At 27.7% G+C, this 144,179-nt stretch overlaps 4 protein-coding genes and 3 long non-coding RNA genes across 13 annotated transcripts in view; 3 read left to right on the top strand and 4 right to left on the bottom strand.

The window, feature by feature from the left end:
* Nucleotides 1-1,737: 1,737 nt before the first annotated feature.
* On the bottom strand, nucleotides 1,738-2,800 carry LOC136088539 (uncharacterized). Its single transcript, XR_010642247.1, has 3 exons — nucleotides 2,647-2,800; nucleotides 2,113-2,224; nucleotides 1,738-1,883 (listed from the first exon to the last, which is right to left on the bottom strand). It is a non-coding gene; the product is annotated as an uncharacterized LOC136088539 (long non-coding RNA).
* Nucleotides 2,801-27,098: 24,298 nt separating this feature from the next.
* On the bottom strand, nucleotides 27,099-66,223 carry LOC136089057 (uncharacterized). Of its 2 annotated transcripts, XR_010642754.1 has the most exons (4): nucleotides 66,056-66,223; nucleotides 65,634-65,703; nucleotides 40,773-41,209; nucleotides 27,099-27,357 (listed from the first exon to the last, which is right to left on the bottom strand). It is a non-coding gene; the product is annotated as an uncharacterized LOC136089057 (long non-coding RNA). The 2 variants fall into 2 exon arrangements; XR_010642755.1 differs by lacking the exons at nucleotides 27,099-27,357; nucleotides 40,773-41,209 and adding an exon at nucleotides 61,893-61,995.
* On the top strand, nucleotides 38,868-51,780 carry LOC100209916 (ras association domain-containing protein 1). 3 transcript variants are annotated; one of them, XM_065814636.1, is made up of 10 exons: nucleotides 38,868-39,174; nucleotides 43,605-43,829; nucleotides 44,014-44,129; nucleotides 49,716-49,844; nucleotides 49,913-50,158; nucleotides 50,359-50,442; nucleotides 50,623-50,725; nucleotides 50,837-50,952; nucleotides 51,273-51,350; nucleotides 51,421-51,780. In XM_065814636.1, exons 1-10 carry the CDS (start codon nucleotides 39,087-39,089, stop codon nucleotides 51,490-51,492), a joined length of 1,257 nt encoding a protein of 418 aa, XP_065670708.1. In that variant the 5' UTR covers nucleotides 38,868-39,086; the 3' UTR covers nucleotides 51,493-51,780. The 3 variants fall into 3 exon arrangements, with proteins under 3 accessions (XP_065670708.1, XP_065670709.1, XP_065670710.1); XM_065814637.1 differs by lacking the exon at nucleotides 49,716-49,844 and having other exon boundaries at nucleotides 38,926-39,174; XM_065814638.1 differs by lacking the exons at nucleotides 38,868-39,174; nucleotides 43,605-43,829; nucleotides 44,014-44,129 and adding an exon at nucleotides 44,911-45,127.
* A 104-nt stretch (nucleotides 66,224-66,327) lies between the features above and the next one.
* LOC101238148 (zinc metalloproteinase nas-15) lies at nucleotides 66,328-85,411 on the top strand. 2 transcript variants are annotated; one of them, XM_065814640.1, is made up of 10 exons: nucleotides 66,328-66,469; nucleotides 66,681-66,731; nucleotides 66,971-67,231; nucleotides 67,348-67,468; nucleotides 69,676-69,746; nucleotides 80,832-80,936; nucleotides 81,046-81,103; nucleotides 83,781-83,940; nucleotides 84,114-84,532; nucleotides 85,251-85,411. In XM_065814640.1, coding segments are annotated over exons 1-10 (1,335 nt in total). In that variant the 5' UTR covers nucleotides 66,328-66,381; the 3' UTR covers nucleotides 85,252-85,411. The 2 variants fall into 2 exon arrangements, with proteins under 2 accessions (XP_065670712.1, XP_065670711.1); XM_065814639.1 differs by having other exon boundaries at nucleotides 84,114-84,489.
* A 10,594-nt stretch (nucleotides 85,412-96,005) lies between these two features.
* LOC136088397 (uncharacterized) lies at nucleotides 96,006-96,670 on the top strand. The gene is made up of 2 exons (XM_065812104.1): nucleotides 96,006-96,015; nucleotides 96,129-96,670. The coding sequence occupies exons 1-2, from the start codon at nucleotides 96,006-96,008 to the stop codon at nucleotides 96,668-96,670; spliced, it is 552 nt and encodes a 183-aa protein (XP_065668176.1).
* A 21,745-nt stretch (nucleotides 96,671-118,415) lies between these two features.
* Nucleotides 118,416-122,875, bottom strand: LOC136088540 (uncharacterized). 2 transcript variants are annotated; one of them, XR_010642249.1, is made up of 3 exons: nucleotides 122,721-122,875; nucleotides 119,064-119,184; nucleotides 118,416-118,774 (listed from the first exon to the last, which is right to left on the bottom strand). It is a non-coding gene; the product is annotated as an uncharacterized LOC136088540 (long non-coding RNA). The 2 variants fall into 2 exon arrangements; XR_010642248.1 differs by lacking the exon at nucleotides 122,721-122,875 and having other exon boundaries at nucleotides 119,064-119,222.
* Nucleotides 122,876-137,067: 14,192 nt separating this feature from the next.
* LOC100211567 (nicotinamidase) overlaps nucleotides 137,068-144,179 on the bottom strand; it is a 19,793-nt gene continuing 12,681 nt past the window's right edge. For both annotated transcript variants that reach the window (XM_065814641.1, XM_065814643.1), the window contains 2 exons: nucleotides 143,349-143,651; nucleotides 137,068-137,163 (listed from right to left, as the gene is read on the bottom strand). In XM_065814641.1, coding sequence (XP_065670713.1) covers nucleotides 137,137-137,163; nucleotides 143,349-143,651 — 330 coding nt within the window. In that variant the 3' untranslated portion in view covers nucleotides 137,068-137,136. The remainder of the gene's footprint in view (nucleotides 137,164-143,348; nucleotides 143,652-144,179) is intronic.

The following is a 144,179-nucleotide window of genomic DNA, read 5'->3' on the forward strand; positions in this document are numbered from 1 at the left end:
CTGTTGAAGATTATCCAAAAGTTTCTAGAGCCTAACTTTTGTGATAAGATACGAGATTTAGTGAACTGAGAATAATGGAGCACCTGACAGCACCTTTTTACATCGACTTCTTGCAATAATAAATAAATAAATAAATATATATATATATATATATATATATATATATATATATATATATATATATATATATATATATATATATATATTTAATATATATTTACCGTTTATATAATAAGAAATATAATTACAAAGAAACGTTTACGTGTTTACATACATACATTACATACTGATTTATAAAAAACAGGCAGGGGCTCATAGAAGATACGGATGACTAAAGTCACCACAATTTTTGTATAGAGCCCCATTTTTATAGGCTTTACAAGTTAAAATAAAATAAAATAGTTAAAAAAAACTTTGTACATTTTCAATAAAAAGGTTAAAGCTTGCATAAATATTTATATTAAATCAAGAAAATAAATAGTATCGATATAGTTTTAGCAATAATCATTTAAATATACTGGCAACTCTGTTAAATATCATAATAAGAGCCAATTAAACAAGTAAAAAACTAAGAATAATGAAATTCGATTTTCACTTCGAAAAATCAAGAAAACTATTTATCTGGTTCAAAGATTTCATTTTTTATTACAAACTTAAAGGAATTTAACGATTCTACCGTATTTAAATTTTTTGTTTTTTAAAAAGTGTTCCATAGTTTTGGTCCGCGGTATGATATTCCATATTCAGAATACTTACTACTAATTCTTGGCAATTTATAAGTATTCCATTGGTTTATTCTAAGAGAATACTTTTCGTTTACATTTTTTGTAAATTTATCATCAAAATTTTTTGGAATCAAGCTGTTGTTACATTTATACATAAAAATTTGGTGTAAGTAAATATTGATTTCATATATATTCATCATTTGCATTTCTTCCATTAATGATTTTGCATGTTCAAATTTTTTTTTCTTATACATATGTCTGCATGCATATTTTTGTAGAAAAAATATTTTTTTAAGTTTTTTTGGTTGAGTACTAGCCCATGTAATATTGGAAGACTATCCCATGTAATATTGGAATATGAGACAATATATTAGGCCAAAATATACTAGTTTTAGACTATTTAATGTTTTATATGGTCAAATTCGGTACATCAAACCAATTGTTTTACTAATTTTTTATTGAATATAATTTATATGGGGAAGTCATTATAAATTTTCATCTATAAGAATTCTTAAGAATTTTATTGAACCATTTTTACTAATTAATGTATCATTTTAAATCAAATCGGGTAATTTTAAATAGCTTTGTTTTCTCCCATCTGTAAAAGCCATAGCTTTTACAGATAGGGGAAAACAAAGCAAAATATCAAACGTTTTGAAAATCTTGAATTTCTTTTCTCAGATTATTTTAAAAAACCAGCATTTTAAAGGCAACTACCATTCACCTTACAGCTAACAATCCTACAATTGTAGATTCATAAGACATTGCATGAGACAAATTTAATATTTTGATAAATTTTAATAGCTTGTTAAACTTAATTGAATTTTTTATATTGTAAAAAAGATTTAATCAATTAACTTTGTCTTAAATCAGTAACCTAGCTAATATATAATAAATTTTTTTAAACTAGTATATACAAGTAAGTGCACGCAAGTGCAATTTAACAAACTTTTTTAATAGTAACGTATTTAAAATATTTAAAAACTCAAAATACAAAAAATCTTACAATTGTAAACTCAAAATACAAAAAATCTTCAGGATTTTATCACAACCTTTTGAGTCTAAATTCAGTCTCAAATAGGAATCTAGAGTCTGTTGTTGTAAGTTGATGAAGCTTTTTTAAATCTTTCACATAGACTGTAATGTTGTAAAAAGACACTAAATGTGAAGATATATTTAATATAGTACATGCTTAAACTTGTATAAATATAAATATATATATAAATATATATATATATATAAATATATATATATATATATATATATATATATATATATATATATACATATATATATATATATATATATATATATATATATATATATATATATATATATATATATATATATATATTATATATATGTATATATATATATATTGTCTTACCATTTAAAAATCAGGAATGCGGAGTCCCAAAAGAACTATGACTTTATAATTTTATTTTTTCATGGTCTCTGGTGTCCAGAAGCTCTAAACATGTTGGTTGATTAATGATCTGCTATAAGAAAAACAATTATGATATTTAATGACTTGGATTTATTTCCGGGCTTAAAAACCTATTGTTTTAAGCCCGGAGCCCTTGCGCCATTATACCTAAGAACTCCGGGTTCAAAAATTTATTGTTCCTCTGACCTATAAGTCTTGATTTTTCCCCATTAGTAGCCCATAAGCTTTTTTATTTTTTTAAAGCTACTGGATACCAAAAACTAGAAAGAAGTAAACTGTTTGTAAATTTCAAATCCGGAGTACTTTTTGGGACTCTGCATCCATGATATATAGATATAAAATATGAATATTATATACATATAAATTATTAACATTATGTACATATAAATTATGAATATTGTTTAAATACAAATTATGAATATTATATACATAAAAATATAAATGCAATAAGAGCAAAATAAATTATAAAAAAACCTTAAGATATCTTTGTACAAATATACAGGATCAAATTGATATAAATTTTAAATATATCAATAAATTTTAAGTATATCAAATTGATATAAACTTTAAAACCATGCAAATTAGTCTGTGTTGTGATTGTTGATGAAGATTTTTAAACTTTAAAATGTTATTTCGATAACAAATCTTCATTGTCCGACTAAAAGGATTAAAAAAGTACATGCGTTTTTTAGAAAAATTTAAATAAGCACTTTTAAATTTTTCTGAGAAATGACATGTTTTAATTGTATTTAAATACGCATTTTTGCACATGATGTGATATTGAGTTAAATATTATTAAAAAGTATGCTGTTGCAAGACTTCAGATACTGACATCAATAAAGCGAGGAATTTCAAAAGTATGATACAGTAGCTTAAAAACATCCATCTTTTTCCTTAAAAAACAAGAAATAAATTTATAAATAACTTTTAGAAATTTGAACTTTATAACAATCACAGAATATCTGAAAGTTCTTTAGAGGGCACAATTTAGTTTTTTATTTTCCCCGGAAGAGGGAAGGTAAAAAGCTAAACTTTCTTTCTTTATCTCTTTATTTCAAGTCTTTTTTTTTTAAATTCTGCCTACTACATTTTGTTTGATTGTGCGATAACAATATTTTCACTACAATAAAATTATAGTTGCTTAATTATCATAATTATAACTAACTTTTAGGACTAGTCTGAAAAACTAATTAATAATTTAAAAATTAGGTAAAATAATCGTGTTTTTCATGAATTTCTAGAAATAAAGAATAGAAAAAGCAAGAATTAAAGTATTAGTGAATTTCTTTGGTATAAGAGTGGATTTGCTTAGGGATTGTTTATAAACTATGCAACGCTAAATTTCACTAATAAACAAAACAAATAAGATCAAAAGTTTTTCCTCGCAGAGCCATAAGTTAAAAAATAATTAAAATAGAGCATGTAGTTTAATGAAAACTGTCAAAAAACTAAAGATTTCCTACTTCTGTTTTTAAAATTAACTTTTTTTTATTCCAACATTATTATCTTTTGTTTCTTCAAAAGATAATTTAAAACTCTGTTTTTAAAATTATCTTTTGAAGAAACGAAATATAATAATGTTGGAGTATGATTAAAAGTTTTCGTCAGACATATTGCTTTAATACATATAAAAATAATAAAAGATTTGAAATTTTTTTATTAATTGAGTAAAACAACGAATTTTAGAAGTGAGTGTAATCTAAACGAGAAAAATCTTTTAACATTGTAAAACAAAAAGAATAAACTAAATAGGCATATACTAAAGAAATAAAAGTTATAACTTTTATATCAACTTAAAAGTGACTTAAACCACTCTGATTCTAACCAGTATGTTAATAGTAATATTATTATTATAGGCAAATACTATATTATCAATAATATTATTATAAGCTGGTTAATATCGCAATGTTTTAGGTGAAATTATAAGTAGAAGTTGACTTTCTCCACTTAGATTCTAACTAGGGCAAAGGAGGGCATTAAGACCACTTTTTTCATATACTTTTAGATTTTTCTATTGTAAAAAATGAATATTGTGAAGTTCACGAATATTTTTTTTCCTAGAGACAGACAACATTTTTGTATACGAGGCATAGCATTTATACGGAAAAATAAAAGTTTTGTATAGTGCCAAGACTGGTAAAAAGTAATAAAAAAAAATTGCAAAAAATAAAAAAGGGGGCAATAAGACCAAGTATATTGAATGTATATATTTTTACCAAGACTTAGCACAATTGTTAAAATTTTATTTGATAACTTAAATATTGTCCCTTTTTGTAATTAAAGTGCCTTCAAAATTATATAAAATGTCAAGTATGTCTTAACACACCTATTTATCACTTCTATCTCCACTTATTCCAAAACCTTTCTTACGGTATACGGTAAAATACGGTACAGTAGAATTTCGACCAGGAATAAAATACTATAAAGCTAAAACTTTGTTCAAGTAAACACAAGTGTATGATATTTTACAAAAACAAAAGCCCCAATTATTGTAGCTCCGAAAGGTGAACTTTTGGGTCTATATAAAAGGGCCTATATAATTGTTTGGGGGAAAAAAAAGACTTTTCAAAAAAAATATTTACTGTTAGAACAATTTAACTAATTCTAATTTATATTCGTATAAGAAATGTGGTCTAAAAATGAGTATTCAAGAAGTTATTATTAAATATGCCAATCAAAAAATTATAAGTAATACAGGTATACATTATAATTTGACTATTGTAGTAATCCTTTATAGACGATATAATTTATACCAAGTTAAACCTATTGTCTATAGCTATTCATTATATAAATAAAATAAATTTCAAATCCAATTAGTGGTGTGTGGTGACTAACCACGGATCTATGCCAAGGGTGGATCCATAGTAAGGGGGAGGCAATTGCTCCCTTAGACATTTGCAATTTTTTTTTTGTAAACTTTTATATTAACACAGCACTTTGTCTAAATTACGTGAGTAAATTAAAGAGGCTATATAAAATCAGCAAAAAAAATTATGAACTTGCCTGCTTAAAAATCATCAAAACTGAAAATTAACCCCCCCCCCCGTTCTATTTCATAGGTGGTCAGGATCCACCAAATTGAAAAAAAATGCCTTCCCCTCCCCCTCCCCCCCCCTATTACTACAAAATCTTGACCCCCCTTGCACTTGATATGTGCTCTTCATTAGTGATCCAGTAGCGAAAAATTCTGACTCTTTAGTAACTTTATTTTCTTAATAATAACAAAAACATAGTATTACTTTATAAAATCTTTAGTAAAAACTATTTGAAACATTATGGTTAACTTTTGAGTCAAACACGAATGAAATTAACTTAATTATTTTTTATTTCATATATCGTCGAAATATGCAAACTTATAGAGACCATTATCCTATATCTTGTTTTTTCTGTAAAATAATTACATAATCATTTCTTTTTTTAATTTATTTTTAATTTATCTTAAGTTTCTATGCTTAACGTGTAATATTGTGGTTATTTTTAGGCTGGGAACTGAAATATCTCAAAATTTTGACACTATTACCCGAAATGTGGGCATTGAGCTAATAATTTTTTTTTTACTATTTTATAAAACATTTAAATTTATCAGCAGGTTTTTTAATTTGATCAAATAACCCTATGTTTAAAAGTTACAATCATGTAAGATTTCACTTTCCCTAAAATGAGGGGTCTGTATACTTTACTTGATCATATTTTTAGAATACTTAAATAAGATTAAAAAACTTTTGACGAACTTAAAAATATCATAAAACTGTGTGAAAACAAATATTTAAAAAGGAGTCAATTAAAAAATAATAACTTTTAAGATTATATTTTTACAAAAGCTTAGAACAATTACTACACTTCCACTCCATGACTTTAACATCATCTAATTCAGTTATCGTAGTACATTTTACATGATACCAAATGTCACAAACATCGCAGCACACCCACTGATTACCTTTATCTCCACAGCAACCACATTCAGGACATACAATATTGCTGTTGTCATCATTATCATTTTTATTATTATTATTTTTTTCTTCAATTTTTATTTGAAGCTTCTCTTGTTTGTTTTAAACATGCTTCTGATGTTAAACTTTCACTATAGCGAAACCTTTTAACCCGTGCAGATCTTCCATGAAGAGAGGTTTCTGCACATTTAGACTGTAATTGCTTAAGAAAAAAATCTTTGATAGAGGAAGTCGATGTAGAAACTGGTAATGATGAAGCAGATGATATTGATGTTGAAATGGGAGCATCGTTAACACAAATGCTTTGAAGATTATGCATTGAACATGATCTTGTGAGATGATTAGTTGAGAATGTCGGTTTCTTAACTGGTGACTGAAAACACTGATTAAATAAACGTGTGTCAATAGCATCTTTCTTAAGATGGAAAATGCCAGTTCCCTTAAAACCACTTTTGACTTGTTCCATAGTAAAGGAACTCTGAAAAAGGGTATGTAGTAGCCCTGGAAAATGTTTCTTGCACACTGGTCCATTATGTGTTCTTGCATATTTTATAAGCAAACTTTGCCATTTACATTTTACAGGTCGAAAAACTGATGCAGGCCTTGTTACGAGATTTCGCTGAGTAGCAAAATTGCGTAACGCATTTCTAACTAACTCAACTCAGCAAATATATTTTGAATTGTTAGAAGTTATATTGCGTCACTAGCGTCTTTTCAAGTACCGCATTGTAATTAAAGTTATTTTATTAACGTTTCATGAAAAAAAATATTTTTTTCATGAAACGTAAAATAATGTTTGTTTATTTTCTTATGATTTTACAGTTGGTTTTTGGTTATTTTATTAACTGTTAATAAATTTTTTCTTATTTAATTTGTGAACTCTTTTTAATAATGTTTTTAAGCAATAAAGAGTTTTTTTTTTGTTATTTATTAGTTACCGATAACATATTCGTGATCATAATTTATTTTCATAAATTAAACGAACGTCATTAAAACTTTACGTTATTGAATTAACAATAAACAAAATATCTTATTGATAAAATATTTACATCAAAATAAATCGTGCACTTTTTAAACTATTAGGACAAAAATAATTTTTAAATTTAAAAGGAATTGATATATTTAATTCCTTAAGATAAAACTTAAAACACTTTATTTTTTTCAACTAATTTTTAACAACGACAAAAAAAAATTATGAAACAAACTGTTTCTTCAACAAAAAATTAGCTTACAATTGCGGTTAAATTTAATTACGACTTTATTTCTTCTGAATAAACGTCACGCAAACGACAATCAAAAGATAATTTAAATATTTTAAAAGATATAAGTTTTTGCGTAGCGCAAAACTGCTAAACGCGTAGACAAATTGCCTTTTCGCAAGCAAAATGCGGGCTGCGTAACGCTTCTTAACAAGGCCTGTGATGTGTCTAAAGGTTGAAGAAGATGGGTGAGATGAGCAGGAATGCGTAGGAAAATAACATTATTTTTTTTTGCCAAATCAATAAGTGGGGAGCTAGTATAAGAAATATGACCATCAAATATAAGAACACGTGGGCGGTTTGCAAGATGCTTTGTATACATTTAGAAATATGCTTTGAAACCATTCTAAAAAATGAGGGCGCTCCATCCAGCCCTTACTACTAGTAGTATAAACAGCTCCATCAGGGCCACTTTTAACCCAGTCTATATACACATTTTTTCCTTTGTAGATAATATATGGTGGCAATATATGCCCACTAGCAGAACATGCACAACTGACAGTAATTTGCTCCCGGTCTGATCCACCAATGCTTTACGACACTCGAAAAGCACCTCGTTTTGCTAATACAATTTGCTCCTTTGGGTCAGTGATGAACCCTGATTCATCAGAATTGAATATTTGACTAGGAAGGTTATTAATTCCTGCGTTTTTTAATGTTTTTTTGACTAGATTAAACCAAATTTTGATGGTCTCAGGATTTTCAGCATGGTTTCTTGAATTGCTTAAATGTTCAGTTTTTCTTGGCGTAATTTAGGGATTTCTTTGCAAGAAAGCATGCAACCAGTCTTTATTTGGTCGAGAATCTATTAATGGTGTATCAATACTGTTTGTTTTAATAAAATCTTGTATCAGATCTTTTACTTCACCTCTAGTAAAACCCCATCCCCAATCAGCCATTAAAATAATACATTCTGACAGCTCTTTTTCTTGCTGTGCGGTCAAAACTGTTTTTCGTCATGGATGAGAGTCGACTGATAGTTCACCGTTTACTCTTTTTGAAAGAGCTCTCCTGTCACACCAAAAATGTTTGGATGACTGGTTTATTGACATTTCTTTATTCAAAACAGAACTGCAGGCATCTATCATTTCCCAGCTATTTGAGTAGGATTTCCTTCCTCCCTGCTTTAACTTTTTGGATGTTCAACCATTCTAAAAAAAAAAAAAAAACTTATTTTCAAAAACACATTTACAAAATTTATTTTTACATTAAAAAGTTGCTTTTAATTTTAGTCATAGTTTTTAAATTAAATAGTATGAAATTTATAGCTGATTTAAATTTATTAGAGAGTTTTGCCATTTTTTACTAGTCATGGAGGGCATTAAGACCTACTTGTTTTAAAATAAAAGTTTTATACTCTAAGTAAACTAATAAATAAAATTTTTTGTAACAAGTATCTCAAATAAGTCTTACCTTTGCTAGTATAACAAAAAAAAAATTGTGTGCAAGGTAATTTTAAAGGTATATGTTTAAAATGTCAAAACCTTGATTAGACGGCTCAATGACTCAATAATTTTTACTAAAATAAATATGACATTTAAATTATTATTTTTATGTCTAAATATTACTTAAGTAGAATGTGTAACTTTAAAAAAAGACTTACTAAACTTAGATAGTACTTTACTTTCAAGAAAAATAAAAGCAAACAACTTGTTATAGACATTTTAATTAAAAACTAAGGAGCACCGATATTGGAAAAGTTTTTCATAAACTTCGAACAAAATTAAAAACTGCCGTAAAAAACGTCGATATTGAAAACCAAATTAATCATGGTAAAAAATTAGTTGTTAGTCCAAGAAATGATTTAAACTACTCGCTTACGTAGTAAGTAAATACTTATCATGAAAAACTTAGTAAATTATTATTTACACAATAGCATAAAGGAATTTAGTATTAGCTCTGTTCAAAAAGATCTTATTGTCCCTCTGATCTTATTACCCCGCTTTACCCTATCTAGAATCAGAATGGTTTAAATAAACATTTACTCAATTATTGAGTAGAAATCGATGTACATCACTTTGATTTTAGCCAGCTCATACCTTTAAGGTATATCACAAATTGTTTTGTAAAGTTGAATAAACTTTAAAATTGATTTTACTCAAAAAAGTATATACACTTTTAAATTAAGTGCTTTTTTCGTCTTAATTTTGTAAATAAAAATTAAGTAAAAGAATTTTACAACTTTAAACACATGTGTAATTGTATAGGCTACTGCTATATATATTAGATTTCCATAAATTTACTTCCTAAAAATATAATTTTGTTTTAATACTAGTATATTTTGCTACACTCACCAAACAAAATTTTCTCTGCCCATATATAATAACTTTGAGCGAAATTTTTTTTGTGCCGGCTGGCGACGTAACCACTTAATAAAAAAAATAAGATTATTCAAGTTGCAAAACCGAATACGGAGTTGCAATAGCGAAAAAAAAGTTGCAATAACAAACAAGAGATGCTTTACCGAACAAACGCGTTGCGATACAGAAGTTGTATAGATACAGAAGATACATTTTAGTTGTATTACCGCACATCCATATGATCCTCTTCCTCCATCTCCTCCTCATCATCTATCATTGCTAAGATATTTTGATAACTATTTCTTCTAATAATAACGCCAGGATGTGCTTTTGGTACTTGGTTTTTAGATCATGTGCGACTCCTAAGAGTGTATGAATACTAAAACCTATTGAGATGGTATTTGATGTGTTCTGAGTAGGGCTTCTCAAACGGGATCCCGGGATCCCGTTTTCCCGGGATCCCGGTAGTAAAATTGCATCCCGCAATCCCGGGATTTCGACCCAAATTTCCGGGGATTTTCGCTTAATTAAAAAACATAATATAGATGGCAAGAAATTTTCGTTTAGGTTTATATATTAGCTAGATAGAATTAATTGATTTATTGGCCTTGATTTATTAATTTAATCGAAGTTTCAGGATCAGAAAGCAAATTGTAAGTTGTTAAATTTTTTATAACAAATTTTTTATAATGCAGTATTTAATTCATTTTTCATTGCTATAATGTAAAATATCAAATTAGATAACCCTATCATGGCAAGTGAAAGTGGATCAAAAGCTTGGAAATATTTTACACGCGAAAAAAAAACAGAATCAGCTATTTGCAATAAATGCAAAGCAACAATAATGTGTAAAGGATTCTCTACAAGTGGACTTCTTTGTCATTTAAAAAATGTTCACAAGGAAATTGAAATTGAAGTTAATAAGAAAAGACCACATGAAGAAAACACAGCTTTTAAATTAGGAAATGTCCAACGTAAAATCACTTCGTTTGTAAAAGAGAAATCTATTGAAGAAATTGTTTCAAAGATGGCTGCTGTCGATGGATTTTCTATTAATAGCATTACAAAATCCGAATATATAAGAAAAACTTTATCTGATAAAGGTATGATATTACCTAAAAACCCTTCACATGTTATGAGTATGGTAAAAAGCCAATACCATTTAGCAAAACAAGTTGTGATTAAGGAAATGACTATGCTAATTTCAGATGGCGCAAGATTCTCTATTTCGATGGACGAATACACTTCGTTAAAAAACCGTCGCTATATGAATATAAATGTGCATTCCTTAACTAAGTTTTGGAACCTGGGCATGATTAGAATATTCGGTGCACTTCCTGCGGAAAAAATAGTTGATATGGTTGAAACTAAGTTATCGGAATTTAATTTATCTACAAAGAACCATTTCTAGTGTAACTGACGGTTATGAAAAAATTTGGAAGATTAAGCGGTATTGAGCACCAATTATGTTATGCACATGGTCTGCATTTATCAGTTTGTAATGTTCTCTACAAAAAAGCTAGAATTTTAGATGCATCAGATAGTGAGCATAACGAATTTGATAGTCAAAATCTGGAAGAAGACAATAATAGTGAAGATGATGAGAGTGAGAACGAGAATGAAGAGATCGACAGCGAGTATGTAACTTCATTTGATTGTCAATCAAGTCAATACGGCGATTTATTTAATTTAAGAAACGTAGAATTCAATGATGAGCTACAAGATAATGTTAGTATTGCTCAAATAATTCAGAAAGTCCGAAAAATGGTGCGAATGTTTCGTAAATCATCACTTAAAAATGAAATTCTCCAAAAATACGTTGGAATTGAGTACAATAAAGAACTTAAGTTGATACTGGATGTAAAAACAAGGTGGAACAGCCTTCTTGCAATGCTCGAACGATTTATTGCCTTAAAAACTTGTATATTGAAAGCCTTAATGGACTTAAAATTGCGAACTCTTAATATTGACAACATTTCGGAGCAAGAATATTTACTAATTAACGTTGTAATAACGGCGTTGCAACCACTAAAAATTGGCATTGACAGACTTGGCCGAAGAAACGCCACACTACTTGAAGCAGAGGGTGTATTATTATTCATACTGGATGACTTGAGCAAGAATAAAAATAGTTTTTCTTCTAAAATGCTTCAATCTGTGCGACAGAGAGTAGTCGAACGACGGAATAAAAATTTAGTTGGTTTAGTAAAATATTTAAATAATCCGAAAAATTATCAATATCCATCGGAAATAGATTCGGTAATGACATTGCCTTCTAAATCTGCATTATATTCTACAGCTAAGAAATTATTTGCTAAACTTTTTATTTTGGATTCGGATACTGGCGCAAGAAGTACTTCTGCTGATATCGAAGAAATAATTAATAGTAGTGATGATGAGGCTGGTGCTTTAATGTTGGAAGAGCCAATTCACTTAACTAGGTCTTCTAACCTCCAACAGAAATTGGATGATGCAATTTTGAATGTAACGCGAATCGAGAGTGCAGAATACATTTCCTATGATGTTAAAAACATCATAAAAGAAATAAATATTTTCGAAATTACCGGAAGGCGCACCAGTAATTTGGACAAATTATTTAATGCTTTGATGACCATCCCATCGACTTCGGTTGAATCTGAAAGAGCTTTTTCTGCTGCTGGTCTATTTGTCACAAAAATGCGGTCATCATTAAGTGATAACTCTATTAATTATTTGTGCTTTTTAAAAAACTTTTTTAAAAATAATTAATTATAATAACTTTCATGAAGTTTGTTTTTATTTTGTTTATTTTATTTTCATAATTATTTTGTATTTTTTGTTTATGATCTTGAATTAAAACTGATTTTTGTGTTATTTTTATATTTATAAGATAATTTTTTCTTTTAATTTGTGCTTATAAAAAATTGCCGGGATCCCGGGATCCCGGGAATACAAAATTTTTTATCCCGGAATCCCGGGATTTGAAAATTGCGGGAAATGAGAAGCCCTAGTTCTGAGTATGTTTAAGCCGCTACACTTTTTCTCTTATATTTTTTGTGTGTAACACGGAACTTTGTTCGTGTGGTTATGTGTGTAAGAGCAATATTGGTCTTAGGGAAGAAAAGTATTATTATTATTGTTGTTAAACCTCCTTTTATTATCTCTGCTATCACTATATGTACATTAGCATTGTATTGATAATAACAATACAATATTTGGAGCCCACGGAAAGAGCTAGATAGATATTTGGTTGTAAGCTCAAAATTCAACAAATCGTTTGATGTAGAGATTTAAAACGATCAGTTAAGCGATTTCTTTATTTGGAGTTGGATTAATTTACGAATAACTGTATTACTATACTGAAGTCCCTGGATTAACAAGGTGTATTTAAGTAATAAGTTTGTGTTCTTAGCAATTTTTTTGCGTTCAAAGAATTAAAAATTTTTGTAAGAAATCCAACCTTTACCATTTTTTGGAATGTATATCATATCTAATATTTGACCGCAACATTAGCGTGACATTTATCTTGATTCTGAACAGATCGTGTGTCAATTTATTGTATTTTATTGTCATCTTTGTTTATAAGAATGTCAACAAGTTTAGTAGGCAAACGTAGAGTTCGTACTACCAATATTAATTCTGTGAAGCGTCTTATTGATAAGGTTTTTAAAGGCATTGAGAACTTCAATTCAGATGATAACACCATTGATATCCTGACTAGTTTACGTGACACTCTTATTGAAAAATTTACCAAAGTACAACATTTAAATGAAGAAATCATATATTTAATTGAAAATGAAACTGAACTACAAGAAGAAGAAAATTTAGCTACAGATTTTGTCATATTTTATCGTACAAAACTTGCTAAAATTAATAAATTTATTAATAAACAGCTTAACACTAAACCAGATGATGTCATCAGTAATTCTAACAAAAGTAATTCCATGGTAAAGCTTCCACCTTTAAAATTACACTCCTTTGATGGCAAGCCTGAAAACTGGCAAACATTTTATGAAAATTTTCAATGTGCTGTAGGCAGCAATGAGGACTTAAGTTCAATACAGAAGTTAACATATCTTCGTAACCTTTTAGAAGGTCAGGCTCTTTCAACTTGGACTTGCCCTTACACATGACAACTATAAAGTTGCTATTAGTTTATTGAAAGAGCGTTTCGATAATAAGCAGCTACTTATATCATCTCATATGCGAGCACTGTTATCCTTAGAAAAAGTTAGCAACTTAAGGAATATTTCTTCTCTTCGTCAAATCTATGACAATCTCGAAATTCAAATCAGGAGCTTAGAAAATTTAAACATTGGCTCTCCGCAGTATGGACCTCTTCTTATTCCTGTTTTGATGCAGAAGATTCCAGAAGAACTTAACTTGATTATTTCAAGAAAATTTAATGATGTTGACTGCTGGAACATTAAATCTGTATTAAATGTCTTAAAAACAGAGATTCAAGCGCGTGAAAAAAGTAACTTTAACAGAGAAGAAAATTATTTTACGGCTGAAACATTGTACTCAAGTGGAACCTTAGATCTCAGAATTGTAAAACAGTGACCAATTTGATTGCAGGAAAACAAATTTAAAAAAAAAAACGTAGGTGTTTTAAATGTTTGAAGCTTGGACATCTTGCCAAAAATTGTGCAACAAAAATGAAATGCTTTAACTGTTCAAATTTTCATCATGCATCAATGTGTAATGAAAAATCTCTTCCACAAAAAAACGACAGTCAGGAAGAAGGAAAGTCATCATTAGTAGCTGGTACATTAACAAAGTATGCACATTCAGTGTTGCTACAAACAGCTCAAGTTACAGCAATGTCAAATAAAAAAACTTTCTAATCCTACCCGTATACTCTTTAATAGTTGTTCACAACTGAGTTATATTTCACCAGCATTACGTACAAAGTTCAATTTACAAACAATAGATAATAAAGAAATAATTATAAACAGTTTTGGAAACTTTCCAGGAATTACTGGAAAGGTTCGTTTTAGTGTTAAAGGTTTGAATGATTTTTCCATTTTCATATCTTGCTTTGTGAAAGATATTTGTGTTACAGGAAATTGTTCTCTAGACATTGATATTCTTGTTGGAACAGACTTTTATTGGAATTTTTTTGATAACACTACAGTTCGCAGTTAGTCAGGTCCAGTTGCATTGAAATTTAAACTTGGTGGATATGTTCTTAGTGGATTTGTGTGTGACGAAGGAGATAATAGTTGAAGTGTAAATACCACTCATGTTTTAAAAGTTCAACCTGAATTTGTTGAAAAAGGTGTAATTTTGAAGGATGCTTTAAATGACTTATGGTGCTGTAGTGATAGCTGCAAAGAGAATAACCTTATTTCGCAGGAATTTCAAAATAGCTCATTTTTTGATGAAACCTGCCTGACAACTATTCTTTATGTGTTAACCGTATACAGTTTCTTACTAAAAAACTTTCAAAATATGAGGATTTGTTTAACTCCTAAAACAACATTATTAAAGATCAGCTATCCCATGGCATCATTGAAAAAGTTTTAAATCATGATTTGGACATAGGTGATTTAGTGAAATGTGTCGCGATTATGTACAATTTTTATGATTTGATGGCATTGAAAACCTTCATTTTAATATGTTACCAGATGCAAAGCTTGCAACATTTCGACTTTGTAGAGTTTTGTTTGGTTTTACTTCTTCACCTTTTTTGCTTAATGCTACTTTAAAATTACGTGTGGAAAAGTATTTAAACAGTTACCCCTCTTATATTCTTAAACTTTTACAAAGCCTTCATGTGGATGATGATTTGAACTCTAGTACTGATGAAGTTCATGATTATTTTATCTCTTGCATTGATGAAGTTAATAATGGCATAAACTTTTATAGGTGGTGTAAATCGATATTAAAGGAAGGTGGTTTTAACCTTCGAAAATTCGAATCAAACTCTAAGGTATTAGAAGATGTCTTTTGTGAAAGTGACTTTACACCTAAACCTGAAACTAAAGTCCTTGGTGTTTCCTGGGACAAACAAAAGGATATTGTAATTTTTTACTTTAAAGATTTAATGAAGATGGCAGTTGATATTCCGAAGAAAAACGAAGTTCTTAAATTTTTTAAGCAAGTATTTATGATCCATTAAGACTTATAAATCCAGTGGTAGTCAAATTAAAAGTATTGTTCCAAAATTTAAGTGTTAGCAAAATGGGTTGGGAAGATTACCTTAATAGAGAAAATTTAACCGAGTGGCAATCTATTTTAAATGATTTTCTTTCATCAAGCAATGTGATGGTTCCACGGTGGTATCTTAACTCTTCAAATTTTTTGCCTAACTATAAACTCGAACTTCATGGTTTCTCCGATGCAAGCAATAAGGCATAAAGATGTTGTATCTATATTCGAATTTTTGATGAGACATATTCTTGTTCTACTTTGATTGCCTCTAAATCGAGGGTAGCCTTATTAAGTAAAACAACTGTACCTCGTCTTGAACTTAGTACCATTTTATTACTAGCCGAATTGATAATTAATGTCTTGGATTATTTGTTAGACTGATTCAACAATTTGCCTTCATTGGATTAAAAATTGAGCTAAGAAATATGTCTTTTGTTCAAAATAGACTTCTTAAAATTAGAGAACTTTATGGCATTGAGTCATGAAAGTATGTAGAAATACATCGGAACCCCGCAGATATTATTTCACGTGGATCATCTTTAAATAGTTTTAAAGATAATTGTTTTTAGTTTAAGGGCCCAGATTTTTTAAATAATATAACAGTGGCATGGCCAGTTTATGATTTAATTTTTGAAAGTACCAAAATACCTGAAGAATTAACTTGCATTGTTTCAAGCAGTGTACATTATCCAGATCTTTATTTTATTGACATAGAAAAATTTAATAGCTATGAACGTTTACTAAGAGTCACAGCGTGGATATTACGCTTTGTGAATAATTTGAAATTGAGATTAAGAAAACTAAATGGTTTGAAGATCTTAACGTTATTAAGTAATAAACGAGAAGAAGCAATTATTATGTGGATCAAACATATCCAGCGTGACGTTATGACTGCATCGAGCTACAAATAGTTGCGGCAAGATTTGCGTTTAGTTAAAGTGGGCGGTATCGTTCGATGTAAAGGACGCTTAAAGAATGCCCCAATTCCATATGATGCAAAGTTTCCAATATTTCTTCCTCGGAGTTGTTATCTTTCAAAGCTAATTACTTTGCACTATCATGTCCTTTTGTCGCATCTAAGTCAATCAAACGGCGTTTCAATGTAGCGGCCACCCCCTGGTGGGACGGAATATTCGAAAGACTTGTACGATCAACAAAGAGGTGTTTAAAGAAAGTACTCACCAATTCTAGACTAACCTATGAAGAATTGATGACAGTCATTCAGGAAGTCGAATGCGTCATCAATAACCAACCATTGACATTTGTTTATGAAGAGGTTGGTCACTCCTAACCATTTAGTGTTTGGTCGGAAGTTAAATCTGGAAGCGATAGCAGAATATTCAAGGAATTGTGAACAAGTCGAAATAGTTGAACAACATAAACACATTAATATGGTCTTAAATCATTTTAAAACACGTTGGAAAGAAGAATATTTAAAGGATTTACGTGAACATCCCAAAGTCTCCAAAGGTAATGGATCTGTAAAAGTCAAACGCGGATATGTTGTCTTAATTGACGATGCCCGAAAGTCGCGAATTTTATGGAAAGTTGGAATTATAAACGAAGTGAATCTTTCTTCTGACAAAGAAGTCAGAAGCGCTACGTTAGAAGTCAGAAGCGCTACGGTTAACAAACTTTACCCGATTGAATGTAGTACTGCGAGCATAAAAGTTTAATTTATTGAAGAAAGTGACATTCCCCTTTTCGTAGTAAATCAGTTAACGGGGGGAATGTTATGTTCTGATTATGTTTAAGCCACTACGCTTCTTCTCTTATATTTTTTGTGTGTAACGTAACTCGGAACTGTGTTCGTGTGCTTGTGTGTGTAAGAACAATATTGGTCTTAGGGAAGAAAAGTATTATTATTGTTGTTGAACCTCCTTTTATTATCTCTGCCATCACTATATGTACATTAACATTGTATTGATAATAACAATACAATAGTATGGAACTACTCATAAATGCTCACCAACTACATTACCATCAATCTTAAACCAAATCTATTGTTTAAATCACATAGCAGTACATTGCTCAGCGCAAAATTTATTTAAAGAGTTGCATCTTTGATCATTACATTTTGTCAGATGATATTATAATGGTATACAGCTAATAGTAAAATGTTTTTTACCTATCAAAAACACTTGAGCCAGCTTAAAAGGATGTAAAATACTTTTAGTGTGCATCACTATTTCCCACATTTCATTGGTTAGGTGGGTTGTTATCCTTTTTTGAGCATCTTGAATTGTTACAATGTTCATAATCTTTAAACAGCCGTGGCACAGTGGTAGCGGACTTGCCTTAGAAACAAAGGATCAGTGTTTCAAATCCCACCTCTGGGCAAGTTTTACGACATCGGTTAGGAAGGAAGCGTAAACTTTCAATTAAACACTCATCCACGGTGCTCTGTGATAAGATCGTAAGGACTTCTTGGGGCACCTAAAATAATATTAAAAAAAAAAGATGTCGCAAATATAATATGCTGGCTAACCAACCATGCTCAGGTACTTCGACTGCTGCAACATGCAATTTAAACAAGCTTCAGTTTTAAGCTGAGGCTGATCAGCTTAAAGCTAAAGTTGTTCAGCTTAAAGCTGAAGCTGAAATATCAGCCGCAAACCCTAGTTCAAGTCATTAGCATGTATTAGCCATTGACCCTGGCTTTTTCCTCCCATTTGCTGTTTTTCTGTTGCTTTTTTTGTTTTTAAAGTAAATTTAAAATCATTTGTGGCATAAGAAGTGGACGCAAACGGACAATATAACTGACCCTGCATAATAATGAAGTGATAGTATTCCGTTGCTATTTTACACTTAAAACAATATCTGTGTTTTACATTACAAATTGTTTAAATTAATTTTACTTAATAATAGTTTCTGAAGAAACTCCTTTTGCAAAAAAAATATTGCGAAATAGCTGTCCGGATCACTTTAAATTTACACAAATCTTTTACAGTTAGAGTATTGATTCCGACGAGGGAACCACACAAGTTTGCTTTATTTCCAAACACAACCCTAGTTAAATAAACAAATTAGTGCAGGGTTGAAGTAAATTTTCATATTTCACTACATTAAGAGTAAAAAAAAATTTGACCAGCATTTTATAGTTACTTATATGTCATATTTGCCCCAAAATTTGTCTTTTTTTTGAAGCTTGATATTTGCAATTTTGATGGGTTGGATAACCCCTTAAAAATAGTAACAGTAAGTTTTGCACCACATCCTCACTAGGTCCTCACTAAATCAATAAAAAAGACACTTTTGCGCAATGTTTCAATAATACTTTTCTATAATTTATTTAAAGATTTTTTTAAATTATTATCATTAATTAGATATAGTTTTTAATTAATTAACTGAGACAATTTATTACTTGTATTAATTGAAACCTTTTTGAAGTGAAATCAATGGAAATATCACCTTTATCATTCTCATCATGATTTATTATTATCAAGCATTGCATCAGAAATGCTTGCATTTTTTTATGGAGTGTGGCATTTGCGTACTTGAGAACTAAGTCAATTGCTTTATAGTTTTCAAGTCGGTTTCTACATTTTGAATCTAGAAAATTGTACAAACTCCATATTCATTCGTTTAAGAAGCTTGCAGCTTAATAAGTCGGAGTAGTCAAGAATAATCTAGCAACCTGCGCATGCGCATTAATCAAAGTGATCTTGTTATAGTGCTTGAATTACTTCCAAATTCGAAATAAGAAGCGTGATTGTCAAGGTTGATGGCAATATAATTGAAACTCGATGCTGTAATTAAAGTACTAAAGAACAAATCCAAACTTGCAGTAATCAAACTACTAAATATGGCTTTCTATTGGAAAATGGAAAATTTGCATAACTGCACTGATTCAAAACTAGTATTTGATTGGTTTACCGATGCACTTACTGGAAAATTTAGATTGTAGGCAAAATCTTTAAAAAAATTTTTGATAAGAAAACAACTTCAGACTATTTCAAATATTGTGGGAGAATACCAACTCAGAGTGGATGATACCAACTCAGCTTATGATCTCGGAACTTAACTTTGCCCATGCTTTTCATTGAGTGCCTGAAAGTTAGTTAAAAATGGTTGATAAACCCTTTGAAATGGAAGCTCGTGAGAAAAACAGAATTCTTCCAAAGAAATTGACCATGTTTGTAGATTTACAGGAAATTATGGTGTGCAAAAAACATTTTAATTCGCTTGTAGTTAAGCTAGATAACTGTCAAAAGAATGGCAAGGAAAGTTCCTTGCAGTTTATCAGTATAAAGCCAGTTTAAAAGATAGTTTTAAATCTTCTACTGCACCTGCAAATTATTATGAATTATGAATAATTAATGATTGCTGCGAAGGAGTTCGCGAGAAAGAAAGGCAAATGAACGTTGTAGTCACTTAGGTAAAGAGGTCGTAATGACCGAGGCGAAGTGTAAGAACTAATACTTGTTAAAATAGGAAGTTATTTAATGCATTAATTAGATGGATGTGTATATGTAGGTGTAAGATTAACATGATATTGTTTCCAAGCAAAAGAATCAGGTAATGCAAATGGCACTCTTCTATGGAAAAATGTTCTTGCATCTTGTTCTTATTTATCTATCTTTTCATCGTAATCTTTGTATACTGTGTCAAAATATAGATTTTGATTAGTTCTTTTTAACAAACTTTCCAAGTTCTTCAGAAACTGAATGTTCAAAAGTTTGTAAAGCTACGTATTCATTTTCTTTTTTTTTTTAACAAGAACGCTACGCTCCAAACTTTTGTTATAGATTTATTTAGCAACAGCGCAAACAGCATCGTATAAAAATTTTTAGAATATCAATCAATTAATAAGTACTTTTTCACTTTAATCATAACTGCATGTATTAACTTACATTAGTGAAAAACATTTTTAAATTATTAAATTATCAAGTCAGTCCGAAAGTTTTTTACAAATAAGAGTAAACAGGTATACTAAGATTTAGTATACCAACTATACGGTAAAGTATTGTGTAAAGTTAGTATACCATATACTGTAACCGGCAATCCCTAAATAAACTGGAAAAACAGGATATAATTGGGAAAATAACCAGCAATCCTTAAATTTCTATCAGAAAAGATTGATTGAAAGCAAAAAAACTGACCAAAGATCTTATCGAAGAAATGTTAACATGGATCGAAAGTGACTGTCAGTTGACATTGTTGGCTATCAAAACAAAGATTAAAAATAATTTATTATAAACAACAGTACAACAGCAATTGCTAATTATATTGAAGGCCAATTGTGTATGTAATAGTCGCCATCTAAAAAACATCTCTTCCCTATATCATGCCCAATCCGAAAAATTTATACTCCTGTTTCGGTGTTGATTGAAATTTTAGGCTTTTTTTGTTATAGTATACAATATCTTTATATATGTAATGTATATAACATCAATAGAACTTTAATAATGTTTTATTTTGTATTTTTAAAAATTGGAAAAGGTTCAAAAAATAAAAATTATCTGCAAGCGAGAGTATTTGAACCCTTGCGTTGTACTTTGGAAGCGCAACGAGCTAACCACTTCGGCCACTAAGACACACTAATCTGCCAAGTATTAACACTATTTAATAAACAAAAGACTTTATAAAACGGCAAATAAATGTTGTAAATCAAAATTAAGGAAATGTTGCCGCAAATGCAATGCAAGTAAAAGTAAAAATGTAAAACTTAACATATATTTTAATATAACATAATTTGAAGTTTACATTTTTTTTATACAAAAAGTGCTGCGGCTCTTTCTTGCCAATAACTAAATTGTTATAGCTGCCATGAGTTCTGTTCAAACATGCACGAATGAGTTACGGCAGCAACAGCATTAAATTCGGTATTAAAATATTATAGGATGAATATAAATAAAAGAATTTTTCGCAGGGTTATTTGTAAAACAAGTTTTTTTGATATAGGGTGAAACAGAGTGTATTTTGTCTTATCAAAGTTTATAGTCAATTTGCTAGATTTGGTGTCGAAAGCCTTAAAAAAATCAACAAAAGCTTCAAATGTAGATGGTTTTTTTTTTAAGATTTTGAGATTTCCTTAACAAATTGAATAACTGGGTACTCAGTTGACATATTTTTTTTAAAGACAAATTGTTTGGTTTTCGTATATTAATTTAGTCAAGATAGGGGAGAGTGAGGTAATTGCGAACGAGGGGTAACTCAGAATACGGTCAAAACAGCATTATAAAAAAATATATAAATGTTGTAACTACTATAGGTATAATTTTATACATAACTACTAAGGTATAATTTTGCACTTTAATATTTCAATTAGCATTTTATTATTTATTACACAACTGCGTTTGTGATTACCCACCGTGTGTTCGGAATTACCCCACGTAGGTAGGGTAATTTTAAACAGCCGTGGCGCAGTGATAGGCACTTGCCTTAGAAATAAAGATTCGATGGTTCAAAATGCCTCCTCTGGGCAAGTTTTGCGACATCGGTTAGAAAAGAGGCGTGAACTTCCCATTAAATGCTCTTACGCGGTGCTAAGACCGTAAGAACTTCTTAGGGAGCCTAAAATAAAAAAACAAAAAAAACAGAAACATTTCTAACATTAATGATTTTACTTTTGTCCCAAATTTTTATTTTACAATTTATAAATTTTATGATTTACAAAAATTACTTTTGTTGATAAGTAATATATATGATCAATTTCGTATAACTGGTATCTTTAATTTGCATTCCCGCTTAGCTGATCGCCAATTCCCCACTCTCCCCTATTTAAACATTCTATTATATATTACTCTTTCTAATAATTTTGATAAAATTGAATGTGCCGAAATAAAACGATAGTTGTAAATGTTTGTTTTATTGTCTTGTTTGTAAATTGGTATAACTATTTTCAATTGATCCTGAAAACTGCTTGTTTACTAGATGAATTAAATACTTTATAAAAAATATCTTTCAAACTTTCATAAAAATCTACAACTATGTTACTATTTACTTCATAAGTACCAATAGCTTTATTTCTTTTTAGAGGTTTAAAGGCTCGTAATGAGGTAATTCAGACGAATACTTATTGCTATAATAAGTAGTCTTTAAACTGTTATAATATAGTTATAATAAGTATTGCTATAATATACTATATAATATTATGATAAATATTATAAAATAATAGATTATATAATGTTATAATATAATAATGTATAAAATAATATATTATGTAATATTATAATAAATATTATAAAGTGTTGATATAATTTATTATATAATATTATAATAACTATTGTTATAATAAGTTGTCTTCAAACTAACTTTTGGTCATAGGAATCTTTTTAGAAAGATTGTTTCCAATTTCAGTAAAAAATTTATTAAATATGTTTGGAAATTTGCTCGGTTCCTATATATTCGAATCTTCAAGTTTTATGGTTTGTGGTTGGGAGCTTAAGTGATTTTTTGATTTTCCGGTTATTTCTAATGTTATTTGCCAGGGGGCGCTTTGAGTTGTTTTTAAACTTATTAATTAGGTTAGTATTTTTTAGATTTTTACGAACTTTTTTAGATCTAGTCGTCAAATATTTTATATACAACTTTTGCTTTATTTTTGAAGATTTTATTAAGCTTTTGTAATTCTAGGACTATTAAAGCAGCCGTAGCGCAGTGACTAGCTCGCTTGCCTTAGAAGCTAGAGATCCGTGGTTTAACACCGCATCTAGGCAAATTTTATAACATTGGTAGGGAAGGAGGCGTGAACTTCCTTTTAAATGCTCTTCCGCGGTGCTCTATAATAAGACCGTAAGGACTTAAAAATATGTTCCGAAGAATTTATTATAAATGTTAATCTCATTGTCATTAAATTTAATGTACCCCCAATCGAATAATGATAGTTGATGTTTAAGTTCATTCAACTTTTGTCGTTGTAGAAAAATATATTTTTACAGTCTTTTATTTAACTTTATTTAATAATGTTGTGTTAAGGGTTAGGTAAATAGGAAAGTGGTCCGAAATGTCAGTTTTTATGATACCTTTTCAGATGGAGTTATTAAAGATGTCTGTAGTAAAAATACTGTCAACGATGGTGGCAGAATCTTTTGTTACTCTATTTGGATGATTGATGGAGAATTGCACCTGCTAAAAAGATTTCATAATAAAAACTTCTCACTTTTTTGTCATCTTTATAAATAAAACCATATTAAAATCCCCAGTTAGAAAGTTTTTTTACTTCAGTTGTTACTTTCATTGAACTATATTATGTTGCAAATAAAAGCTAAAATTTTTGCACACACCGTCAGGTGGCTTATAGCAGCTGTTTATAAGTATGTTTTTATATTTGTTAATAATTAATTCAATTGATGCGATTTCTTTATTTTCGTCAGAAACGCTCTGATAAATATTGTATAAATCTTGTTGTCAAGTTTAATACATGTCAATAAAATTTTTGATATTAAGCATGAGGTGTTTTAACTATTTTTTCAAGGTAGCAAGATTATTTAATGCTTTAAATTCTGTATTTTCGGATATTATTTTTTTATAGGGTAGTGCGGGGCTAGTTGGGCAATTTTTACGAAATCTAACAGATCTCTTGAACGGTACATCAGATTAATATAATTTTTTCACTATTAGAAAGATAATTTGATCTGGTAAAAAATGGTTGAGACAAAAAAACATTTTTCTATTTGCTTTAGAAAATATAGTCTAAAGTTTATTAGGCTGCTCTACCTACCCCAGCGGGGTAAGTTGAGCAATTGTTTGGGGTAAGTTGAGCAATAAAAAAATGAATATATTTCTGTGACAACTATTAACTCTGTCATAAAACCAAAACATAGCTTCCTTATAAATTAGAAATATACTTTCAATTTTAACAAATTATTTAAGATATGAATATAAAAACTAATAATTTTGAGACTAAAATAAAAACAAAACTTTTCAATCTTAAAACTAAACACAACTTTTTAAACACATTTTTAAACAAAACTTGTTAATATTATGATAAAATCATAACTAAACACCTAATGTTAGTCTTCGATTTTTATTTTGCAGTTAATACAAAAATAGTTTTGACCAGAATGTGAACCACTTTTTGAATGAGACCATTGATTGCAACCTTGACACTCATTCAATTTTCTTCTGGTAGATTTTCAGAATAAATTTCCCAACATACAAGACAAGCATAATTATGTTCTGCACTTGTCTTTAATTTTTTTGTCATCTTAGTTCTTTTGTTTGATTTTTTTTTAATTTTTTATAATATACTAAGCAGCAGAGTCTCCTTATTATCATGATCTGCAAAGGATTGACAGGCAGAACTATTTGGTTTCTTTAAAATTTCGTTCTCAGTTTTTTTGTTTGTTTCTTTACTTTTTTAAATATACAATCTAACTGAGTCTCTTTATTACCATGCTCTTTATTATTATTATTTGAAAGAGATTGAAAGGTAGATATTTTTTTTGTTTCTCAACTTTTTTAAGTTTCTTAGTTTGCTGCTGTTTTAATTTAATTCTTTCTGGAGTATCTGTTAAGCAGCTTTCCTTTTTCTTCGTCTCATCAAATGTATCTTTCTTGGTGCTGCTTTTGGGTAAGGTCGCACAGTTTCTGGAGAAAATGCTTTAGGAGTTTCAGGAATAAGTAATGTTGTCTCTTTGTTAATACTATTTTTGACATATTAACCTGAAGATGATGTTAAACGTACTTCAGAATGAGCTTCGTGTGATAGCTCAGATACAAAATTTGCTGGTTCTATACGGTCTGTGACAAATGATGGTAAAAAATAATCTGCAAAAATGTTTGCATTGCACAGGTATACACCAGTTTTTTGAAAACCCTTGGTAATGTTAGTATACGTTATAGCTAATGGCAATGAATCAGATACAATTTTTGGTATACCATAAATTGTTATGGCTTTTTCAGGATTGTTTCTCAGCCATGCATCTTGTGCAGCTATAGGTACTTTTTAAAAGGTCCAAACACTCATACATCTAGTGGCTGCAGCTTATGGCTGCAGTGTGGTGGTAAAGACAACATGACTATTCCATTCTCCTTTGCTAAGTTTAGTGTTTCAAAATGTAAGTGAGAAGAGTTATTGTCCAAAATCAACAGAATTTTATATTTATTTGAAGGCTTCACATGCCTAATGAAATATTGCATAAAATGTTTGAATTCAATATCTGTAACCCAGCCACTTCCATTACCTACCCCAATACAGTCCAGTGGACTATTATTAACAAAATAATCTTTGTAATTTTTGCGAGGGAACAAAAACACGGAAGGCACTGATTTCCGGAGGCAGATACAGCAGTTACCATTGAGACACTAGTGCCTCTTTCCACAGATGTCATAGCATCAACATTTCTCTTGCCCTTTACAGCCACAATTTTACTAGGTTTTACAACTGTAAATACACCAGTTTCATCAACATTTCATATTTGTGAAGCACTGAATTTATATATATAACTTATCCTAACTTTACCATAATTTCACCTAACTTATCAAAAAACACTTTTACATTTGCAGCCTTAAATGATGTTGCCCTACCAGGGCTAGTTGCTTCAGGTTTCTTTATATATAATTGAGGATTTCTTTTTAAAAACTAGTTATCCACTCTTTACCAGCCATCTTATTTACTGTCCAAAAATCGGGTATTTCGATTTTGAATTGAAGAGCACACTCATAGGCAAGAGAACTAACATTTTTAAGAATTTAGCCGTAAAATATAGATGCCATTTGGAATAAATAGTTTTTTAAGGCACATTCTTGCTCTTTGGAAAAAATTAATCTAGGTTTGGAATAACCCATGCATGGGTAATAGGGTGGAGTGAATTTTAGTTTTTTTTTCAATTCGTTTAGCCTGGGTGTGAAAAGTTGTCTATTCATTTCAGAAATACTCTGGAAAAATATCAATGCTCTAGGAAATTATCTTGAGGTTCCTCAAGACCTGTAAAATTTTAATTGGTCCCTAATATTATGTAAAAAAAAGTTTTTCAAAAGTATGTCATGTTGGGTCTCAAAAGAAGCAAAATTTTATAAAAATTTTAAAAATAACAATTATTTTTAATTTAATTATTTTTGTTATTTTATAGTTTATTGCAGAAAAAATGACCTTTTAAACTAAAAATGAAAAAAGTTTATTTTTTTTAATTATAATTTCAACAAAATCTTAAATAATAATTTTTAAATAAAATAAATGTTATTTTTGAAATTTTTATAAAATTTTGCTTCTTTTGAGACCCAACATGATATACTTTTGAAAAATTTTTTTTTACATAATATTAGGGACCCATTAAAATTTTACAGGTCTTGATTAACCTCAAGATAATTTCCTAGAGCATTGATATTTTTCCAGAGTATTTCTGAAATGAATAGACAACTTTTGGACACCCAGGCTAAATGAATCGTAAAAAAAAACTAAAATTCACTCCACCCTAATGGGTAACCACCAGAGTTAAGTTTAAAATGTATGTTGTTAATGTCATTCTCTTGATGTTGAATTCTTTAGCAGCTGCAGTAACACTTTTTTTCCGCTCCAAAACAGAACTTGCTGCATCACTAAGCTGATGATTTGTGAAAGCACCATTTGAAGTTTTTCTTTTATAATTACGCATCCTATAATATATATATAAACATATATATATATATATATATATATATATATGTATATATATATATATATATATATATATATATATATATATATATATATATGTATATATATATATATATATATATATATATATATATATATATATATATATATATATATATATATATATATATATACATACATACATATATGTGTGTGTATGTGTGTGTGTTTGTGTGTGTTGTGTGTGTGTATTAGTATGTGTGTATACACACACATACTCTTTAACTATCATATACCAATATTTAAAGTTTTCTATTTAAATATAGTAATATTAAATAATATATATAAATTATTTATATATTAGGTATGTTACATGAAATTTTTAAACTCATCGAATTCTAGATTGTTATATATCACTAAAAAGAGCTTCATTTCAATATTTCAAAAGTGAAAAAATTTTCAAAATCGAAGCACCCTACAAAAAGTTATGACGTTTTAAGTACCGATTTTTTGATATTAGGATTTGTTGAAGAAACTGTAGTCGAAATAAAGTTTTTATTAACTAAAACTATTATAACTAAATCAATTCTTATCCAAAAGTTTATATCTTGGTATCAAAAGATAGATACAAGAGTTATCTACAAATTTATAAAGGTTTCTAGATTACGGGCGCATCCGGGGGCAAGAGGACATCCGGGGGCAAGAGGACAGATTACGGGCGCATCCGGGGACAAAACCACCATCCATACCGGCAATAAAGACTAACAATATTTATAAAAAAGTGTTTTTTTAAAATGAGAATGTAAACTTTTATATACAAGATGTTTTATAATTAGTTATCAGACCACAGTCAAATATAGAAGTTTTATCATTGTCTTTGGGTGGATGTAAGGGTGATGGTTTCAAACACCCTATTATCAAAAATGACTCTTTTTTTTTATAAATATTTATCTTTATAATTAAAAAGAAATCTAGTTAAAATCAAAAATTATATTTTACTACTTTACAACATCACTAGTAGCGCACCCTTTGTTTCAAGGGGTGTAGATGGGGAAGGGGGCGTGTCATCGCTCCCCCCCCCCCCTTTTACAACCTAAAAAAAAATTATATTTTTATGAGATTCGAAAAAAAATATTTAAATCTAATTAAAATAATAAACTTTAATATAAAAATATCTTTTACCAAAATTCAAAATACATCACATAATGCTTAGTGAAAAATTTCAAAAACAAAAAATGTTTTATTATATTATTTTAATTAGTTTATATCTTGGCTTTTAGTTAATGATTAAGATTTTGAATTCCCTTAATGAAACTATATAATAATCATTGTTAACAACAGACACGACGTGAATGTAAGCTAGACCCGTCTTTCAAAAAAATTGCAAGTTCCACTACTCGCTTTATATTTTTGCAAGTTCCACAAATATAGTTCACAAAAATAATTACAGCAAGTAGTTGACTACTTGCTGTAATTATTTTTGTGCAAGTTCCACTACTCGCTGTAAATTTTTTTTGCAAGTTCCACTACTTACTAAGTTGCACACTATATATATATATATATATATATATATATATATATATATATATATATATATATATATATATATATATATATATATATATATATATATATATATATATATATATATGTATATACATATATATATATATATATATATATATATATATATATATATATATATATATATATATATATATATATATATATATATATGTATATATACATACATATATATATATATATATATATATATATATATATATATATATATATATATATATATATATATATATATATATATATATATATATATATAGTCAAAAAATAGTAAATTCAAGTAGTAAGATAATAAAATGCATGTCCAATAATCAAAAAATAATGGCAACATTAGGGAAACATCAACTCACTGGAAACATCAACTCAATGAAAACATCAATTACAATGTTAACAACTAGCTGGAACTTTTTCATATAATAATCAACAGCTTCAGAATCACTTTCTTTTCTAGTCAAGTAAGAAATAGTAATAGCCTTTCTGTGTTTTTTTAAGTTTTTCTATTCTGCTATTGTGCAAGACTGTCGTTGCTGTATCGGAATCATATCATTAATAATTATTATTGATATAGTATATATTAAATATATATTATATTATAGTATATATTTAATATATACATAACATAGTATATATTAAATATATAATATACTAGAAATATAATATACTAGAAATAGTATATTAAATTTAATATACTATAAATATATTATATGTCTATATATTTTTAGACAAATATTAGTATATTACTAATATATCATATATTCTAAATACATAAAAAAGCAGTATATTATATTATTATATGATATAAAGCTTTTTAAAAATGTAATAATGTGATTTGACTGAGCAAAAAACATGTATTAATGATTTAATATGTAATAAATGTTATTTTTAAATTGATACTTTATAAATGTAATATTAGTACTTATATCACAAAATCATAGTATAGAAAAATCACATAAATTTTTTAATAATAATTATTATTGGCTTATAAAAACGAATATTTAATATTCTTCAGTACCCCCCCTTCTCCCCCAAACAGAAGTCGGAAAAACAAAATTTAGGTACCAAAAGTGAGGGTAAAAATAGGGTATCTGCTAGTTAAAATAAATTCTTAAAATTTGGCATATGCATAAAAAATATATAAACTTAAAAAAAAGAATAGGATAGAAAAAAAAAAGATAATATCTTCAACATTTACTAAGCACAAGAAGGACAACACACTTTTTGATATCAATAAATAACACTTTAACTTTCGTCAATATAATAAAAAAATACACTTAAAAAAGTTCAACTATTCTATTTTTAAAAAAACTTCTAAGTTAATATAAAATTCTAAAAAAATATGCTACAAACACCATCCTACCATACTGCCTAAACGCCAAGTTCTAAAAACGTGGAACAGTTTTTTAGCACAAAAATCGGTTCCGTAAAACGTGGGATTTGACATACCTATATACATAGTATATAGTATAAATAATCAAAATATAAACGAAATATCATATTTTATATATGTTTTGATTATATATACTTTAAATTTATTATATATTTTTTAAATATGCACACTATCATAATATTATTATCATAATACACATAGTAAACAAGATTAATTCAAAAAATTTATTCAAGAACTTTTCAACTTGAAGATTTTATTGACCATGTAATATTGAAGTAAATATTTTTTAAAAATATTAAAAAAATTAAATAATTTTAAACTATACTAACATATTTAAAAAAAAAAAGAAAGTTTAAGATATTACCCTATAATTGTTATGAGTATTTTATAATGATTATTGTAAAAGTGTGAATGGACCTTAACATGTTTACCAATACGAAATTATATCTTCGCGTCTGTTAGGGCCGTATTATTTATCGTTGTCAAATCTGCTCAGTTTACCCCTTCTAGACAAGGCGATACATCAGTTAGGTTATAAAAAGAGCTATAAGACTTGGGGAAAAAAGGATAATTATGATCAATAGCTAAATAAATGGGTAAAATATAAACACTTAAGTGATACCAGATAAATGTTTTTTTTAAACATCTAAGAGAAAAATAGTAAAAATATTTTTTTTTACTTTTCTGGTCAAAAATCGAAGAAGTGTCCGTGCATGTTACTGAACCGGGGTCCAACAACCATTTGATGCGCATTTTATTACCATTCTAAATACCTATCTTTTATCCATTAGATGTTTTGCCATGTGATGGGTACTTTTTGAGATATTTTAGTTGCCCAACTTGCCCCTATGCTCAATTAGCCCCCCTCTACCCTACACGTAGGGACCCCGGTAGGAAATAAAGAACCGTAAGAAGTTTGGTATTTTTTAGGTAATGTGAAGTTCCCTGTTGCTCTTTTGATATATCTATTAAAGTTAATTTGAAAAAAGTTATCTGAAAAATGTGATGGGACTAGTCCAAGGTTGTCTTTAAGCATGAATAGAATATTTTGATAGATGTTGATTTGGTAAACATTTAGTGCATTCAAGGTTTTTAGTAAAAGTTCAGCATGGGTGAGTTTATCTTTATTATAAACTAACCTTGGTGCATTTTTTGACTCATATAAAGAGTATTCAACTTGGATTTGTGCTTACTTGCCCATGAAATATTAGCGTACGTAAGATAACTTTAGATGTTAGAAAAATAAATAGATTTAAGATTATCTTGGGACAACATAGGTTTAACTTTGTAAAGTATCTTAATATTTTTTAAAATTTTGGTGTTTATTATACTAATATAATATATAATAAAAATGGCTCTCGAAGTTACATTTTTGTCAATAAGTATCCAAAGAAATTTAGTTGTTTTTGTTCTTTCAATGTTTACCTTTTGTTTTTTGCAATGAAATAATATATATTTTGTTTTTTCTGTATTTAGTGATAACTTATTTGATTTCAACCAGATATTTTATCTTTCAAACTCTTTCTTCATACATTCGTAAAGGTCTTTGATTGAGTTTGAGGAATAAAATAAATTTGTGTCATTGGCAAAATATATAACATCAAGTTTTTTAGATGTTTTTGTAAGGTCGTTAATATATAGAAGAAACAGAAGGGGTCCAAGAATGGAACCTTGGGGGACACCACACTCTATTCTTAGTAGTTTTGAGTGTTTATAATTGTCGGAAATAACACATTGTTGCCTTTTGCTTAGGTAGTTTTTAGAAACAGTCTAGAGTGATGATTTTTATTCCATAGCTAGAGTGATATTTTTTATTCCATAGCTGTCATAAGTAAGATATTATGATGTACAGTGTCAAAAGCTTTTGACAGGTCTATAAAGGTGCCTAGAACATATTGTTTTTTATCCAAAGAATCACTTAAACTATTAATTAAATCTAGGATTGCGTGTCAGTTGAATATTGTTTTTGGAAGCCAAATTGTTTTTTATTAAGAATTTTATTTTGGGTTAAATGTTCGTACAATCTGTTATAGGTTACTCGTTCAAAAAGCTTAGAAAAGGTAGGGAGTATCGAGATAGGTCTGTAGTTGTAAATTAAGTATGATTCACCTGTTTTAAATATTGGCACATCTTTAGCTACTTTTAACTTGTCCGGTTAAAAGTAGCTAAAGAAAAGCAATTGAACCTAGACAAACTGAAGTCATTGAGGCATAACGTTTTGCCACTTCCGGATCAATTTTGTTGAGACAATTCATGATACGCCGTTTGAGTTGAGGAATTCTTGTTGCTTGCCAATTATCCTCGTAGACTAAGCGTTTCAACTGACCCCAAAAGTCCTCAATTGGTCGAGTTTCGGGTACATTGGGTGAATTTTTTACCTTTAACAGATGTTTGATGTTATTGGCATCGAGAAAAGAAACCACTTCATTTGCATAGTGCGAGCTAGCTAAATCTGGCCAGAACAAGTACTCTTCAATTTTATAATGTTCATCAATGAAGGGTATTAACTGCATGCGGAGACATCCAATGTATGCTTGTTTGTTGATTGCCTGGCCATTTTCATAAAACATTGGTTTTGAAGTCCCTTTGGGCGATATAATCAAAGAGACTAGCACCTTTTCCTCGTACTTCTTCTTTCTTTTGAATTTGACGTCGCTAGTTGTAGATGACATGTCGCTAGAATAGAAGCCATCGTTGCCAGTCAATGTTGTTTTCGCATATGTGAAATATGATTCGTCATCCATGACAAAATCAAAATTCCTAAAATTGCGATATAAATGCCAACACAAAGGGTTGATTCGAGCTAGTTGGCTATCGCTTCTATGTGGAATCTTTTTCTTCTTGTAATATTTAATATTCGTCCTTTTTTTAAGAATTTTAGATATATAAGATTGGTCACAATCGAATCTTCGAGCTACTTGACGTTGTGAAACACCGTGATGATGATCAAATTGCCTTTGGACCGCTTCCTTTTTTTCGTTGATAGCCTAAATTATTGTCTACACATTCTAGAGCACGATATATGGTTGCTTTTGATGCTCCTTCATCTAGAAAGTGTTTTACTGCGAAGATTTTTGGCTTATCCAGATGCGAAATTCTAAATTGGCAAATGCGTTTTCTTAGGTCTTCTTGCAAACTTGTTTTATATGGAGCCATTTTAATTAATATTTTCAAACTATAATATAACTTTAATAGAGTATTAAATTCCCTATAAATATACTAATTTATTTCAGTTGCGTGATTATGAATAGTATAATTAAATTGATTTAAATTTTGTCTCATTTTTTAGTCATCAGGTGTTATTTATCGCTGTAAAGACATTTGCCACTACCCTACTACAGATATCATATATACTTGGAGTTTTATTCAATTTTAAAGAGTTTAGAGCAACGTTAAGTTAATAGTTTAGTTCTTTGCATTTTAGTTCGCTCTGGGTATCACTTAGATGTGATTCAAAAGAGTTATTAGTGAACTCAATTTTTGAGGTAAGATTAGGGACAAAATTAACATCACATTTGTTAAATTTTTCAGCAATTTTATTTTTGTCACTGTACTCTATTTTGTCTATGACGATTCGAGCAGACAAACTATTTGATTAAGTTTTTTTGTTCCCAGTTATTTCTTTTATAATATTCCATGTTTTTTAATCTCACCAGTTGCATTTATTATTTGCTTCGAGTAGTAGTTTTTCTTTGAATTATTTTTACTTTTTTAAAATAAATTTTGTATTGCTTATAAGTATTTATGTTTTTTTCATTTCTATTTTTTAAATATTTGATGTAAAGTTTTTGCTTTTTTTTTTGAAGATTTTTTTATACCTCTAGTAATCACATATATCACAGCATATGATCACAAACTACCCTAGAACTAAATTTTACCGCGAGGAAAATTAAAAAAAAAACATTTGGGTTTGTACTTTACATTTGGAAAAAAGACAATTTTAATCTAAACAAAATTTTATTTCTATTTTATCACATATATATACTATGGCAATAACACTTACAGAAATAAAAAAAAATGTTAAAAGAAATGTTTCCAGAATTCAAAAAAAAACTGAAGAAATGTTTCGCAAGCAAGAGAAAACTGTTATTGATTTTATTGGCGCTAATATAAAAATAATTAATGACAGATTGGACAAAGCAGAGTTAAACATCAACGTGAATGCAAACAAAATTATAGAACTTACAAAAGAATTGGAAGATATTAAGAATAGTCTACAACTAGTTGACAAAAAAATTCATAACAACAATAAACAACTAGATGAAAAATTCGAACATACTAATATAGAAATATTTATTAAAGAAAAGCAACGAAACCTGGAAGATAGATCAAGAAGAAATAACTTTCGAATCGATGGAATTGATGAAAATGGGTAAGAATCATGAGAAGACTCGGAAGAAAAAGTTCACACATTCTTCTGGCAAAAACTTGGAGTGAAAAATACCGAAATAGAACGTGCCAACCTTACTGGATTGAACAAAGATGGACGACCGAGGACAATAGTATTTAACCTGCAGAAATACAAAAAAAAAAAAAATAGAATCTTGAAAGAATCTCATCGACTAAAAGGCACGAATTCTTTCATTAACGAAGATTTTTCTAGTGAGACCGTTGCTATTCTGACTAAAAGTTATTTACGGAAGTTAAACAAATGCGCTCAAATGGTGAAAATGTAACAGTAAGATATGACAAAATTATTTATCTTAATAATAAGATATGACAAAATTATTTATCTTAATAATAAGATATGACAAAATTATTTATCTTAATAATAATATATATATGTATATATATATATGTATATATACATATATATATATATATAATATATATATATATATATATATATATATATATATATATATATATATATATATATATATATATACATTCATACATATATGTGTGTGTATGTGTGTGTGTGTTAGTGTGTGTTGTGCGTGTGTATTAGTATGTGTGTATACACACACATACTCTTTAACTATCATATACCAATATTTAAAGTTTACCAATATTTAGGTATGTTACATGAAATTTTTAAACTCATCGAATTCTAGATTGTTATATATCACTAAAAAGAGCTTCATTTCAATATTTCAAAAGTGAAAAAATTTTCAAAATCGAAGCACCCTACAAAAAGTTATGACGTTTTAAGTACCGATTTTTTGATATTAGGATTTGTTGAAGAAACTGTAGTCGAAATAAAGTTTTTATTAACTAAAACTATTATAACTAAATCAATTCTTATCCAAAAGTTTATATCTTGGTATCAAAAGATAGATACAAGAGTTATCTACAAATTTATAAAGGTTTCTAGATTACGGGCGCATCCGGGGGCAAGAGGACATCCGGGGGCAAGAGGACAGATTACGGGCGCATCCGGGGACAAAACCACCATCCATACCGGCAATAAAGACTAACAATATTTATAAAAAAGTGTTTTTTTAAAATGAGAATGTAAACTTTTATATACAAGATGTTTTATAATTAGTTATCAGACCACAGTCAAATATAGAAGTTTTATCATTGTCTTTGGGTGGATGTAAGGGTGATGGTTTCAAACACCCTATTATCAAAAATGACTCTTTTTTTTTATAAATAATTATCTTTATAATTAAAAAGAAATCTAGTTAAAATCAAAAATTATATTTTACTACTTTACAACATCACTAGTAGCGCACCCTTTGTTTAAAAGGTTTAAAAAAAGATCATCCAGAATAAAATAAAAGTTATATAAAATTTTTTCAAAAACAGCTTCAAGTAAAAAAATTTATAAGAACTATGATAACCTATTTGTAAAAATTCGTAAAAACCTGAAGAAAAATTATTACTTCCAATTATTCAATACATTTAAAAACGCGCACAAAGCGTACGTGGCAAATAATGAAAGAAATTATTGGCAAAAAAAAAATCATGCTCTGGTTTCCTGCCACAAATGCTTAGAGTCGATAACAAAAGTTTATATGAACTAAAAACTATAGCTCAAGAATTTAACAAATATTTCACTAATATAGGACCAACACTGTCTGAAAAAATCCCTAAGACCAAGTCTTTGTTTACTGACTATCTAGAACTTCTGAATAATTGCATTTGTTCAGATGAGTTATCTTCTGAATTAATGTTTAATGTGTTTGAAAGAGCCTTCAAATCTGTTTAAAAAAATAAAGCAATTGAAGCAGATCAAATTTATGGAAACGTGGTTATAGATTGCTTTGAACGACTTAAAGTTGTTCTTTGTAAAACCTTTAGGGCTTCTATCCATCAAGGAGTATTCCCAAAACAATTAAAAATTGCAAAAATTGTTCCTCTTTTTCATTCGAAAAATCACAATATACACTTTGAATTTTATTAACCTATCAAAAGCTTTTGATACGGTCGATCACCATATTTTGATTTATAAATTCAAATACTACGGAATAAAAAATAAAATTTTAAAATGGTTTAAAAGTTAACAATCTAACCAAAAATAATTTGTACCATTTAACAATGGTTATCAACCCACTTTTCTTAATATAATCTGTGGAGTCCCACAAGGTTCAATTCTTGGATCTCTCCTGTTTTTTAATTTTATATAAATGACTTAAATTAAGCTTCAAAACTAACGAGCATTATGTATGCGGATGATACAAACTTATTCCTTTCAAACTATGATATCGCTGAACTTTTTAAAACAGTAAACGAAGAACTTAGACATATATCTAATTGATCCAAGTGTAATAAGTTAATCTTGAACATTAATAAAACAAAGTGGGTTTTATTTCATTCGATTACAAAAAAGCAATTTCTCCCATCAAAGTTAACTCAAATCTTTATCGTTCAAAAGGAAATAAAAAGAGATTTTGTTACAAAATTTTTAGGTGTTTATCTTGATGAAAACATTACTTGGAATCACCATAATGATTATATAATTACAAAAGTTTCTAAAAACATGGGGATCCTATATAAATAAAGAGTATATCTCAATGAGAAAATCTTAATTTAACTTTATTACTCACTTATACATAGTTATTTAAATTATTGCCAATATTGCTTGAGGAAGTACAAAAATAGTAAGTTACAGCGTCTTTATCTCCGTCAGAAACGCGCAATCCATATAATCAATTTTGCAAATCGCTTCTCTCATTCGAACCATTATTTTATTGAAATGAGAGTTCTGAATATATACGAGTTAAATGTATATAATATTTTATGTTTTGCATATATATGGATAAATAACTTATCCCAAGCTGTCTTCTAAGATCTTTTCTCTTTTAAACCAATCAATAAATATATTTTGAGAAATAATAACTTTTTTAGTGAACCTATTTGTTAACTTATATCAAATTTATATTACCTATCGAGCGCCACACCTTTGGAATAAAATTGTTTTGCCAAAATTTTTAATTTTTAAGTACGTACCTACCTATTACTTTTTGCCTTTTTAAAAAAAACTGAAAAAGTTTTCATTAGATAATATATTGAGTTGGTTTACTCTAGTATAAAATTCTGAAGAAAAGATCCTCTTGATCTTTCTTCCAACACAAATTATTTATCTTGCAATTTTGTAAAAGTTTATAACTTTTTTATCTTATCTTTGTTACATGCTTGTTTAAGGTTCTAACGAAAAGATCTTTGCGATCTTCTTTCATATACCTTGTTTATATTTTCTTTCATTGTAAGTTTATATTGTTATTTTTATTATTTTTTATTTAAAACTGTACAACGATTAACAAATGTAAACCAAAAAAAAAAAAAAAAAAAAATCCATGGACATAAATATTTTACTTTTAATTGTTGTTTTATAATTGGGAAGTGATTATTACATTGGTTAAAGAATACTTCTAAAAACTCATTATAAGCAGATTTGTGGTGACAAAGATTGCATTTTTGGTAAATCTTATCCCACCTCACTGCCGATACTGTGTCTTAATACTGTTGAATAATAAATTTAATTTTTCGTTTATAAATATTAGTTTTGGTTTATAAATTATAAACTATCAATACAACCCCCCATTTATTAGATTGTGGAAAATTCGAAATCCTCTTTTGTTAAAATTCTCTGTTTAATAGATCTTGAAGAAAATGCTCACCCCCTCCTTTTATTCTCTTTCCCTCTCTTCTCCTTTTATACCTCTACCCCCCCCCCCCCCTTATATTAAGGACTTGATAGCACATATCCAGGGCCAACGACATGGGTTTCGAAGTGGGGGGACTCAATCGTCAATTTTTAAAAAAAGTCCTCTATATCTAGAATTTTCTTAAAAAAAAAATGAAGGTCCATTACCTAATTCCCCCCTCCCCGACCCAGGGCCCTCCAGTTTAGTCGGCTCTGATGTCAAAAGCCTTACCAAATGAACTAACAGTTTTTCAAATTTTCTATTATGTGATCAGATATATGTTTTACAATACTTTTTAATACGTCCAACACAGATAGAATCAGAAAGTTAAATTTTTCTTTATCAGTGAAAAAGTATATCCTTTTGATATTGAATTGTCCCGGGCTACGTAAAAAAATACACGGGTCAAATATCGCCCGTAGGCAAAAAAGTTAAGTACGGAACAAATTACAGATTCACACAAGTTAATCTCGATGTAACAAATTAGGCAATTAAAGTTACATATTCTGATTCTTGAACAGTAAAGCCTGATGTTATCAAAAATGTATACAACTGAAACAGCGAGCACTTTCGCCTTCACTTATCTGCTTTAGTCTTTCATCATGCAAGGGAAAAAAGAAATGGAAATTCGAAAATTGATTTTATCAAAGCTGTGAAAATGAGTTTCTTCAGTCATTAATCAGTTATGGCAACTCCAAATTCCAAAAAATCAGAAAAGAAAACAAGTTTTTTTGGTGGAATTTTTGGAGGAGCAAATCGGAGAACCGGCAAAAGTAAGGATAAAAGTTATAGTCATTATAAAACAAATAAGAGAACAATCCGATCTAACATTCATTATTTAAACTAGTTAATTCCCATTAAAGCAGTAGTGAAATTTAAGCAAATTAGTGCTTTATTTATTTGCTATTGAAGTATTGAGCTTGTTAAGGAAAGTATTGAGATATTTACTATACACATTTCTTTTTTGTTAATCAAATATTTCATGACTAGCCATTCCACAGGATTTTTGTTGTTATTGATATATTTATATATGATTAGCACAGTTGTATAGAGCTAAAAAAGACTTAAAAGATGAAGGGTCTTTCAACTTTAGAAGTTAATTGGATTTAAAGTTTTTGTATTTTTTGTGCTGGAAAAACTGATGATTTTCTGACAAGACGCCTTTTACTTAACTTTGGAAAATTTGCTGTGAAATAGCACCAAAATAAAATAAAACATCAAAAATCAAAACAAAAAATATGCAAAAAATATAAAGCATAATATACTTTCTATAACCTATATATTTCTTTTAAACGTAATTTCCACACAAAAATCCTAAGTACCAATTCTTCAAAAATATATAAATTAGTACTTTGAATAGAGGAAAGGCTGCACTTTTCACTCAAAACCTTTGTTAAAAAAGTGTTTTTTTGTTTAATAAACAGACCTTAAAGTTTTTAAATGCTGAGAACTTAGAAATTATATATAAATGTTAAAAATAATCCCCATTCCATTAAATTCCTTATCCTTTTTTAAATCTAGTATAAAGCTTTTCAAACAAATTTGACCTGTTTTGGTACTTAGAAATTCTTACCTTCAAAAACTTTGTTTGAAAAAGTGTTCCCACAGTAAGTTTTTTTTTGTCAATAGTGGCCTTTAGACATAAATAATATATAAGAGAAGCCATATAAAACATAGTTATTTCTATGCATGGCTGGAAAGAAGTTGAGTCAAACTAATTAATACAAAAAACCTCAAGGTTCTAGCTAATTTTAAAAAAAGGTATAAGAGAGTAGAGGTCATGAAAGTTATGTGTTTTTTGTCAAATGTTAAATATTTTATGTTGTGCTGTGGAATGGCTATCATTACTAAAACATTTTTATAACAAGTTTATTGTAAGTTTGTGTATTTAAGTTGCTTTAGTACTCCTTTTTTTTTTTTTATCTGTGAGTGTTAAAATATTCATTGGTTTCCAATATTAAAACTAGTTACATTTAAACACTTTTCATTCAATAAACAATTTTACCGTACAACACCAAAAAAAAAAATTATAAAAAGCCTACATTTGTTTTAGATGAATCAGCACATTTAAACTAATTTAATTGTGCTAATTTTAAATTTGTCCAATTATCTCCATCGCGTACCTTTTTTTTTTAAAAAATTGTGATCCGTTTTTGAATTTTTGAGATTTTTTTGAAAATTTAGAACATAGGATACACATGGTTTTTTTTTTTTTTTAATCTTGAGTTTTTAAAATATTTTTTTATTATAGTAAACTTCACAGTATTTATCTAATATAAACAATTACACAGTTCTTACAAACAGTTTCAGTTTTATATTAGAAGATGTAAGATTTAGAAAGCCTAAGATTTAATAAGTGTAAGATTTTTACCTTTATGGCACATCATAGGCATCATGTTGCAACATCCGCTAGTATTGGTGGTGAATATTTTCTTTTGTAGCATTTTTACATTGCAGCAAGGTTTTGGTTGAACCACTCTCCATGTTTATCACATACACTACCCTTATTTTCCAAGAAAAAGTCTATGTGTGACAACAGAAAAAGGAATATTTTGCACCCCAGAGCTTCATATGAGTGGAGCAGTTGTTGAACATTTTCCATGTAGTTAGGAAAATGATGTTTGCTATTTCTCCCAACTACATGGAATTTTCATTTCAGGAATTTCTGCATATATAGGGCCTATGCATATAGTTCAAAATGTATTTCAACCTGTTTATTGAAGATCATCCATGGTCTGATCAAACTGATCACCATCTATGAATTGTCTTTTGTCAGACACCACAAAAATTCACTCTTACTCTCGAGTCCTAAATACAAAAAACAGAAGGGGGGGGATTATTTATTAATTTTTGGAAAGTTTTCCCACCTAAGCTTAAAAACCCCCCTTCCCTCCCTTCCTGTTTATTAATTTTTACTTGTTATCAACAAAAGATTTATACCTCAAAACTAAAAAGAAAAATTCAGTGAAAATCAGCTTTAAAAATTAGAAAATAATTATTTCAATCACAGATAAAAACAAAAATTTTCATTGTAAACTTTACTATTAAAAATAGTAAATCTCTATTTGTTGAAAATGAGCTTTTGGTTTATTTGTTTTTTATAAAAATACTTATATTGTAAAATGGCGTCAGATCGGAAGTTATCACAAACTGACTGAGTGAAGTACTTGACAAGTCATCTACCCTTCATCTTCTAGGATTATCTCTTACTTCCAATCTTTCTTGGAAACCATATATTAAATCGGTTGCAAAATTAGTATCTGCTAAGGTTGCATCTCTTTATCGAGCTCAACACTTTCTTACTCCGGATTCTATTCTCTATCTCTATAAATCTCAAATTTGTCCTTGTATGGAATACTGTTGCCATATCCGTGGCGGATCATCTAATGATGCCCTTTCTCTTTTAGACAAGGTGCAAAAACACATTGTAAACATAGTTGGACCTGCTTTAGCAGCCAACTTCCAACCATTATCACATCATCATAATGTTGCTTCTCGTTCTCTTTTCTACAAATACTGTAATGGGCACTACTCTAAAGAGCTAGCCTCTCTTGTGCCATCTACTAAAATTCATTCTTGTGTTACTCGTCATTCAGTTAAGTCTCATCCTTTTTCTGTGACCTCCAAAAACTCTTATTCATTTAGTTTTTTTGCTTGAACACCAGTTCTTTGAAATTCGCTTCCTTCATCTTGGTTTCCTGATTTATATAATTTGCAATCTTTTAAGTTGTCTGTCAATTGTTATCTTGCTCTACAAAACTTCATCTTTTCTCTTCCAGTAACTTTCAACTCTAATTAGTGGTTACTTGCAGCCTTGTTGGAAGCAAAAGTGGAAATATATATGTGTGTGTATATATATATATATATATATATATATATATATATATATATATATATATATATATATATATATATATATATATATATATATATATATATATATATAAATTAGTAGAAAATCACTTGACGAAAATGTTTTTCATCAAAAAAGACTCATCAGAAAATTAAAAAAGTTAAAGACGCTTTTATATATATATATATATATATATATATATATATATATATATATATATATATATATATATATATATATATATATATATATATATACACATATATGTATATATGTATATATATATATATGTGTATATATATATGTACACATACATACATACTTACTGTAAAACCCCCTAATTCCAGATGGTTTAGAACTTAAATCATCATAACTTGCTCATTATAAAAGATTTCGGAATTATTTTTTTAAATAAATAAACTTTATAACAAGACAAATCAAATCATATAATATATATATATATATATATATATATATATATATATATATATATATATATATATATATATATATATATATATATATATATATATATATATATATATATATATATATATAAACAATGTTTATTGTGTCAATATAAGAAGTTTTTATACTGCACCAACTGTATCACTATTTAAACATACCAAAATAAAAAGAATTTTTGTAAATTTCAAGATTAGTGATTAATTAAACATGATTAAAGATACCAATTGCCTTTAAAGTTAAATTTAGTAGTTTGAATGATGATTTTTAAATATTTTCAAATAAAATTAAAAAATCAAGTTCCATCTCTCATTGTGTTTTACATAAAATGATTTTATTGTTTTCTCTTTTTATTTGCTGTGTGTCATTGGCGTTAGTGTTTATGATGGTGATCTGCTCCTGGTTCTTCGTGATATTTCTATTAGCATAACATTCTATAAATTTTTCAACATGATTATGCTGCTTTTCAAGATGTTTAATTCAAAAATTTTAATTTTTGTCAGTTGTTTTTTTCAGAATATTTCAAGTTTTTTTGAAGTATTATTTCTGTGAAACTTGCAAATTCTTCTATTAATTATTTTGGTTTTATTTTTACATGGTACCAAATTAAAAAAGTTTTTAAAATAAATTTTGTTTAGTATTATTTAAATTTAATTATTCTAATCATTATTATATAAATAATGATTAGAATAAATGAATATATTTTAAATTTTTTTGTTGTTTAAGATTTTAGTTCATTAAGCACTTAAATTTAAAAAGAAAAATGAAAAATTAAAACCCATTTTTATATACAAATATATTATTATTTTTTTATCTTTTTGTTTTAAAGGTTTTAATATTTTTTTTTTTAGTATCAATTTTTTTTACATTGTTCTTCTTATTTAGATTCGTTAGTAAACTTTGATTATATTAAAGGAGTTGAAGCTATTGAATATAGGAGAAAATCTGATGGAACTGTTAAACAACAAATTGTAGAAAAAAATTCTTATCAATCTTATAAAGCCCAGTATTTTAGAGGACATAGGTTTGAATTGTATCATAAACCAACTTTCTGTGACATTTGTCAAGAATTATCATGGGGTTTATATGCTCAATCTGCTAGATGCTGTTGTAAGATTTTTTTTACTTGCATATATTAAGAAAAACTTTTTTAATTAAGTATGAAATTTTTATAAATATTTATAAATAATTATTAGTTGTATTTTTTTTATACATGCTTTTAATCTTTTATAAATACTTATATAAATATTTATTATAATATTATTTTATAAATGCTTATAATTTTTGTTTCTAGTCTGCCGTTGTACTTGTCATTTAAAATGTGTAAATGCTGTATCTTTGGATTGCCCTAAAGCACCATCAATAGAAAAATCATTTGATGAGATTACAAAAGAAGTTCAAGAAATATTAGTGAGTTTTATTTAGGTTTATTATGTATATTCTTCTATATTTTTCTAATATAACTTATTTATACTAATCATTTCTATGACCTTTTACAGCTGAATAAAGTTTTTCTTTAGTCTTATGTGTTAATATTTATAAAGTTTTTATTCTTTTGATTTTCATTAAGAATTTCTTTATACATTTATATAACTTCACACAATTTTATAACCCCATGAGCTTCTACAACCCTAAAAAACATCAATGTCTTCACAAACTTTGCAGGAATTAAACTTTGGAAATGTTTTTCAACACTCTATTTTTAAAAACAAATTTTGAAAATAGGTTTTTGAAAGTTTTTACTCAGGTGTTTTTCTAAGCTGGAACAATTAAAAATCCACAGCTTCTATTTTAGTGTTTTGACCAGGTCAATGGATTTTATTTTAAGCTTTTTTTTTTTCCAGCATAGCATAAATAACATTTATAGTTTTTTACAAATATAGTTTTACAAATTACATTCATAGTTTTTTTATATATATTCATTGTTTCGTTTACTAAAACAAAGATAAAAGTTAAGATTTGTGTTTTGAAAAGCTTTGTTTTTAAGATTGAAATGAGTTTTGAAGTTCTTTACAAACTAAGTTTATATTGAAGCTAGAGTTTTGCTGAAAATACAGAGATAATTGCTTTACAAACTTAGTTTCATTTGAGATTTTGAATTAAATTATGAAAAATTAATGATTTTGTTGAATTCAAATTGTTTGCAAGTATCATATTGAAACTTTTTTACTTAAATGATTGAATTTGTTTTTCAAAATTCTTTTAAAAGAATGGAAGATAAGGAACTTCAAGTAAAATTTATTAAAAGAATTAATGAGGATGAAGACTCTGGTATTGTGTCCATCGAAAATTATGTTAAAAAAAAGGGAGATGAAAAAATATTGATGTCAAATCTTATTGAAGCAGAAGATCTTTCTGATAATAGCCTAAATGATTCTTTTATTGATCTTGTTGATTCCTCAATAAATGTAATAAATTTAATTTCTGTTTTATCAGAAAGATTGCTATTTTATTAGAAAGATAATTGTTTTATTAGAAGTATTGTTTTATCAGAAGGGTTATCAAATGAATGTTGAATCAGTAATATAATTAGAAGTTATTCAATTTCTTTGTATTTGTGTTTAATTAATGCAATTGTTTTTTAATTAATGCAATGTTGTACATCTATCAGGTTGAAAAAAAAATCTAATAAAAATTTATTAATAGCAAAGTTATAGCAGAATTAAAAAAAAAAAGAAAAAAATATTACCAAACAACACAGTTTTTATATAAACTCTTCTATATATGCTTGATAGTCTAATCCTGAGAATTACTTGTCTACATAACATTCAATCTAATGAAGATCATATTGAGTGTTGAAGTCCAAATGATCTTAAAGGGTTACTAATAATTAATAAGGAACCACAAACTTGAAGAAACTAAGAACCTGTGTTGTAGAATCAACTTACATATCTATGATACATGTTATCTATATCTATAATCTATAGCTTTTTATATAGGAAACATAATGATTTTAAAATTTATAAACACATTGAAGGAGTTTATATTGAACACATTTAAAGGTGTTAAAGGATTACAATCTTTATATATATATATATATATATATATATATATATATATATATATATATATATATATATATATATATATATATATATATATATATATATATATATATATATATATATATATTTATATTTATTTATATATATATATATTCTTTATATATATATATATAAATATATATATATATTCTTTATATATATATATATATATATATATTTTATATATATATATATATATATATATATATATATATATATATATATATATATATATATATATATATATATATAAATTATGTTAGTGTATTCTACAAACAGAGTGCTCAAAGTTCTAAAAGAACAGAGCAATAAATTAGTAAAAACAATAAACTAGATTTTGCGTACTTCAACACTGTGTTTCGCCATCAGTAGGTTCATTAGAAAGAATCTTCCTGATGAACCTACTGACGGTGAAACACAGTGTTGAAGTAATCAAAAATTAGATAAGTGTTTTTACTAATTTATATATATATATATATATATATATGTATATATATATATATATATATATATATATATATATATATATATATATATATATATATATATATATATATATATATATATATATATAAACAAATTTTTTCTTTCCTCATTCGATGCCGGAGATTAAATGTTAATTATTTACATCAAGCTTTGTTCCATGGATTTATTAGAACTCATGCCACCATAATTCTAATTGTAATATTAACATTAATTAGTTTTGTAATTTATGGCTATTGATTGCCATAATATAAGTTTATTTCTTTTTTGTTTTTAATTATTTATATATATATTTTTTTTTTTTAATTTTTTTTTAATGTTAATTCACCTCCCCAAGGCCCAGAAGGCCACTACAGACGAGGAGGCTACTTAATTGTGGTTATAACCCTCTCTCAACTCTATAACTCCGAAACACGAACCTTGATAAACAAGGCCGCTGCGCAGAGAAACAAGTTGAGCGTGGTACTACCAGGGGCGTGGTGGGGATCAAACTCATAACCTCTCGCTTATGAAGTGAGCGCTTTACCACTACACCACTACGCGGTAGTGGTGTAGTGGTAAAGTATATACATATATGCATATACATACATATATGTATATATGCATATATAATACATATATGTATATATGCATATACATATATGTAGGTGTGTGTATATATATATATATATATGTATATATATATATATATATATATATATATATATATATATATATATATATATATATATATGTATATGTATGTTTGTATGTATATGCCAGGCCAGATTATCCTGATACTGGCAATATGTTGCCCAGTACAACCTGTTTCATGTCCTGCTGCCTTGTAGAATACACTTTAGGCAAAGACTAGGAGATGCTAACTCAACACGCCCCCTGCCTTAAGACTTTTGGTTGAATAAAGACTAAAGATAGTGTCTTTATAAAAATACTCATCTTTGGCAGATGTTAAATGCATCTGGCTACTGTCTTAAAGTATGCCTCCTAAGGAAAGACATAAGGGGTAAACAGATTCTATCTGTTGACCAGCCTCGCATCTCTTTTTCATCTATTAGGCTGGCGTAGATGTATTTATAATACATTGTTTCCAGTTTAGGATGTTGAATGCTGGATCTTCTGGACTCTTTACATGGGTTTTACTCGTGTCTCTGTTTTAATGGCTAGGAAAATCATTCTATCTATTATCTCTTTCATTATATTATCTCTTAATGAAGGTACAGCTCTAAAACTCTATTTCATGGTTCTTAGGCCGGCTGGCAGCCAGGTTTCTTGAATTCTGTGGTAGCTCTCAGAGAGGCTGATTCCATCAATGGCTGTAAAGTATCAAATTACTAACAGTGCCATGTTTGCGCATGGATGGTATCCCTTTTCATATTTTTGATGTGCATTGTCAAGGCCACATCACTAATATTTGTGGTCTTAGAAGTACCTTCTCTTCTGTTGAGTCTTATCTCTTGCAAAATTTACTTGCTCTTTGTGAGACTGAGGTCTTGTGATCTTAATGTTGATGGTAATCTTCCTTTAATTCGTAAAGAATTTTATAGTGACATGCTTGGCCTGGGCATCTCTTTCGTCTTAATACTGCACTCTTTTCAATGTTATTTCTGATCAAGTTGACTAAAACCCTTCCTCTTTATCCTTCAGCCAATATCGTTGTTGTTGGTAACTTTAATGCTCATCACACTGAATGGTTTAGCTCTAGTGTTAGTGACTCTGCAGGTGTTAAGATCCACAACTTTTGCCTTTTATAATCTCTAACACAAATAGTCAACTTTCCAACTCGCTTTCTAGACAATCTGAACCATTTACCTTCTTTACTCAACTTATGTCTTGTTTCTGATCCTAGTTGGTGCTCAGTTTCTCCACATTCACCCTTAGGTGCTTCTGATCACAGTTTGATCTCTCTAAAACTTTTATATCATTCTTATCATCATTAGAATACCCCTATAATCGTACCTCTTACAACTGCCTTTAGGCTGATTAAAACTATTTCCATGATTTCCTTTGTGAGCCCTTGGGTAGAATTTTTTTCTTTCTGCTGATAAATGTGCTTATTATGTAACTTCTTGGATTCAGGCTGGCATGGAATCTTTTATTCTCTGTTGACAATTCCAAATCAAGCCTCACTCTTCTCCATGGTTTTCCTCTCATTGTGCTACTGCAATTTCCAATCATAACCATTACTTCCATATCTATCGCCAAAACAATTAACCAGAAAACAGACGTTTGTTTACTATTGCTAGAAACCATTGTAAAAAAGTTTTGTCTAATGCCAAAATTAGGATCCAAACACTTCTGGAGAATCTTTAACAGTGTCTATAAGGGCAAATCTGTTATTCCACCTCTCTTTCATAGTTCAAGTTCAAACTTTTCATCTATTCCATCTCTTGATTTTACTAATTACATCCTACCTGATATATATAGTAGATAAGCAGGTTGATCCCTTGCTTGACATTCGTATCACTCCAGCTTCTGTATCTCAAGTGATTTTCTGACTCTTCTACAGCTTGTGGTCTGGACAACATACCTGTTATAGTCTTGCAGAAGTGTTCTCTGGAGCTGTCATCTATACTTTCAAAACTATTAAACAAGTACTTATCAGAGTGTTGTTTCCTAGCCTCCTGGAAAGCGGGATCTGTTATCCCTAGTTTCAAAATATTCTGGAAAGCAATCTGTCTTGTCTAACCACTGTCCCATTAGTCTTCTTCCTATCATAAGCAAGGTATTTGAGTCTTTAATTAACAAACACTTAACCTGTCATCTTGAATCGAATAACTTACTTTCTAATCATCAATATGGATTTATATCTTCTTGTTCTACTGCTGATTTGCTAATAGTAATGAACGATAGGCTTTATCGTGCATGAGATAGATGTGGAGAGGTTAAGACATTTCTGAAGCTTTTGATAAAGTTTGGCATGGTCTTCTTCATAAGCTTTCTTCTTCCATTTTATCAGGTAACATATTTAAGTTTATTGAATCTTTTTTTACCTATTGTAGTATTAAGGTTGACCTGACTGGACACCACACTTCTTCATATCCTGTAACTTTATGGGTTTCTCAAGGTTCTATCCTTGGCCCTATACTTTTTTGAATTTGCATTAATGATTTCTTAAAAATTCTCACATCCAAGGTGGCATTGTTTGCTAACAATTCTACCATTTGTTCTTGTCTTAATAAGTATCCAACACTCTCTGATTGTTAAGAGGGGGCATTTGAGGTTGAAAAGGACTCAAATAAAACTTTTTTAACTAATTAAAATCTGCAACAATCTAGATCATCCTATATTTGCTCCCTTAATTAAAATTTGCTCCCTTAATAGCAAAAGAGATGCTCTAAAGAGCATCTCTTTTGCTATTAAGGGAGCAAATTTCAATGAACATTAGAATTTTCTCCCTTGATCTTGTTTTCCTGATTCTTAAAATTAGTTTAATAAATCAACTTTGCTAATTTCTATTTTTGTGTTTTAGAGTTTCCAAGAAGGGTACGAACATGTATCAGTTCAAAACAATAATTTACCTAGTTTTGTATCATCAATAAGTCATCTTCGAAAACTTATTGAAGAATTTAACTCCCACTCACCTGTTATAATGACATTAGTGAGTTATTATTATATTATATATTTGTTTTCGATTTTCAGTGGATTTATTCCATTGTTTATTTTTAGCACAATGACGGAACATTTGATGGTTTTATTCGTGTCCACATGAATCTAAACAGACCTGTAAATGTTTCTGCTGATGTTTCAAATTTGACACTAAGGAAAGCAGTTGCTGCTAAACGATTATCAGATTCTCGAAGACCTCTTTCAGAAATTTTCAAACCAGATAATTCTGACCATGATTCAGATGTCTATTTGACACCTAATGTTTCTCATGGAAATGAGTTATCAGTTTTAGAGAGAAGAAACACTGTAAGTGATTGGTATAAATGCTGTAAGTGACCAGTATTTTGCTGAATGATTTCTTAATTGAATGATTCTCTGAGATAATTAGTCATCTCGCGTTATGATTTTCAAGAATATCAAAGTTTATTTTAGAAACATAAAAGATTTTTTTTTTTGTACCAAGGCTATATTTATTTTAAGATTTTATTGTTACAATTTTTATTTAGAAACCTGCTCGAAGACTAAGCTTTTATATGCCAAGAGGAACATATAAACCCTTGCATGTTACTAGTACTACAACTGCACTTGAGGTATGTTTATATATCTTAATATATGGTTTAAAAGTAAAGAGTAAGCAGATTTTACGTATTGTATTTAATACAGTTCAATTTTTTTTATCAGCTTGATTGAAATTGAATGATAAATTGTATCTGTAAATGTAAATTCATGTTACTAATATTAATATTGTTATAAATAATAAAAATTGTTAGGTAATAAGTGCCCTTTTAACTAAATATAATGTCACTGATAATCCAAAAAAGTTTGCACTTTACGAAAAGCATGTTCCAGCCGGAGACAAAAACAATAAAGAAGGTAATGATATCTTTTATTGAAAATAAAATTTTAATTTAAGGAAATTTAAATAAAATGCTATAAAAACTTAAATACAAAGTATGTTATTTTCTGCAATTTATGTTTAATTAGCAACATTTCGGCGATTAAGAGGCGATGAGAATCCATTACTTTTACGGTTAAATTGGGGGGCATTAAATACAACAGACTCTTTTGTTTTAAAGGAAGATGACGAAGGTCCCATTCAGGTAATTTTTATTTTATCCTTTGGTGTTATTTACAGTTATATTTTTTTAGTGGCGTAGTGCAATGACGTCATGTATTAAGATTATTACAAAAGCTGATTTTGTTTCTCTTTGGAGCGAACTGTTTTTCTCGATTCTAAATCCTGTTTCTGAGTAATATTTTAACCTGATGGGTGTTTTAGAACAAAGCATTCATCAGTTAAGCTTCATATTCATGCAACATAATAAATTTGTACAAAAATAATTCATAAAAAACATGTTTTTAACTTTTTAAGTTTATAATTCAACGGAAATCACGTATAACTTAATATTTTTTTCTTTAGTGGACAAATTTTGAGTTACCTGAATTAGCAAATTTTCTTGAGATTTTGCAAATCGAGGAAGATGCTTTGTTGGCTCAGGTATGTTAATATTTTGTTTGTTTTTGATGGTTATAATGTTTTTTGTATTATATTTATAAATATTTTATAGATATACAAAAGGTTTGAGTTGTATAAGCAATCACTGCAAAAAGCAATCGAGTTAAAAGATCGAATAGTGTGACTATTAATATAAGTTAGACCATTTGTTAAAATAACAATCAAGTTAAAACATTGTCTTGATCAATTAAATATAGATTACGTCTTATAAATATTAGATCAGATATGATCTATTGAGTAATTTATAATTTGGTAGAGTGAGTTTTGAATACTGTGAAATTGTTTTGACTACTGGATTTAAATCAATAACCGCATAATTTTTTATTATTTATAAAATTATTTTTTTAAATTTTTGTTACAATTGTCAATTAGTTTGTAAATAATTTTTCTATTGTAAAATTGAATTTAATAATTTTATTTATTTACTTTGAGAAACACGAATCCCTTTTAAAAAGAAAGATAAAAAGATGATCTAAAAAAAAAAAAAAGATTATAATTTTGATTGTTTTTTTTCACTGGAACTTTTACCAAAACAAAATTCGAATCTTACTCAAAAATGTATACTTTTTATTATTATTATTATTTTTTAATATAACAAACCAAACGAATGGGCTAGTACTAGAAAGATTCCTATTTTAATTTCTATTTATAGCAATCTAATACTAAAGGTTTTTTTTAAAAGTTTGTTAAGTTTCAGGTTTCCAAAAGAGATAAAAAGTAAATAAAAATAGTCAACTGAAATTATTTTTGTATATCATGAATATACATTAATAAAAAAAAAATATCATTCAATGTAAAATTATATTCAAATTTGTCATTAAACAGAACACGATGTTCTTTTAATTTTGTGTTGTACAACGTAATTCTACAAATATACCAATGCTCGTAATATCCACGAATCTTAAAATTCTTTTTTTTTTTTTTAAGAAAAACGTGTATTTGAATTACTAACAATCAAAATGTTTTATTAAAAAGTTGTATAAGTAAACAACATCGATAGATAAACTGATTCAGTATACGTGCATTCTTATTTTAAACTTTGGTTGAAAAGTTATAAAAAAAAATTTATTGAATAAATTTGAAGTAAGCAAGCTTAGATACTTCAGTCAAGTTTGTAACCAGAGAACAAATAAGTAGATGTTTATGGATGATATTTATATATAATAACTTTCGTAAATTTCAATTTAAGTATGCACTTAAATTGAAATTTACGAAAGTTATTATATATAAATAATTTTATTTTTTACTAGTTTAAAAATAGTAACTCAACAATACAAAGCTAAGTTATTACGCGAGAAGAGTTAACAAAAAAATTCGGAACCTTCGTACTTTTCGTAAGCCATAAATAAAAATCTTCAGTTTTTAATTATGGCTTACGAAATGAAAAAGTTGTAAAAATCAACAGATAGCAATCACTTCGAAATCCCATGAAACTAAACATTTCAGTCACTGATCATTAGCTTCTTTAGAATGTGCTACTTCGTTGCGTAACAGTCTAGAATCAAGCAAGTAAATAATGCCAAACAGCTCCAAATAACAAAAGTTTTAAAAGACTTAGTTCAAATCTTATCAGTTAAATAATTATACAAATATTATACAATATATTATACAAATCAAAAAGCATTTTAAATACGAAACTGTATTATTCACTATTTATTATTATTCAATATTTACATAGTTGATATGGCAGTGAATACACTGCCATATCAACTATGTAAATATTGCGTGAGGCAGTACTAACTAAAGTAAACTAGAGCCTTTTTATCGTCATCAGAAACATATAGCACGCTTAGTTAATTCGCGTGATCGACAAACTCATTCGAAGTCTCTCTTAAGAAAAATTAATATATTAAACACATATCAACTTAACGTATACTTTTTCTTTGTTTTATGTACAAATGTAAAACGAAATTTTCTCCGTCTCCTTTTCATACTTTATTTTTAACAAAACAAAAAAATAAACACGAAATGATAATTTTTTAATGCAACCATTTTCATAGTCAATTTTGCATATCATTTCGGGGACCGTATCTTTGGAATAACATTGTCGTTAATCTTTTTATTCTTTTATTCTTGCAAAACATAAACTTTTTTATTTACTAAGTGAAATATTTAACATGTAAATATGTAACACTTCATTTTACAGCAGTTCTCGACGACAAGACATTACGGTCTTCTACGAGTCTCGGCTTTTATATATATATATTAAAAATCTTCACTTGTAGTTGTTTATATTATTATACTTTAGCTTGTAAGTTTAAAAAAAAACAAAAAAAAAACTAATTACTCAGCCCTAGACTCATTTAACAGTTTTTCAGTTTATTTTTTTAACGCAACAATAAACTTCTGAATTCGTTGGTTCGTCCAAAAAATTTCTCCATTTATTTTAAGCACTGAATTTTGACAGCATATAGGTAAAGTAGTAAAGATGGTTCTGAACTAAAATCAAAATTAAAAAATGTACGAATCCATAATGGCTAAAAAATTTTTATGAGCGTTAAAAAACCAGGTCGTTTTAGAAAAACAAAGTGCGATTAAACAAGTTTTGTTTGTTCAAATTAGTAATTTTTAGTTCAGAACCTAGTTCCAATATTGAAATAAGGATAATAACTAAAATAATAACTAAAAATTATCGTTTGAATTCAAGTGAACGTAACAAAAACTTATTTCTGAGAAAAATGAAAAATCAAATTAAAAATGAAATAAATAGTATACAATTATGAAACTTGTGTGCCCCAGAACTATATGTTTCACCCTCTGTCTCTTTTTTTTTTTGTCAAAGAATCCTTTTTTAACTGCGCTTTTAATTTTCCTCTGTGTTTTTTTTTTCCGCTTATTTTACTATTAATTTGCTTGATACGAGTACTGTCCTTTTTTGTTACATAGCAGCTAAATTATTTCCCAGAAGTAAAATTTAACAGTTAAAATACATTATTGAGTTCAATAACACCTTCATAACGATAGCAGAATACTATACTAAAAATAATTGGTTTAAAGCTTCATTTGGATTTTGGGTAAACCCATGTAAGCACTTTTTTAGAAGATTTTCAGAGCCAAGATCTTTAAAGATGCTTTCAATTTTTCTTTTATAGCTAGAGATTTGAATGTGCTTTGTAGATTATACCTTCAAGTTTATCTCTTTGCCATTTACAGCAGCTCTTTGTTATTTTAGGGCAAAATCTCGTGAAAACTCATTACAGCACGTACATTCACTTCTTAAAAGTGTTTATTTTTTTCCTCAGGAGACGAGTAAAAATTATAACTCCAATCACAAGATATGCATTCTAGTTTAGGGTTATGTGATTGTCCCAATTATTTTTATCTGGTCAAGACTAACAGTAACCTTGTCACCACAATCTAGGCATCTGCTTAAAAGACAATTTTGCAGTACTCCAAAGTGAATTATTATAAAGAAGTTAGAGTATCCTTCTTCAACAGTTAGGAGTGAATCATCTAAACTGATTTTTGATGACAAAAAAGCTACCTTTTTCTATTTAATCTTATTTTAATTTTTTTACTACTCATATTTAACAACTCTATAAATATATAAAGAATCAATGTATGAAGATTGTATATATGTTCATAAATCCAAAGGATATATTTTAAGTGGAAACTGCAGTTGTGTTGTTGGGTATGTTTACTTAAGCAATTATTTGGCTTTTTTAGTAACATAAAATAGGTATGTTTACTTGAGCAACTAAGTTTTTTTTTTTTAATAGCATAAAATTTTATTAGGATTATTTAGGATTATATTATATTAGAATTATATTAATTAGGATACTTTGTAATGATTAATTAGAAGTAGTAATTAAAATAATGAAAATTTAAATTTTTAATTGCTTATATTTAGATTTGGATCAGCTTGCAGTCATATCGCAGTTCTACCTTTTAAAATTGAAGCCTGCATATGACTTAAAATCAATAAATTTCTTGTACAAGTTTACAATGTGTATGGAATCGATCTAAAAAGCTTGTTAGCCCCACAGCATTAGCAAACTTAAATTTTTAGCTGCCCAAAAAAAAAAATTGCCCTTACATATACTGGTATTTTAAATTCCAAATTTAACGAACTAAAATAATTTTATGCATAGACTTTATGCAGCTGTTTTTACAGCAATATAGATTTTTTGTTTTCTAGTGAAATTGATGCAGCAGAAAAAACCATATTATCCCAGAACCTTTGACATATTTATTCGAAGCAAGTTTAACAAACTTTTCAAAGGAAGTTTTTATAAAAAAAAGATGAACAAACTTTTCAAAAAAAGTTTTAATAAAAAAAATAAACAATTATTTAAACTTTACAAAAAGTGTTATACCCAAAAATCTTTTAACAGATTATCAGAAATAACTTGTGCGCAACATTTTTCACAGTGTTGGAAAGAGTATCATGCAAGTTCTGGTGCGTTTATAGAATGCTATTATCATGGGAAAGGCCTTGTAGAAATTAAATGCCCTTACTAATGTTTAAATGGTTTTATAAAATGGTGATAAAAAATTTCCATTGGGTTCTAATCATGTAGTCAAAATAGAACACCCTTACTCCTACCACATACAAGGTCAAATATTAATATGTGATTTACTTTATTGTGATTTATTTATATAGTCCCCTAATGAATTTTACTCCCTCTGCTTGTCAAAAAACGAACCGTTTTGTAAGGACATGCTTGTTTAGTTAAGTAATGTGTTTACTTTAAAACCTCTAACTAAGTTATTAACTAGAAATTGTTTGCCAAATTCAGAATATTTAATTAAAGTTTACTGTTTATATCAAAAAATTTGGTCAAATGGTTCCATGTGCTAATAATAACTACAAGTATGATGGTTTCAATTTGCCTGTAATAAAAGAAATTCCTAAAAGAAAATGGTACTGTTCTCTATGTCTAATTACAGAAAAGACTATGTAAATTTAAGATTTTTTTTTTAGATTGTAAATATAAGTATATTTTAATATATATTTACCTACATAAAATATGTATTTATATAATTTTGTTTAGAAAGAAGTATTCAAATACTATTTTTATATTTTAAATAGAACATTGTTTATAAATAGTTTAGAAATAGTTGATAATTAGTTAGAAAACGCTTTTTTTAAATTAACTATTGAACAAATTGATATCATAACATTATTCAATAAATCTACAAGCATTATCTATTTGTGTTTCAGTGTATTTATCTTGTTGTATTGCTCTGATCCAAAAATTTCTTCTTTCTTTTTTTTTCTGTTGTTGTTACAAATGAGTTCGGTAAAAACTTAAACAACTTCCTTTTTTATTCCTATTAAGCAACCAAAAGCATTACAAGATACAGACATTATGTTTCAATAGTTTGTTTATTGAATTTCGCCTACAACTACTGCGCATGCGTTAGTTGCGCATGCAAAAATGTAAACATTTGCAATTGGTCTATACCATAAAAACGTAAATTTCTTTATTATGGAATGTATGATTTATCTCAAATAATATAATTTATGAGTCTGCAATGTTTAAACTAAGTTTAAAATAAACAAAAAAATTTTTTTTTGTTTTTTTTACATTTTTAATAGGGCCCTAGCTACCTTAATCTAACACATGTCAATGTTACCTACATGTCAAAGTATTCTATACTAATTTATGAGATCGTTACGTGAATGTATTTTATTTTTTGTTTTTGTTTTGTTTTTAACACTAGCGTTGTGAAAACTCCAAACTTAAGTATGTTCATACCTATGCCGAATGAGGAGGCCTTGCAAAAAATAAGGATGATAAAGGCCTAGGAATAAAAAAACCCTAAAAGGTTAGCTATTTTTAAAAAAAGATCCACCCTAGATGCTAATAATTATAAAAACTCTCTTACAAGTACCAGCTGTCGTGTCATAGAAAATATTATAAATTTAAAAATTGTTGACCAAATAGTAATTATCTAATAACATTTTTTCCGAACAACCTAGCAATTGTCATCAACAAAGTTTTTCTCTGGTAGGAAAAATCGCAGTTAAAAGTTTTCACCAACAATTACTTTACATTTAGAATTGCACCTGTTTCATTTTATAAACAAATAAATTTCAATTATAAATTAGGAGCTCATAATTTAACTGTTCTGAAAATTCAAAAGCACTTGGAGTGACTATGGACTCTTTTTAAATTAAAAAAATCATATTGCAAATCTTTTAAGTAGTAAAAATTGTTTAAGAAGTAAAAATCATTATATGTATATATATATATATATATATATATATATATATATATATATATATATATATATATATATATATATATATATATATATATATATATATATATATATATATATATATATATATATATATATATATATATATACAATGCGGAAATAATATTTATTGTTTAAGTTTTTTAAAAGTTGTGATCCATGTGCTCTCGTAAAAGCTTTCGCTACCTACATAAGACCTATTATGGAATATTTCTTTCCAGCCTGGTTACCGCGCTGCACTAAAATACTAAACGCTCTCAAAAAAGTACAAAGACGTCTTACTAAAAAATTAGCTAACTTAAATAATATTTTCGTATTTTAACAGACTTAAAAAATACACGATTCAGGACTACTCAAATTCGTCGTCAAAAGCAAGACCTAATTTCATGTTACAAAATTCTGAGCAACTTCGTTTGTCTTCATGAATCAAAATTTTTTTAATAAACAATTTATTTATACTCGAGGTCATAAATTACGCAATTTAAAGTGTCAACTTGATGTTAGTAAATATTTTTTTTCCCTAAGAACCGATAATATTTGGAATAATTTGTCGTCTGAAGTTGTAAATCGCAATAATATCAAGAGCTTTAAAATGAAAATTAACTTCATCAATTTTGAAAAATACTGTTTCTGCTAACTGCATATCGTGTGACATTTCTTTGTAATCTTTACAAAAAAATTAAGTATCAATTTTCGGGGAGGGGGAGGCAAATTTCTTGCCTGGATAAATATTTTAGTCTAACGGCTAATTTGATCTATTATAGAAAAACGAAACAAGTAAAAAATGCTTTTATGGTAACCAGTATGCAAAAATATCTACTAATAACAACAAGCATATTAAAAAAAAAAAATTGAGGGATGTAACCATAAAGTTATCAAGTAGACATTTTTAATTTGGTTTTAAATTTGACGGCTGTGGCAATGTGGTTAGAGTGCTTGCTTTAGAAACAACAGTTCCAGGGTTTGAAGAAAGCTCAGAGCATATTTAGCACCATCAGTAACGAAAGGAGGCGCCAACTTCTTAGTTAATATCAATATTCCTAGTTAATATTAGGTCTTACAACAATATTAATGATAGAATTTTTGAAAGTTATCTCAAGACTAAATATGAAAACATGTCGATAGATAGTTTCTGGAAACACTGAAAACAGAACTTTTGAATGTACAGTTATTATTATTAGAGGGAACCTAAAAAAAGAAGTCATAACTCTTTCACTGGTATTGTTATTGTTATTTCATGAACCAATGATAAATGCAATTTCAAAAAATGGCAAAGCTTGTTAATTTTTGTCTAATAAAAAGTCACTAATGAAATTAAGATGTAGTAGAACTCCTACATATGCCACATAAATCATGCAAAATTGTTTAATTTCATGAAGTCAAATAGGGCAGTTGCCATATTTTATAGATCCATTTCAAGGCACAATATAAAATATAAGAATTACATCAAAGATAGGCTTCATACCTAACAGTTGTAGAATTAAAAATTTACAATAGTCATTTTTTAGTTCATAAACTGGAATGTGTTGGCTATGCTCAAAAACTTTTAGGTGCAAGTGTAATTAAAAACAAAGTATAAAAAAAAATTGTTGTCATATGTAAAAAACTTTTTGTAATGAGTTTTTTGACAGAGAAAGCCATTGACAGAGAAAGCCATGGTATGATATATTAATCCATCCAACTAAGCATAATTATGCGATGAAAAAAGCAGTTATTTAAATATTCAGAAAAGAAGAACATCATAAATTTTGTCTTTGTACAAAAAAGGCAAATTAATAAAGTGGTAAAAACTTATGTACTTCAAAACTCACATTACCGGCTGTTATGAGGGATGAAGATTTTTCAAAGACTAAGTAAAAATATAATACTTAACAAATCCTTGCATGGTTTGACTCAAAATGTCAATGAATGCCTTAATTCACTAATTTAGCCTTGTTGCCCGAAAAGAATTTATTTCAGTAAAAACATTTTACAATTTGTATAAGTTTTGCAATTATCAAATTTTATCATATCAGCAATGGGTTGAAGAAAGTTTTTAGTAATCTAAATACTCCAGGATATTTTCTGATAAAGGTCTTCCAAAAGTATTTAAAAATGTCAACAATATTTAGAAATTTAAATGAAGATAAAAGCATTCAAGGGTAAAAGGGACACTTTATTGATACTGATAAAGATCTTTTAAATATATTTACAACCTATGTTTTTTTAATAATATTGTAGAGTAAAGGTGCGGTTTGTGGAATAGTATCGTAGTGTGGAATGCTGGTGTTTTTCAGAAATTGTTAGAGGCATCTACATTCTAATAACCGAATATGATGCGTGATGGAGTTTTAAGTTATTCGATCGCCAAGCCCATGTGCAAACATAACCTTAAAATTTCGCATAATGAATTATTTGGTGTCTACAGTCTTTTTTACATCTATGCAAACAAGTTTTGTGATTTTTCTAAGTGCATTCATGAAGTTTATTAATTAAGGTCGCTAAGCTAATATGTTAATATGCTGTATTCTTAGTTTACCTGTTAAAAATTATTTTTTTTTAATTTAACGGCATGTAAGTTAAAACAAAAATATGAGTGGTTATCACAAATGCCTTATAACTAAATAAAAAATTAATTTCCAAATTTTGGTTTGCACTCTTCTTTGTTCTTTTATTGTTATAATTATTATTTTTTTACACCCTAAAAATTTCATCCACAATACTTTATTAGTTTCTGAGTATTTTAAGAAATAATGATCTCTTTTTTTGTCATTTCATTAATTTGACTCACGCAATGAGTTAGATGAGGTTTTTCTTGCTTTATTATTTTCAATCACAATGTATATGATTTTGTGTTAGATGATATAAAAGATGATATTATCGATCTGTTAATTAAATAATAAGCTTAAGAATTAAAAGAAAAAAGATTTGAAAATTATTTAGTTTGAAAACTAAATAATTTTCTTGTTAAACTAATGCTCATATCTTGTAATGTTTTTATCGTTATCGTATCAAAAGATAATATTGTTGTTATGTGTATAACTTAATAGATATATATTAAATATTATAATTAATTAGAAAAATCCAATTTCTACAATAGTTTTTCATTTATAAAGTGTTAAATTATCTGTTGTTTCTACTTTTTTTAAGTTTAGTGCAATAGTTCAAAATTTTTCTGTTCGAAAACAATGTTCCGTTAGACAACAATTTCAACACAACGATTTTCTTGGTACATAAGGTACGTACCCCAAAAAAAAAACTTCAGAGTAGGACAATATACAACAATTTTCTAATTTTTTTTATTCAAAATATATTATTTTAAAAAAATTTAATTAAAAAAATTAAATTAAATAAATTAGTTAAATCAAGTTTTTTTGCCTCGATTAATACTGAAAAAATGGTATAATGTTGACATTTTGTAAATAAAATATCTAAAAAGCTAAAACTGTGTAAGACTTAAATTTTTCACCAGCTCTTCATTGTATAGTAATGAGCAGGAACAAAACAAAACTAGTCATAATACAAAAACTTTCAGATGACATTGATATTTTTTACTCATTGATGGTATTTTCCATTGAAAATGCTCTTAAAAAATGCCATAAAATGACCATTTTTTGGTGTAAAATATAAGTTTTGGTTCAACTTCTGCCATTATAAATAAAGAATATAAGGTAACAGGGGGCATTAATCCCCCTGTTACCTTATATTCTTTATTTACAATGGGGTGTTAAGCGGTAGTGGTGTAGTGGTAGAGCGCTCGCTTCATAAGCAAGAGGTTCCGAGCTCGATCCCCACCATATCCCTGGTAGTACCGCGCTCATCTTGTTTCTTGATGAGTGGTTTTTCCATCCAGTTTTCAGTTTCCCTCAAACTTGTTGAAAAACTTCAGCTAAGCAAGTGCTTGTTTGTTTTGACTTTTTTACAAAACACATCTACACCTTGGGTGACATCGAATGAAAAATACATCTACACCTTGGGTGACATTGAATGAAAAACACATCTACATCTTGGGTAACATCGAATGAAAAGCACATCTACACCTTGGGTGACATCGAATGAAAAACACATCTACACCTTGGGTGACATCGAATGAAAATACTTTTTAAATTTTTTAACTATCTATGTATGTTATCAATGTAGTACTGATATTTGTAGAGCAAATGAATCTAGAAATTTAAGCAAAGTAAAATAGCTGTTGAATGAATGTCTCAGGGATTGTTTATAAATTGCTTTAAAACTTACTTTTAATACTGAATTTTATGTAATATTTTGAATGAATTGCATTTCTCAGAAAAAAATCTTTAATTTTTTTAAATTTATTTTTTATCAATTATGCATTTTGCCAATAAAAAGAAAAAAGTTACAAAAATTAAGCAATACAAATATATAAATACATGGCTGGGGCAAGAAGAAGACAAATTCGGTCTTATCGCAAAGCCCCCTAAAATAAAAATTTCAATAATAAAAATACAAAAACAACGTAACTTCGTTAAATTATAAAACATATATTAAGCTATATGATAGTGTAATATATCTAATACAAATATAAACTAATACAAATATACAAAAAATTTTTAAATGATTATTTTTTTATTTTTTTATTTTTTATTTTAATTTTTGACAAAGTAGTATAAAAAGATTTATTTTAATTTTTTTTTGACTTGTGATTTAATTTTTTTTTACTTGTGTTTTAATTTTTTTTTTTTAAATCGAATGAAAAATAAATAAAAAATAAATTGAATAAAAAAAACGCGATTACTCCAAAAGTTTTAGAAAAAATTTATTGTCATTTATTAAAAATGTTTTTAAATTGTTTAAAAGAAAAAATGGTTTTTAGCTCCTTATTCAAAAGCGTGTTCCATAGTTTAGGACCTCTATTTGCAATTGAAAACTTAGTAGCAGAATAGTAGATTTTAGGTTGAATGAAGTTGTTTACTGTAAAATGTGTTGGGTATGGATAATTTATTTTTCCAAAAGTTGAGTTAAATATAATGGGTTCGGTTTTTTTTATCCACTTTTTAGGCAGCAATGAATAAAAAAAATATATATATATATTTCAAACAGGTTTAGTCTAACAACTGCTTAGGTTTGTATAGCAGACCAATATTGTTTTGAAATTTTATTTTAAATTATATTTATGTGCTCTCGTCACATTTTCATCTAAAACAGCACCTAAAAACAACAATGAACTCTCTCTTATGATGCAAGAGTTATTACCAAAAAGATTAGGAAGTTTTAAAGAAATGAGTTTCTTTTCAATATTAAATTCTGTTCTGTTAATTATTAATTAGTTTCATTAGTTTATAAAATAAATGTTTTAATTAGCAGGGGCTTAATGTTGGTAAAAAAGGTGATTAAAACAATCAAATAACATTGGTCATATAAAATATAATGCATGTTTTAATTTTATAAACATTAAACAGATACAATTTAAATTGAAAGCAAAAGTTATTTGTTTGTAAAAATATTTTAAACTTTTTTTAAAACATAGTTTTGATAATTGAGTTAATTACCCCCTTTATTTAGCTGCGTGGCTTGGACATACTAAAAGAAAGAGGATGGGGACAGGAAGTTCAATGCAACTAGCCAGACAATGACAGATGTTTACAATTCCATCATATGTAAGCAGATATTTGCCAACCAAAAATCCGAGCATTATTACAAGTACTTTCCAGCTATAGTGCTCACAATACTTCTGCCTCAACATCAATACTACGTGTATCGCTGCCAACATCATTGTAAAGTGCAGCATCATCAACAGAATTATCATCTTTATCTTCGGTACCTGCAGAAATACTACAGACACCATTTTCTACCTCATTCTCAGGAAAGTCTTCTGTAAGAGACTATTTTTCTTAAAGAACTGCAGCTCAGATTTGCACAAACTTCTGGGCATGGTAGGTTGGGTAAAGTCACCAGGTTTTGTTACGGAGAAAGCCTAACAGATGATGAACGTTTGAATCAACTGAGAGAAGCAGCAAAAAAATACAACACACAAAAAAAAGACAACAATTCATAGAGGTCAAGGAGAAAAATGGGTGTGATGTGATGTTTGTTACAGGGGGTATTCATGTCCCCAGCTACTCCTGTTGCTGTAAAAATTTTAACCTTAAAGCTTATGTTGATCTTAAAATATCATGTTCTAAAGTCAACAAAATTGCTAAACATCAATCACTGAGAAAAACACAAATACAAAATTAAACTGAAAAAAATACAATGAATTCATTAATATAAGCAAAATAAGAGTCTTTTCGTACTCCTTCTCTTAAAATCCATTTCTGACGTGACTTTTAATTTTTTTCTAACATTCATGCCTAAGGTTGATGACTTTCTATGAATGTTTTTTATGAGCTCTGTATAACTTTCGCTAAATGCATTAAACATAAACTCTGAAACTGGCAATCCAAGTTTTTGTATTATTGGTCTTAAACCAGATTTACTATCATTAAGTTCGATAATGCATAACAAATACTTATTTTAAAGATTTTTCTTAATACAAAAAGCTCCTTCAGATATTTAGTGAGCTGTGTTTTCTCTTTTATTATAAACCATCAACAGAAACTCTACAGATCATTATTTCTTCACTTTTCTGCTTGCCTACTTTTGCTGTTGCCGTGGTTGCTTTAGTCATAAATACTTTACAAACACTATATAGTATACACTATATGTATATAGTGTTTGTATATATACCATGCAAAAGATTAGGAATATTGTTGTGAGCTTTTAAAAAAAATAGAAGGTAGCAAAAAAAATAGCAAATAATAAAGAAAAAAATTGTATAGCTCAATGAACTCTATAATTATCTCTAAATGATACCACCATTTAATCATTAGCAGCAAAAGACTTTTTACCAAAATACTTTGTGATATTGTTTTTCTTTTATAACTAAGGAATAAGATCCTTGTAAGTTTCAAATGTTTGATGCCATTGACAAGAGCCTCAAATAAATAATATATATTCTTAAACTAAATTATTACTAATTAAAACTATTATTAATGTTATAATCAATCGAGTTTTATTTTTCCTGGAGTTACTAGCTGACCGTGAAGAACCAGATACTAACTTGTGTTAAATCATCTTTTTTTATGAGTGTGTACTAATTACAAGCAAATGATCCTTTTTTAGTTCCAGAATGATTTTTTAATATATTATTTATATATGAATTTCTAAATTAAAACTGTTGTTATTACTTAAAGTGTTCAAGTAAAATATAAACAACATGCATTTGCACGTTGTGTTGAGGTTGAAGCTTTTTTCCAGTGAGCAAATCCAGGTTTCGTGTTTTTTGTAAAATCAAGACCCGATTATAACAAGTGCTTGAATATCGAATTTGTTTAAATAGTGTATAAATTATAACAATTTTTACTTTTTGATGTAATAAACCTAATTTAACAAAAGTTATTATGAGAAAAGTGAGTATAAATGGTTTAAATAAATTTGAAATAAATCGGGTTTTGATATTACAAAAAACACAAAGCCTGGATTTGCTTACTGGAAAAAAGTTTGAAAGTATGACTAATAAACTCATCTCAACATGCCGCTGAAGGGTTTTTTAATTGTCAAAAGCTGTTAATTTATTTTACCATAAAACCAAGTCAGAGTAAGTGACAAGATGGTTGCTAAGGACGTTGCTATGCCTAAAAAATTTAATCATTTTTGCTATTAAAAATATTCAAAAAATAACTTTGAAAACGTATACAAACGTATAAAATAGTAATAATAATTTTTTTTGATTTTTTATTAGTTTTTGTAAAATAAAGGGTATGTATCACCAGAAGCAATTTTACAAATAAAATGGGGGTGAAGGGGGTGAGTCCTTAAAAAGTAACAATTTAATAATTTTGTCAAATACTTGACCACCCGACAAAAAACCGACTACAAATCAAAAATTACCTTCTTTGGGGGAAGGAGGGTGGAACACATAACCCCATCCCCTCCCCCTAAAATCGCTTATGTGTACCACGCATCAGGAAGTTGTAGCCTAAATTATTTTCGGTTCCGGTTTCGGTTATGAATAATAAAAATATATTTTCAGTTTGGTTCCAGTTCCGTCAAAATATAAATCGCTAATTATAATACCTTGGACTGCATACTGCGTGCGTCTTTTCTTGAAATTAAAAATCTAATACCAACTCCGGTCATACCTTGACTGAAAAGAATTGTAATTAAGTATTATGAAGGAGAAAAAAATTTATTGACTTGAAATTTATGTAGTTTTACATCCAAATTAATTACAAATGATAAAATACACATTGAATAAATGTTGTATTGTGGTTTATTTTTCTTCAGCTAACCATCTTTTGAAATTACCTTAAGCGATAAGCTCATAAACACAAATCAATTTAAAAAAAAAAGAAAATACGAAGTGTGTAAGATAAAAAGTTTAGATTTAGAAAGGTAACATAAAGAAACTTAAAACAATGGTCAAAAAAGTTCACACGGACTATAATCATTATTACCTAATTACACGTATTTAAAAATTTTAGTAATTTTTGAATTACCGTTTAAACATTAACTGTTCACCTAAAAATTGACCGCCACGGTCAGTTTTTCCATTATTGACATGCTTTTGATCTTTCCATTGCTTGTGATTATTCCTTTTGAACAATACAAGATTGACAAAAAAAATTTTAAATTAAAAACAATAAAAATTTCATCAAAACTATAAAACTTGGTGTAATATTAAATTTTAAAAATATCAGTCAAGCGCAACTAATATTTAAAACTCATGCTTTCGGCATCCTCTGATTGATTCTAACGAATTAAACTTGTCAACAAAACAAAATAGCTAATTCAAACAGTTGCTTCGTACTTTAAAGAATAAAAAATGTTACTATATATTTACTGTATTCTTATTCTTTTAGTAGAAGCGAAAAAAATCAAAATTTATCAAAGTGGCGAGGATAACGAAGATGGTATTATAAAGTTTGGAAATTTTTTCATACTTTTTTTTTTAATTAAATTTTTTTTTTCTTTTAGTTATAAAAAAATTTTTTTTTTTGTATCTTTTTACAAGGACGTAATAATTATAATTATTACGTAATACTAGTTTAGTATTGATTCATGGGTATTTATTTGGTCTTTTAGGTATTTAGGAAATTTAGTTTAACTCAATTCTTTTTTTAGTTATAACACCTCAGCATTTTGAATCTACACCAGATGTTAAGAAAAATGCTGGTAAGAATCTTTATCTGCTTAGTGTATGATTTGTAGGATTTTCAATGGAAGTCTGATAATTTTTAGGGACTTGAGGTTTTTAATTGATATAAAATGATTACAATAATTAGGGTTTTGAACTTCTGTTTTAATTAAAGTTTTTATAGCTTAAGACTATTTAACACTTTGTAAAAGGTTGCATAAAAGTATTTATCAAAAATATAGTTTAAGAAATAAAACACATATTAAAAATTTCATAGTATCTTCTGCAAATGCACTGCTGTCACGCTCATCTCCACGCCCTAAAAATTGTCAGTACTGTAAAGTAGAGGGTGATATTTGGGTGTATGATAGTAATGCTGCACGTAACATGAAAGAAAGAGCTATGAGATTTGGGAAAAGATCTCACATTTATAAACCTGCTGAAAGAAGATCAAGTAACATCACTAAGCGCATAGAAGAAGCAGAGAAAATGATTTGGAGCACCCCAGTTATACCATACGTGTTTCATAAAAGTGCAGGTATGAATGTAATTTCTTTGCAAAAACTTTTTTATTTGTTTGCGGATAATTTTAATTTTTTAATTTATTTTGATTATAAATATTTATGGAATACTTAATTTCTTTTGGACGTGAAGGTAGCAAGGTAATCAGCGCTGTTAAGCAAGCCATGGAAGATTTTCAAACTTGGACCTGTGTGAAATTCATAAAAAGAACAAAAGAACAAAATTACGTCAACATTACATCACAGAACAACGGGTTATTTTATTATTTAATTTAGGCACGCTGGAATGCTTTATTGAAGAATAAAAACAATCAACAACATGTAAAGTTTAGAAATATCTCATTTGGGGTGTTTGTAAATTTTGCATGATTGTTTCATTTGAATGATAAAAACTATAATGAAATTTTAAAATTTCAATCCAACAAAAGGTAACATTATTTATTTGTATAAAATTTATTCCCTCCTGCAAATCTTGTTTGAGTTTTTGTCATATTGTAGCCTACAAGATTTTAAGGACAGTTTTATATTTGTATAATTTTTTTTAATTGCATTTTTAAGATTTTGATAAAAATTAGTATAATACTATATAATACTCCAATATTCAGTTTCGAAAATTACTACTTTTTTTACAATAATTTACGTCATCAATCGTGTTTAAAGTTCAATTAAAAATAAAAAAATAAAAATATGTTTATGACATTGGATGTATTGCTGACATCTGATCAAAATTTCTGAGGTTTAATATTCACCCTTACTGACTTTTATTGTTGAATAAACTCTTTCAAGCAAGGTAATAATGAACTTTTAGAGAAAAAGCAGGGTAAAAAGAATATTACCAGCAATTAGAAAAAACTCGTTTCGAGGTAGCTGGCGATGGTGGAGATATCCACAAGAACTTCCTTGCTAGTGTGCTGACACAAGAAAATTTCTTTTGATTGGTCTTCCATGATGTTTGTATATAATGCTAGTTCATACTTAGCATTAGTAAACGAACAACTTTTCTCAGTGGGTTTTAGTTTTTTTCCATTTAGATTTTTAACAGCACTGTTTGAAGTCTCTTCATCAGATGAACTCTCATTCTTAGAGAGCTATGTAGGCGCATATTAAGTATACCATTGTCATTGTGGCTCTAAATAAAGGATTTTCTACGCTCTAGATAGATCAGTAGTACCACTGGATTTTTAATGAAATTTCTAACCACTTAAGGACACTAAATCCTTTATGACAAATAAATCTGCGAAAAAAACTGATGTTAATATATTTGTTGATTCGCTTTCATTACATTTGAACCTCTATCAGTCGTCCTCATTTATGTTTTTTTGAAAAAAAATAAAGTTGGTTTGGGAATTTGTACCTAAAAGAAAAAAATTTTTAATTTTTAAAACAACATTAACAAAAAAATTTTTTAATTAAGATTTTAAAAAAATGTCTATTTTAAGAAAGAGTTATTTGTTCTTTCAAAATAATAAACAAATAAGAACGAGTAATTAATTAAAAATAATGCTGAATTAAACATTTACTAGATTCTAAATAGCAATATTAGTAAAAGTAAATCCAATATTAAATTATTTCTTATTACTAACTATTCATTTTTTTTATTTAAAAAAATAAATTGCAAAAAAAAAAAATATTGTAAGAATTAAACTTTGACTTTTTATTGTGGTTTGGTACTGCGTTTTTGCTAATATTAACAAACTATACGCCGTTTATTCATTTTTCTTCAATAAAATTTATAAAATTTTTAAAATTATTTTTTAACACTAGTTGTTATTGACTTTAATTGAAGGACAAGAAAAAAGGACGAAAAGGTCGTAAAGATACAAGTTTCCACATTTTAATATATTTTTATATATAATATATTTATGTATATATATAATTTTAATAACGCTATTACTATATTGCTCTATAATTATTTACTTATCTTTGCTACAGAAAAATATCTAAAACAAAATGTTCAAAACTTTAATAACAGTATGTATATATATGTATATATATTTATATATATATATGTATATATATATATATATAAACATGTTATTACATATATATATATATATATATATATATATATATATATATATATATATATATATATATATATATATATATATATATATATATATATATATATATATATATATATATATATATGTAATAACATGTATGTATATATATATGTGTATATATATATATATATATATATATATATATATATAGATATATGTGTGTGTGTGTGTATATATATATATATATATATATATATATATATATATATATATATATATATATATATAAACCTTATTATTTTCATGGGACGAATTATAATTATAACTGCAATTTATAATCGAATAACAATTGAAAAGCAATTATCTTATGATACAAATTAATGGCTACAAATATAAGTTTGTACCTTACAAATATTTTATAGAAATATTTGTTTAACGAATATTTTCATATTTAGATGTTGGTCAGAATTAGCACGTGTTGGCGGAGAACAAGAAATTAGTCTTGGTGATTTTTGTAACAACAAAGGTAATTTACTTTAATTTAAAGGCAATATTATTTCATAAATAAATCTTATAAACGTTAATCTCTTTTATTTTTATAATGAGAAATGCATAATTGCTTACGTCACATTTTTAATAGTCACGTTTTTAATCCCAACTCATAGTTCAAGAAATATTATTATATGCTACTACTATGTTAACATTTGCTAATATATAATAAGAACAACGTAGCTAAAATATAAAAACAACAATAAATAGTAATATTTCTTGAAAAATAAAAATAAAACAAAAAAAATTTGAAAATAATATATATATATATATATATATATATATATATATATATATATATATATATATATATATATATATATATATATATATACACACACACACACACACACATATATATGCATGTATATATATGTATACATATATATATATATATATATATATATATATATATATATATATATATATATATATATATATATATATATATATATATATATATATGAATATATATATATATATATATATATATATATATATATATATGTATGTATGTATGTATGTATGTATGTATGTATGTATGTATGTATGTATGTATGTATGTATGTATGTATGTATGTATGTATGTATGTATGTATGTATGTATGTATGTATGTATGTATGTATGTATGTATATATGTATGTATATATATATATATGTATATAAATATATATATATACATATATATATATATATATATATATATATATATATATATATATATATATATATATATATATATACATATATGTTTGTAAATATATATGGAAAAAAAGCGGCTTCACTTTTTGTCCCATAAAATCCTGCAAATTAGACATATAGTATATAAAGTAGATGTCTTGCTTGCGGGATTTTATTGGACGAAAAATGAAGCCGCTTTTTTTGTTTACAAATTTAATCCGCTATTTGTAAAAAGGAAAAAATATTAAATAGTTAATGTTGTGGAACCATTTCTAATTAGGGCATAAGCGGCTTCACTTTTCGGATCGAAGTTAGACAACTTAATATGCTTCTTTTTATTCTTTCTATTTCTCTTCCGTAAAATTAAAATTTTTACAATCGACGTCGTTAACTATTCTTTTGTAAATTTTCTTTGTAAAATATTAATTATTGTGAAGACTTGATTTTTCATTAATGCTGCATTTTTAAATTTTCGTTTTAAACACAAATTGCTGTTGTTTTTTGTAAGCATTAATTTTTATCTTAAAACTTAAGTTTACAATTTGTAAATTGCAAATGCGTGATAAATTAGAACTTTTATTAAATATACAGTTACTTTAAATAAAAGATACTTATATTCAATTGATAATATTATTAAAATAATGTTATTATTCGTAAACTTTAATTTGTATTACTTATTGAATAATTCTGTATAAATAAAAAATAAAAGAGCTACGTTTTAATTCCTGTAATAAAGAATATGACTCTCGCCATTAATCTGGATACAATGAAAATAAAATGAAAAGAGCGACAAAAAAGAGAAAATTCTAGAAGTATGAAAACACTAGAAAATACGGGTTTACAATTTCTTCAAAAACACAGAACAATGACAATTATAATAATTGAAACATCAACGCGGACACTTTAAGTGCAAGAAGTGAAACGAAATTTATTGGAATTTATGCGCTCGAAGTGCAATCTGATATTTCGATACTTTTTTTCTATACCGACTGGGCCAATATTGATATTGGAGTGTTACAATTAAACTTAACACCAAAAAACGTAGAAAATGCCATTCTAAGAGGTCCAGATTGGCACCCAACTATATTTCCTGTGGATAAATACGGTAGTCAGAATATGGTTGGCAGGCTAATGGAGGGTGCAAAAAATTATATGGTAGAATACCTGACCATAAAAAATCCAGCAGTCATAAATCATCTTATATCCAGTGGCGAAATTTAGAAAATATTAATAAACCTACCACTATTGATTGCCATATAGTAAAACAAGTACAAAATGAGAAACAGAAATAGAAAGTTTTATTAAAACGAATATTAGATGTAATTTTGTTTCTTGCTGAGCATAGATTGGTCTTTAGGGGTGTTTTTCTACTCATCTAATTGAAGGTTCAAACAATAGAAATTTTCTGGGATTATTAGAAGTCATCTTTTAAGTCATTGCCATCCGCATTTGAACAACATTTTAAAAACATAAAGCAGGTACAAACGAAAAGCAGAGATGCAAGTACATTACTTATCGGCAGACATTCAAAATGAATTCTTATGATATTGTGCTGATTATTTGAGAACTTGTATTTTAAAGGAAAGAGAAACTAAAATATTATTTCCTTATTGTAGACTCAACCCCCGGTTCGGCGCATATAAAACAACTTAAATTCATTTTACGGTACGTTGCTATTAATTTCAACAAATTCGTAATTATGGAAAGATTTGCATTTCTCGAAACGCTACAAAGATATATTACTCCTATAAGTGACTGTCACGCATAAGGTTATGATAACAGATCCAACATGAGTGGATCATATGAAATCAAGAAATACAAAAATAAATTGCAAAAGTGCATGGAAATGATATCGGTGATCATCTTAAAGATGAAATATTACATTTTAAAGCAATTTATATTGCTAATTATACAAATTATTTCTCTTCAGCCCGTTTAATTATTAAATGAAATTAAAAAAAAAAAAAATTGGAAATGCTATTTCTGAGCATTATAATTCCAATAAGGCAATTACACAATTCTAGTGACAGTTTCCCAAGCAGAAAGATTGTTTGTTGTGATTGTGTGTTGAAAAGAATAAAAAACGTATTAAGATCAACAATGAAACAAAATCACTTAAATGACTTAGGACTTTTATTTATTGAAACCGAAATGGCTATGAAAATTAATTTTGAAGAAGTTAATAATTTTTTTTTTGCAAACTGAAAGGCTCGCAAAGCTCTATTATGAATCTGTTTAGCATTTTTTGTACACTTTTCCCTAACTTTAACTTTTAAAAGACTTTATAACTTCGACTTTTAAAAAATTCAATTAATTTTAATTTTTAGAGACTAGAGCACTCTTCTAGCGTTCCTATGTATATGATTGATTATAATAAGGGTCCATTAAAAAACTTCCCCAGGGCCCGAAGTTTCTCTCGGCGGCACTGAGTTCATAATATTCTTGTTTAGCTAAAAGATCTTTTTTTAAGAAGGTTATTAAAACTATAAAATAATTGCTTTTTTAACGGTATTTTAACATCATTTAATTTGTAACAGTTTTATTATACAGAAGAATCCCATTAACTCGGGCTCTTAAAAGGATATATATATATATATATATATACATATACACACACATATATATACAAGGGTGGCGCCAGCATTTTTTGGTCATCGAGATATCTAACTTCCAGACATGGAGCAAACTGTCAAGTAAAATACCAAAAGCCCAAACCTCATTATATAAATTTTTGATACCTATTAATAAAGATATTTGCTCTGAAGAATTATCTGCCGAACTATCATTTGATGAGTTTGAAAAAGCTTTCAAATCTTTAAAAAAAATAAAACACCTGGTGCAGATGAAATAAACGGAAATATTATTATAGATTGCTACGAACAGTTAAAAAATATTCTTTTTAAAATTTTCAGAGCATCTATTCATCAAAGTATTTTTTCCTGAACGTTTAAAACTTGCCAGGGTTACCCCTATCCATAAAGAAGGCGACAGATCCAATATTAGTAATTATCGTCCCATCTCTGTTCTTTCTGTATTTTCTAAAATTTTAGAAAGAATTATCTTCAACAGAGTATACAATTATTTTAATTACAACAACTTACTTCATAACAATCAGTATGGTTTCAGAAAAGGGAGTTCAACTGAACATGCCATTATTCAATTTATGCATAACATCTCTGAATCTTTTGAAAAATCTCAATATACACTAAGTGTTTTTATTGACCTATCAAAAGCTTTTGATACGGTCGATCATCACATTTTAATCCCAAAAATTAAACATTATGGTTTAAAAAATAAAATCTTAAAATGGTTTGAAAGCTATTTAACAAATCGAAAACAACTTGTGTATAGTAATGATGGTCAGCAAAGTTAACCCCTGAGCATAACCTGTGGTATCCCACAAGGTTCTATTCTCGGACCACTACTATTTTTAATCTATGTAAACGACTTAAAAAAAGCTTCCAAATTGAAAAGTATAATGTTCACTGATGATACTAATCTTTTCTTATCTCATACTGATATTTATGAACACTTTTCAACTACAAACATAGAACTCAATCACATTTCTAATTGGTTCAACAAAACAAAATGGATTATCTTTCACTCCTGCGCAAAAAAACGTTTTTTACCAAGTAATATGCTTCAAATTTATATTGATGAAACGATAATAATAAGAGATACTGTTATGAAATTCTTAGGTGTTTATCTTGATGAGAATATTATTTAGAGAAAACATATTGATCATGTAAGCACAAAAATTTCTAAAAATATTGGCATTTTATACAAAGCCCAAAATTATCTAAACAAAAAAAACCTAACCCAACTCTATTATTCATTTATACACAATTATATAAATTGTACAATCGTCGCCTGGGGAAGTACGGATAAAAGTAAACTACAACATCTTTATCGCCGTCAGAAACATGCAATCTACGTAGTTAATTATGCGCTTTTCAAATTCAAAATATTTTTTTGATTATATGAAGGTTCTAGATGTTTATAAACTGAAGATATTTAATGTCTTACGTTTTACTTTTATATGGAAAATGTATCTTTATTTGTTTTTAATGACCTTTTTTCTTTAAAACCAATAAATAAATACACCTTTGAATAAATGAACCTTTTTGTAGAACTAAGTTCAATAAATTTTGTATTTCATATCGTGCACCCCATCTTCGGAATAAAATAATATTAACAAATTTTGATCCTTCTATTACTCTTCCTGTTTTTAAAATTAAGTTAAAAAAATTCATTCTTTTTATGGACAACATTCTAAAATTCTACTAAAAATGTATGCAAAATGTATTTGTTAAATCTTCAGCTTATTATATATTAAAATGTGTTGTATCTTTGCATAATGTAAATACGTTAAATTATATATATATATATATATATATATATATATATATATATATATATATATATATATATATATATATATATATGTATATATGTATATATATATATATATATATATATATATATATATATATATATATATATATATATATATACATATATATATATATATATATATATATATATATATATATATATATATATATATATATATATATATATATATGTTATAAAATTTTTTACTTTCAAGGTTCCGATGATAAGATCCTTATGATCTTCTTTCGGAAACCTAGCTTTATATTGTTAGAACGCTGAATTGTATCATTTGCGTAATTGTAGTACGACTTATGTTTATGTATTACGACTTATGAATTATGTAACACACGAACATTGTACACTGAAAAAAAAAAAATATATATATATATATATGTACACACACACATATATATATACAAGGGTGGCGCCAGCATTTTTTGGTCTTCGAGATATCTAACTTCCAGACATGGAGCAAACTCCAAACATTTATATGTTTATACCCTTTCCCCAAACGCGAGCAACAAGTTTTTTTGTTTTTTATTGTAGTTATTTAGGTGCTCCTAGAAAACCTTACGGTCTTATCACAGAGCACTGCGGAAGAGCATTTAACTGGAGGTTCACGCCTCCTTCCGTACCAATGTCACTTGTTCAGCTGGAGCAGGGTCGAACCTCGGACCTCTGGGTTCTGAGCCAGAACTTTAACCACTGCGCCACGGCTTACTCAAGTTGACGAAACATTTTTTGTACTATTTTTAACTAGACTTATATTCATCGAGAAATTTTAAGTTTCATAGTAAAATTTCTCAGCGTTTAAAAATTATGACCATATAAAATTTGCAACCTAAATTTGCAACTCAAATTGAGGGGAGTTTAAACTTTATACGGTTATACTTTTTGAACGCTAAAATATTTTACTATGAAATTTAAAATTTCTCGATGAGAATAAGTCTAGTTGAAAATAGTTCAAAAAATATTTCATCAACTTGTTGCTCTCACGTTTGGGGCAGAGGGGAGCTAAAATTTATAAGGCCTTTTTGTTCCCAGGCTCCAATCGTCGCAATTTTTTGCAAAACATCCATATTTGACATAAGTATAAACATATAAATGTTTGGAACTTCTATATCTTATATATATTACTTATATATATTTCATATGTTAGGGCATGTTTATTTTTAATTTGTTAGACTAAAGATTTCAATATTTATATTGCAACGGAGTTTATATATATATGTATATATGTATATATATATATATATATATATATATATATATATATATATATATATATATATATATATATATATATATATATATATATATATACATATATTGATATTAGTAATGCGTATGTCCTCCATTACACTGGATCACCTCGAAAATTCTGCCTTTCATTGACTCCACTAGTCATTGAAGTGTAGTATGATCCAACTCGGACCATGCTTCAAGGATTTTACACTTTAACTCAGTAACAGTTTTAAATTGGTGTCCGGCTGCTTTAGCGTCATGAACTTTTCTTGATAGCATTCCCCACACGCTCTCGATTGGATTTAAGCCCGGGCTACAAGCTGGCCATTCGAGAACTGGGATGTTGTGGTCTTTAAACAATTTCATAGAATGCCTAGATGTGTGAATTGCAGCATTATCTTGCTGAAATATGGCATTATCGTCCATGTTTTCATCCATATAAGTTATGAGAACATCATCCAACATTTCTGTATACTTTATCGAGTTCATTTTAGGTAAACCACAACACAGAGTCAATTTTCCTGAATAAGAAAATCCACCCCAAATCATTAAACTTCCTCCTCCATAATTTCGTTTTATTTGTGGGTCATTTATTCCTCTTAGATCATGCCAATAACAACTGTAAGATTCCGGACCATCTAAATTGAACTTTTTTTCATCTGATAATATTACGTTTTGTCACTCATGAGTCCAATGCATATGGTTTTTAGCAAACTGTAATCTAGCAATTTTATGGTGTTTTTTTAACATTGGTTTTTGGTGTGGTTTCTTCCACTTTACGTTTGGTGTTGTACGTAGAATATGTGCAACATATTTATTGGTGACAGGCAATAATAATTTATCCTTTATTTGTGTTGCATTCAATTTATTTTTGGTTGCTTCGAAGCGAATTCGATTAATTTGCCGATTTGTTAATACTTTGTTGCCGTTTGTTGCTTTTTTAACACCGTAATTGTCACCTCTTGCAATGTAGTTTCGTACAACATGGTCAGATCTTCCAATTTTTCATGCTATTTCTCGTATAGAAAGTGCTTGTGAGATTTCTGAGCCACGATTAATTTGTATTTTTTCAGCATCTGTCAAATACTTTCCTTTAGGCATTTCGTAAAATGCAATAAAAATGATACTGGCAGAGCAAAAGATCAAATTACACTAAAATTTATCAATTTATTTGTGTAAAAGTGATTAAAAATAATAATTATTAACCTGATTGCGTCTATAGATATATTTCAATTAAAAAATGTGCTTTTGTATATCAAACAAACTCTCATGTTAATAAAGACTCCCCAGTGGGCACGGTACGTTTTTAAAACGTTTTTTAGACGTTTTTATAAGGTTTAAACCTAATAAAAACGTTTCCATTGAAAATGAAACGTAGGTTCAATAATTCATGTATTTAGTTGTATCTTTATTTACATTCTTTTACTTATCATCGTAGTATTTCACTAAAAAACATCATGTATGAAAACCAAAAATATTTTTTTAACTTTCGCTATTATATTATGTTATTACTCCTTAAAAACGCACTTGGTATCTCGGGATAAAATAATTTTTTAAAAGTTTATAATAAGTAAGTTATAATGAAGTTTACATTGCTTTTTCAGTAAAATAATACAAAGTTTAATAAAACTCTCTTTTTAAAACTTAATTTCTGACATATATGCATGCTTGTATATGTGTGTGTTTATGTGTATGCTAATATGTATGTATATATGTGTGTGTATGTGTATGTACATATGTGTGTTTGTGCGTATGCATGTGTGTATGTATGTAATTGTATACGTTTATACTTAAATATTTATATGCTTCTATATCTTATATATATTACTTATATATATTTGATATGCTAGAGCATGTTTATCTTAAATTTGTTTAAAGACTTTAATATTTAAAACAAATTTAAGATTTTTAACGAATATTCTTCATGTAGTATTTTTCAGAAAAAATATTTTATTGAAAGTTTACTAAAGCCATGTGGACTTGAAATGTTATTGTTAAAGGGACTCAATAAAAATATTGTGGTGACACTAGTCATCCGTGTCTTCTTTGAGCCCCTGTCTGTTTTATATATATTTTTTGTGTAACGTGAAAATTTCATTGTAATTTTATTATTTATTATTATATGAACAGCAAAATATATTAAAAAAACAAACAAAAAAACTTAGAAAAAAAGTTACATCAAGACAAATTGATAAAATATTAAGGGGGCTCACCCCCCTCAAAAATATTTCGACAACTTCCAAGTTCATAGGATTTTTAGGGTATTCATTGGAAAGAATATTATAATAGTGTTTAAAAAAATATGTTTTCATTTTTAAAAAATGTCAGCTGTTGCCATGGTTACAAATTCAAAATGGCGAAAGTCATAAATTCTTGAAATTTGGAAAGCTAATTCCCTCGGGTTGGTACACTATTTTTCAATGAAACTTTCTAACATTATTTATTTACATTAGATGCATGCAATAAACCAAAAAAAAGTGAAATATTATTTCGGGAAGAATGACTTTTTGAGTTTTTAAAAAATTAACAATATTTTTCTATTTTTTAAACATAAAATTGAACTTTAGACAAATTAATCACAAACAATATAAAATATTTAAATCAAACTTTTGGTTTATTGCATGAAACAATCTATTGTGTGAAAATATCAGCTATAATAGAACCAAAGTTACCACATTTCTAAATTCTATTAAATTTGGAAAAAATGCTAAAAAAATAAGCAAAACGTAAAACGTTTTGTAAAAAGAGTTATAGTAAGATATTATTTTTTAAAGCTTTTCAATTCTAAGCATAATTAAGTCAATTGAAAAGGTGTTTTGGTAATGGAAATTTATACAACATCTACATTATCTATAATTTTATATAAAAAGACTATATCACATGAAAAACATTTTTTATCAAAAAAATGATATATAACTAAAAATAAGAAAACAGCATATCCAGAATAAAAAAACTAAATAAAATAAAAAACAACATCTTCAAAATTAATTTTAAAATAATTCTGCTTTATAGGTTTTTCCTTCATTTTGCTTTTTTTTTATCATCTTTTTGTTTTTTTTGTCCTCTAATTTGACTATGACGGAGAACATTTTTAACTTTTGGTATTGATTTTATCACACCCAAGATTGGTATAAAATCCTGGAACCATATTTAGTCTTTCATACAAATTAATAACAGCATTAGCTCCAATGTTAAAGTTAAAGTTTGTAAGTAAATTGAAATGCAACTAACTGTTCTATTTAGCAATGAAAACCCTTGTCTTTGCCAGGTGCCATCACATGACACAGGTACATCATAAAAACTATTCTGTGGTTGATTTTTGGATAACTCTTTTAGTTCTTGAGCTGCATCATTCATAGTTTGAGTGGCAATAAACTTAATACTTTTTTTAACTTAAAAACAATCTTGTTATAGTTATTTGATGTAAATGGTGGTGGAAAATTCATAAGTGCATTAAAGCGATTAATACCAGCAAAGCCTTGACCACCATCTACGCATTGAGTATACTATTCTGTAGTTTATATCAAACCCTCGTGACATAAATGGCAGTTTTTTTTATGTCCAAAAAACATTTTACAGTCATTTTACTTGCTAATCCATGTTTTGAACTTTCACTCAGCTTTAAACATGAACTTTGTTTACATTGAGGACAACCAAGAACTGAAATTAAGTTTGATAAATTAAACATATCCAAAATTCTATTTCCAGTAATACCATCATTTAAAGGCTGAGAAATAGCATGGCTTGACAGCTTAGTAAATGATCTTGTCTTTGGTAATGATGCTGAAGTACTTGGAATAAGATTTAATAGTTCAGATTGCATGGACACAAATTGTTTTTTGCTTGTGTATTGATTTCCTTTAAATTTTCTTTTCTTTTTTTTTAAACTTTACTCTTTTAATTTTATCATTTGTTATTGTTTTTTTATTTGCCACATAATTTTTTTCCAATATCAACTTGATAACCAAGCTCTTTTTTTGAACTAATAATTATTTTAATACTTATCCACAACTAAAAATGCCAAGAAGTTATTTATAAATAAACAAAATAATCACTAAATAATCTACAGAACAAAATTTAATTTATAATAAAAAGTTAAACACAATGTGTAGTGTATCTATGTGGTTGTATTACAGTGTGGTTAGCATGCTTACAAAGTTCATTTTGTAAGCTTTTCCAGACCTACATGGAAGCAGTTTGAAAAACTAATACTTTACAGACTCAGATTAATTATAGAAGATTAACTTTTAAGAAAAAGGTGTTGTAGATAAGTGGAGAAGAGAAAATAAAATTGTTGCTATGGACGTTGCTAAGAAGGTTATTTTTGACTATGATCAAATAATCAAGAAATAGACATACTAATGTGTTTTTTTTTTGAAAATTTTAATTCAGAATCAGCCTCCTCGTTAATTTTTACACTTGAAACATGAAAAACCAAAAATATCAAAAAAAAATTTTTTTTTGCTATTTTGACAGGGGTGAGCCCCCTTAAGATCGTATAAAATAATTTCAAAAAATTAGGGTTGACAACATGGGTTTTAAAGTGGAGGGGCACAATCATTAAGTCCTTTATATCTAGAAGGTTCTTAAATGAAAAAAAAGATCTTTTAGAAAAAAGTTAGGGGGCCAGTGCCCCTAACCCCCCATGTATCGTCGGCTCTGAAAAATTAACGAAGCTTAAGACATTGTTTCCCCACTCTACTTTACTACAAATTAACAAATTTGAATCAAACTTTTTAGGATCGGCTTTGCACGAACTTATGCACACATTAGGTTTTCTTCATGAACATACTAGAATGATTAGAGACAAAGCTATCACAATTATGGTTGAAAACATAAAATCAAGTATTTTCTATTATTATCAAAATTTTAAATCTATAGTTAATTTGAATAGTCGAAATGTATAATTGAAACGTATAGTTAATTTCTAACAAACTTCTTGTAACTTTTATAGGAAAACTGGAACATTTTGATAAATATCCACACTATTTGACCGATAAATACAATTTACCGTAAGTTTTTTATTTTTTTTATGTTAACAAATTTTGTTGTACAGTTATATAAAAAAAAGCATTTGTCTACACTATTTTTAATTCAATGTTTTATATACGTTACATATGGTGTCTAACCAAACTGTTCCAGATATAAAGTTTTATTTAGAACATCCCGGTTTTATGAGGGTTTTTTTGTGAAAATTTTTAGGTTGCAAAGAAATCTGACTAATATATTTGAAAAAGTAATAAAAAGTTTATAAAAACTTACCTAAACAGCACAATTTAGTTAGCATAATGTTGTTCTGCCGCATTTGGGCTGACGAAACCTTGATGTTGCCCAAACTGAATTGTCATATAGTTGGCTTCTTTTATTGGCTTATGTTGGGATTGTGCATGTTTCATTAGGTCAGCATTACGTCTGGCCATTGTTAGTTTTACATCAAAGTTGTTATGGTTGGCATACATTGTGTACGCCAACCATAACGCCTCCGTTATGGTTGGCAAACACATTGTATGCCAATCAACGGACGTTGGGTATCCTACCGTAAATAGCCAAAACACAGTAACTTAAAAAATCGTTTTAGAGTGTTTTTTTGAGTTGTAACATTTACTGTAAATGGAACTGTACTGCAAAAGTAACTCTGCACGGTGCAATGTAATTTGTGACATAAATTATTTTCTATTTTTTGAAATATTAGCAAGAAAAAAGATAGTAACTCTAGCTTTAAACTATGTTTGTAAAGTTTAAAAAGTTATAATTTTTTTCAAATTACTATGTTTTGGTTTTTCGCAGCAGTATAATAGGTATCATAGCTGTATACTAAAATAAGATGACTTTATGGTAAAATGAAGATGATTGGGGCTTTATATGGTCGGGGGCATTGATTTATTTTTTAATTTTTATTTAGATGCCCCAAGAAATCCTTACGGTCTTATCACAGAGCACCGCGGATGAGCATTAGGAAGGAGGCGTGAACTTCCAAGTTCACGCCTCCTTCCTAACCACAAAACTTGCCCAGAGGTGGCATTTGAACCACGATCCTTTATTTCTGAGGCAAGTGCGTTACCACTGCGCCACAGCTGCTCTGATTGAATCTGATGAACCTATTGTTGCTAAACCACTGCACTCTGCTGACATAATATTGTCCTAATGTTATTAAACAAGCTGTTTGATACAGTTGATCAAAGTATTATATCAACAATAAAACTTCAAAATCAAAAGCAAACTTTCAAAAACTACTTATCTAATAGAAAAAAATGTTTCATTCAGCAATAAAAAAATAACAACATTAGTTAAGACGTCCCTCAAGGGTCTATATTTAGACCACTTTTATTTTTCATTTTATATTAATGATTTGAGCAAAGCTTTTGACATTTTTTTAATATATTATTTGCTGGTGGTACAATTTTTTTTATTCCTACAGTAATATTAAAATGTTGTTTAAAACGGTCAATAATGAACCTCTAAAACTAAATGAATGGGTAAATGTAAAGAAACTGTCTATTAATTTTACTAGAACCTTTAAAATTCCTCTAAAACTTACAAAAATTGTTATTGATGATGACACTGTAAACAAAGAAGGTTCAATAAGAATTTTAGATGTAATTTTTTAGGAATTCTAAAAACTTGGAAAGATTACACGATTGAAAATAATATTTCTAAAAGTATAGATTACTCATGAAGCTAAATCTTTCTTAAAGCAGTCATTTCAAAAATAAATATATATTTCTCATTTACTTATCTTTATCCATATCATCCTATGTAAACATTACTTGTATAGGATCCATACCATCCTATGCAAGCATTATTTAGGTAAAGAAAAGTAAATTGCTGCACCAATAATTCTTTTCGGGAAATTAAATAATGTAATTAAATTCAAAACCATTCAAAAACCATTCAAAAACATTCAAAACCATTGTTCAACAAAACTATAAACACTAAATATATACCAAATAAACATATATTATCTTTAAATTTTTAAGCATAAAACTAATAAAAATACAATTCCAAAAATCTTCAAATTGTTATTTAATGAAATTCATCACAAAAATACCGAACAAATACTTGAATAACTACTGTTTAACCCAAAACTATATATAGTTCCACCGAGTTCTCAATAACTATAAGGGGACCTAAGGATAAATTAAAATAACTATTAATATATAATCAGTAATGATTTTAAAATAATTCTTAATCAGTTTAAACAAAAACTAAAACTATTATCTTCAAATAATGAGTTATTTCTAAATTTATTTAGTAATTGATCATTTTTGAATAACTATGATTTAGTGTATATTATGTTTTGTATGGAAAGGATTTAAGCTTTTAAATATATATGTTAAAGTAATTTTTTTATTTTTGTGTTAGTATTAAGAAAATACTAACAATCAATTTTAACATTTAAAAATGTAAAAATAAATTAATGATAAAGTAGAATTGGTAGGCTAACAACACTCTGCCTATGCAGAATACTGTTAGCCTAACAATACAGGCTGCTCGGAAAATTATTTTAATAAATATCGGGTTTCTTATTAAGAAATATTTATATATATTGGTATAAGTATATAATTATTTATAATTATTAGTTTAAATATATAATCCTTATATATATTTATCACAAATAAATTATCATTGTATATATTTATCATAAATATATATTCCTTAGTTGTACTTATAAGTAAAATTTGTTCACAGATACGATTACGATAGCATCATGAACTTTCTTCCTTCTGCTTTCTCTGTGAATGGTAAGCCAACCATTATGCCTAAAAATCCGAATATTAAAATGGGAAGGATGGGGCAAAGAACGAAACTTAGCGACCAAGATATAAAATTAATTAATCTAGTATACAAAGTAAGTTTAATATAGTTACTTTTTTTTTTCTTCTACTGTCTAGATCGTTTTTAAATACTTTTTAAAGTTGTTGTTTTAAATACTAAGAGTCGTAGTTTTTATACTTTCGGTTACAACTTTAAATGCAGTCGTTGTTTTTTTGCTTAATTATTAAGCTCTTCTTTTTTTCCTAGTGCAAGAGAGAAAGTCAAGTTGCATTGTCGGAATCTAGAGAACTATCAGATATTGACAATTCAAATGAAATGATAGACAGCGTTGATACTCTAAATAAAGAACACCGTCTTACAAACAACGTTGGTCGGATAGAGGCGCAAAGACTACCGGGTGTTGTTGAGCAACCCGGAAACATTCCCGGAAAAAATGAACAAATTAGTTTGCTTCATGACTTGCATTCAGAATATAAGCCTCGACCTCAGCTTTCTGAATCAATGACTGAATTAAATATAGCAGAAGAAAAGATCAAGGATTCTTACGAATCTCTTAATAATGAAAAGTCAGTTAGACCAAATCCGCCAAATAGTGTTCCTTTAAAATTGCATACACCAAAAGGCAAGAAAATTACGAAGAAACACAGGTTTATGATCGGAACTTAGTAAGCAAAAATCAGAGTTCAAAAAATCCAATTCTCTTTTCTTCAAAAACATTTTAGCTTTATACTTATAATTTAACTTGCGTTTTGCTGTTATGAAAACATTTTGCGTTTTGTTGTGGTGAGAAAATTTAGAGTTTCGCTGTAACAAAAACATTCGCATTTTGCTACAGTAAACTTTGCTGCTGTTAAGGAAACATTTTATGTTTTACGACATTGAAAACTTTTTTGAATATTGAGGAATAAAAGCGTTTTGCGTTTCGTTGAAAACAACATTTTAGTAAAAAATTTTAAAATTAACATTAGATGCAGTAGTTAAGTAAAGTTTTTAAAACTAACGTCAAAAAAAGAAAAACAAAAAAAAGACTTGTAAAAAAGAAAAAGTTTAAAAATAAACCTATGTTTAATGTTTGTAATATACTATTTTAATTTTTTGACTTTGTTTTGAATTGCAAGTTCAAAACACAACATTTTAAAATCGTTTAGTAGTACTTCTGTCGACGTAAGTAACTACTTATGTCGACAAAAGTCGTATTTAAGTCGGAAATTTTTATTGATTTTTTTTCTCTCTCTAATCTCTGTAGTTTATCAATTGAATACTATTTTTTTATCGTATTATATCAACTGAAGACTACGTATTTTTATCGGCTGAGTATATTCTGTGACATTTTATTATTTTTTCATTTAACTCCCATTATTACAATGTTTTTTTATTTTACAGGATTACCGCTTCCACCTCCTAGACGAAGATTCGATTCCTATAATTATCTAATTGGATAGCCTACATGTTAGTCTCTCAACTGTTCGATTAGAAGGATTTTTTTTTTATGTATATAAAAAATTTGTTTAAGATACGACTAAGAGTTAATATAAACCATAAAATTCATTTTTTTTTGTCAAAATAGAACGTAAAAAAAGAACTTGGCAATGAAAATATAAATGCATTACAAGAAAAACCCTTTTCATTAATGTAAATTATAAACTATGATAAATAAAAATAAAATTAAAATATACGTTATAAATGCTAAGAGAAGATACATTTTCTATTTAAAAAAATATTTTTATTTTTATTTTCGTTTTGATAAAGAAATTCATTTTAAAGAAGAATCAAAAATTGAAAATATTATTTTCAGAGAGGATTCCACGAAACAAAATGCAAAATTGTTCGTTCTTAATGACAGAGATTTGTAGGTGAAATTCATTATTTAGAATGAAACCAGTGTGAAATTTATTAAAAAAACCTTTAACTAATAAACATAATGCATGCCTCACTAGAAAAGAAATTTTATAAAAAAATTTTCAATCTTATTTTCAGAAAATTCTCAAGTTTTATTCATGATACAAACAAATGAAAAAAACAATCATTAAATTAGTAGAATCACAATCATTAAATTAGTAGAAAAACAATCATTAAATTAGTAGTAAAAAAAAACAATCATTAAATTAGTAGAATCTCAAATAAATTTTTTCTAAAGTTAACTAAAACTTCTTTACCTTTAAAAAACTTTTTGTTTTGGCATTTGATTAATAAATTTCTGAAAATTGTATCAGAACTTATTAAAATTTATAAATCAAATGCGGCTAAAGTTATTTGTAAAATGCATTTTTAAACAAAATTGATTAATATATATTTTTAATATAATCAACTGATACAGTCAATTTATATGAATTTGATATGATCAATTAACAATTCTGAATTAGCATAATATATCATAAACACTCGTAAAAACGAGGATGGGTATGGAGGGTATGGCGTGGGTTTGGGGTGGTATGGGTATGGATAGTTTGAGGGCGGAAATGTAGCATCTTTAACGTAAAATTTTAAACACTTTTGTTTCGGGCATTCTTCCCCAAACGTTTTTAATCTTAAACTTTATGACTACGTAAACTTTCCAAACCCTCAAAATGAAAGACCTTGACCTCAACATTACTGAACAATCTCTTATTTTTAAAAAAACTTTCACACGTCTTGAAATTTTTTTTTTCTTTCCATTTACACAATAGCTGGAAATGATTATGGTTAATGCATTTAATTGTATTTATATTTATAAAGATACATTTACTTGGCTATTTTACTTATACGAGTTCTTATATTTATATATATTTAAATATCTTATAATTTGTGTTTATCTTATATTTAATTGATATTGATTGTAAAACATAATTGAAATTAACGGGGCAAGATGATAAGACCATCGTCTTCTGCTTGCTCCAGTCAATTTGTTACGTTAACAGTTTTGTAAAAAAAAAAATTATATTGACGAAAAAGATTATATAATAATAAAAAAAAAAAATAAAAAAGGTTATTAACTTTACATAAATTTCAAACACTATAACGTTATTTAATGAAATTCAAGTGCAAAGGTGAGATAAATTTAGTTTATAACTGTAATAATATAAAGCTGAGTAAGTTATTGTTCACACATTTATGGTAGAGAGAGTACAAGTTTTAAAGATTTGTTGTTTCCAGTCTCTAATCACAGCAATTTTTTGCATTCTTATTTGATATATGCATAAACATGCTTAAGTTGAAGTTTGTCTGAAAGTTAATTTTCTCAAACATCAAAAAGGTGTTGCAGTTAAAATACCCCCTCTTTAGCGGCTCGCTAAAAAGGGGCTATTTATTATTGTTGTGTAAATCTAAAGATGTGTCTCATTAAAAATATTCATCCTGGGCGGATGTTTACTGCTTTTGGCAACTATCTCGTTGAAGGTCTCTTAGGCAAAGACTTTCAGAGTTAGCAAACCAATTTATTTTGACAAGCCTTTTTTTTTTGCATTAATTTTTTTCGTTCTTTTACAATTCAAGTTTGTATCAAAAACTTGTATACATTCAAAAATAAACGAGTTATAAATATATGTTTATAAAAGTTAATTATTAAAAAACTTTATAAAATAACAGTGTTATAGTTAAAAAAAAAAAAAAACGCCGGAAACTCGCAAAAGACCAGAAGGTCTTATCATCAAGAACCGCTGTGAATCATTCACCTTTTTACAATATTAAGTTTTTCACAATGATGTTAAAAACAAACGTTAAAAAAGTTAAAAAATGAGCGTAATATAAAATAAACAGTATTAAGAACAAAAAAACTCTAAAAGTTGTAATTAAAATAAAAATACAAAAAGCAATGTAAAAAAAATCACTGAGCAAATTCAACTTTTTAAACTCTTCAACGGTTTTAACGATTTGGAAACAATCAAAAAATTAGTATTCAACAAACTTAAACGAGAGGTCACAGCTTTAAATATGTCAAAGAAATCACTAAGCAAACTTGTCGTGAAAAATTTTTATTTAATAGATCAGCCAATTTATATTTTTATTTTATTTTATTTAAAGCGAGTTGGTTAAAGCACAATCAGTTAACAGTTTTAAAGTTTATTTACTTGGTTGCTGGATGAGCAGCAATCAAGTAAATCAGCTGTCATACTGTGGTAATACCACACTCACTGGCTCACACCAGCAATTACTAATACTAATACTGAATCATTAATAAGACTTATATACTCTAAAATATTCTTTTTGACTAATTTTTGAAAGCAATTTTTATTTTGTACATGTGTTAGAATATTATCTTTTGCTGAGATTTTATTCCAAATATGAGAAGCACGATATGCAGCTTTAAATTGTTCCTGCATAGTTACGAATAAAGGTTCAATTAAGGTGCCTGTTGTGTGCAATGTATATTTAAAGTTAAGTTTTATTTCATCGTGATCATGAAAAATTGAAGTACATTGTTGAAATTTACTTTTGTACATGAGATATAAAACTTTAAATATGTTTAGCATATATTGTATTATTATTCATACTTTCAAAAAGTGGTTGTGCATGTTCGTTTTTATTTTTAAAATTCATTATTCTTAAAGCATGTTTCTGTTTCTTATAGAGTGTTTCTAGTTTGCCTTTAGAAGTACTACTCCATGCATATTTTCATAATTTAAGTAACTTAGTATAAAACTGAAATATATTTGTTTTAAATGTTTATTTAGTAAATCCCTTGATTGGTATAGAAATCTAATACTTTTTGATATTTTGTTGCCAATATAGGTAATATGTTTATTCCAGGAAATATTTTCGTCGATGAGAACACCAAGAAATTGTGTTACTTTTTTGCGACTAATTTATGTGTTTTTAATCATTAGTTTTGGAAAAGAAATAGGAATTCTTTCTGTTTTTTTGAAGGATGAAATAAAGAAAACTTTGTTTTCTTAGAATTAATAGAAAGTTTGTTTGCTTTGAACCACGTTGAATAATTTTCTAACTCATTATTCATTTGAACGAATGGTTGAGGTATATCTTTTCCCGACATAAAACAATTGCCGTAATCAGCAAACATAATTGTTGATAAACTTGACGCACTCAAGAGATCATTCACATATATAAAGAAAAAAAGAGGCTTAAAAAAAGATTGACTTAGATAGCCTGCTATCCACCTGCTAGATATGTCTCTTATACCATACACCTTAAGTTTTTTTACAAGTATTTTGTGATCCACTGTATTAAACGCTTTGTAGGGGTCGATTTATTTACCTAATGTAGATATCCGCTTGCAAAAAGAATTTTTTATTTTATTAATTAAGTATAGTATTGCTTGTTGCGTTGGAATATTTTTTTTTGAAATCCAAACTGTTTTGAATAAAATAAATTATTATATTTAAAAAAGGTATATAATCTATTGAACATAATTAGTTCAAAAATCTTAGAAAAAAATGAAAAGTATTGATATTGATCTGTAATTACCAATATAGGTTAATATAGGTTTTATTACCTGATTTAAATATAGGTTTAACTGCTGCTTTGAGTGTTTTAGAAAAAACACCCTTTTTCAACAAATATTTTCAAATTTCAAATAAAAGCAACTTCAATTCATTATAACAGTTAATTACAATGTTGCCATTTACGTCATCAAGTCCTGGAGGTTTGTTTTGTTTGAAGCTGCTTAAAACTGTTTCAAATTCTTTAAAAGTTAAATCTTTATTTTTAAGTTCATCTTAATATAATTGCTAGAGTCATCGTTTAACGTTTAACGTTCAACGTCGTTTCGCTTTCGTTTTTAAAGAAGTTTTAATTAGTTACTAGGCTTTTCTAAATTTGAAAGAGCGCGTTCTCAAGTGCACGTGGTCATAAGAAAAAGATCTATCAAGCAAGTTAAAACTTTTTACCTTTAGGAATTTAATTATTATTTTTTAGTTTAGAAATATTACATAAAGAATTATATTAAATAAATAATTATCGTTAAGATCATATTCTAATTGAAGTAAGTATAGAAAATAGTTTAGCAATTTATAGAGTAAAAGCGGGTCAAACCAATCATACTATTTTTTCGATCACTGATCGAAAAATTTAAATAAAACCGGAACTGATAGGAATATTTAAAAAATAAAAACACCAGAAGAAAGAGAATCATCTCCTCTATTCAAATGTGTCAAAATAAAATCCAAGTCATTTTTCAGTCATTTTATCTTTATAAAAGTTTAAAAGAGAGTCATAAAGATTTGCTTTTTTCTTTTATTTGCTATCGTAATAATTCGGGAACAATAATCCGTTTAAAAATAATTTTACCTCTTTCTTGTAGAAAATTTAATTTTAATACCGATTACATAATTTTTTTTAGTTTTATAGTTAAAAGTTAGACAAAAAAGTAAGAAAAATTAATATTAAATTTTTTCTGGTAAAACTGATCATTCACATATTTACTTTACATTCCTTTATTAAGTAGTATGTGAATTTTTAAATTAGGTACCTAGGTGAATTAAATTATTGAATTATTCTCATGTGTTAGTTCCTGGTTCTTCCTATATAAAGTTATTTTACAAAAATTACTCAATGATATTTATTAACTATTCACTTTCAAGATGACAACAAGTCAAAAGTCGTACAATGAAGAAGATATAGAAGTTAAATGCGTTAAATGATATAGAAGTTAAATGCGTTAAATAATATAAAAGAAAAAAATACTTCAATGAGAAAAGCTGCATTCAAATATGGCATTCCATTCTCAACTCTAATAGGTCGCAAGAACAACGACAATGCTAGCTTCAAGGGATCAGGATCAACAACCGTACTCTCACAGCAAACAGAGTCAATTATGGTGCATGCGTTTAAGTTCCTATGTGATTGGGGTTATGGTTTAACACGAAATGATGTCATGGACTTTGTATGCGGTTACCTTCTTCGTACAAATCAATCAGGCCTAGTTAAAAAAGGCAGGCCTGGCAAAGACTGATTCTATGCATTTATAAACCAATGGTCTGAAGAAATTTCCACAAGAAAAACTCACACTTTAGCATCTGCCAGAGCCGCTTCTTGTACGCAAAAAGTAATTGATAATTATTTTGAAGTTGTCACTAAACAATATCAATCGAAGGACTCAGCGAAAAAGTGGTCTAAGCCACAATTACTTCATTTTTATTAAACTGTAAAAGACTTTAAGGATATTTTAAAAAATAACAGGAAAAAGTATCATTATCAGAAAAATAGTATTTATAATAAAGACTAGTATATCTACTAAAAAATTAGGACACTATATTACTGTGTTCTGCAATAACAAAAATGTTAGGCAACTTTGCCTCTTCAAAATTTTTAAAATATTGTTAATAGAGTTGGTTAGGCTAAATGGATGTTTTGTTTATGACTTGTTAATGATTCTTTTATAAATGTAGCATGCATTAATTTATGTCTTCGTCACCAGAATCATCTGTTAGACCCAAATCAGTTGCCTCCTCGTCACCTTTAAGAGCAAGATAATAGGGATGATGGGCAGGTGGTATGAATTGTATTAGCTCAAAAAGATCACTTAGCTTTTCTCTTGTGAGTTTTCTACCATTGGGGTACAAGGGCTCAAGTTCAAGATTGATAGTGGTAGATGGCCGTCCACGATTTCGCTTTGTTACGTCCAGCAACACGAATGTGTCACTTTCTAAATGTGTTTGCTTCATTTGAAATGAGTGTGGTGATCCTTTTTCCAATTTTATCCAGCATGTCTTTAGCCATGAAACTTTTTCGCCATTTGTTAATTTTTTTCTATTAGTTATCCCACTCTCCAATGATTTTGTACTGAGAAATTCATGGGTCTCCATTTTTCTTACAACAAATATTGGGGCCCTCTTCTTTGCATTTTTAATAAGGTCTATCCAATGATCTGGAACAAAAATTTGGTCCTTCATTTTTTTGGCTTTTTCAATCACAGCAAAGTCTCAGTTTCAGGAGGAAAAACTATACCCTGGTACAAAAAATTTCTGTTTAATGGTTTTCAGAAATGGAGATTTGTGCAAAATATATTGTAACATAAGACACATTTTTATATTACGATTTTGTCCACCGCAACTATCGTTATACAATATTAAATGGGTCACAGTTTCTGGTATGTGTCGAAAAACATGCTCGAGGGTACACGAACCTATCTCTTGAGTATCTCGGGATGCTTGTTCCTCACTCCATACATACATAAAACTTGTCTTTAAGTTTTCATCGTGGATTCCAAGATTGTAAGTCCACATTTACCTTTTATAATAGGCTATTCCTGTACTAAGCACTGGTGTCGGTAGAGTTTTTTGTAAGTCGAAAACTAATACCCTCTTGTTTGGATTTGTATGTGCATCTAGTGTATCTTCTTTTATTTTTTATTTTACCTTTTCAGCCATCTCTTGATGAATAATAAGGTTCCTCCTAACAGTGTTCTTTTCTTTACCTTCTGAAAGACACCTAATTTTATTGTTAAATTGATGACATTTTTGACATGTATCTGATTGCGGATGGTGAAAATGTAAATTGAAATTTGTATTGAATATGCGTCGAAATACAAAAATTGTTAGTGGGGTGCAATCATTTTCATTGCAATTGCAAACATATTTCTCGTACATCGGTGAGATTTGTAAAGTTGGAGGCAAATAATTTCTGTGCTGGTTGTTTTTTATGAGTAGGGTTTCTCATTTCCCGTAAATTTAGCATCCCGGGATTCCCGATTTGTAACTTATGTATCCCGGGACTTCCCGGGTTTTTCCGGCATAATTTTTAATATAATAACAAGTGGTTTGATTTGTCACTTAATCGAAAACGAATTTATCCCATAATTAGACCCGAGGCAGAAAAAGCTCTTTCTGATTCAATTGATGTCGGCTTGATGGTCATTAATATGGAGTATATTCTTTCTGAACTTTCGCTACGCTTTCCAGTTGCCTCAAAAAGTTTGATTTCTTTTGTGAGGTTTTTTAAATTGCTAATGTACTTGTTTGACATTACAAATAGTCGTATCCAATTTTTGTTCGTGTCAAAATATTTTTGCCTAATAAATTTGGAGCAACAGGTTGAGGTATTGCGGGTCAGAAACCCTGCTTTTTTATCACGACTTAATTCAACTATTTCATTATTTGATAAACTAGTTCTAGCATCTTCTATGTACAACCAGGTATAAATTTTTTTTTGTTGCTTTTAATGCGTGTTTGACGGTAAGAGTAGTTTGGAGTTGACATTTGATTCTTGATTATAACTAATTGGGTTGTTTAAAAATTTTAGTAGTCCAATTAAATTGGCATTTCTGCGTTCTTTAATTCTCTGCTGAACAGATTGAAGCAGTTTATTAGCTATCACTTTTTTTTTCTCCGCCAAATCGTCTAAGATGAATATCATTACACCTTCTGCGTCAAGTAGAGTAGCATTACTTCTACCAAGTCTTTCTATTCCAACTTTTATCGGTTGCCGAGAAATTGTTGTGGCGTTCATAATTGCATATTCATCTTCGGAGATATTCAGAACTTCTTTTAAATCAATCATTGCTTTTAGTATACATGTTTTCAGTTTAAGGAATCTTTCTAGCATTGCAACAAGTTTATTCCACCTTGTTTTGACATCCAATATCAACTTCAGTACTTTATGAAACATAGATTTTACTTAGATTTGTAAAACGTCATTTTTAAGAGGTGATTTGCAGAACATTCGTACCACTTTTCGAACCATCTGAATTGTTAAGGCTATATTTACGCTATTTTGTAAATTATCAATAAACGTAACGCCTGTTAAGCTGTATGACTCATCATTACAGTCAAATACATCATCAAACTAATCGTAAACTGCGATTCAAATTCAATATATTTTGCTGAAGAGTCTGACTTTTTGTAAAGAATATCACATACTGCCAAATAAAGTCCGTGAGCATAACACAGCTGATGTTCAATTGATAAATTTAAATCTGACAGTTTATTTTCAACCAGATCAACGATTTTTTTTGAAGTGATCCAGCTTTCGGAGTCAATCCAAGGTTCCAAAATTTTGTTAATAAGTGTAAATTTACGTTTAAATAACGTCGGTTTTTCAAAGACTTATTCATCTAACGATAAAGGAAATCGCGACCCGCTAGATATTTTATTTGTTATCTCTAAAACCACAGTTTGTTTGGCTAAATCATATTGTTTTTTAATCATACTCATAACATGGGATGGATTTTTTAAGACAATGATTTTCTAATGAATTCACTTTTTGTTATGGCATTTATTGAGAAGCCATCCACCGTTGCTAGCTTTGACACAATTTCCTCGAGAGTCTGCTGCTTAACAAACAATGTGATTTTTCTTTTGCACAATTTCAATTTCCGAATCATTATCTTCATGTAGACGCTTCATATTCAAATCCAAATCTTTATGTGCGTTTTTTAAATGACGAATGAGCCCACTTATCCAAAATCCTTTGCACATTATCTTTACATTGCACTTTTTACAAACTGCAGATTCGCCAGATTTCTCTTTACAAAAATACTGCCATGCTTTCGATCCACTTACAATTGACTTGGTATAACTAAATTGAATCGTGAAACAATAAAGGGTAAAGTTACAAATATTTTTACGTTTATATGTTATCTTACGTATGACTTTATTTGTTTTTGTTTGGCGTTTTTTAAATACAAAAATTATTAAATGTTTCAATAATTCAAAACAGAAAAAGTTTAACTTTTCAATAATTTAGGAGTTTAAAAATCAAACTTACTGTTTTTGTCGCAGGAAATCTTTTTTTTTTCCCCTCATATTTTGTAATAACAAGAAAAAAGAAAACATCGCATTACAAATTACAATGTATTCCTTGGATTACATAGTTTAAGATAGTTTCAATAACATTTCTTGTTGTGCTAGGTTTTAATATACGATATGAACACATAAAACACAATTAAATGCAATAATATTTTTTAATAATAATATTTTTCTTATTTTTGTTCAAATTAGTTCAAACTGTTATCATACGTAAAGTTAAAAAAAAAATCATGTTCCAGGATATAAGAGTGATATTCCGGGAAACCCCGCTGCCACTTTTGTCCCCGGGATCCCGTTTGAGAAAACCTAGTAGTGAGATTGGTACGTTGGAAATAAGCGAATAAATCTTCGAAGATATTCTGTGTCTTCATCACTACTTTTATTTTGTGGAGCCGAATTACGTCTGCGATCTTCGATAGGTGAACCATCTGTTTTTTTCCTTGCTAAAATATTTGTTATTGTCCCATCAGGAATCTGCAATGTGCCTTTGAAGTAAGTTTTGCAAATCTTTTTAACATTTCCACATTCATCAATTAGTTTATAGGAACGACTATTTTCCCTACGGGAGTTATTTAATGCAGTATACGTCCTGTGTTTTTCTTTTAAATCAACAGAACCCATCACAAAGGCGTTTTTTAAATCCCAGTTCATGGCGTAAAAGTTAGAAAAAATTTGATTACGGCGAGCAACTGTTATTTTACTGCTGCACTCTAGATTGCAACCACAATCTTTGTTAATAAATATCTGTGGTTCAACTACTTTGCCCTATATAGATGTAATATATTCCTTCCTTATTGACCTTTTCTGTTTCAAAATATTTCTTTTGTGTAGTTCTGGATGGGCAACTCGCTTACGACTATGTCTATGACTATGGGTTTCTCCTTGTACTTCCTGGGAAAAGCTGTCGTCCTCTCCTACTTTTCCAACAAGGTTAACATTTGAATCTGCAATGAAAATGTTAGGTAAAAATTATTTTCTAGCAAGAAAAGAATTCCTAACAAAGCAAACAGTTCTCGGCCATATCAGTAGGACTAAAAAATTCCTTTTATAAGCCTATTTAGTTTTAGACAAATTGTACATACCATTAACTCCTGTTAGTATAGATATAGGTCTTGCGTTTTCTTCAACATATTGATTCCCAATACTTGAAACTGAAATAAAAAAGTGCATGTCAGTTTTGAAAAACTAGAAGAGGAAAACCTGCCTAAACAACATTGAGGCTAGAAACTATATTTTTGTATGATAAACTCAATAAAAAGTAAATCTTGATGCTGCATTAATTATATACATACCTTCGCTAACATCATCCTCTAAAGAAGTATTGTTATCAGCATCTGAATCATCACAATCACTTTTCATTAGAAACTCTTCCAAATCTGAGCAGTTCATTTTCGCCATGTTGATTGTTGGATAGGCAACTTTTCCACAATTCAAATTTTATTTTTCTGTTAAAGTAAATATGATTATAGGTAGTAACACTGTATAGATAGGTTTTGGGGTTAGGCACTTTTTCCACAACAAACTACATACTCAATTTACAGTTTGCAGTGATTATCCGGAAAATTTCAAAACTGTGGGTTAGACCACTTTTCCGCTGAGCCCCTTTTTCCGCTGAGCCGACAATTGTCTGGGATAACTTCTGGTTGTCACATTTGGAATTGCGAAGAAACGGGTTTATTTGGTGATCAAGGCAAAGCAACTGTAGAATGTCGAAAAGGTGCAAAGCGTGTTTTGAAGCTCACTGGTAACAATGAAAAAATTCATTATACAATAATCAATTGCTGTAATGCTGATGGATACTTTACAACACCATTCGTGGTATACAAAGCAAAACGAAACTTTAGAGCTGAGTGGGCTTTAGGTGGTCCGACTGGCACCAAATATTCAATTTCTAAATCTCGTTGGATGGAGCATGACACATTTATTGAATGGTTGAAGGAAATGTATATACCAGAATGTCAAGCTATTAGTGTTACTCATATTTTACATCTTGATGGGCATACGTCTTACGTCAGTTTAGCAGCTGTATTGCTATGTTGGGAAAACAATATAATTTTGATTTGTCTATCAGCCCACTCATCTCACATTCTTCAGCCACTACCAGTGGCTTCCACACTTGTTTAACATAGCAATAGACATCTCTGTCCAGTGGCACTGGACAGAGGTGTCTATTGTCATGTTAAGCAAGTGTGGAAGGCAGTTCTTACCAAATATTACAAAATGCAAAAACTTCGATAAAGAACATTTTCCTACATTGCTTAAACAGGTGTATGAGAGCGGTAAGTGTTTTACACATTTTCACGCTATTGCTGGTTTTGAATATACTGGGTTATTTCCACTTAACAAAAACAAAATCAATCAACAGGCATTAGCTATCTCCGAAACATTTAATCAACCGACGTCTTCAACGCCATTGCGAACAATAAAGTCTTTAGCATTATCTTCTGAACTAGCAACAGCAGCTTCAAGGTTCGACTAGTACAGATCCTTACATGAGAGAATGAAAATCGAAATGGAAAATGAGCTAAAGAGTTTTTTTCAAGAAAAAAATCAGTCTCGTGTAAAAAAATTGAGGCAATCTAAATTCCAAAAATTGCTGGCCAATGTATTACAGAATACGGTGTTGCAGATCATTTCACAAAAAGAGAAGAAGTTAAGCAACTCAAATTAGCTGAAAAACAATCTAAAATGCATAAAACCATCTGCAAACCCATATTGCCATTGCCAAACCCTGCAGAAAAAGAAGTAACTCAAAATGTAGAACTGATTACAACACCTTTAGCCAAAAGAAGAAAAGTTATTAAATGCAGAAAGTGTAAAAAAGAATTACATTTAGACATGATGTCAAGCGATAATCCAAAACATGGCTCTGCAGCAAAACATGTTTGCCAAAAATTTTTATAATGGGTTCAGATTTTTTTTGTTGTGAAAAATGTAAACCTTAAATCATTTATTATTTCTGTAAGTATACAAAAAATATATAGCATATTTCTGTATGCTATAAAAAAAATATGTAAAAATATATACATTTACATATATAGAATGTTAAATTTATTAAATGTTTTTTATATTGATCGGTTTTAACAGACTTTCTGCCAAAAGCCATCATTTTTTTTCTTCTCTAGTTTTTATATTTTCAAATACAATTAAAAAAAAAAATTAATAAATAATGTGCTTGTTGGTATTTTTTATCTTATTTAAAAAAATTAGTTTAAAATTTTAAAAAATAAAGTTACTTGATTTTTATTGTTCGGTGATCAGTTTGACCCGCTTTTACTCTATATAACATTTTTATTAGATATAAAGTAGAAAGGATTACTCCTTTTAATTTTTTAAATCGTTTACATTCTGTTTATCCTAGCTTTTCTTTTAGCTTAATATTTTTTTAGCAGTTTTTATTGAGCTTTTTATACTTTATTTTTTAAATAAAAAATGGGGTATGGATAAGGCCTAATTATTTTTTATACACTTTTTTTCAAAAAAAAAGTTATACTAATGCTATTTCTATAAAATTGGTTCTTACTATTTTGAAACCTCTGTGATTCTATTATCTATTTTTGTTCTTTTTTAGGAAATTTAGAAAAATAAATTAAAATTTTGAGCCAACACTGACATGTATCTGAAAGTTAAATTTTGTTATGAGGACTGCAGTTCTAATGAAAAAAATATAAAGGTAAAGAGTATTGTTTGTATATATGTTTATATTTTGTTTACTTTAGATCTTTTTAAATTTTCTCATGTCATTTTAAAAATTTTTGTTTGCACAATTCAAGTTTTATATGTTTATTGTTTGCATATATGCTTTTTTTGATAAATATATATTTATAAGCACATATTACCACATACACATGTATGTGGTAATATGTGCTTTTATTTTACTAATGTATTTTTATAATAGTTTAAAATATTTTTTATTGTTTGTGTATGCGGTAGTACGTATTATATTATTTTTTTATAAATGTGTTTAAATATGTTTATATAATGTTGAATATATATATATATTGTGTTTATTGTTGGTACATATGTTTATACTTTGTTGTTTTCAATGAAGAATGTGTAGAACAAGATTTGTCAACCTTGACAGCCAAGTGATGAACTTATAGCAGAGGTGTGACTTGGTAGTGTTTAGTGTCAAATTGAGATACTGCTTTAGGTCTAGGTGTTTTCTAGCCTTTATTATTAATTATTCTGGGAATAAATAATAATTTCTTTTAATTACATTTTGCGTAATGATGTTACTTATGTTCTGTTATATATGAATATTATGTTACTTAAATTCTGTTATATATATTTGTTATATTGTCTAATGGTGTGTTCTATTGTTGTGTGTTGTTGTTTATTTGTAATATTTTGAGTTAATAGACATTTGGCTTACCAAATTGATTATTGAATAATTTATTTTAAATGACTATTTCCAATGACGTTTTTATAAAAATTATTTGTGTGTGCTATTTAGAGTAGTAAAAAAAAGTTGTATAGAAAAGATTGCAATTGCAAAAAATCACAAAATTAAGTATATTCGGAATTATAATACCTGCCTTTCTTTTACTTTATTTACAGCTAATGTAGTTCAACCCATGAATCATGGGCCGCCATCTTTTAGAATATGTGATCAAGTTTTTCATCGTATAGGTAATCTTAGGCCAGATCAAGATGTTCCATCGACATATTGTCAACTATACATCTATGATCTACTTGCAGAAGTAAGTTTTAGAATGCGACAACATGGTAATGATCTTTGCTTAAATGATTTAATGTTTCGATTACAAAACTGTTATTAGTGAAGAGAACCTGTTTACTCCTGCATTTAAAAACATGGCTGAAGTGGAAGATAAAGAAATTCGCCAAGCAGGTAAAGAAGGTCACTCAGTCTCAGTTGTAAAAATGTCTTTACTTGAAGGGCAAGATAGACGTTGCTATAATCTCCCTTCACATAATGAACTTGCAGTTGTATTTGTTGGCTAAGATGGTGCTCCGCCTGCTTCCAGGGAAGTTGTTACTTACCCAAGAGGTCATCATCTTAAAACTATATCAAGTATGTCTGTCAACTTAGATCCTATGGTTTATTCTCTATTTTTTCCAAGAGGTAATGCTGGTTTTTAACCAATGTGCTACATTGGTTAGAAATAATGTTACATTATCTCAGTATTACAATTATAGACTTTCAGTTAGACAATTAACTTAAACAAACAGAGAAGCGAGCAATATGATGCCTTACATGAACATGTAAACAACCTTGGAAATGATCATAATATTAGACCAGAACGTGTTGTAGTTTTGCCATTAACAATGTAGGAAATCCTAGAGCTTTATTTAATTTAATTTGTTTAAATATGGTAGTTTTAATTAAAAATGTTTGTTTCAGGTTTTTTACTTTTCTGTTTTCAGATTTTTAAAAACTAAGCAACTTAACTAAACAAGTTTTGTTTTATATATTAGTGAGAGCTGAAAACTATTTTTTAGAGAGATTAGAAATAGGTGAAGTGGTTTTTAGTTACTTCAGATCACTTTATTGTTATTTTTTATTATTATTAGAATGGTTTAAAAATTTTTAGACAGTAAACTGGTCCTGATTTTGGTAAGTTTGCTATATTTTTTTATTTTATATTGGGTTTATTCTTTATTAGATATATATTTTATGTATTTAACATGGAAAACTGTCTGTAATTTGTTGACAAATAAGTTTATATACATAAATGTGCCTATATCTCAATATATTTTTCTGTGTATATTAATATTTTCGAATACATGTATATTAATATTTTCTCTTAGAAAATATTGATACAATTAATTAATTAATATAATTAATATAATTAACTGATTAATATAATTAATTAGTTAGTATAATTAATTAGTTAATATAATTAATTAGTTAATATAATTATTTAGTTAATATAATTAATTAATATAATTAATTAATTGATATAATTAATTAAATAATATAATTAATTAATTAATATAATTAATTAATATAATACTCTTGAATTCCTTTACTTTTTTTTATTATTTTAGAGTAAAATATACTGACTGATATTTGTCATCACTTGATTAGTTACTGTTTACTGTTGAAACATGGTTTTATTTTTTTAAATTTAATGATATGAAATTTACTCGATTAATCATTAATCAACAGTTGGAGAGAAGCTGGAGCTTTACATAATAAAGGTAAAAATGATTTTGTTTACTGATAACTTAATAAAACCAGTTAATAATATTTATTCCGAGTCTTTACTTTTTTTAATATGCTGCTTTGGAAACACTTTCTTTTTCTCCTTCTCTCTCTTAGATGAGAGTTAAATGAGAATTAGTACAGGGAGCATCAATAAAACTTATGTAATTACTGAGCTCTTACGTATTTCTTAATACCACAATTGATAATGACCATGTATATAAAATATTTTACGAGTTGCTTGCTATTTTATGATATAATTGTTCAAATTGTTTAACCATAATTGTTCAATATTGTAATAAATAAAATCATTTTAGTTCAAGTATTTTAGTTGATAAAATATCTTATTAATTTGTGGTGTTATTTGTGTTTTTACGTTAAGTTGTCTAGCCTTTTTATAATCTTTTCTTTTTTAATTATTTTGGAGAGACAGTAATGTCTGTAATGTGTGCTTACAAATATCTTATGTTATGCGCTATTGTTTCTGTGCTTTGTGTTGATAGGGCTGGGCTATTTTTTTAATTCTTTATATTTTCTGTTATATTATTATCCTAATTCTACTTGACTTTCTTTTTATGGTACCTGCTGTGTTGTAACAGATTTAAAAAAAATTAACTGATGTTAATGTAGTCTTTTTTTGTCGTTAACTAAAAGCAATGATTTAATTACTAATAACCCGTATTACGGGTTGCTTACTGCTAGTTTTTAATAAATTGGAGGTATTCCATGAATGATTTATTTTTATTAGAAATTTTTGCGGCTAGTTTAGGTCCTATATTTACAAAAAAGTTGTTAAATTCATTTGCTATATTGTTTTCATTGTCAATAGTTTTATTTTTAATATTTAAAATTTTTGAAAAACAAGATTATATTGATTTTTGATTTGCCAATTATTTTTTTAAAAATTTGTCAATTTTTTACTAGAAATTTATTGACACTTTTCTAATTGTTTTTTATAATAGTTTGATTTTGCAATTCGTTTAATTTTCTCAAAAAAATCCTTTGGTTTTTATATTCTTCTTTGGCCTTTGTGCATTTATGTTTTAAATATTAATTGTATAGTCGTTGTTTTCGCTTTGAAGGTGTTTTTAAACTTTTACTAAACCATGTTGAATTTAAGTTTTTTATTTTAATAGTTTTTGTTTCCTTTGGAAAGTGTTTTTCATTCAAGTTTAAAAGTGTGGAATTTGCATTATTTACGGATTTTAATGGAGACCATTTTCTAATTGATTTTGAAAAAAAAAAGTTGAATTTTATCTGAGTTTAAATTCACCAGCAACTGAGAGTTGCATGCTATATCAGAAGTGAAATATCGCTTTCAAGCTTAAATACCCCCTCCAATCAATCCGAGAGTGTTGGCTTCTTATCAAGACAAGAAAAACTAGTAGTATTATCTGCGAACAATGTTAATGTATATTAAAAAGAGTATAGGGTTAAAAATAGAACCTTGAGGAACCCCTAAAGTTACAGGACAAGAAGAAGAGTGCTGTCCATCGAGGGCAAATTTTATGCTACAATTGGTAAGGAAGGATTCAGTAATCTTAAAGATGTTACCTGATACACCATAAGAAAAAAAACTTAAGGAGAAGACCTGCATGTCAAATTATATTAAAGGCTTTAGAAACGTTGAGAGTGATAGCTATAACCTCTCCAAATCTATCTAATGTACGATAAAACCTATCGGTTTTTACCGTAAAAAATCAGCAGTAGAACAAGAAGACCGAAATCTATATTGATAATCAGAAAGTTATTCAAGCTGAGAGATTAAGTAGTTGTTAATTAAAGATTCAACAACCTTGCTTATGACAGTAAGAAGACTAATGGGATGGTAGTTAGACATTTTGTCCGGACCACAAGCTCTAGAATAGTCTAATAAGGAAATCACTTTAGATACCGAAGCTGCAGTGATACGAATGTCAAGCAATGGATTAACCTGTTCGTCGGCTATATTAGGTAAAACGTGACTAGTGGAATCAACAGATGATATTGATGAGAAGTTCTTAGCAAAAATTCAGCTTTGTCTTTAGTTGAGCTAACTAAGTCTGAATCATACAAGAGAGGTGGAGTAACAGATTCGCCCTTATTATAGATACTGTTAAAGATCCTCCAGAAGTCGCAAGAATCTAATTTTTGAGATGATGCCCGAGACTTCTTGACCTGAGAACGGCGGGCTTGTTGTTAGACAAAACTTTTTTACAATGGTTTTTAGCAATAGAAAACAAGTGTCTGTTTTCTGGAGAATTTTTTTGCTGATAAATATGAAAGTAATTGTTACAATTAAAAATTGTAACAATGAGAGGAAAACCATGGAGAAGAGTGAGGCTTGACTTGGAATTGTCGAGAGAGAATAAAGGATTCCATGTCAGCCTGAATCCAAGAAGTTATGTAAGAAGCACATTTATCAGCAGGCAGACGAAAGATTTCTACCCAAAAGCCATCACAAAGAAAATCACAAAAAAATCTCAGTCAGCTTTAAGGCAGTTATAAGAGGTACAATGATAGGGGGATTCTGATAATGAAAAAGAACAAGATATTAGATTCTAGAAAGATCGAACTGTGATCAGAAGCACTAAAGGGTGAATGTGGAGAAACTAAGCACTGACTAGGATCAGAAACGAGACATAAGTCGAGTACAGAAGATGAATGATTCGGATTGCCTGAACAGCGAATTAGAAAGTTGACTATTTGTGTTAGAGATTGAGAAAATGTTAAGGTGTTAAGGCCCACAGCAAAAGTTGTGGGCCTTAACGCCTGCAGAGCCACTTATACTAGAGCAAAGCCATTCAGTATTCAGAGTCACTGACACTAGAGTCAAGTCATTTAGTATTTTATATCATTATCATAATTTAGTGCGTTTTTTAAGTCCCCTAAAACAAAAAGCTTTTTTAAACAATATTCTGTAAGTGAATTGAGGAATTATTTGTTGACGTATTTGACGGTTTATATCAACACGTTACTAAAACATTTTTAAACTCGTTATTAATTATTTCAATTGAAACAAATTCACCACTGTACTCGATACGCACAGGCCGTTTTTCATTCTGAACAGCAAGCTATTTTTGACGTAAATAACAACACCACCTCCTTTTTTTTTGAGACTTTCTTTGTAAGTGAATTGCGTATATTCATCATATTCGTCACAAGTCTTGCGTCTCTTCTTTGTCTGGGGTGGACGGAAATCTATGTTAAATTATTCCTTGCCTATGATTATGAATGCTAAATCTAATTGATTCAACTCATAGGTTTTTGCTTATATCTCAATGGTAGTTACTATTTAACTTTTTCTGTTATATTCTAATGAGGGTGTTATCCTCTAATGAAGGTACTATTCTCAAACTCAGTTTAATAAGTTTTAGAGCTGTACCCTCAAGAGAATGATTCCATCAAATGCTGTAAAATATTAGAGTATTAATTGCAAATAAAAGATGTTCCGTTAGTGTTTGTAGTGTGGATTGTCGAAACCACATTAGAAGCCCTTTGTTACAACTTAGTATTTATTAGCAGAATTGAAGTAATCGCAAAATTGTGTGTTACACTATCTATAATTGAGTCAAGTTCTTTACTTATTAATAACATGTTTAAAATCTTAAAAAAAAAACAATTACTACCACAAAATCGTTTAAATCCTTTACGAATATAAAAATAATAATATATCCTTGTAACCCCTTAGATTTGAGGGGTTACCAATTTTTAACGGTAAAGAACGTTGATATATTTTAGAATGCTAAGAAATTTTTGTTTTAAGTTTATAGATAAATAAAAGTTTGCTTAAGAATAATAAAAAATATTTAATCAACCTGCTGCTCTCACGTTTAGAGCGGTTGTGACCAAAAAAATTTTTAAAGTCCAAGAAGAAACCCCAAGTTTTTTTAAGCGCAAGAAGAAGTCCCAGAAGACCATTAGGTCTTCTAGGAGCGCTTAAAAAAATTTTTTTTTATTATGGGGCACCTAACACAAAAAGACCACCGACCTTTGACAAGGTCATTCAAACGAGTACCTTCAAAAAGTGAATTAGGGTACGTTAGTAAAGTTAAATAGAATAATATTATTCAAAAAAAAAATAATTTGCAGCAGTGGAAAAATACCAGTGATGTTATGAGTTGGTTTTCTAAAATTAGCTATAAAAATGAATGCACAAGCTTAAATACTTTTGCAATTTGGTATTAATAATTTTTACCCCTCAATTACAGCAGAAAGTTTAGATAAAACAATAGAATTCGGAAAAATCCACAATGAAGTTAAAGACGACACTATTCGTCTAATAAAACATTGCAGAAAAAATTTAGACTATTTTATTAACGAGACGTCGAAGAAAAAAACCACGCTTGAATGCTTTGATGAACAACGGGAAGTTCCAACGGAGCAAAAATTTGCGAATTTGTAGGCTTATATATTTTAAATTCCCCAGCTAAAATAGTTCATTTTAATCAATTAGGCTTATATCGCGATGATGGTTTAATAATTTTGCAAAAAAAAATCAGGGCCTCATCTTGACAAAATCAAAAAAAATATTTAAAAAATATTAAAAAACATCCGCTTCCAATTTTTTTATTTTTTTTTTAGTTTATATCGCCTTTCATTATAAATACAATTTTCATATACATACATATGCATTCAAATAAATAGCTGGAGTAAGAAGAAGACATAATGTCTTATAATCGAGTACCATTTTTATAAAATCGTAATTTACAAATATTTTATTGTAAAGACGTAAATATATATACTAGAAGATTATATATCGTATTGTTTTAAATAAGTTTTAATGTATAAAGTAGCAAATAGTAATTACTCAACTGCTTACAGTTTCGCCCCTTTATATTCGGCGCCCTGGGCCATCGCCCAACCAGGCCCTACCCTAACGCCGCCACTGTCATTAATGGTAATAAAGGTAATATCATTAATCATAATAAAATAAATGGAGAAAGGTAATATCATTAATAAACTTTGTTTCATTAATAGACGATACTTAGTTGAGTATGAGCTCAATTTCAAACTATATTTTGGAACAACAAAACCGTTTTTCGAGAATCTTGTATTGTATTTATGACAGATTTCACTAAAATAGGATTCAAATATTTTTGGAGACAACCCCAACTTAGTTCTATACATAAAGACCAAAATTTGATGTAAATTGATGATAAAATTTTATAAATATTTGTTGCTCCAAGTAAACACAGAAGAGGTTTGCAAGGTTATTCTTACTTAGCACCTAAGTAGCACTTGATTCTAAGGGTTTTAGGTTGAATTTCAAAAGACATGAGGTTTTTCTTCAGATTCTATTAATATGTATACGAGTTGGAATATGTTAAAAATAAAATCAAAAGCGTTCCTTCTTAGTCCAAAATTGACATTTCCGAAATCCAGATAATAGTGCTTAAAAAACAATATCATTTGTATTATTTTATCTCTCATTAAAAAAATCATTGAAACCCTCATGACCATCCATTATCTTTGTCTTCAAAATGTGGTTAATTTAATATATAATAATATCTTTAATGATTTGATGACTTTACGGCTTACGTGCAACTAGAATAGTATTTTTGGGTCCATTATATACATTACAGGTTCAAAGCAAAATAAAATTAAATCAGAAACTTTTCTTTTTTTAATTAAACAATAAGATCATATATATTATATAAGTAAGTTAAAAAATTTGAATTTAATTAATTTAAATTCTCATAGAGCTATAGGTGGAAGCAACTTTTTTAAGCTTCAATCCATGGTTTTTGTTAGTCTCTGCAACAGCATAGCGCTTCAATGTTTCTTTTAAATTTTTATGTACAGCCTCGGATGTTTACTCTGAAAAAAATCCAAGAGCTTTCTGACTCCTATTGAGAAAATCTACAAGGTGGTATTTAATAATATGGAACTTCCAACTAAGTGACAATGTTTTGTCGAACACATCTTTACAATAGTATTCTAAATATTCAGCAGATTCAATAAACTACGAGATATCTTTACTGTATGAAGGTTTTAGCATCATGCTAAAACAACTTTTTGCAACTGAAAAATTTTAAGTATATGATTAGAGTATATATATATATATATATATATATATATATATATATATATATATATGTATATATATATATATATATATATATATATATATATATATATATATATATATATATATATATATATATATATATATATATATATACATATATATATATATATATATATATATATATATATATATATATATATATATATATATATATATAATTGTTACCTTTTCTTGGGTAACAATTTATTGTTACATAAATTGTTACACAAATAGAAACTTCTGCAGGGTTTCAACGTAGGCGTATAACTGAATTGGTGTTACCAGCATCATTTTATCTAATAATTTGAGAACTTTACCACAGTTGGGTCCATCCAATCCGCCACCATTATAACCATGCCACATTACAGTATTTTTGTCCAAAACGGATTTCAGGCCCTCATTAACTAAAAAAATGTCAACAATTTTTGTCACAACATTCTCATACTTGTGAAGTTCCGGAGAAGAGATGGTATCAAGAACAAATTTTCTAGGATCTTCCTCAAGCAAACATGGGTTAATAACATTATTGAATAATTGCATAGTCTTATAAGGATATCCTTCATCTTGGTACAGATAGTAATCTGAACTTAAGGAGACAAAGTCTAACTTTGTTTCATCGAAAATATTCATTATAAACTGAAAATTAATTATAATTGAATAATAATTTTAGTTTTATTTCTTTTATTTGAGTAATATAAAGTAGGTTAAGTTACTAAACATTCTGTGAACCCTTTCCTCCATCAATTCCTACTCTAACAATGGCTTTCATAGGATCTAATCCACATAGAGAGCAGATTTCTTGAACAAGTCTGGTGAGATCTTCAATGTATGCAACATCTTTCAACACTGAGTTTTCAAGTTCATCTTCCTTTCCATTTAAAAAAACAATTTTTTTGTAACTGTGAAACTTATCTTGAGCATGAGACCGCTTTATAACCGTAGCAATTTCAACACCTAATTGTGAAATATCATACTGTAAACAATGTGATATATTAAATATTATAGATTTTTTGAAAAAAAAAATTAATGTACTGCCGTTTAAATTATGTTATAAAATATTTAGACACCTAAACAATCAAGATCTTTTCGTAAATCTCTAAGAATATCACGAACAACATTTTGAGGCAGATCATGATTTTTCTTGATATCAAATATTGTACCAGTAGACTACTTTATTTTTTGGAGCTTTGGTTTTAGTTCGACAGGTAGGAGTGATCCTCCTAAAATTAGAATAAAATATTGCAGAAAGTCATTATAAATAAATAAGAAAATAAATAAAAATCTATCAGTGGATAATTGTAACGAATTTTCATTCTTAACTAGAAACTTTAAAACAGTCGAGGTTATTTGCTCTGACATCTTTTCATCCTTGGAAAGAATAAGATTCTTAGCTTTTGAACAACTGATGTTCTCGTGCATGGGTGTCTAATGCCCTTTCCAACTAGTTAAAAACAATCTGTTCAGAATTAGTTTAATCTTTCAATGCAGAGATTTTCATTTGACTCAATGGTATAATCTCTTAAGTTAAAAATCTTGTGGCTGCGCTTGTCTGATACCATACAACAAATTCGACATAAGCATTGATCCTCAGTTGGAGCAATCCTTCTTAACTTTATAAGTAACTCTCTTCCACTTTTCCAAACTTCTTCTATCATTTTTACAGGCTTTCCTTTCCGTGAACAATATTGTTTGTATTTTTAGTGAAATATTTTAGAAAATATTTAATAAATATAATAAAATATTTATAAAATATAATAACCTTTTTGGCATAGAGAGCATTTTTGCAACGGCAATAAAGTCCAAAGGGAAATGCATTTATATCTATTAAATCATATATATAAACTGAATCCTTCGTGTACATAGCCTCGAACTAGTGTCACCAATGATGACATTCTGCGAAGAGAGTAGTTGTCTGTTTTGTTACAGCAACAAAAACAAACTGAATCTCTGAACTCGTTACAATTTTTTTTCCTTAAAAGTTGAGCCATTTAATATGTAATATTTATCTACTTTTATTGTTTTAAAAATAAATGTTTGTTAATTAAAAATGTTATAAAAAGTAGTTAAAACTTTTACAAAATAAAGTAAAAAAAGTTGTAAAATTTTTTACAATATTTCTAAAGAAGTCATCAACTGCTTTAAGAGCTTCATTAGTGAAAATATTTAAGTTATTATTATATATTAAGTTAACCACATTTCAAAGACAAAAAAAAAAGAAATGTCACGTGGTTTTCTATGATTTTTATAATAAAAGTAAGCTTTAATAATAAAATTAATATTGTTTTTTAAACGCTAATTTCTGGATTTCAGAAAATATCAATTTTGGGCTAAGAAGGAACGCTTTCGATTTTATTTTCGACACATTCCAGCTCGTACATATACATATTAGTAGAATCTGAAAAAAAACCTCATGTCTTTTGAAATTCAACCTAAAACTCCTAGAATCAAGCAGTGCACCACAACTCGACATGCATATTTTTGTTTACTGTAACGCTTTTTTAGTTTTGTATGAGTAGTACTTGCCCAAGCGATGTTACAGTGTGTTAAGTAACTATGAATAAAAGCAAAGTATAAACCTTTTAGTGATTTAAAGTTAAGAAATGATTTAGCTCTATATAACATTCTAATAGTTTTTGAAATTTTTTTTTGTAGACTGTTTATATAAAAATTCCATCGTAAATTTTCATCCAACTCTACGCTTAAAAAGTTTACTGAAGATTTCCTTTTAATAATAGTTTTGTTTATAAAAAGATTTGGTAATTCAATGAGAATTTATCAATTTTATTTGATTTATGGAATAGTATAAGTTTAGTTTTGTCAGTATTCAGAGAAAGTTTGTTACTTAAAAACCACTCATTAACTTTTTCTAATTGTTCATTAACGTGTTTAAAAAGTATTTTTATATCTTTGTGTGAATAAAATAGATTGAAATCATCAGCAAACAGAATTAAATTTAAAAGATTTGATGTAGATCTTTAATGTACAGTAGAAACAATAAAATAGAACCCTGAGGAACCCCAAAAGTTACTGAGTGTTTACCTGTTACTTTTGAATCAAAGCATATAAATTGTTTTCTCTTTGTTAGGTAGTTTTTGAACCAAAATAAATTTTTGTTTCTAATGCCATAGTTTTTAAGTTTAGTTAACAGTATATCATGGTTTATTGTATCAAAGGCTTTAGACAGATCAATCAAAACTCCTAATGTAAAATAACCGTTGATTAGAGCGACAGATATCTCGCTGAATATTTTATAAGATTGAAATAAACATTAATTTAAAAATTGTGAATTTTCTTGACGTCACATTTAAACTTTCGGAAAATTCTTATAGGCCTTACACCTAATGATAAGTTATCGTACATTAAATATAAAACCAAATCATCCTCCTCAAATCTTAAAACAAATTCCTATTTCAATTGACAATAGACTAAATCAAAACTCTTTTAATGAAAATATTTTAACTTTTCTAAACGTTGTTTGAAGATGCTCTTAAAAAAAAGCGGATTTAAAAATTTTAAGCTAAAATTTGAAACAAAAGTTGCAAAAAAGCGAAATAGAAATAGAAATATAGTTTGATTTAACGAACAGGAAAAATGTTTTAACTAATATTGGAAAAGCGTTTTTAAAATTAATCGGCAAATATTTCCCTCCCTTTAATAAATAGCAAAAAAATTTTAATAGAAACACTATTCAAGTAAGCTATTGCTGTACAATAAATATTGAAAGAATTATAAATGGCCACAATTTTGCATTATTAATAAAAATAAATTTCTTAAAGAAAAAAAATACGGAAAATTGTAATTGAAAGCAAGAAATTGACTGCCTTTTGAATGTCAAATGCTTATCAAAAAATATTATTTACAAATGCATTGTTTCCAAACAAAATAACCCTGATAAACAATAAACTGGCTTAACTGAGGGCGAAAAGAAAAAACGTTATGCCAACCACAAACAATCATTTAAACATAAAAAGTACTCTAAAAAGACTGTGCTTTGGCAACTAAAAGAAATAAATATTAACTTTAAATTAAACTGGTCTATTCAAAAAACTGCACTGTATATATATATATATATGTGTGTGTGTGTGTGTGTGTGTGTGTGTGTGTGTGTGTGTGTGTGTGTGTGTGTGTGTGCGTGTGTGAGTGTGTGTGTCTATTATTATATATATATTATATGATGTTAAAGCAACCATATATATTCTGAAAAATAATTTCATGGATATTTACAAATAATAATTCTACTAATCTAAAGTAAACACCAAATATATATATATATATATATATATATATATATATATATATATATATATATATATATATATATATATATATATACATATATTTCAACATCTTCGCTTCCAACAAGGCTGCAAGCAACCACTATTAGAGTTGAAAGTTACTGGATGAGAAAAGATGAAGTTTGTAAGAATAACGATTAACAGACGACTTGAAAGATTGCAAATTATATGGATAAGGAAAGCAAGATGAAGGAAGCTAATTCCAAAGAACTAATGTACGAGGAAAAAAACTAGACGAATGAAAGTTTTTGGAGCACTTAGGAATAGTGAGACTTAACTGAAAGACAAGTAACACAAGAATGAATTTTAGTAGATTTTAGTATTTGGCACAAGAGACGCTAGCTCTTTAGAGCAGTGCCCATTATAGCATTTGTTATAAAGGGAAAGAAAAGCAACATTACGACGAGATGATAATGACTGGAGGTTGACTGCAAGAGCAGGTCTAACTATATTTACAATGCGTTTTTGCACCTTATCTAAAATAGAAAGGGCATCATTGGATGATCCGCCACAGATATAGCAATAGTATTCCATACAAGGACGGATTTGAGATTGTAGAGATAAAGAATAGAATCCGATGTAAGAAAGTCTTGAGCACAATAAAGAGATGCAACCTTAGCAGATGCTAGCTTTGCAATGGATTTGATATATGGTTTCCAGGAATAATTGGAAGTAAGAGTTAATGTGTCAAGTGCATCACCATTCATAAATATTTGAAGGTCTAAATTATTGCAGTAACGATTGGCTAAAAAAATTGGTTTTTATCTAAATTAAAGTTCACTAGCCACTGTGAGTCCCATGCTGTAGAAGAAGTGAGATATACTTTTCAAGCTCAAATGCCCCCTCCAAGTGATTAGAGAGTGAATGGTAGTATCATCAGCAAACAATGCCACCTTAGATTTTAATGTAAATTAAAAAGAGTATAGGGCCACGGATACAACCTTGAAGAACTCCTGAAGTTACAGGAAATGAAGGAGAGTGTTGTCCATCGAGGACAATTTTTATCCTACAATTGGAAAGAAAGGGTTCAATAATCCTAAAGATGTTGCCAGATACACCGTAAGAAAAAAACTTATGGAGAAGACTAGCATGCAAAACTTTGTGAAAAGCTTTAGAAAGGTCAAGAGCGATAATCTTAACTTCTTTACCTCTATCTAATGCACAATAAAACCTAATGGTTATTTCTGTTAGCGAATCAGCTGTAGAACGAGAAGATCGAAATCCATATTGATGATCAGAAAGTAAGTTATTAGATTTAGGATGAGAAATTAAGTGTTTGTTAATTAAAGGCTCAAAAATGATTTGATATGATAGGAAGAAGACTAATAAGACTGTAGTTAAACAAGTCAGATCCAGAAGTTTTGAAAATAGAGATAACAGATGCCGCTTTCCAGCAGGTTGGAAAACAAGACTCAAAAAAAGCACTTGTTAAATAGTTTTGAAAGTATAGATGAAAGCTCTGGAGAACACTTTTGCAAGACTATAACAGGTATGTTGTCCAGACCACAAGCTGTAGAAGAGTCTAAGCAGGAAATCACTTTAGATACAGAAGATAGAGTAATACGAATGTGAAGCAATGGATCAACCTGTTTGTCGGCAATATTAGGTAGGACGCAACTAGTGGAATTAAGAGATGGTACTGATGAAAACTTCTTAGTAAACAGTTCAGATTTGTCTTTAGTTGAGGTGATAAAATCTGAACCGGGCAAGAAAAGTGGAATCAGATCTCCCCTTATTATTGATACTGTTAAAGATTCTCCAGTAGTCTGGAGAGTCTTTAACAGTATCAATAATAAGGGGAGAGCCTAATTTTTGAAATGAAATACGAGATTTAATGAAATGAGAGTAGCGGGCTTTGGCGTTAGACAAAAAATCACAGAAAGAGTCCCAGTCAGCTTTAAGGTAGTTGTGAGAGGTACAATGATTGGGGGATTCGGGTGATGAAGAAGAATGAGATAATAGTTTTAGAGAGATCAAACCGTGATCAAAACCGTGATAGAGAGCTATATAGAACAATGAGATTGGGGATAGAGTGAAGTGGTGCTAAACTATATAATTGGTAACAATTATAAGAATAGTAAAAATAATAATAAAAATAACATTTATAGTAAACATAAGAACCGCAATAATAATAAAATAACAACAACAATAGCAATTATAATAGTAATTATAATAACAATAATAATAAAAATAATAAGTCACTTGTTTTTATAAACACAAAAGCTATGTATACATATAAGTTAGTTACAAACAGTTGACTGATAAAACATAAGAGCTAACAATGACTTGAAACAGTTATTTAACAGTTGACTGATAAAACATAAGAGCTAACAATGACATTAAACATAAGAGCTAACAATGACATTAAACATAAGAGCTAACAATGACATTAAACATAAGAGCTAACATTGACATTAAACATAAGAGCTAACAATGACATTAAACATAAGAGCTAACAATGACATTAAACATAAGAGCTAACATTGACATTAAACATAAGAGCTAACAATGACATTAAACATAAGAGCTAACAATGACATTAAACATAAGAGCTAACAATGACATTAAACATAAGAGCTAACAATGACATTAAACATAAGAGCTAACAATGACATTAAACATAAGAGCTAACAATGACATTAAACATAAGAGCTAACATTGACATTAAACATAAGAGCTAACAATGACATTAAACATAAGAGCTAACAATGACATTAAACATAAGAGCTAACAATGACATTAAACATAAGAGCTAACAATGACATTAAACATAAGAGCTAACAATGACTTGAAACAGTTTTTTAATTTAAAAATAAAAAAATAGGAATAATAATAGTAAAGTTATAAATAATTATAATTGTGATTACGATAAATATTTAAAATTAAAAGAAATTATACTATAACAAAAATGATAAAAATTAAAGATAAAATAAAAAAAAACAAATAAGCATTAAAAAAATGAGCAAGTCTAATATGATAACATGCAAACACAAACATAAATATAAAGATATATATACACCCAGCGGGCATTTGCTTTTAAAAGTTACTTTCTAAATGTATTTTAAATGTCTTTTAAACATTTTCTAAACATTCTTCCGTAAAGAACATTTAAAAGACGTTTAAAAGGCATTTAGAACGTAACTTTTAAAAATAAATGCTTGTAGGGCTTACTTACCCACATGCATAGATACACACATATTTGCACATAGATACACACGCGCGCGTACATGTACTCACATACATATGTATACATTAGGGTGTCCCAAAAATATGTAGAAAAACCTTTTTTTTCTAAACTTTTCTTGTACACCCAAAATTCCTTGTCTATATAAAGATAGAAGATAAATACATACTAAAAAATTGCATTCATATCATTTTAAGTGCTTACTGTAAATTTCCTAAATGTTCCTTTTTTTAGCAAGAAAAGATCAAAATAAAATAACCAAGAGCATAATTCTTTTATTCATAATTATATCTTATTATTATCATTAACTGACAGTATAATTCTTTTATTCACAAATATATCTTATTATATATTAACATATAGAAAGCTTTAAATTTTCATAAGTTCGTTTACTTAAGTAAACGAACTTATGAAAATTTAAGTGCTTAAATAAGTTACTTTCTTTGTTACTTTTTTCTCTCCTCTCTCGTTATCAGTAGTATAGTTTGACGCTGTTCTTCCTTTTGAGAATATTTAAAAAAGTCATTTTTTATTTCGATGTTTCTTTCAGTGCAGTCTATAGTTAGTCCTTTAAAAAAATTTTCAAAAACAATATATGATTAAGTTTTAGAGAAGTTGCGATAAGAATGAACCCAATTTTTGACTTTCCAGCTAACACAAAACTTTCAAATACGTTTTATGAACGTTCATAAAACGTTCGTTGAACGTTTTGTGTTAGCTGGGTTGATTTACAATTCCTAGGCGTATAAATATGAGCCAGCTATCAGCAGTAGCAAGCTCTGAAAGCTTGCTGTTTGGTAAGATCAATACGGGATTAGGTTTTTCCATATTTATTTTTTCAGGCTCTAGAACTGGAAAAGAAATTAATGACTTCAAAATCTGATACTAGACAAACATTTCCAAGTAAGAGTCAACTAGTGAAAACACAACTACTGATGGAGAAAGATACCACGAATGTTTATGAAAACGTTTAATTAAAGAATTGCCAAAATTAGCTTGAGGTACCATGGAGCATAACAAACAGCAACAATAAAGACACACGTTTCAATATCCTTTTTATTTTTATCAGGTTAAAGAGGTTATAATAGCGGACTTCATTTCTAGTGTAAGAATATACAAAGCATCAGCCATATATATTGCTTCGTGACATGGTCTAGGTTGATGAATTTTAAATTCTGTAAGCTTATTAGATTTGATGTCAAGGTAAAAAACCAAATTTTACAAGGTAATTATAGTCATTTCTAAGAAAAATTTTATTCTCCAACAAAAACTTGGCGCAATCTTTAGCTGCTAGCGCCAACATGTAAAGCTAGCTACCTATTTCAAGCTTGTTCCAATCAAACTTTTTCAGTTCTAGAGTTCTTAAATTTACAGATTCATGAGAAGTTTCCCAGTGTCTTTGGAAAGCTAAGTACATAGATTTGATTGGACCCTTAGGTTTAACTTTATATTGCATTAGCACCAAAACAAACACTTATTAAGAATTCTATTAATTGTTATTATTGTTCCGTTTAGTCTACCTGTATTACTTTACGTAGTATCAGTACAGACTCCAATTATATTATCAGCTATTTCAAAATACTCTAAAAAATTTTTAATAACAATAGCTCGATCTTTTCCTTTAGTGCTCTCCATAGCTATATTTCCAAGTAAGCGATCATCTTTTATATTAAATTTAGGACTGGTAACAAATATCGCAACCCTTTCCTTTTTAACTGTAGTTTTTAACTTTTCTTCCATTTCTTTTACCAACTTACTGTTAGTGCAAAATCACATTCTTTCCCAACATTTCTTCATAATGGCTTGATCTGATGATGGCTCCTAAATTAAAAAAGATTTTTTTTTCTCTTTATAATCATTATTTTTTATTTAATTATAAATATTTTGATGTAAAAAAAATTTACCTAAATCTTCGATATACTTGAATCTACTTCTAGCTTCTTCTAGCAGCTTCTAGAATCATTGTTTGTGAGCGAATGCTAATTCCGCATCTAACACTAACAAGTGTTATCGCTAATAGAAGCTTGTATCTGTCAAACTCTGTTGTTATTTCTGAACAGCCGGACTTAGAGGTTTTTTGACGCTTTACTTTTTTGTGTCTTGGAAGCTGATTTTTATCGCTTTCTGGAAAATCGAAATCACTATCACTTGCGACTGAAGACTGGTAAGCCGCAGAACCTAAGTAACGAAAAGTTTTAATGACTTAATAAAGTGAACGAAACCTAAGTAACGAAAAGTTTTAATGACTTAATAAAGTGAATATAAGTTTAAATTAAACTATTAATAAAATAATTATTTAAAAATTTTTAAATCAAAGATTAAGATATAATTTACCTGATTCATCTAAGTCATGAGAGATCACTTAATCCATTTCTAAATCAATTTTGCAATCCAATTTAAAACTTTCACTAACTCTGCATTTTTCTTCATAAGATCTCATTCTTTTATACCTTTTAATTCTCATTTCAACTCTTTGTTTCATATCAATCTCATACTTTTCACTCATTACACCTCTCCTCAATGTTCTTTGATCTTGAAGAAAAGCCAAATCTTCTATCACTGCAGCATTTGATCTTGGCATATCTGTATCTGATTTTATTTTTTCTTGTCTATTTTTTTGAGAAATATCAAACAAATTTTCAAGAAATTTTTCAAACTGTTCTCGTGTTTTTTTTGGTAATTGTGTTCCAGGCTAAATAACTTTTATTTCGTATTGAAATGTACAATTTATTTAGTTTAATAAATTTTTGCACCATTTGTACTTCAGAAATTATATAGTTTTCAGAGACAGCATATTTCCATATATTACCAATATTAAAAGATTTCTGTTATGAAAATATGAAGATATGCTGCCTTTGGCAGCATACCTTCATATTTTCATAACAGAAATCTTTGTCAAGGCAAACTATAATCCTTCTCCCACTCTTTGTTTTGCATGAAAAATTTTCATGAGTAGGCTTGAACCTTTTACTTTTTCTGTAATAACATACTGATAACATTGTAGAAATGTTCCATTTGTTGGAAGTTGATGTTGAGGAAAAACAGAAATCGGACTTCTGAGAAAATAAAGCGGTTGTCGTGGGTTTAAATTAACATTATAGTTCGATTTTTTTTTTTTAGCGATTTGCTTTTCCCCATTTATGATAAGAAATTGTTTTTCATATTATAGTATTTATTTTTTTATAATTTTTAAAAACTAAACTAAGCAAAAGATTCTTTTGTAAAGAGTAACAATTCGATTAGTTGTTTTTTTATCAGAAAAAAATGGTTGGTTTAAATTTGTTTAAGTTTTTTAAGAAAGGTAATCAAGATTATCGCTCTCAAAGTTGATATGTTTAAGTCGATATTTTAAATAAGAAAAAGTTTATTCAAAAATAATTTAAAAATAGCTGTTAGCCCAAAAAGAAAAAAAAAACAATTAGTACCCAAATTATCGATGCTTTAAAAACACATCAATATATATGTTTTTTTTTTATTTCCTACTGTTTGGAATTGTGATCAAGTGATCAACAATCAACAACCAACAATGAACAGTGGTTTGTTAATAAACTACTAGTTGATCAGTTACCACCCATTTCCTAATACAAAGCTAATAGTTTTTTTTTTTAAAAGATTGCAGATGTCTTGATGATGAAAAACAACAGCTATTAGATTCGTTAAAAGTGTTTTCATTTAGATGCAGCGGAAATATTTAAGTTAAGAAAAGCTTAGAACATTTAATTAAATCGTTTTTTTAATTTCTACAGTAAGCACTTGGAGTGGTTTTATAAATCTTTTTTCAATACTAATGGTCTTCTATAAGTGTATAAGAAAGAAAGAGAGTAAAGAGGAAGATTTAGCATTTTTGGAAGATTAGAAAAATGTTAGAAAACAGTTTATAAGCGAGCATAGAGATAAAGAACTTGAAGCAACCCAGCAAGCATTTCAACGTTGATTCAACGTCGATAACGCGTTGATTTATTGACGTTGATTTTAGCGTTGAAATAGAAACAAAATATCGACGTTGAAATATCAACATTGATTCAACGTCATTAAATTAACGTTGTACTGACGTTGATTTACAAACGTTGATTTGGAAACAAGAAATCGACGTTAAAATATCAACATTGATTCAACGTCAATAAATTAACATTGAACTGATGTTGATTTATAAACATTGATTTAAGCGTTGATTTGAAAACAAGAAATTGACGTTCTAATATCTACATCGATTCAACGTCAAAAAAACAACGTTGAAACATAACACTATAAAAAGTTTTCTAAAATGTATATGTTAAAGTTTTTTACAAAGGAGATAATTTCTTTTTCTTTTTCGAAACTACTTCCGCTTTCACTTGACTCAACGTTATCGTCTACTACGAATTCATCTTGATTTTTTTCTTTATCACTTTCGTGTCTTCATCGTCTATTTCGTGGTTGTCAGATTTCCGTTTACCTCCATTCAAACGATAAGGTGCATACTTTAGGCAAGAGGCTATAAATAATCTAGTTTCTTTGTCTGTTGCCTTAGGCTCAAAGCGCTTAATCGATTCTAAAAAATAAATGCAAAAACATTCAAATTTGGTCAAGTGAATAAAATTGTATAGAAAGGAGGAAAGAATATCTTCAATTTACATTATTTCATAAGAATACATGAAGTTTACAATTTTAATGTAAACTAATATATTTTATTTTTTGAGTTTTTATATCTATTTTTTGTGAATTCAACTAAATTCATTTATTTTTAACAGGCAGCCATTAAAAAGAAATGTAAATATATAAAAATATATAGATCAACATCTTTTCCAATTTTCAACACTTAAAATTAAAATTATAGCTACCAATTACTGTTTTGTAAACATTTAACCATTCTGGTTCCATTAATTGTGTGTAACTTTTTAGATATTTCGCTTATTTGCAAAGTTATTTGGACCAACCTCCGTAATACTATATGTTGAAATCCTGAGTTTGAAAACAGAAAGTACTTTATAAATATAACTAACATATATATATATATATATATATATATATATATATATATATATATATATATATATATATATATATATATATATATATATATATATATATATATATATATATATATATTATATATATATATATATTATATATATATATATATATATATATATATATATATTATATATATATACATAAAATATAGTATATATATATATACATAAAATATAGTATATATATATATTTTATATATATATATAAATATAAATATATATGTATATATATATAAACATATAAATATTTTATATATATATATATATATATATATATATATATATATATATATATATATATACATATAGTATATATTACATCTATATAATACATATATTATAGTATATATTACATATATATACATAATATATACTATATCATATATAATATATACTATATTATATATAATATATATACTATATTAAATGATTTACTTGAATGAATGTTGCATACAAAACAACAGCAAGTTAAAGGACAGCTAAAACTCACAAATGATATAGTAAAGAAACCTACCATTATCTTTTATTATTAAATATTCACTGTATATGACACAAAGTCAGCCATGCTATACAGACAGTCTGTTCAACTGACTAGAGGTTACCTGCTAACTGTTTTAGAAAACAAATAATTTTACTCCACTTCAGATACTCCTGGTAACATTACAGTCACATGATCTATTCACAGCTAATCTTATAACTTATTCAAAATACAAAATTCCATATAATTTTAGAATATGAGTTGTGAAATATTTATACAGATTATTAGTTTGTTAACTAAATATACAAGTTATTGTTACTATATTGGTGTAATTCTATTTAAATTTTCCAGATTATCAAGTTGCAATAGTTTGTTATTTTTAAAATACATGTTATCGGACTTCTAGTATTCAAGTCTAGCTTACGTTACACTAGTTTTAATGACTTTCAACCAATTTTATACTAACAACTCATACCATCAAGACATTATAATACAGTAGACACACACAAGAACACTGCATTGACTGTCTACATTACATACACATCTATAAGACTCAAAACAGTTCACAACTCTCATTGACCCTCGTTAAACTGCAACAAAGCACTGCACTTATCGACACTTATGTCAAAAAAGTGACTTACAATTGTATGCAAGTTGTACTGAGCCCCACTAAGTGTCCTCTGGTCCCAGTGTCAATTCAAAAGTCTGTGGCAATTGCCCTGACAGGATACTCCAAGAATAGTCCTTTTGGGATAACAGAATGGGATACCTTAACAAAATACCCTGGTGTAGACCCAGAGTGGAACTTCTTTTGGGATGTTGGTTTTAGGCAAAAGCTGGAGGTCTTCTTGTGTTCATACTGTACCATAAGGCGCAAACCCATATGGTACTCGAGACGTCTATGACACACTTATATCAATAATGTATGTTTACCACCCTAATAATACAGACCACATAATAACTACTTATAAAACGAATAACTCTACCCCATCACTGATACTGTCTACACTCACACTTATGCTGGACACTAACAAAAACTTAGGAGAACAACAGAAAATGACTCTTACATATCTCGACAATTGTTTATTGTTATTTTTTGTTTTTACAACATTTTACTTATCATTTTTTTAGTATTTTTCTACTTTGAGGCTCTTTTTTTCCACTAGACATCTGTTCTTTTGTACTTTTATCTCACTCTGCTAAACTCTTTTTAACTTATTATTCATCTCTAAGGCGTTCACTGCTTGGTGCAGCTTCACAAAAATGCATTGCATTTACAACATAATAATGTTTGTCAGGAGTTTTGATTTCATTTTGTAATAAAATTGATAACAAAATTTCATTTACAAGATCAAACATAAAGCTCTCTTCAGAAGGTTTGCTCTTTCAAAATAGTTGAATACTTGAAAATGAGCAAAGTATGGGCCATAAAGCGACTGAAGTACTTTTAAATAATGGCATCCCATCAACATTCACAACTAATTCAATTTTCTCCAGATCTGGAAATTTACTTTAATGTTTTAAAATATTAGTTTCCAAACCATAATAAATGTAATCGCCACCACACTTATTCTGCAGAGGAATGTTACATGGAGTTTTCAATAATTGGAAGTTCCGCATGGCCATTGTTTCTCAAAATAAAAAGAAGTTGATTCGATGCAGAATAAGAAGTTTGGTTCACAACAACCCATTCCGCTTATTTTTTACGAAGATTTCCATTTACTGTTTTTTTTATGTCATTTATGTCTGATTCTGATTCTTGTGTCTTGAATCATGGAAACATTTATATCTATACATTTCCATGATTCAAGACACAAGAATCAGAACTACCCGAGTCAAGATTGGAATCTGAGTCAAAATCTGTTTCTTCAACACCTTTAAGTTTTTCCTCAATTGATTCTTCTGAAATAACTCTATAATCTGAAATAAATATTTATTGTTTATTTTTTTTTGTTGTATTATCTGTCTCTGTAAATAAATCAATTACTATTTTATTCATTTTTCTCCATTACATATTCTGTGATGACATATCAACTGAATACTTTTATTTCTATAAATAAATATATTATCAGGTTAGCCAGGAATATATTTTATATAGCGTTTTTGAAATATTGGGAATAATATTGTTATTGTTCTACTAAATATTAAAATTTTTTTATAAAATTGTCACATATATATATATATATATATATATATATATATATATATATATATATATATATATGTATATATATATATATATATATATATATATATTATATATATATATTATATATAAACTTATATTAATAATATGAGTTTGCTATATAAGTTATATAGCTCTGAAATCATTCATCGAGCACTGTTTAATATATAAACGTAAAATTTTTACTTATATAATATAAGTAAAAATTTTACGTTCATATATTCAACAGTGCTCGATGAATGATTTCAGAGCTATATAACTTATATAGCAAACTTATATTATTAATATAAGTTTATTTTATATTATTAATATAAGTTTATTAATATAAATACAAACTTATATTATTAATATAAGTTTGTATAAGAGATTAAATAAAAATAACTACATAATTTTTTATAATTTAATGTTGTAAGCAGAGTCTTAAATGTAATTTACAAATGTATAGTGTCAGCCCCAAACAAAAGTATATATTGGACTATTAGAAAGAGAATGGAAAAAGAGATAGGCAAACCACAAACAATCATTTGTAAACAGAAAACTACAAAATTCAACCACCCTTTCCAAATACAAATGGAACTTAAAAGAAAACCTTAAAATAACACCCAGTTTATTTTTGTAACTAATTAGTTACAAAAAAATAAAAAAATGTATTTTTGTAATTGAAGCTGTGTAAAACAATGTTTCGTAAGAAAAAGAGAATTCTTTTCAATAATCATTAATAATATTAAAATTGAAGCATTTTTACTTCCAACCAGGAGAATAAAAAACGAAAATTATAAACTAAAAAATCTTTAATTATGACCCATAAATGAAAAACATATATGTAATGTTGTAAATACTACCACTTTTAAATAAAATACAATTAAAAATAGCACATTTCTGCGAGTGATTAGCCATCTTTATTTTAATAAGAAGTCTTATTTGTCTCGATATCAAAACGAAAGTAAAAAGACGTATTGATTTAACGTTGATTAAATCAACATTAGTTTATTAACAATAAATCAACGTGGAATAAACGTTGAAAATTCTGACGTTGAGGTTTCCACCTCGATAAGACGTTGAATCAACGACTTTTTCTTCAACGTTAATTTATCAACTACAAATCAACGTGAAATAGACGTTGAAACTTCTGACGTTAACATTTCAACCACCCTAAGACGTTGACATGACGTCGTTTGCTTGCTGGGAAAGGTTTAACGTCGGCAACAGAGATACCGTAGATATACAGATCATAAGAAAAAAATGTCAAAAGAGGCAAATGGAGATGCCCCATATCATAATGATGAGACTACCATTACTTAGATTCTTCAATTAGACCTTCAATTAAAAATGCTAATGAAAATTATTAATATAAGTGAGAAAAAATCGATATCTGAATAAGGTACTTTTTACCATGAAAAATCAAAATTCTATATTTTGCCTGTGTATTGCATATTACTTTACAGAATAAACTTTGAGTGAAATTTTTCATTTAAATTTTTTGTTAATATTATTGTAGATCTTTCAAATCTGGCATTGATGATAGGTAATACTAATTATAGTTCTGATCTGAATAAATATCAACAAAAAACATTAAACAACGCAAAAAAAAATAACAATAAAATTAACGACATACCACTCATGCTTCGATCCGATTCAATCCTTGTCAATAAAGAAATTACTCGAGCCTAATTGCAGCTACTCCTCTCAGTGTAAAGACCGGCTTAAGCTATCAAGATCAAACGATGTTTATAGCTAGTATTACGAACTGTCTTGGAGTAAATATGAAAAAAGTTAAGATAAATAGAGAAACAGTCAGATAGAAGCGTTATGAGGTTGTTTAAAATCACGGAAATGAAATTAAACAAAATTATATCGAGGAAATGGGAGGAGAAAATCTTGTCCTTCAGTTTGATAGCAAACTAGTTGCACATTTGTATAAGGAAATCCAACAAACAGTTACAAGAGATAGAACTGCTGTCTAATACTACTCCTGAATTTCAACACAAGGACGATCTTCTTTTAGGAATTGTTGCAAGTGATACCGGTAAAGCATCTGATCAGGCTTTAGTAATTCAAAGCTTGTTAGAATATTTTGAAGCTTCAGACCAAATATTTGCTGTGTGTGTTGATACTACAGTAACTAATACTGGTAGGAAAGAGAATGCAAAAATAATATTGACAAGAGCATTTCAGAAACTATTATGCTATTGTGTCGGCACCACATACATGAAATGCATTTTAAACATATTTACAAATCAATAACTGGAGATAATACCAAGGGTCCACGAAAGGCCCTTTACTCCAACTTTATGAAGCAATAGAAAAATTTTGTCTCTTTTTTATCTACTTGTGGTGTCTCTTCTAGTTTTAAAAAGTTTGATGATCTTAATATTCAGTCTAACAAGTTAAAAAACTTTAGGATTTATCAACCAGGTGCCTGTCATGAAGCTAGATTCATGGCAGAGGCATTATATCACATGGCTTTGGAATTGACATCGCCAGTTATAAAATAATCAAATCAAGATCATCAGGTTCTAGTCTCTAGAGTTTGTCTAATGATTGTTATATCTTATGTACCAGGTTTTTAAAATCCAGTCTTGCTCAACATTCACTATTGAAAGACCTCAAATCATTCAAAGTAGTATGTATTTAAAAGTATTTCGCCTAAAGCAGTAGTCATGGCTCTTAATGATTCCTTGAAATTCAAATAAAGTCTGACATTTTGAAGGCCTTGTTGGAGCACGAGGTTCCTGACATTAATGAAAAAAATAAAGAGAAACCACTTCCTGTTTTAGTAGATAAAAATGCTAAACTTTGTGAACTTGTTACCTGTGAAAGCTGGTTTATTTTTGTCATTTCGAACTTAGTAAAGGAAACAAAAATTGGGTTGGAAGAATGCCAACTATAAGGCTTAGAGGGGATTGACTCTAAGGTTAAGAGTCAATCCCCTCGTACACGAAATTTATCCTTTTTATGAAACACCTCAGTGTCACAAATGATAGTTGTTCGACAAAATCGAAAACAGATTTCAAAGAATGTTTGTCAGAAAAAATTTTTTAATTTGAAATAGATATTGTTGTTTATTATATTGCTGTAAATGTAAACATGTTTTATTTGTTAAACTCTTTTGTTAATTATCTCAGATCGAAGTCAATAATACTAATAGTATAAAACAGTAATTATACTAACATATGCTTTTTTACATACACTTTTTAGCATTTTGGAAAAAAATGATGAATATTTAAACTATTAAAAAAAAATATTTACCTGCTCCAATGATCCTAGTAAACTAAAATTTTCAATATGAGTTAGTATATAGATGGAAAACAGGTATTTACACAGTGTATTTGCACTTTTTAAAAAGAGTTAAAAATGCGCAAAATAATTGTGCAAAAGAAAATATATATATATACACTGAGGCATATTCGTTTAGACGCATCAATTTTTTTCTTTTTATCTTGATTTTTTTCTATGTATTGTCAACTGATATGCATGCAAGTTATTATCAAAATAATTGTTGTGTTGTGGGCAAATAAAAATCACAAAAAAAATTTTTCTATGTGTCTTTATTAACATGAGAGTATGTTTGATATACAAAAGTACATTTTTTAATTGGAATATATCTATAGACGCAGTCATATTTTTGACATTAAAAGATGGAAATTAGTAATGCGTATGTCCTCCATTACATTCGATCACCTCAAAAATTCTGCCTTTCATTAACTCCACTAGTCGTTGAAGTGTAGTATGATCCAACTCGGACCATGCTTCAAGGATTTTACACTTTAACTCAGTAACAGTTTTAAATTGGTGTCCGGCTGCTTTAGCGTCATAAACTTTTCTTGATAGCATTCCCCACACTTTCTCGATTGGATTTAAGTCCGGGCTACAAGCTGGCCATTCGAGAACCGGGATGTTGTGGTTTTTAAACCATTTCATAGAATGCCTAGATGTGTGAATTGCAGCATTATCTTGCTGAAATATGGCATTATCGTCCATGTTTTCATCCATATAAGTTATGAGAACATCATTTAACATTTCTGTATACTTTATTGAGTTCTTTTTAGGTAAACCACAACACAGAGTCAATTTTCCTGAATAAGAAAATCCACCCCAAATCATTAAACTTGCTCCTCCATAATTTCGTTTTGTTTGTGGGTCATTTATTCCTCTTAGATCATGCCAATAACAACTGTAAGAGTCCGGACCATCTAAATTGAACTTTTTTTCATCTGAAAATATTACGTTTTGTCACTCATGAGTCCAATGCATATGGTTTTTAGCAAACTGTAATCTAGCAATTTTATGGTGTTTTTTTAACATTAGTTTTTGGTGTAGTTTCTTCCAATTTACATTTGGTGTTGTACGTAGAATATGTGCAACATGTTTATTGGTGACAGGCAATAATAATTTATCCTTTATTTGTGTTGCATTAAATTTATTTTTGGTAGCTTCGAAGCGAATTTGATTAATTTGCCGATTTGTTAAAACTTTGTTGCCGTTTGTTGCTTTTTTTACACCATAATTGTCACCTTTTGCAATGTAGTTTCGTACGACATGGTCAGATCTTCCAATTTTTCATGCTATTTCTCGTATAGAAAGTGCTTGTGAGATTTCTGAGCCACGATATAAATTAATTTGTATTTTTTCGGCATCTGTCAAATACTTTCCTTTAGGCATTTCGTAAAATGCAATAAAAATGATACTGGCATAGCAAAAGATCAAATTACACTAAAATTTATCAATTTATTTGTGTAAAAGTGATTAAAAATCAATAATTATCGTTATTAACCTGATTGCGTCTATAGATATATTCCAATTAAAAAATGTGCTTTTGTATATCAAACATACTCTCATGTTAATAAAGATACATAGAAAAAATTTTATTGTGGTTTTTATTAGCCCACAACACAACAATTATTTTGATAATAACTTGCATGCATATCAGTTGACAATACATAGAAAAAAATTAAGATAAAGAGAAAAAATTTGATGCGTCTAAACAAATATGCCTCAGTGTATATATATAAATTTATTATTGCTCTGTTCTTTTAGAATATTGAGCACTCTGTTTGTAGAATACACTAACATAATTTATATATATATATATATATATATATATATATATATATATATATATATATATATATATATATATATATATATATATATATATATATAACAAATATAAATAATAGTGCAGATATTTTATGGACAGAGTTTATATGCCAAGTTATTTGTTTGCTACAAGGCCATTTTATTTTTATTTTTACTTTCTATTTTCTTCAGGAGATTTTTTTTTTTGCATTGTTTACAAATTACTCATTATAGGCGTATCTACACGATCATATGATTTAGTTGCTTTAAATTTACTTTTTTTCTAAAAGAGGAAATGTTAGTGCTATTCATGTTATTTACATTATTTAATTCTTGTTCGTTGAATGACACATTAGAAGTATATAGTATGAATACTGTTATTTTATTTATGTAAATATGTTTATGAATATCAGTAAACAAATAGCACTTAGCATAGTTAATTAAACATTTTTAGTTCATAAAACATAATTAAATGCATCAATTATGACGAGTTTCATAAGTTTTTTTCCGACTGTTTTGCAAGTTACTGTCGCAAAAGGATTCATTTCGACATTTCAAAAAGTAAAATTTGAAATTGTTAATATTATGTGAAGATAACACATTATTACAAATATTTTGATACATAAAGATGTTTAATTTTTACAATTCTATCCATTTAACGAACAAATCTTAATGGATTTTAAAACGTCGTTCAGCAAAAACTTTTTTTTCACATGTGCTATTTTTGTATGTAGCAAAAAAGCTTTATTTTGAAATTCAACTTGCGACACCCTTTATTTCGGAATGAGCACATGCAAAATGAACATCGACAATTTTAAATGCTTAGTTTAATTCGGTACGAAAAAAATTAATTCCTGGTTATCAATATCCTTTTTAAAGAACTTTTTTTTTTCGGGAATATCTGCTTAGCAACTCTTGTATAAATGTTTGTTTTTTTTGTTGTTGTTTTTTAAGAAATTAAAAAAATTTTTTTAAGTGAATTTAAAAAGCAAGTAAACAAAAAATATCAATTATTGATTGAAATAATTGAGTAAATTAAATCGAGTAAACCGATAATTATTATTTTGTTAATTATTGACCGACTTAATCTGAATTTTATCTTTTATCAAATATAAAAAAAAATATTTTCTAATCAAATAGGGCTTCTTTTGTATCGATTGGCCTGCAGTATAATTATCTATTGGCCAGCCGATGCTCATCATCTTTGTTTACCAATACTAAACTGAGGTTGTACCATTGTCGGCTAACAAACATACTGTCGTAAATTATAATTAGCGGACCAACAAAATTCTAAAATCATATCATTAACAACTCAGCTAGCCAACATTTGGACAATAAGGCATGTTTTAGACCGTTAGCCAATATTTATACCATTATAAATCTTGTTTATCTGTTAGCCGAGATTTAGCAAGTGTCCAGCCCATTTTGTAGAATTGAAATATTATAACATTCCAACCGATAAAACGCCGTCGGCTCGACATCGGATTAATACCCAGTCGGCATATCTAGTATTGTAAATACTCGGAGTATTGATCACGTATAACATACCGCCGTTGATACCAGAAAAATACGCATTTAGATTTAAGTTTCGAATTCGAGTTCAATACCACTTATTTATCAAAAGTACGTATTATTTAATATTTGATCAAAATCGGATACGATATCGTACCCGATCTTGATCAAATATCAACATATAACGGAAAAACAAAAATCTTTGCTTTAAAGCGCATGCTTAAACTGAAATAGTGAAAGCAAAATTTAAATAAAAAAGTTTTTATTTGAGAAATTTAGTAAAAAGTTTGTCTGGAATGAAAAGAAATAGTCAGGAATGCATGAAAAGTTGTATGAAGAGATATCGTTCTGCTAAAGCAGTATCGCATATCTTCAATACAGTTACAGTACTTTTTTGTGCTAAAAAAGTTATTAAAACTTTATCATAAAAATATTTATTACTACTTTTAAATTTATTTTGTTTTATTCTTATTTTTTATTATATTCTTATTTTCTTATTATCTTTATTTTATTTATTAAGTCCTAAATTAATATAATTCAAATATATTATAAATCCTATCATTTCATACCTTGCTTACTTTATTATTTTGATTATTATTTTATTAACATTTCTGTTATGCTATTACCTTTTTTTCGTACTGTTTTAAAAAATTTAGAAAAATAAATTAAAATTTCGAGCCAACACTGATATTTTATTGTTGCTAAACGTTAAATTTTGTTATAAGGATTGCAGTTCTTCTATCTGTTTTTTGCTCTTTATTCAATAAGTATTTGATTCAAATTAAATATAATTCTAATTTAATATTTTATTACGAGATATATGTTTATATATATATATATATTCATATATATGAATATATATATGAATCTTTTTAGATTTTTTCATGTTATTTTTAAATTTTTTGTTCGCGCAATTCAAGTTACATATGTTTGTAGTTTGCATATATGTTTATATTATGTTCAAAGTTTAAAAGTTTTTGATAAATATATGTATGTGGAAATATGTGTTATGTAATTGTTTTATGAATGTGTCATTAAAATAGTATAAAATGTATCTATTGTATATATAAATATTATATGAGGTGTTTGTATATGTTATATAAAGTTGAATAAATGTATTGTGTTTTATAGTTATTATGTATGTTTATATTATGTTGTTTCCATGTTTTCAAAGTGTGCGACTTGGCAAACGTGTTGAGCAAGATTTTGCGTAAAGTTGTTATTTATGTTACTAATATTGTTACATTTGGCTTACCTTAATGTTGGTGTCAATTGTTAAAAGTTATAAGTGGTTTTATTATTGAAACTCACTGCTTTTAATCATTCACTAAAAGCCACTCAAGAAAAATCATTTTGCCGTATATACATTTTGTTTATCTCAATTTGAATTTTTAGAACCATGAAGTACAAACATGATTTGTTTTCTAAAGCATGAAAATATGAAAATAACAATATTTAACAACTACTACTCTCTTATCATGACATCTTATCTCTATCAGATATATTGATTTTCGATTCATATTTGATTTTTTTCTTTGTATTTACTTATCAATTACATTTTTTCATTTCAGATTTATCATATCATGGATTTATGCAATATAAAAGAACAAATGTATGTAAATTTTTATGAATTTTTTCTACGCTTTTCTAAATGTGTTTCTTATTCACATTTTATTTTACAAGCAAGGTCTGCAAGCAAATTTGAGCTGAAAATTTTTTTTAGCTTTTAAGGAGAATTGGCGTTATTCTTTGTTTTATTTAATTTGTTTAAATATAGTAGTTCTAAAAAATAAATGTTTGTTTGTTCTTGGTTTTTTACTTATCTGTTTTCAGATTCTTATAAACTAGGCAACTCAGCTAAGCAAGTTTTGTTTTATTTTATTTATATATATATGTATATAAATATATATATATATATATATATATATATATATATATATATATATATATATATATATATATATATATATATATATATATATATATATATATATATATATATATATATAATTACTTAAGAGCAAAATATACTGACTGACATTGCTTCAATATTTTATACAAGATTGTGCATTTATTATTTTTGTTCATTAAGGTAAAAATAATTTTATGCATTGTAGATTCTTTGTTAATTAAAAATAATTGATGTAAATAAATATTGTTTAATATTTTTGATAAACGACTTATGTATGTAAGCATATAAAAAGATTTGGATTTCAATAAATCTTAAGTTTAAATTAAGTCTTTGATTAGAAAAGATCACAATTTGTAAGATTCTTTTACGTTCATTTATTCAATTGTAACAATAGTAAGATTACTGGTAATATAATAACAGTGAAATTGAAATAGATAGATTAGGCTCAACAAAGTTATTAATGTAAAATGCTAATAGGCAACTTTAAAATAGTTGTCAAATGAAAAAAAGAGATCTAGGCAGGATGAAATTAATTGTTGTTGAAATGTAAGAAATGTAACTCGAAGTGCAGAAAACTTACTTGACAGAATTCAGTGTCAAGCAGTGTTAATGTCTGTTAATTTGATTTTACTTTTGACACTTCAGAACAAAGCAAAGTATGAGTTTAACTATTTATAGTAACAATTAACACTTTTTAATCTAAATAATTTTTTTTTTATTTTATAATTTCTATCATAATTGTGTTCTTTTTTTCATTTTTTTTTTAGTTTGTCTATCCTTTGTCATCTTTTGATTAGTTAGCTAACTGTTGAAACATGGTTTTAATTTTTGTAAATTTAGTATGATATGAAATTTATTCTATTAATCATTAGTCAACAGTTAGAGAGAAGCTGGAGCTTAATTAAGAAATGCTGGAAATTAGCTTTTAATCAAGGTAAAAATAATTTTGTTTACTGGTAACATAGTAAAACCAGTTACTAGTATTTATTCCGTGCTTTTTTACATTTGTTAACATGTTGCTTTGGAAAAACTTTCTTTCTCTCTCTCTAAGATGAGTGGGAGATTTAATAAAACTTATGTAATTACTGAGCTCTTACGTATTTCTTAATACCACAAATGATAATGACCATTAATAAGAAATATTTTACCAGTGGCTTGCTATTTTATGATATAGTTGCTCAAATTGTTTAACTATAATTGTCCCTTGATTGTTCAAATATTGTAATAAATGAAATCTTTTTAGTCCAAGTATTTAAGTTGATAAAATATCTTATTAAGTTGCGGTGTTATTTGCCAGTGTTACTATAGTAACAATGTATACATTGTGTTGTCTAGCCTTTTTATAATCTTTTTTAATTATTCTGTAGACAGAATATATGAACTTGTCATTTCGAAAAGGACATAAGTCCAAAACTTTTAGCAGTTAGTTAATAAGTTTAAATTAAAAATTTCTGTATGATTTATGTCTTTTTTATAAAAATAAAAAATACATAAATTATATACGTTCTTTATTTAAATACTTCTATGTTTAATTTCTTTAGCAACCTAGACATTATTTTAATAAAAATCATATTTTTGTTGATTTTGAAAAGTTTTAGTAAATGGACTTGTGCCCTTTTCGAAATGACAGGTTCATATATTTTCTGTTATTATTATCCTAATTCTACTAACAATAAAATGCAAATAGTACTTTTGTAATTAAAAATTGTAATTTTTTTTTTCATGTCTTTTTTTAGGTATTTGCAAGCTTTCCTTGACTTTCCTTTTCTGGTACTTGTGTTGTGACAGATTTTAAAAAGAACTCAACTGATGTAAATATGGTCTTTATGTCGTTACCTATAGGCAATGGCGTTGCTGATACGGAGTCAAAATATTTATAGATAAATTTGTATTTAATATTTTAGATAATATATCAAGTTATTAATGTGTTTTTATTGTTATTAATGATTTAATAACTCATAACCCGTATTACGGATTGCTTACTGCTAGTCATTATCATTATGTTATGAACTCATATTAGTTAATAAAATTGTATTGAATATTTTCTAGTTATCGTGTTTTATACGTGTTTAAATGCGAGTTTGATACTCAGTAGGCGTCGTATTGTATACCTGTCTTTATACGCATCTGATGTCTATTTTTAATGCGCGTTTGACACGATAAAATGGCTAACATATATTTGTAAATAATGCGTATTCTATAAAGTTTTAAATGCGCATGTAATACCAGGAAAATATCGTATTGAATATTCTCTGGTTATTGTATTTTATACGTGTTTACAAGAGTTTCAAATGCGAGTCTGATACCCTGTAGGCGTCGTATTGTAAACCTGTTTTTATACGCATCTAACGCGTGTTTCTAATGCGTGTTTGATACGATAAAATGGCTAACATACATACCACATCGATACGTATTTAAACGAGTTTCCAATGCGCATTTACAACTAAATTTGCCGACTGGGTTGCTTCTGGCTAAATATCTTAGTCGGTAGATATTCACTCAGCCACGCATATGGCTTATCGAATAAGTCGATATATATATTCACTAACTGCGCTTATTCCTAAATAATTTTATTAATAAATGCACACTTAGACGCGCGTAAAAAATGTTACGCGCATTTTAGTTATTTATTAACTGAATTACTTAACTATTTATTAACCGTCTTTTATTATATTTATATTTATTATTATTAATATATTAGTAACAATTAGTTAATTAATAAAAAATATTTATACAAAAAAGATAAAAAGAAAAAAGACTTCAAATGATTGTATTAACCGCTGCACCCACAATGATGTAACTCAAAAAATTATTAAAGTTTAAATAAAATAAATTTGTTTTAATGCAAGATATTTTTTTGACGCAAGTTATTTTTTAACGCGCTTTTAAATAAGATTACTTCCGCAAGATTGTTACGTCAGCGTTACGTCAGCGCTACACTATCAGCGAATCATAGGATCAGTGACCTAGGTAAATGTGATGCAATTAAACATATTGAGACCACTGATCTCAAAATATAACTGGATAGCGTATGCGGCAAATTTTTTGAAGCCAGTTTTGGCCTCCCAAGATGGCGACGGTTTCGGTTGATTACAAATGAAGAAATTTTTGTTACGAACTTATATGTCATTTACATACATAAATATTATGAAATGTACATGTCTCAAATATAATTTTTGGTTTTACATAACAATGATTAAAAAAAAAAGGCAATATTACATATTTACGTAAATTTCTCTATTGTTTAACAAAATATATTCTAAACAATAAGCTTGTGTAATTATTATTAATAAAGCAAGATATTATAATAATATCTTGCTTTTTTAAAGATAAATAAATGTTATTAAATAAGATAAAAATTTTTAGTTTTTTTAATTAAGAATTAGTTTATTTAACATTAGTAAGAACAATTAAGGAACTAGTAGTTATACAAGTTAACAATTTCCAAACAACTTTCGAATAATTATTTTAAGTTTGAAAAACTGAAATAATTTTATTCATATTTTGTTTATTTTTCATTTAACTACTTTCTTTTAACTTTAGTTTTACTATAAATTATTTGTTTAATATTGTTTATAATACAGTTTATGCACCTTTTAGTTCTTAATTACCCAATGATGTGTGCTAGAAGGTTAATAACATAACTGCATGGTAGGCAGCTAAATATCTTTTTAAAATAAACTATTACGAAATGAGTTTTTCAAATAGATATCACAAATTTACAAATGCTGCATGAACTATTAGCTGAGCTCTGTGAATACACACAACTCAGGGGTTCCTTCTAGAATTAGTTTATTTAGTTTAGTTATTTGTGTCTTATATTATTTTATATATATATATATATATATATATATATATATATATATATATATATATATATATATATATATATATATATATATATATATATATACATATTTATTTTTCTAGTTAATTTGGCAGCCAAACTGCAAAATGAGCCAAAAAACAAGGAAAATATATTGTTGTCACTTATAGTTGAGTCAAACATGAGGAGGTAGATCAATTATTATTTTCAAGAAATCGACTGATCTCAAAGCAGCACTTGCTAATGCATTTTGAATTTCATTTGGAAAGAGGCAATCTAGTAAAACAACCAATTAATTTGGAAACACCTTTCTGTTTCTTTGCATATAACACTTATGGTTGGTTTAACAAACCTCCTATGTCTTTGAATTTTAAAAAGCTATTTTGTTTTAAATGAAAAGAGAGTGCTAGTGCATTCTGACATTTAATGAGGATTTTTTTTTTTGAAGTCATTCTATCTACGTATCCAGCAATATATGGGATCAAAGTTTTTTTGTAATCAAATAGATTGTTGCAGTTTGGAATATCTGCATTATCGTGATCACTAACTGTTGATTCTCTCTCCAACAAATCATATTTTCTTATTAATTCAATTTCAGTAAAAGATATTTTAGAACTAAAACCACCAAAAGAATTGTCTAAAACATATATATGAGTTTTATCTCTGGTGCTGCAGTTTTCATTTGAAAATTAAACGGTACTTTGCATAAAAAGTTATTTATATGTGAATTGTTGGCAATTGATATTGCTGTTAAACATTTCTGCAGATCTCACAGCACCAAAAAAGAGCTCTAGATGGTTTTGACTGAGCTTATATGATAAAAAATAATTTAATGGTGAACCTTCTTTTTCAACCCAGTCAAGAAATACCTTGAGCAGATTTAATTGCTGTCAAATATCCAATGAAATGTTTTTCGATTATACAAGATCAATGTTTTTCGATTATACAAGATCATTTGTGTAGCAGTAATCTCTTTAAGACTAATGATATTCTTTAGCAAATCATTTTCTTGAATTTAATGTCATATAATCAATCTATTATGCAAATAAACTCAACAACATATTTATAAAATTATTTAACAGCTATTTACAGTTCATTAATATAAAAAAGTCTGCAAGCTGTAATATATAACCATAATACTTAACAGCAGGTAAGCAGGATATTTAATTAAAGTTAAGGAGATATTTCAAAGAGGAGGAAATGTTTTGAACATTTCTATATAAAGATATAAATAAATTTTTTTCAAACAAATGTATTTTTATATACATTTGTTTCTTCAATTGTATTGAGTGATTATCCTTCAAACTATAAGAAACTATTATTTACTTTTTATTTGTTTTAAAAGTTATTATAAATAACTATAATTCAGACCTGGTTTTTTTTTACCAGTATAAGTGACACTTAATAATATTTTATTCAAATGGTTATGCAATAATAGAATTCAAGTATAATATAATTCTAGAAGGAACCCCTAAGTTTTTGTATACTCACAGCACTCAGTTAACAATTCATGTAGAATTTGTACAAAATGGCATCTTGCTACAAAAAATAGAGAATACAGTAGTAGAAAATATAGAGGGTAGAAATGATTGCCGTTTATCATACTGTTATGTTATTAACCTTCTAGCATACTGCATTGGGAACTAAAAACTATAAGACTTATAGTTTTTAGTTCCCAATACTTATACATAAGACTTAACTAAATTTGTAAATGCCATTTAATAATAAATTCAACTATACAAAAAAATAATTTCTTGTTTTCTCTAATATTTATAAAATTCATTTGTTTTCTTTTATTTTTAACAAATTTATAAGCTTATTTAATTATTTTTTTTTGTAATTTGATATAGCCATTTAAAATGTATATCGGTTTCACCGCTAGGAACTAAAATCGCCGCCATCTTGGGAGGCCAATTTTAGCCTCAACTTTTTTCGGAAAAAACAATAGAACCAGCTATCCAGTTATATTTTGAGATTAGTGATTGAGACATGTAGGTCATAATTTTATACTTTATAGATAGTAAGAATTTTAAATCAAATAAAATAAAGACATAAAAAAGAAAAAGTTTTTTTATTTTTTTTCTTTTCAAATAATTAAATATAAATTTCAAATAAATATTTTATAAATTAACATTTTATAATATTTACACTCTCAAATAAAATTATAAATATACAAGGTCGAAGACCCTAAATAATATTCTATTTTTTATCAACATCGAAAAATTAACGCAAGATATTTGCAAACACCGATAAAAAGTCTATCAAAAATAATCAAAAATAAAAATCTATCAAGAAAATCATTATGTTTAGGGAAAAAGTATTTTTTTAAAGAACTCCTAAGTAGAAACATTTTTTTACATGTCATTGGAGGCTCAAAGGGGCAATATATGGGCTGTTGTTTTTTTTTTAATGACTTTTCATGTATATATATATTAATGAATATATATTTTTATGAATATATATATTCATGTATGTATATATATATTCATAAATATATATATATATATATATATATATATATATATATATATATATATATATATATATGAATATATTTATATATATATATAATGTATATTTTATAAATATATATATATATTTTTTATGTGTATATGTATATATTATATATATTCATATATATATATATATATATATATATATATATATATATATATATATATATATATATATATATATATATATATATATATATATATATATATATATATATATATATATATATATATATGTATATATATATATATATATATATATATATATATATATATATATATATATATATATATATATATATATATATATATATATATATATATATATATATATATAAAATAATATAATATAATTAAAATATGAAAACTTCAGACTTTATAGAAAAGACAGCAACGTTTCCATCTAAATTAAGAAAAAAAAAAGATTATGTAACATTATTTTTGATCAAATTTTAACAGATTAAATTAAAACAGATATATGACTATATTATGTTCATTAAAACAGATATATGACTATATTATGTTCATTAAAACAGATATATGACTATATTATGTTCATTAAAACAGATATATGACTATATTATGTTCATTAAAACAGATATATGACTATATTATGTTCATTAAAACAGATATATGACTATATTATGTTCATTAAAACAGATATATGACTATATTATGTTCATTAAAACAGATATATGACTATATTATGTTCATTAAAACAGATATATGACTATATTATGTTCATTAAAACAGATATATGACTATATTATGTTCATTAAAACAGATATATGACTATATTATGTTCATTAAAACAGATATATGACTATATTATGTTCATTAAAACAGATATATGACTATATTATGTTCATTAAAACAGATATATGACTATATTATGTTCATTAAAACAGATATATGACTATATTATGTTCATTAAAACAGATATATGACTATATTATGTTCATTAAAACAGATATATGACTATATTATGTTCATTAAAACAGATATATGACTATATTATGTTCATTAAAACAGATATATGACTATATTATGTTCATTAAAACAGATATATGACTATATTATGTTCATTAAAACAGATATATGACTATATTATGTTCATTAAAACAGATATATGACTATATTATGTTCATTAAAACAGATATATGACTATATTATGTTCATTAAAACAAATCAAAAGTAAATTTAAAGAGCAAAAACAATTTTAATATTTTTAAAATTTAAATAAAAAAATAACACATAAAAATAACATACATTTTACCAATTTTTAAGTTTTTAAATTATTAACTTAGGTTTTAAATTTTATATGGTTTATTTTTTTTTTAATTTTAAAAAAAAGATTTCCTTTTTTTTTTTTTTTACATTTACTTCTCATTTACTTCTTTTATTTTATATTTACTTCTTTAACCCAGAAGACTGATTTGTCATAAGGACTGAGTTAATGATGTCATATCATGTAAAACTAATTCTTTCCTATATTTGAGGCCCTATTTTTAAAAACAAAAATTTTACCAATATTCAAGGTCCTAATTTAATAAAATAGAACTTTTACTTTGAAAATATAACTTTATCTAATGTAATTAAAGATTTTCAATTTTTAAAAAATATTGTTAATCTATTTAATCTTTCTGTTGTTGTTTGTTTTTTTTATCAACAAAATCATTAATTAATAAATCTAAATCACTGCATTGTTTGATAATAATGCAAAATTATATAACATTTTTTGTGACAGTTAATTGCAAATTATGTTTTGTTAACTTTAATATTGAAAATGACCTATCCAGAGCAGTTGGATATCATGAAACATATGAAAATTCTAAGAATAGTCTCAGTATTCAAAAATACAGCCTCCATTTAATTTTCCTTAATAAGTTTGTGCCAATTCAAATGTGAAAATTGAGGAGCTTAGGTATAAAAATGATTTTTACAAATATAGGTGTAGATGTTTGATTTCTGCAAATTTCCTTAATGTCTTCTGTGTTCTTTCTTTCAAATTTGTTGTGAGACTATCGATGATTTTAAAAAAAAAAATTTCATCTTAAACTCTTCACATGAACATAACTGAGGTTCTTCTGATCGATTTTTACGTAAAAGCACTTTCTTATTAAACAAACATAAAATTATCAATAACCTATATATATAGATAAGCGAATGTTTGTTGAGAACAAACAGAAAAACGAACGTTAAATTATGATTTACAGCGTGCTTATTTAATTTATTTTATTTATTTAATTTAATTCATTTTATTTATTTTATTTTATTTATTTAAAAGTGTGCAAAACTTAACATAAAGTAAACGCATTTTGAAATAAATTAAAAGAAAACCTAAAAAAAGCTAAAACTTTATGATTACTTTTTTTGACAACTTAGTCATTTTACTTAAAAGCGTGCAAAAATGCAATTAAATGAACTCATTTTTTAAATTTTAAATCACATTTTAAAACATTACTCAAAACGAAAAGGAAACAAATTACGCAGTTTTTTTTATTATCAAACAAAGAAAATAATGTCTACTTCTGTTGTAAATATTAATTGCAAAACAGCCGAAATTATTTTCTTTGTTTGATATGTCAAACCATGACTTTCTACAATATAATATTTTAGAACCTGTTGCTTGAACTTATAATAAAAAATACGTAATGTAATAAATAAAAATGTCAAATTTTAAATAAAATCATTGAGTTGATTGATCAGTAAAGTTCATAATTATGAACAAAATAATTCTCTTAAAATAGATGCTCATCTATGAATGAGTTTTTCAATAAATATTTATACGCTGACACTAATTGAAAATTTAATGTCGATGTATTCATTTTTGGTGAAAACATTGACATTAATTTTTCACCAAAGTATTTGTAATAATTTTAAATTTAATTTAATGATGTTATTTTGATTTTTCCTGAAAATTTTTTATCTATAAACTTACTTAATGTAATTTTATTTTACAATCATAAATGATGTATTCACACATAAACCATTTGTCTATATTTTTGAAATTTGTTTGGTAAATCAGCAAAAAAATTTCAAATTTCAAAGGAATATTACACAAATGCTGTAATTATCTATATTAAAAAATGAACCTTTAAATTCAATTATGGTCTTTTAACTCCCGTGATTCATGATTTTATGACAATAATTTTTGACAGTCTCTAAATAAATCGAGGTGATGTCTTCACTTATTTATATCAAAAAACAGTGAAAAATATAATTTTCAGTTTCACATGTTTAGTAAATGAAGCATATAAGCTAGGTGAAAGCTACAAAAAACATTTAATGGAAAATTTAATGGAAAGTCAAAATCTTACTGAATAAATTGAGTGTTGAAAGGATTGGAGCCATCATAAGCAACTCGCTAATGAACTTTAATCAATTTACCAATGATATGCTAAAATGGATCGGAATTCCCATATTGTGTCAATAGATTCGCAAAAAGTAGTTATATTTCCTCGAATGGAAACACTTAAGGCTACAAATTTTTACAAGTCATTTGATTATATATCAAAAATTCACACAAGCACTCAACAACTACTGGTTGTTCCCAACACGATATGGTTTCAACTTATTGCATGTTTTTTTTTTTACATATTTCAAGCATTACAGAAAAATTTTCCTTGATGATTACAGCAGTCAAAACAAATACTGTCTTTTTCTTTATTATTTTCCTTCTATAACTAATTCTACAGAATCCAAAAATGTAGAAAAAAAAATATTTTATTTTGACCAAAACCAACTTCTAAAATTATAATCATTATAAACTGAGATTATGCAGACTTCTATGTTTAATCACAAAATTCTTCGATTTCAAAACAAATCACACAAGCTGTTGGTATCATAGGCAACAGAAAATCTGATACAAAAAAAAATTTAGAAAATTGATTCCTAAAGCAAAGTTAACATTCAAAGTGATGGCAAATTGCAATATCTGTAAATTTTCCTGGTTCTCAAAATCTCAGTTTATTAAAAACCGTGAGCACTGTTTTAATGAACTCATTCTATTATCTTCTAATGAGGGTACAGCTCTAAAACTCAGTTTTATGGTTCTGAGGCCAGCTTGTAGTCAGGTTTCCGGAACTCTGTGGTTGCTCTCAGAGAGGCTGATTGCATCAACAGCTGTAAAATATCAGAGTACGAACAGTGCCATAATGCACCTAGTTAGTACTTTTGTTCGTACTTTGTCCTTCTCTGTTCATACTTTTGCTGTGAATTGTCGAGGCCACATTTGGAGCCCTTTGTTACAGCTTAGAGTTTATTAATAGTAATAAGGCAATTGCTTGAACTATTAAATAGTGTACTGAGAACTATCTGTGATTCGAACCAAGTTCTTTAGTAAATTTAAAAATGACTAAAATACCAAAAACTATAAAACACAAAAAACCATTGTCATCACCAAGTTCTCTAAATCTATCATTCACTAATATTTGTGCTCTTCAAAGTAACTTTTTTCTGTTGAGTCTTATCTCTTGCAAGGTTTACCAGACCTACTTGCTCTTTGTGAGACTAATTTGAGTTCGGCTGTTTCATCTTGTGATCTTAGTGTTAATGGTTATCTTCTTTTAATTCATAAAAACTCCAATAGTCACATGCTTGACCTGGGCATCTACATTCGTAAGAACTCACCCATTTGTTGGGAAACTAGGTTTGAATCCACAGACTATTTTTTTATGAGCTTTCATTTAGCACCACTTTACTCTATTGTCTTTCTCTTTGTTCTATATCGCTCTCCTTCATCTCAAGACTACACTCTTTTTGATGTTATTTCTGATCAAATTGACCAGGCCCTTTCACTTTATCCTTCAGCCAATATCATTGTTGTTGGTGACTTTAATCCTCATCACACTGAATAGCTTGGCTCTAGTACCATTGACTCTGCAGGCGCTAAAGCCTGCAACTTTTGTCTTTCTCAATCTCTAACACAAATAGTCAACTATCCAACTTGCTTTCCAGACAATCCAAATCATTTACCTTCTTTACTCGACTTATGTCTTGTTTTTATGATCCTAGTCAGTCCCCAGTTTCTCCACATTCACTTATAGGTGCTTCTGGTCACAGTTTGATATTTCTAAAACTATTATCTCATTCTTCTTCATCATCAGAATCCCCCTATCATTGTAACTCTTACAACTACCTTAAAGCTGACTGGGACTCATATCATAATTTTCTTCATGATGGCCCTTGGGTAGAAATCTTTCTTTTGTCTGCTAACAGATATACTTCTTACATAACTTCTTAGATTCAGGCTGGCATGGAATCCTATACTTCTTCTTGACGGTTCAAGTCAAGCTTCACTCTTCTCCATGGTTTTACTCTCATTGTGCTGCTGCAATTTCCAATCGTAACCATTATTTTCATATCTATCAGCAAAACAATTCTCCAGAAAACAGATGTCTGTTGTTGAATAGTCTGTTTACTATTGCTAGAAACCATTGTAAAAAGGTTTTGACTAATGCCAAAGCCCGTTATTCTCAGGTCACGAAATCTCGTACTTCATCTCAAAAATCAGGCTCTTGACTTCTGGAGAATATTTAACAGTACCTATAATAAGGGCAAATCTGTTATTCCACCTCTCTTGTATGGTTCAGATTTTGTCACCTCACCTAAAGACAAAGCTGAATTGCTTGCTGGGAACTTCTCATCAACATCATCTCTTAATTCTACTAATCGCGCTCTACCTGATATAGCCAACAAACAGGTTAATGGAATTATAGCAGGTTAAGGCAATGGATTACCATTGCCTGACCTTCATATCGCTCCAGTTTCAATATCTAAAGTGATTTCCTGCTCAGACTCTTCTGCAGCTTGTGGTCTGGAAAACATACCTGTTAATCTTGCAGAAGTATTCTCGAGAGCTGTCATCTATACTTTCAAAACTATTCAACAAGTGCTTATCAGAGTCTTATTTTCCAGTCTGCTGGAAAGCGGGATCTGTTATCTCTATTTTCAAAAATACTGGAGAGCAATCTGACTCGTCTAACTACCATTCTATTAGTCTTCTTACTATCATAAGAAAGGTTTTTGAGTTCTTAATTAACAAACACTTAATCTTTCATCTTGTCTCTAATAACTTACTTTCTGATCATCAATATGGATTTCAATCTTCTTGTTCTACTGCTGATTTGTTAACGGTAATAACTGATAGGTTTTATCATGCATTAGATAAAGGTGGAGAGGTTAAGGCCATTTAAGCTCTTGACATTTCTAAAGTTTTTGATAAAGTTTGGCATACTGGTCTTCTCCATAAGCTTTTTTATTACAGTGTATCAGGTAACATTTTTAAGATTATTGAATTCTTCCTTACGAATCATAGTATAAAAGTTATCCATGATGGTCTCTTATTTATATCCTGTAACTTTAGGGGTTCCTAAAATATTTGACATTTAAACCTTTGGAAAATTCCCAAATATTCTAGCTTAAAAAATAGACATGTTATGTGTGTGTGCTAAAGTAAAGAGAATGGCCTAAAAATGAATTTGAGATACTATCCTTCATAATTTACAAAAATTTCTTTTACCAAAAAATTATCTGTTGCAGTTGATGCAGCATTATAAAAAAAAATAATTTGCAATTAAAATTTACCGTTACTAATTTTACACCAGCATTATTCATTCTATTTTTCATCTCTTCAATAGTATTCTCTGACACACCACGGGTTGCATCTAAGATTACAAATGTATCAAACCCATGCTCAGCGCTATCTAAAGAAGTAAAACCCACACAGAAATCCAAAGCTAAACCACAGATGAAGATTCTTTGTATACTATTATCAAGAAGATGGAAAAACAGCTCTGTTTGAGAGAACTTAGAGTTATCCCAGAATGCCGAATAACTATCATAGTGAGAGTGTTGACCTTTATATATGAATTTAGCGCCATCAATAATCTAAAGTAAAAAACAATATAAAGAAATAATGAACTGAAATCAAAATTAAAAAAAGATATACTACTAATATTAGATTAGCTAAATATTTACAAATCTAAGCCAGCACATCTAGTATTGTAAATAGTCAGAGAATTGATCGCATACCGCTGTTGACACCAGAAAAATAGTGCATTTAGTTTTAAGTTTTAATACCAAATTTTAATTTCATGTTTCCATGGTTTAATATCATGTGTTAAAAATATCTATAATCGCTCCCGGTTTTGTTTAAATATGAACAAATAACAGAAAAATAAAAATCAGCATGCAGAGCACATACATACATCAAATTGTTAAATCAAAATTAAATACAAGAAGATGTTTATTGAAAAGTAACTTTTATAATTGTCTTAAAATATAATTTGGTTTTAGTACAAACTTAGATTCTGTATCTATATTCTATTAGGAATATTTAGGTATTTCCAAAAGCAATACAAAGTCTTCATTTAATTTTTGTGATGTAAGTAAAATGCTTTAGCATAAAAATAACTT

Source organism: Hydra vulgaris, chromosome 12 (genome assembly GCF_038396675.1).
Source record: "Hydra vulgaris chromosome 12, alternate assembly HydraT2T_AEP".
Classification (NCBI taxonomy): Eukaryota; Metazoa; Cnidaria; class Hydrozoa; order Anthoathecata; family Hydridae; genus Hydra; species Hydra vulgaris.

Excerpts from the sequence above, each read along its gene's own strand:
- LOC100209916 (XM_065814636.1), top strand. The coding sequence starts at position 39,087 with ATGGCAACTCCAAATTCCAAAAAATCAGAAAAGAAAACAAGTTTTTTT. Across the intron at positions 44,130-49,715 it reads AAGAAGTTCAAGAAATATTA|AGTTTCCAAGAAGGGTACGA; the intron begins GTGAGTTTTATT and ends TTTGTGTTTTAG. Across the intron at positions 50,443-50,622 it reads GTACTACAACTGCACTTGAG|GTAATAAGTGCCCTTTTAAC; the intron begins GTATGTTTATAT and ends AAAAATTGTTAG.
- LOC101238148 (XM_065814639.1), top strand. The coding sequence starts at position 66,382 with ATGTTACTATATATTTACTGTATTCTTATTCTTTTAGTAGAAGCGAAA. Across the intron at positions 66,732-66,970 it reads AGATGTTAAGAAAAATGCTG|TATCTTCTGCAAATGCACTG; the intron begins GTAAGAATCTTT and ends AAAATTTCATAG. Across the intron at positions 81,104-83,780 it reads ACCGATAAATACAATTTACC|ATACGATTACGATAGCATCA; the intron begins GTAAGTTTTTTA and ends ATTTGTTCACAG.